General features: G+C 34.4%; 2 protein-coding genes and 1 pseudogene across 3 annotated transcripts in view; 2 read left to right on the top strand and 1 right to left on the bottom strand.

Annotated features, from left to right (window-relative positions):
• Positions 1–22,070: 22,070 nt before the first annotated feature.
• On the top strand, positions 22,071–109,835 carry LOC145268832 (TBC1 domain family member 31-like). Its single transcript, XM_080124491.1, has 22 exons — positions 22,071–22,561; positions 26,362–26,520; positions 27,982–28,097; positions 31,788–31,966; positions 35,587–35,735; positions 40,374–40,533; positions 44,530–44,730; positions 49,453–49,551; positions 54,636–54,721; positions 59,174–59,320; positions 65,564–65,697; positions 66,599–66,732; positions 71,563–71,742; positions 74,810–74,989; positions 79,003–79,055; positions 82,003–82,155; positions 84,741–84,876; positions 86,753–86,845; positions 90,549–90,680; positions 100,576–100,744; positions 107,630–107,692; positions 109,577–109,835. Exons 1-22 carry the CDS (start codon positions 22,485–22,487, stop codon positions 109,690–109,692), a joined length of 2,916 nt encoding a protein of 971 aa, XP_079980617.1. The 5' UTR covers positions 22,071–22,484; the 3' UTR covers positions 109,693–109,835.
• Positions 82,891–83,007, bottom strand: LOC145268881 (5S ribosomal RNA; annotated as a pseudogene).
• Positions 109,836–122,746: 12,911 nt separating the features above from the next.
• Positions 122,747–124,808, top strand: part of LOC145268831 (TBC1 domain family member 13-like) — a 176,242-nt gene continuing 174,180 nt past the window's right edge. The window contains exon 1 of one of the 2 annotated variants that reach the window (XM_080124490.1): positions 122,747–122,819. In XM_080124490.1, the coding sequence (XP_079980616.1) occupies positions 122,800–122,819 (20 nt within the window). In that variant the 5' untranslated portion in view covers positions 122,747–122,799. Of the gene's footprint in view, positions 123,357–124,808 lie in introns of both variants that reach the window. The other variant, XM_080124489.1, reaches the window with a different exon arrangement.

Raw genomic sequence — 124,808 nt, 5'->3', positions numbered from 1 at the left:
ATTGATTTCTCGTTGGCAGCAGCTATTGGTCTTTGCTGGTATTTGAGTGGCAATAAGCCTCCCCAAGGTCCCAGTTCTCTTCGCATTTATCCGGCTGAGGTCTGGTCAATTCATCGGTCTTTCCTTCCACCTTGACTCTACTTGGTTATTTGGTCTCACTCTTTTGGGTGGAGGGGACAGTGATGTGGCAATGGGGGTAGGGTTGGGTTAGAGAACTTATAGATATGCAGTTTCAGTGCTCTTGGTTCCATGTAGTGTTTCATGTTCTGCCTTTGCAGCAGTTTGTCTGGCCCGCACGTGTTGCTCCTGTGTGTTAGTTTCCACATTCAAGGGGTTTTTCTTAATATTTCAGCTGTTTTCATGATTGTTGTTCGTTGTAGTTTTCTAGTCATTCCTTTATTATTATTATTATTATTATTGTTGTTGTTGTAGTAGTAGTAGTAGTAGTAGTAGTAGTAGTAGTAGTAGTAGTAGTAGTAGTCTGGGAAAAGAAGAAAAAGAAAAAAAAAAGGAAGAGAATGCTGTTTTGATGCTAGGAGATTTTGTAGATATTCAAATGCCCAGACATTTTCACTCGAGTGACCCCTTAAACACCCTCCCACACACGCACGTTGACATCATTTCCTTCCCGTAATAATGATATGCACCTCCCCCTCCCATCCCGGACATCTGATGATGAGCGCCATTATCACTATCATTTATCCAAGTCAGTAGCCCCCATTTCCGAAATTAATTTGTAGAATGCTAAAAAAATCAGAAGAAATTACATGGAATACACACACACACACACACACACACACACACACACACACACACACACACACGTGTGTGTACTACTATTATATATATATATATATATATATATATAGTAGTACACACACGTATATATATATATATATATATATATATATATATAATGTTTAAATTCAATGTTATTTCACGCGGTTAATGGTAGCCGCATTGATACGGTCTTCGCTAATCGAGCCAGAGATGTCTCGTGTTGCGAGGTTCGAATCATTCGACTGCTGTTAATCGAGACACCCTGCACTGAAGATTCCTGAAAGGATGATACACTAGTGTCTGTAGGTATTCAATTATTATAGTAAAAAGAAAAATATTATATATAATAATAATAATAATAATAATATAATAATAATAATAATATATATGGAATCAACAAATTATTATATCAACTAAATTCAAAATGGCGTAACGTAAGCAAACTATAAGGTATTTGCTGCTTCTCTTCCAATTTTCGGATTTTTTAATCATGTCCAAACGTATTTTATTTCCTTTTGACAGATTGATTCTTGCTATTTCTCCTGATGGGTTAAAGGCATAATGATTGAGATAACAATTAAGTGATTGATTTTGTGCTACGAAAGAGATACTGCCAAGAATTGTAAATGTCAACTGAATTAAAGGAATAAATTATAAGATGGTCAACGTCATGAATTTTGGAATAATCATTCACTATATTGCTCTGTAATTACATTGAACTTCTTAAATAAGGATTGGTATATATTATAAGGAAATAAAATATATTTCCACAGAAATATATATATATATATATATATATATATATATATATATATATATATATATATATATATATATATATATATATATATATATATATATATATATATATGTCTTATTTGTAGTATTCCGAATTTTACTGGGTTTATATAATTCAGTAATCGTTCATATATCAATAAATTTTAAACAAAAAGAGATGACTTAAACTGTAAGCTACAAACTTATCATATTTCATAATTGAGCATTCATATATTGTTTTAACAAAAACCAAGACTTCAAAGAATGGGTTGATAGCAACAAATAATGTATTTCATTCTAAATTGTTTCAAGACTATTTAGACAAATTCATACAGCCTTTATATATACGTGTTTTTTTATTCAATAAGTCTGAAGAAAGGCTGTTAAAACAGTATATATATATATATATATATATATATATATATATATATATATATATGCATATATATATATATATATATATATATGTATATATATATATGTATATATATATATATATATATATATATATATATATATATATATATATATGCATATATATATATATATGCATATATATAAATTCAATAAAAATTTCAATTCAATAAAAATCCTCCTACATTTGCTGATGAGGAGACCGTGCTTACCAAAAAAACTATATATAATTGTTCTACATAACTTCATGTATACCACAAATAAAAAGCACGGATTTCCGAAACGATCGTACAGATAATTGACTTTGTTGTTGTTCCTTCTTATGAAACTGATTTTTAATTTAATTAAAATTTGATTTTTAAATTAAAAAAAAAATTTTTTAAATTTTTAAATTGAAAATCACTTTACTTAATATATATATATATATATATATATATATATATATATATATATATATATATATATATATATATATATATATACTTTAGAATAATCAAATGAAATATACCTACTGGTATGCAAATCCAAATCCAGTGATTTTCCGTCTTAGAAAATATTATATATATATATATATATATATATATATATATATATATATATAGTAATTTATAAAATATATATGGTGATTAAGCTACACTGAATATTCGGCGTTTCATCCAATCTAGGACTCCTCAGTTTATGCATAAATCTATACTTTCGTATATTAATTTTATGTGAGTAAATGAAGTAGTTATATATATATATATATATATATATATATATATATATACATATATATATATACATATATATATATATATATATATATATATATATATATATATATATATATATACTGTTTTAACAAAAACCAATTCATTTTGATTTAAAAGATTTCAAAGAATGGGTTGATAGCAACAAAAATTGTATTTCATTGTTAGTTACAATTGTTTCAAGACCATTTGGACAAATTCAAACATTATGTCGTTTGAAAATTTTCACAAGAACAGCCTTTCATCAGACTTATTGATTAAAAAACACTTTAACAATAAAACATTATTGAAAACATTTCCCTTATAAGGAAAAGAAAACAAGTGTAACTATTTTACCTCTGTCGCATCCTTGCAAAGTATTTTTTAAAAATATCATAGGATGTTACCACTAATTACCTATAACCATTTAATATTACTACTATTTGTTGATTTCTTAAGTTATATTTCTATATTTCTTTATTTAATTTAACTTATTTTAAAAAATTTTTTATTGTTACGTTTATAATCTGGTCATATTAACTAAGTTAAATCGTTACGATTCTATGTTAGTTTCATATCAGGGAATATGCTTTGTTTATTTACAAAAATATCGCCTACTTTATTCATGTGATTTAAGAAAAGTTTTAGTTTAAAACTTATTTAATAAAGAAATAAAGTTTTACATTACTTTATACTTAGTTCAGTTCCCATTCTTCATTTAAAATTAAGTATCTCAATCTATTTTTTATTTTTATTTCTTTATTTTCTTTTGTTCTCTCCTATTAAGATTAACGATTATCGGATATTTTAGGTGTTGAAGGGAGATAACTCCGTAAGTTCGGAATTTTAAAGATTTAGTTGAAATTATAAGTTACTAAAATCCTAATAAATACTCATAACGGCGAAGGGGAAGTAACCAGGGCAGTTCGATGTTTCTAGTTGGGCTAATTCCTAATATGCATTTATGATTTATTTATTAATTAAACAGATCCAATGAAAACTAGGCTAACCTATTCAAAATATAAGTTTTTAAAACATATCTTAACCTTAATGCTAATTTTATTACCGCAGATTTAACCTACGTTTGCCATCCATCCATAATTTCCTGGGGTTATGCGTGGCTTCAAAACAAAATAACGATTCAGGAAATACGTTCTTAGATACTTAACCAATAATAATATATGTCCCATTAATAAATATTCTAATAATAAAACTAATCTTTAGCTCTATATATATATATATATATATATATATATATATATATTATTCCTTAATTGGAATTCATTTTTTTTTTTTTTTCAGATGAGCATTATATATTAATTTTTATTTTTATTTCGGACTATTAGTCTCATCTTTATTAGTTGTTTTTTTTGGGTTTTTTTTTATTGGTTCACAAACAACAACTAATAAAGATGAGACTAATAGTCCGAAATAAAAATAGAAATTAATATATAATGCTCATCTCAAAAAAAAAAAAAAAAAATGAATTCCAATTAAGGAATAATATATATATATATATATATATATATATATATATATATATATATATATATATATATATATATACCAATCGGTACGGACCCGACTATGGAAGATCAGATAATAAATAAACGTGGATTTATAAGATCAAAGAATCCAACCTTGATCGCCCTTCGGGGCCCGTGGCGCAGTTGATAGAGACGTTGAATCTCTTCGGTTCCAGATGAACATTGTCTGAAGATAGCGGTTTCAATCCCACCCAAAGCGTGCCAGAGGTTAATTGGTCAAAATGTGGTGAGGCGACAACAACTACGGATGGCAGTGATGGCTGAGAATGCAGTTAGGAGATTCGAAGTTCCTATCCGTCGCGGTTACCACCTGACGAAGGCCAGAGGAAGTTGGCCGAAACGTTGTGAACCAATAAAAAAAAAAGATCCAAAAAAAAAACAACAACTAATAAAGATGAGACTAATAGTCCGAAATAAAAATAAAAATTAATCTTTAGCTCCATGTACGTTTTTTTTATTTAATCGTTTAAAACAAGAGGAATATTTAACAAACTAGGATTTTTCATGTTTTACTTGTCTAGAAACAGTATCAATTAATCCTCATTCTTTAATTACTATTTTTTTTTTTTTTATTCCTAGTGCTAATTTTTTGTTAAGCTATTTTATTGATCTGGAAACGGTATCAACTATTTCACCATCAATATGACTAAGAAAGTGTTCCCAGTTTTGAAAAAATATTGCCAAACTTTGTTAATCCTTATTATAAATGTAAATTTCTTACCCAGTAATCCATGGTCTTTATTTCTAAAAATGTGTTTCTGGTGTAGAATATTAGAAACCAGATTTGCTTGCGAGATTTGAATCATCCATCTAATCTACATCATTCTTAGTTATTTAACTCTATATTAAAGTTGGTCTTGCACTTAAATTTTTCCCCAGAATGTTTTTTTTTTTTTTACCTTAGCTACGTTTAAGATGTGATAGCAAAAACCGGTTTCTGTGAAGACATCCTTGTATAGAATCCAGCCTTTTATTTAATATTTCTTCTTTAGAATTCACTATGTAGAAGGCTTCCAATAAACACAGATTGCACCTTTTTTTATTTCCCACGTCTGTACTTACTCCCTCTATTTACTATTGACCATTTCAATTCAAAAGTCTTTTTGTTTCTATGAAGTTCCCTGACCCAATCACCTAATGCAGTTGTGTTCCTCTTTTTATTTCTAATGTTTATTCTTGCACCATCCTCCCTTCTAACATTAACACCTTCTCTATTAGTTTCCGTCTACAGTTCATTGCATCTTCGTCTACTTTTTAATATTTATCTCCTTCATCGATATTTTTAGGTCCAAAGATCGGATAGCATATTGGCTTAAAAGTCTCCCCCGCATAGACTACTGTTCCAAAATGCTTTGGTCGCAACGCAGTTCCTTTTTTCTCTGCTTGTATTTAATTTCTCTACCTCCACTGTGACGTGACCTCGCGCACCGGCTTGCTCATTTGCATGCGTGCTATGACGCTGCTAATATACGTCTCATTGGCTTCATTATACGTTTCCTTCTTACTCATTATTTGTTTTGCTTGGCCACTCACCTCATGCGGATCATCCCCCCCCCATTTCTTTTTCATATATATCATCACAAATGTCATCATGCTTTTTTTGTATCTGATATTGCCTCGTTCTTTAATAAGATGTTTCGTCTTCTGGTTTTCTTCCGTCTGCATATTCATATCAAACTTCATTTTCCTCAACATCTTTATAATCAGTTTTTCATCTATTTCTCAGAATTTTCCTCTTTGTGTTTCTTTATTTCTTTTATTTCCTCATATTTCTAGTCTTCATTTTCTACTTTTCTTCATTTGCTACGTCATATTTTTACACTACCATCCTCTACCTCTTTTTATTTCTAATGTTGATTCTTGCACCATCCTCCCTTCTAACATTAACACCTTCTCTATTAGTTTCCATCTACGGTTCATTTTTGAAGGATACTACATGGTTTCTGTATCTTTCCTTAAAAGCGCAATCTGTGGCCCCAAGGTTAAGCATTTACCACCCAATGGGCAATTGCCAGGTATTCTGCAGTTACATTTTCTCTCTAAAACACGTTCATGCTGACTTTTTAGTATTACTTATTCTGCTTATTTTCCTGTTATCAGAGCTTATTATAGTGTTAGCTCAGTTGGCTGAGGTGGAGAAAGATAGTTTTACCGAGTTTCTAGTAATTATTTTGCTGATCTATTCTCAGGTGGGAAATTTTTATTAATTATTCTGTAAAATTCCCAAGCTATATCGTTTTGGATATGCTTGCTAAGTCCAAACACTATCAATGCTCTAGAGGACAAAATTACAGTAAATAAAAAAATATACAAATATACACATACACGCATGCATATGTACTCACGTATATACACATACACACAGTCAAATACACAGTACAAAAATATGCACACACACACACACACACGCGCACGCGCACACACACACGCGCACACACATACACACACACACATACACACACGTGCACGCACACACACACACACACATATACACACATACACATACACACATACACACACACATACACACACGCGCGCGCACACACACATACACACACATACACACACATACACACACATACACACACGCACACACACGCACACACACACACACACACACACACACACACACACACACACACACCTCATACACATAACACACAGATTTGTACTGAACACATGCAATAAAAACGATTGTGATTCTCATTAGTTCCCGGGCAACACCAGGACGCAAACTAATGATGTTTATAAATATTAAATGCAAACATTAAGGAAGCAGTTTTTACTCGTTGTTTTTGATGAGAAATATACACTAGTTTAAATGTAGATAGTTTGGATATGTTATCGGGTTCTTCGTTAAAAATAAAAAAACACGGTAAGTTTGGGAAAAGGAATAAAAAATAAAAAAAACTATACAAAATACTGTTAAAAACTTGCTCAATATATGTTACTGTGACATAAGCTGACATATATTCGGTGTTTTTTTTAACAGTATTTTGTATAGTTTTTTATTTTTAACTTCGTTTCCCAAACTTACTGTGTTCAACTGTGAAAAGTTTCCCCCACTCTTTATCTGTGCCTAAATCAAAACGTAGATTCCATGAACAAAGCTTCTTTCTTAGAACTGCACGCCTGTGGAACTCTGTTCCATCTGCCTGCTTCACACCTGACTACAACTTGGATGTCTTTAAGTCCAACGTTAACAAATTCCTAATGAACCGCCCTCTTAAGTAAACACTTCATCAAATCTCCACACTAACGTATTGTATTTGCAATAACCCTTATCCCTGAGTGGCTTCTGGGCCTTGATAAGTGGTGACCACCGTGTAAAAAAAACAAAAAAACAGAGAGTCTGGCGCCATTTGTAATTTTCAAATACATCAGTAAACACTGTATGTTTTTCGAGCTGAATAAACATCTTACATTAAATAAAAACACTAACAAAGTATCCAGTTAGGTAGAAAAGTAACTTATCTTGCTTTTGAGAACATTTATTTGCTATATATTTGCTTTTGACAACTTTTTCGAGTCTATGTGTACAGTAATGCAAACCCAAATTAATTATTAAGAAAATATAGTTTTTGAAGAAATTAGCAATGTTAGCTTACATAATAGCTGAAGAGCACACATATTAGCAGGGGAGATAATTCATTTTAGAAAATTGTTAAAAACTTAGGGCAAGTCAAACTATGACTTATTTCCCTTGTGTTTACGTCATACATGAGAAACCAAACATGGCGAAATCATTTTTTCATTGAATCATGGAAATATGTGTTTTATGTAATATTCTAGAAATATCTAATTGTGACATGACAATTAGGTACATAACATTGCTGGTACTTGTACAGTTTAATCAAGACATTAAAAATATGAAAATATCGAAAAAAGTTTAAATTGTACGTATCCGTTATGGAATGAAGTTCTCCAAAAAAAAAATTTCACTTAATTTCATCAAGTAGTTTTTGTTTTACAGCGAAAAAACAATTTGTTATGATACCGAGCAAAATGTTCGATTTTTAGGAAGAAAAGCTAGTAATAAAGATGGGGAGGGAGTGTCGGCGCTTTAACTAGAGCTATCTCCCCATGACGTTTCTAAACACCAAACAAAAATTAAGAAAAATTCCAAGATGTCTGCCTTCAACGCGCTCTCATAAAAACGTGTTTTTCCGCTGTAAAAAAAAAAAAAAACTACTCGATCAAATTAAGTAAAAAATTTTTTCAGAGATCTTCAGTTCAAAACGGATATGTACAATATAACCTTTTTTCGATATTTTAATTTTTAATGTTTTGATTAAACTGTACAATACTGCTTAGAGTTGAAATTGACTAAAACAGTAAGTTATTGTTTTTTTTTTAATGGGTGCTGTTTCTTATTTTATTTTTCTAAGACACACACACACATTAAAATTTATAAATCGATTTGTGCAAGGAATACAGCATTCACCCACACCAAACCTCTTGGGTCAAAAAGCAGGACGCTTGAGAAATGGCCGACGTAGTTGAAAGCATGTTTCTTTTGTCTTTTTTTTGTAAAAAAATATGAATTTTCGACCAATCAGGGCTCGATTTAAAAAACTTATTTTTGCAAAACTCTGGGAGCTGCTAAAGAAATATAAACGGCTCAGAGAACTTCTCTTGTCAAAGAAAGGGATAGCCGATACCAACATCAACGCTCGGGGTGTATTGGGAGTGTAGTTCTTTTTATTTATTTATTTCAGGGGTTTTATGCAAGTCCCCAACAATTGAAGACTCAATTTTTCCGTTGTCTGATTTTGGTATAATAACAAAAAAGAACCTATAATTGTGCAAGGGAGGGGGAGGAGGTAATGCCTTGGAGGATAGAGGGAGTGGCGATATACAGAGTTGAAGCACAACTAAGATTTCTATTTAGAAACTGGGTTTATTTGCAGTTCCTTCGCGTTACATATACAAATGCTATGAGTCAAAGATGTTAGCGGACACCGTGCGGTAATTATTTTGCCGTTGGACATCCGTAGGATCGACAAGAAATTAAGGACAAAGGTCACAGTTGAAAAGAATCATTTAAAAAAAAAGGTTATTCTTTGTATGCTTTGCAGGATGGAATTATATATATATATATATATATATATATATATATATATGTGTGTGTGTGTGTGTGTGTGTGTACATATATATATATATATATATATATATATATATATATATATACTAGCAAAAGTACCCGTCGTTGACTGGGTTCAAAAACAGCCTACAGAAAATAGACCCACATTTATGAAAGTATGATAGGTTATGAAAAGGAAGGGTTGTAAAGAGATAGCTTCGAATTTGGGGGTACCAAAACCAAAGCAAAATATGATGAAAGTAAAACTAAAATAGATAAACACCATAATTTATTATACCATACCTGTTTACACTGAAACACTTATCACAATATTCTGTGGATCTATATTAAAAAACCTTATTAAACTTTGTGACATGTTTCCATTTTATGGAGGTCAGGCGTGAATGAACACCCCATAATTTTATTATACCATATTTCTTCAAACTGAAACATAATTATCAAAGTATACTTATGCAGATAGATATGAAAAGTCTTTATTAAAGTTTGTGCCTATTTCCATTCTATGGAGGCCAGGCGCGAACGCAGACCCCACAATTTTATTATACTACCCCTATTTAAGTTAAAACATACTTCTAGAAGTGTAAGCCATGTTTAGTTTCAGAACAGTTTCCGATGGTTCATTGTTCTAAACAAGTCTTGAGAGGTGACTGGTTTGCAGTAGACAGAACAGTTTCCGATGGTTCGTTGTTCTAAACAAGTCTTGAGACGGAAAAAAACATGCGAAATAGCTACAGAAAAGGTTTAATATTTATGGAGCAATTCTGGTTTCTGATTGGTTGGTAGCAGAACTTGAATTAATTCGATTCGTCAGTTCCTAGCAGCATCGTTTATAAATAGAATCACCCGACTGTGTGGGATCATACCCCATTATACGTCCAAAATATTGCAATATCAAAGTATTCTTATGTACATCTATATCAAAAACAATTGTAAATGTTTTTTTTAATTTTTTAATTTTTTATTTCCATACTTTGTGGAACAGGCGCGAACGCAGACCCCACAATTTTAATGAACCACCGTTCTGCCAGATCAAACATAACTATTCCTGTGTCTCGATGCATCTTCTATCATTATATGTAATCAGTTTTATAAAAATAGTCAACCGTATATGAACCTATTCGTGACCACACACACGCACACACACACACACACACACACACACACACACACACATTCAGCTTTATATTATAGATGTATGTAAGTATATATACTTACACACACGTGTAAGTATATATATATATATATATATATATACACACACACATACGTAAGTATATATATATATGTATATGTAAGTATACATATAGACATTCACACTGAAAATGAGTGGTCTCAGCAAAGACAACAAATGCAGGTTCTGCCACACAGAAGTAGAGAGTGTGAGCCACCTGATTTCTAGCTGTAAGGTTCTGCTAGGGGACGGCTACTATACAATGCGACACAATGAAGTATATGCAAATATCTCCACTGGACGATCTGCAATAAGTTAAATATCGAATGCAGTAAGAAGTCATGGGAACATATACCCGAAAGAACAGTCGGAAACAAGTCATATACCATCCACTATGACTATGCAATCCCTACAGCCACATACCTAGAAAACGGAGCTATAAAACCCGACATTGTAATATGGGACAAGAAGGAGAAGGAAGCAACCTTGGTGGAAGTTAGTGTCCCGAATGATGCTGGGTTAAACAGAGCTGAGAGGGAAAAGATTACTAAATACCAGGGTCTTATGTATGACATGAAAAGAAACTGGAACCTTAAGAAGATCTCTATCATTCCAGTAATTATAGGAGCAACCGGACTTATGAAAAAGAATTTTACAAACTATCTTACAAATATACCAGGTAAACCAAGTGCAAAGGAGATTCAAACAATTGCACTTAAAGGGACGGTTAGAATCTTAAAAAGATCTCTCGGTTGGAGTGTCTAAAATAGCAGGTGTATGTTTGGCATCTGGTAGGATGCCCCATCCCTGGCTTAAACAAAATGATAAGAAAAATGAAAAAATAAAGAAACTCTATGCAGGATCCGAGAAACAATTTGTCTCTCTGATCGACATTGTTAAAAGTTATACAGAGGACATCTGCATGGAGTTTGGATTCAGCAAATGCACTAAGTGCACCATAAGGAAGGGAAGAAAGACAGCATCAGAACATCTTAATCTTGACAATGGCTCTATTGAAGACCTTGAAGAAGATGCTGTCTATAAATACCTGGGAGTAGAGGAGAATGAGACACTTGAACATGGAAAGATGAGAGAAAAAGTGCAGGGAGAATATTTCAAGTGACTTTAAAAAATTCTCATCAGAACTATCACCAAAAAACAAAATTACTGCCATCAATCAATTGGCAATACCCGTTGTCTCTTATGGATTTAGCATAATCAATTGGCCACAAAACTGCATCAATAACCTTGACGTAAAAACTCAGAAAATGCTGGTCCTTCATAAACTCATGTACAAACATCAGTGCACGGACAGGCTGTACTTACCACGGAAAGAAGGTTGTTTAGGCCTCACTGAAATAAACCACGCATACCAAGCTTCAATGGTAAGCATAGGCTAATATATCAAATGTTCTTCTGACCCAAAAATAAAAATGGTGAATATATATATATACTAGCAGAAGTACCTATTATTCACTGGGTTCAAAAAAGACTTCAAAAATGCACTTTGATTTATGAAAGTATGATAGGTTATGAAAAAGAGGTGCATGTGTAAACAGATAGCTTCAAATTTTTGTGGTATCAAAACTAAAGCAAAATATGATGAAAGGAAAAGTAAAATTTCGTGGAAATATATATATGTTTGCCCCAGCAGGCGTCAACTACAAAGCTCGGTGAAAATTTCAGTGGTAACACACTGGACACCACAATAGAAGAATTTGACAACCCAGCAACCCTAATCGGCCGAAAGAAGAGAAAGGAGTATACAAAAAGGGAACTGAAGACAAGACTAGAAGGATGGCAACAACATAAAAGAGCAGGCAGGTTCATGGAAGAACTGAACCAGAGCTACATTGACAAGGAGGCTCCACTGCAATGGCTTAAAAGTGACAAATTTCCATTTGATGAAGAACGATTAATTATAGCTGCACAAGACCAAGGCTTACTCACAAATGGATTTAAGAAAATGGCTGGTCGACAAAAAACAGACCAATGCAGATTCTGCCACTCAGCTGTTGAAAGCCTAATGTCTGGATACAAGATCCTTCTAGCCGATGGTCATTACACTGCCTGCCACAAGAAAGTATGTAGATACTTACATTGGAAGATCTGTGGAGAGATGCAACTAGATAGGTCGTCGAACATCTGGGAACATGAACCACCACCGATAACATCAAATGGAAAAGTGACATTGTTCTACGACAAAGACAAACAGGCAGGCAGATACATAAAAGACAAGGCCATCAAGCCAGATATAGTAATATGGAACAAGCCCGAAAGGACTGCACTCATTATCGACGTCATAGTTCCAAACGACTTTGGCCTTAATAGAGCAGAGCAAGAAAAGATAACAAAATATCAGGACCTAAAAAATGATCTAAAAGCAACATGGTCTCTGAAAGAAATAAACATCATACCAGTTGTGACAGGAGCAACTGGCCTAATAAAAAAGAACCTTCAGAAATACTTAGAAGCAATCCCTGGAAAACCAAGCTGTAAGGAAATACAGATGGTATTTATTTGCTCCCCCACCGAGCAAATTAGGCACAAGGCCGATTTTTAATGTGAGGAGTGAAGGGAGGGGGAAGGGAAAAAGGGGACCAGCTCTCGAGAGGTGGGAAATGGGAGCTGGTTAAAGGTCAGGCATGTGGGGTTGCCCCCACATCTGGTCTTTGCTAGTCATAGCTAGTCATAGCTTGCAGCATCTGCCGGAACAGATGGTATTTATTTGCTCCCCCACCGAGCAAATAAGGCACAAGGCCGATTTTTAATGTGAGGAGTGAAGGGGAAATGGGGACCAACTCCCCGGGGAGTAGGGGAGATGGATAGTGACAATTGGTATGAAGGGTTGCCCCTACATTGACCAAGGTCTTATATGTGGGGTCGCCCCCACATATGGTCTTTGCTTGCAGTATCTGCCGGAACAGATGGTATTTATTTGCTCCCCCACTGAGCAAATTAGGCACAAGGCCGTTTTTAATGTGAGGTAAAAACCAGCTCCCCTAAAAGTAGGCAAAAAGGGGGCACTCTGGTTACCAAAAATAATAATTGTCCCAGTATAGAGGGTTTCCCCTCCATTGACTGGTACAAATTATCTTAAGTGCAGTATCTGCCGGAACAGATGGTATTTATTTGCTCCCCCACCGAGCAAATTAGGCACAAGGCCAATTTTTAATGTGAGGAGTGAAGGGAGGGGGAAGGGAAAAAGGGGACCAGCTCCCGAGAGGTGGGAAATGGGAGCTGGTTAAAGGTCAGGCATGTGGGGTTGCCCCCACATCTGGTCTTTGCTAGTCATAGCTAGTCATAGCTAGTCATAGCTTGCAGTATCTGCCGGAACAGATGGTATTTATTTGCTCCCCCACTGAGCAAATTAGGCACAAGGCCGTTTTTAATGTGAGGTAAAAACCAGCTCCCCTAAAAGTAGGCAAAAAGGGGGCACTCTGGTTGCCAAAAATAATAATTGTCCCAGTATAGAGGGTTCCCCCTCCATTGACTGGTACAAACCATCTTAAGTGCAGCATCTGCCGGAACAGATGGTATTTATTTGCTCCCCCACTGAGCAAATTAGGCACAAGGCCGTTTTTAATGTGAGGTAAAAACCAGCTCCCCTAAAAGGGGTCACTCTGGTTACCAAAAATAATAATTGTCCCAATATAGAGGGTTTCCCCTCCATTGACTGGTACAAATTATCTTAAGTGCAGTATCTGCCGGAACAGATGGTATTTATTTGCTCCCCCACTGAGCAAATTAGGCACAAGGCCGTTTTTAATGTGAGGTAAAAACCAGCTCCCCTAAAAGGGGTCACTCTGGTTACCAAAAATAATAATTGTCCCAGTATAGAGGGTTTTTATTTAAATGCTGCCCACATCAGCATTATGTGGCACAAGGCCGGAAAGTGGGAACCCCGCAGGCTCCCCTAAAGGAGGGGCACTCCTGCAATTTTAAAAATTGCCTGAGTAACCCCGTCGGCATTCCCCGGTCGGGGCGCCTCAGGCAGCAAGCAATAAACTTGCCCCACCGGAAAGCCCGGTGGCAAGGCCTGGGAGGGTGGACCTCCTAGGTATTACCCAGGCGGTTTCCAGTATAGAGGGTTTCCCCTCCATTGACTGGTACAAATTATCTTAAGTGCAGTATCTGCCGGAACAGATGGTGTTTATTTGCTCCCCCACTGAGCAAATTAGGCACAAGGCCGTTTTTAATGTGAGGTAAAACCAGCTCCCCTAAAAGGGGTCACTCTGGTTACCAAAAATAAGAATTGTCCCAGTATAGAGGGTTTCCCCTCCATTGACTGGTACAAATTATCTTAAGTGCAGCATCTGCCGGAACAGATGGTGTTTATTTGCTCCCCCACTGAGCAAATTAGGCACAAGGCCGTTTTTAATGTGAGGTAAAAACCAGCTCCCCTAAAAGGGGTCACTCTGGTTACCAAAAATAATAATTGTCCCAGTATAGAGGGTTTCCCCTCTATTGACTGGTACAAATTATCTTAAGTGTAGTATCTGCCGGAACAGATGGTATTTATTTGCTCCCCCACTGAGCAAATTAGGCACAAGGCCGTTTTTAATGTGAGGTAAAACCCAGCTCCCCTAAAAGGGGTCACTCTGGTTACCAAAAATAATAATTGTCCCAGTATAGAGGGTTTCCCCTCCATTGACTGGTACAAATTATCTTAAGTGCAGTATCTGCCGGAACAGATGGTATTTATTTGCTCCCCCACTGAGCAAATTAGGCACAAGGCCGTTTTTAATGTGAGGTAAAAACCAGCTCCCCTAAAAGGGGTCACTCTGGTTACCAAAAATAATAATTGTCCCAGTATAGAGGGTTTCCCCTCCATTGACTGGTACAAATTATCTTAAGTGCAGCATCTGCCGGAACAGATGGTGTTTATTTGCTCCCCCACTGAGCAAATTAGGCACAAGGCCGTTTTTAATGTGAGGTAAAAACCAGCTCCCCTTAAAGTAGGCAAAAAGGGGGGCACTCTGGTTACCAAAAATAATAATTGTCCCAGTATAGAGGGTTCCCCTCCATTGACTGGTACAAATTATCTTAAGTGCAGTATCTGCCGGAACAGATACTACACTTTGATCCCGGCCCGAAGGCCGAGTATTTTTAACTGTAAGGAAATACAGATAGCAGCCATAAAGGGAACAGTGTCTATTCTTAAAAGAGCCCTCGGATATAAATTTAAACTGTAATAGAATCAAGTGTTAGCCCCAGGAAGGAGCCCCTTGATCTCTTCAAACTAACAAAAGTAAAATAAAAAAAAAAAAAGAAGACTGGAGGATCGGTCGAAAATATGTGCTTGTGAAAGAAACATTTTCGTTTTTTTTTAAAGACATATATATATGTATGTGTCTGTGTGTGATGAGAATAATGGAAATACTATTTCGACGAAATCAAGAAATAAAAAGGAACAAACCGAGTTATGCGTTCATCAACATTTCATCTTTATTTCATCCAGAGGAAGTCTTGAAATAAAGACAAAACATTCATGAACACATAACTCGGTTTGTTCCTTTTTATTTCTCTCTCTCTCTCTCTCTCTCTATATATATATATATATATATATATATATATAGTTTCGTATCAAAAGCTTCGGAAATGTTGGCAATGCTGAGCCGCACGTACTGTAAAACTTTCGTACAGTTCCATGCAATGTAAACAACTTTCCATCGTAATTGCTGAATCCACGGTATTTGAGGTGCGTAAAATTATTAATAAGGCAGTTTGTTTCGTCAATAAAATGGGTCGTAAAAGTGGATTGAGTAGTTCTAAAAAGAGCACTATTACAGAACAGCGAGCAAAAGTTAAAACTACCCTCGAAATATCGAAAATGATAGGAAGGTACCATCAAACTGTGTAGAACTTTGTCAAGGACCTTACAAAGGTACGTAAGAGAGCTGATAAAGGTAAATCTAGAGTTGTTTCATGTCGTTCTCTACTCTAAATTAAACATGAAGTTGTTAAGAAACCTAGGCAGACAAGTCAAGAAGTCTTTGACCAAGCCGGATTAAAGAATGACTCAAAAAGTGCTCAATGTCGCCTTCTGAAATAAGTGGCAAAGTCTGTTAAGCATGTGACAAAGCCTCCATTAAAACAACATCACATACAAAACTGATAGAAATGGGCAGAGGACAACATGAAAACGGATTTTTCCAAAGTTTTGTTTGCGGATGAAGGGTGTGTCACTCTTGATGACTCAGATGGCTGGAGCAAGGGATGCGTCCTAGATGGACGATATCGTCATCAGTGTTTAAGGCGCCAACAAGGTGGTGGTGGGATAATGATTTGGGCTGGGATTATCGGAGGTACTTTAGTTGGTCCAGGAAGGAACTCTTTGAACCATAGCTGAAGAAGCAAAGGTTGACGTTCAGAGAACCATTATTTTTATGCAGGATAATACTCCCTCATATGCAGCAAACAAAAGCAAAGAGTATTTGCAACAACTGGGGTTCTCTGGGCGAAATAAAGGAGTCATGAATAATGTTTTGGACAGATCACAAAGATGCGTAACTGAAAATGGGCAACATTTAAAAGACATTATTTTCCATAATTATTTGAATTTTGCCTTTTCTTTTAAAAAAATATTCCCAATGTCTTAGTCAGATTGTGTTAAAATGACAGGAAGATATCATGAAAAAAAATAAGGAAACTATTTAAGTTCAAAACCCTTCACTGATTTTTTGGACACCCTGCATACATATATTTTTTACATAAGCGTCACCACTTATCAAGACCGATAGGCCACTCAAGGATAAGGGTTAAAGAGTGTACAGTAGTCAAAAGGACAATATAGTAATCGATAGTAATGGAAGTTCGGTAAATTTGTTAACTTAGGTGGAACGGCTCATCAGAAACTTGTTCACGTTGGACTTGAAGACAACCATATTATAGAAAGCTGGAAAGCAGGAAAACGGAAGACAATTCCACAGGCGTGCAGTTCTAAGAAAGAAGCTTTGATTATCGAATCTATGTTTAGGTTTAGGCACAGATAAAGAGTGGGAGGAATTATTGATAGTGTTTTCAGCTAGACGAGTGTTTCTTGTGAAAGTTTGGCGAGGGGGGACCATAGATTGAAGCTCAGTCGAACACTTTCCATGAAAATAACGATAAAGCAGAGACAAACTCGCAACATCTCTTCTGTGAGATAGAGGTTGCAGCGAAGAGAAAATGACATCTCCCACCAGGCCACGAAGTCTATTTTGAACCCTATCAAGGCAGGACAAGTCTTTTCTAGCAGCTCCTGCCCATATGTGGCAACAGTATTCCATCCTTGGACGTATCTGGCTCTTATATAGATAGAGAATTGCATCAGCAGTGAGATATCTACTGGATCGATAGAAGGATCCAACCATTTTTCCAGCTGCCTTGGCAACAGATTTGATGTACGTATTCCATTTAAGCTCAGGAGTAAAGGTCAAGCCCAGAAGCCTGTCAAAACTTGAGGCCTCCCCAAGACGAGAGCCATTCATTTTAATTGATGGCAGATGGGGATCAGAACGTTGATGATGTAAAGAAAGAAGCGTGGTTTTAGATACATTAAAAGTAACCAGCCACTCCTTTCCTCATTGTACAACGTGATCAAGATTAGAGGAGAGAGAATCGGAGAGAACTTGATCATTTACTGTCGTAGATGTGCTGCCATGGATGGTAGTGTCATCAGCAAAAATGTCTACGAATGATGTAAGGATGTGATTTGGAAGATCATTAATGTAGATCAGGAAAAGAGTTGGGCCCAGGATGGACTTTATACTGTGAGCTTCTGATTTTTGCCCATCAACTACTACTCTTATGAACCTATCAGAGAGAAATGATTTAATAATTGAGAAGACATTTCCAGCTATACCATAGCTGGAGATCTTGTGAAGTAAACCTTTATGCCATACCCTATCAAAGGCCTTTTAGGGGAAAATAAAATAATTTAAAACTGTAAATTGAAATTTACAAATAAACCTAGAAGGTGCTGCCCTTTTCTCTTCCCTGCAACTTCTTTCCCACAGAAAAGACATTGGGAGCCTGCCTCTGCCCTATCGTTATTTTCATGGCAAGTGCTCGACTGAACTCCAGTCCATGATTCTCCCTTGCCAAACTTTCACAAAAGACACTTGACTAGCTACAACCACTATAAACGATTTCCCCCACTCTCTATCTGTCTCCATACCCTTGAGCCCCTGGAGGGGCATAGGCCATCTACAACTTTGTAGATGCTTTTGCACGAGGAGTACTTTTTTCAGGGTGAGGGTGCTGGCCCCATGCCCAATCTTCCCAGAAGGTACATACAAGCCTGCCCTTCCCAAATGATCACCCATCTGGTACTGGCCAGGCTCAACATTGCTTAATTGGTGATCTGGCAAGAACTGGTGATTGTGCTGTACATAATCTCTGTCTGTGCCTAAATCTAAACAAATTCCATAAACAAAGCTTCTTTCCCAGAAACACTGTTCTGCTGGCCTGTTTCCCAATTGAATACAACATGGTAGCCTTCAAATCCAATGTAAACAAATTCTTGTTGAGCCGTCCCCATAAATAATCAAATTCTACCCAGTTTACACCATTAACGATTACTACACTAACACCTTACATTCATTAACCCTTATCCTCGAGTGGCCTTCGGGCCTTGATAACTGGTGCCTCCCAAATTAAAAAAAAAACATTAAAATCTAAAACTAATGTTATATTTATTGTTTATATGGATCCTAGAACATGGCATTTAACTCTCTTAACACCCCTTCCCTCCAAAAGTTCTGGTTGTATGACTTGTTGAACAAGACACACCTGAAGAAGGTATGGCCCGGAGGTTTTTTTGGTTAGTTTATAGATGGAGAAGGGGTGAAGGAAATGAGGCCATAGAGGTCACAACAAAGAATACATTTAATTGACAACGTTTGAAGTATGTAGAATCTTACTCCATGCAATTAAGGACAGACGAATATTGAAGGTTGAGAACCGGTTTTATTTATTAATGATAGTTTTAATTAGAAGAGGTAAAGTGTTCGTAGGATGTTTGTAGGTGTTTATGCATTGATAAGGAATGAACTTTTGTAGGCTTGTATAATTTAACAAAGAATGAATGTTCGTAAGCGTACTTTTATTTTCGGATGATGGGGGTGGTAAGTGGGTGGCCGGTCGTGCTACTGTCGGGGATATGTGTCCTGGCTTTTAACTTGGAAGCGGCGACTTCTTTCACCAACAGCTGACAGCACGGCGTCTTCGCCTCCTAAGTTTTTCTCCTTTTCTTTCTTGGGTTTGTGTGAATTAGGCATTGTTTAGAATTGAAGGCGTTTTGGCTCATAACATGAGAGCGTAGTCGGCTTCAGTTCACTGATGCCTTATTTCTTTTTCTTCTTCATCTCTTTAGGTCGGGTGGGAGAATCCGTCCGTGCGTTCACTGATGCAGCAGGGCGAATGTCCCCTCCCTCCTTTTTGGTCCCCTCATTTTATAGTGGCAAACCGGCTCCCAGTGACTGTGATATTTTAGGCCTTTATTTTAGGCGCGGAGCTCTGCCATTGGTTGATAATTCTTTTGTGGTTATCTTATTTTTTTCTTCCCAAGCGGAAGCGATGCATGGAGCCATGTGCAAAAGACGATTTTTCATTTTGTCTCTTATGCTGGAGACGTTAGCATCAGATTGGCTGCCAATTCTCATCATGTTCCCACAAAGGTCAGCGGTCATATTAGCCGAAACATTGTGAGAATAGCACCCAAGATGAGAATAGTTGTCAGAATAATTCAAATGTTTTATTAAAATCTAATATATAAAATATATATGTCTGTTTGTCTGTCTGTTTCCATATTTTCAAACTCTATCTCTGAAACTAAAAGTCGCAGAGCGGCGCGAGGAGCCTAAAATGATTGGGTTTTATAGGCTGTTCTGTTATGGGCCTTTATCTGGTCCAAATAGTTTTAAATGGGCCCAAAATAGGTCAAAATTGAAAAAATAAAAAATCGTTATACATTTTGTACATTAATCTTAGTTTATTTATAATTTTTAATCAGTTCATATGCGTGCCACGTTGACACAGTGGTAACGTCATCAGCTTTGAACGCTACAGTTTTGGTTTCGATTCTGAATGATGGCACCCAAATACTCTTTTTTTTTTGTTTTTTACTTTTGAAATCATGACTCTATAATAATTAGGGCTGTGACAACAGAATATTCTTTTCATTCTTTTGACTCTCTGGTATATACCCGACACAGTTAGACACACTTAATCAACCGAGAACCACATCCGTCGATATAAAAATTTATAAGATATTAATGGATATATATATATGTTAAAACAATGAAAAGAATATGCTGTTGTCACAGCCCTAATTATTATATATATATATATATGAAATCTGGACAAATTAAAATATCATATGTAAGCGTATTTTACATCTGAGCAAAGCCGGACGCCCCCCCCCCCACGCTAGGTTTAAATATTTATTTTTGTTGCTTGTATAGAATAATAACGAAAATCGAAAAATTATGTTATGTACTTGCCATGTCAAAATTAGCAACATATCCAAAAATAACGATTAAAAACTATTAAAACGAATTTCGTTACTATATCCACATTTCGTAATTTTAAATTACCACGTGACGTCATCTTTGGTCAGCCATGTTGGCTAATCAACTTAGGAAAGCCCATATAGCCGGATTTTTTTTTTTAATAATAAAATAATTAAGTGAATTTTTTTTTTGTAAACCTTTTCTTTGCTTTCCACCTTAACAATCAACTTTAAAATGATGACTTTTAAGGTTTTCGGATATGCTGAAAACGAATATCACATTTAATTTTTCCGCAAACAAGTAGTTTTCCGGATATTATGCAATCTAATTCCTTATATTATAAGTAGTGGCCATTGTTGTATGCGCAAGCGTGCACATATTTTTGGCATGTGTGTACGGATAATCTGGTAAATTGGTGTCTAATCGATAATAATCCGCTGAAAAATTAAAAAGAAAAAAGACAAATACATATATATATATATATATATATATATATATATATATATATATATATATATATATATATATATATAGGATGTGTCCACTACTGTTCCATTCAACAGGGATCCACCAAAGTGTGTTTTTCTCAATACAAAAGCAGCAGAAAAACAGTTTGGTATGAGAGCGCGTTGAAATCAGCCATTTTGAATTTGTTGAACCCGCCACGGGGATATAACTCCAATTAAAGCGCCGACACTCCCTCCCCATCTTTATTACTAACTTTTCTTCCTAAAAATCGAACCTTTTGCTCGGTATCATCACAAATTGTTTTTTCACTGTAAAAAAAAACTACTTGATGAAATTAAGTGAAAATATTTTTTCGGAGAACTTCGTTCCATAACGGATACGTACGATTTAAACTTTTTTTTCTATATTTTCATTTTTTTAATGTCTTGATTAAACTGTACAAGTACCAATAATATTAAACAAAAGCAAACAAACGAAAGTTTTATTCTTACGCAGAATTCCCCCCCCCCTCCCTCGGATCAACGGTATTTCTTTTTCTTTCTCTTTCTTTTTTTTTTTGCTAGACAAACTCACCGGAAGTTATTTTACAAGGGATAAGTGTTTCCATTTCACCGGTCAGATACAATTTGAATTTTCAAAGCGCGCTTCGCTTCTGCTTTCTTTTCCCGAATTTAAGTTCAAAATCGATTTAGAAGATTCGAAATAATATTTGTAAATCGATCAAAATGGGTTAAAGCCTGAAATTACCCTTTTTGTGTGTGCGTGGGGGGAAAAAATTCAATTTATAAAGAAAGAAGAAACGTATTTTTCTTTTACAGTCACATCGCAACGACAAAACAAAAACAAGTTGAAACAAGTATTTTCGTTTTTTTTTTTTTATATGATTTAAAGAAAATCTGTCTTTCCCGACGGACAAAAACGAATCAGTTTTTTTTTTTTTTAATGTTAATGAAAAAAAAATTTAAATTAAAAAAAAATTGTTAAATCCCCCCCAAAATGCAATATTTGGACGTTTATCGGAAAAATGAAGGGCGAATTTGGATCAGGAAGCCGACCCCTTCCATCGATGACGGGTAAGAAAAAAAGTAGAAAGATTTTAGGGGTTGTTTTACTATACACATATATTCGAAACAGTTGTTAAAAAACATATATAACAACAAAAAAAATGTTATCAAAGGCAAGATAAGTTACTTTTCTTCCTAACTGTATATATTTTTAAATGTTTTTATTTAATGTAACGCGAAAAACACACAGTGTTTACCGATATATTTGCAAATTAAAAATGGCGCCGGACTCTCTGTTGAACACGGTAAGTTTGGGAAAATGAGTTAAAAATTAAAAAAAAAACCATACAAAATACTGTTAAAAACTCACTCGCTCGCTCAATATATGTTACCGTGACAAGCTGACATATATACGGTGTTTTTTAACAGTATTTTGTATAGCTTTTTTTTTTTAATTTTTAACTCATTTTCCCAAACTTACCGTGTTCAACAGAGAGTCTGGCGCCATTTTTAATTTTCCAATACATCAGTAAACACGGTTTTTCGAGCTGATATATATATTAAAAAAATGTTACCAAAGGCAAGATCATTTACTCTACTACCTACCTGGATAAGTTTTGAATGATTTTACTCTGAAATGTTTATTCGATCCGAAAAACAAGTAGTGTCGAGCGTTACACGAGAAGGTAAAACTATACAAACACCGTGACAGCGAATTAACCCTAACCCTAACCCCTAACCCTAAACCTAACCCTAACCCTAAACCCTAACCCTAACCCTAACCCTAATCCTAACCCTAACCCTAACGCTGTCACGGTGTTTGTATAATAATACCCACGAGAACATATATATAACAAATAAACAAAATATATATAACAAATAAATGTTATTAAAGGCAAGATAAATAACTCTTCTGCCTACCTGGACTTATTTTTAAATGTTTATTAGGCTCGAAAAACAAGCAGTGTCGAGCGAAACACGGGAACAACAAAAATAAATGTTACTAAAGGCAAGATAAGTTACTCTTCTACCTACCTGGATGTTTTTTTGTTTTTACATACTTTAAATGTTTGTTCAGTTCGAAAAACAAGTAGTGTCGAGCTTTACACGAGAACAAAAAAAAAAAAAATCGCCTTGATATCTCCTTACATATTTGAAGTCTCAACAATGACCTAAAAATAAAAATGTATACAAAATATTCTTAGAAACCTACCCAATAAATGTTACCGTGACTGGATATGTTTTTAGTATTTTTATTTAATGTAACCTGTTTATTCAGCTTGAAAAACAGTTTTTACCGATGTATTGGAAAATTAAAAAGGGCGCCCGACTCTCTCTTTGACACGGTAAGTTTGGGAAAAGAAGTTAAAAAAAAAAAACTAGACAAAATACTGTAAATACTGTTAAAACCCACCGAATATATGTCAGCCAATGTCACGGTAACATATGTAAAGCGAGTTTTTAACAGTATTTTGTCTAGTTTTTTATTTTTACTTCTTTTCCCAAACTTACCGTGTCAAAGAGAGAGTCGGGCGCCATTTTTAATTTTCCAATACATCGGTAAACAGTGTATGTTTTTTGAGCGGAATAAACGTTACATTAAATAAGGTGCTAGTGCAATTTGACCTTTTTACACTCTTGCATGGACCATGGTTCCACACAAGAGCATAAAAAGGCCAAATTTGTCCTCAGAAAGGCCAATCTGGCAAGCAAAAATTTCAAAACAAGATGGTGGCCTTGATTGTTCTACATGTAGTCTAATAAAAAATGTTGAAAAAATAATAAAAATTTAAGGGTTTGTATTACTGTACACATAGATTCGAAAAAGTTGTCAAAAAAACAAATATATAACAAATAAATGTTATCAAAGCCAAGATAAGTTACTTTTCTACCAAACTGGATATATTTTTCGTGTTTTTATTCAATGTAACATGTTTATTCAGCTCGAAAAGCATACAGTGTTTACCGATGTATTGGAAAATTCAAAATGGCGCCCGACACTCTCTTTAACACGGTAAGTTCAGGAAAATATGTTATAAATAATAAACTAGACAAAATACTGTTAGAAATTCGCTCATTATATGTTACCGTGACATAAGTTGACATATATTCGGTGTTTTTTAAATAGTAACACCTTTTTCCAAACTTACCGTGTTAAAGAGAGTGTCGGGCGCCATTTTGAATTTTCAAATACATCTGTAAACACTGCATGTTTTTCGAGCTGAATAAACATGTTACATTGAATAAAAACAAAAAAAATTATATCCAGTTTGGTAGAAAAGTAACTTATCTTGCCTTTGATAATATTTATTTCTAATATATTTATTTTTTGACAACTTTTTCGAACCGATGTGTACAGTAATACAAACCCAAATTTAATTTTTTCAGATTTTATTTCAGCCTTGGGGCCTAATAATGTGTTTTATATAAAAAATAAATAATTTTTATAAATTTTTGTCTGTCAAATAATTTACGCCTCTGAAATACACATTTGCCAACTTGAGTCATTCTTAACATGGGGAGGCTGTTTTGTGACTATTCTGTACTTTCACCTAACAATTTAATAAAACAAAGAATGAGTGTCGACAAACCGATTTTTTTAAATATGTCATTTTAAGCAAAAAGAATATTATATCCTTAATTATCATGTCGAAAATAGTAATACATCCAAAAATTACGAAAATTCATTGAGTAGAACTGTAGTGAACTACTACTATGATGCTGCTATGGAACAACTCCTGTTGTGTATTTAGTAAAAAAAAGTCTATCGCTATAGACAACAAATATTGCAGCCATGAACAAGTAAACTAAAATATGCATTCTGAATTTTGTCCCTTGTGTGTGAACTCTTCATCGTCTACTTTATAACATCTAAAAAAAATTCAATTTTACACAATTTTCCAGAAACATTACTAACTAAATACTAACTAAATAAATAACTTTCTATTTGATGATAGTTTTTAAGTGGCATAAGAGATTCAAAGAAGGCAGGAAGTCTGTGAGGGATAATGAGAAGTGTGGGAGTAATAAGAAAGTCAGAACACCAGAGTTGATTGGCCAAATAAAGAATTTCATGGAGAAGGACCGCCGTGTGTCTATGGAGACAATAAGTGCACAGTTTGATGTCAATATGGGAACTGTATACATAATTATTCCCGAGGAACTGAAGTTAGATTAAGTGGCTTCACACCTTGTCTGGGTCGATATCCATAAACAAATACACTGTCATTCCAAATCTTTTTTGGTTTGCTTTTTGCCTCATTTATCATTCTTTAATGAATAAAAATAACCAAAATGATTGTTTTTTTTTAAATTTTACTTGTGCCATTTTTTTTAAATTTTGTTTATGCCATTTCTTTATTTTGTTTGTCTCATTTTTTATTTTATTTTGTTTGTCTCATTTCTTATTTTATTTTGTTTGTCTCATTTTTTATTTTATTTTGTTTGTCTCATTTCTTATTTTATTTTGTTTGTCTCATTTCTTATTTTGTTTGTGCCATTTCTTTATTTTGTTTGTCTCATTTCTTTGTCTCATTTTTTATTTTGTTTGTCTCATTTTTTATTTTATTTTGTTTGTCTCATTTCTTATTTTATTTTGTTTGTCTCATTTCTTATTTTATTTTGTTTGTCTCATTTCTTATTTTGTTTGTCTCATTTCTTATTTTGTTTGTGCCATTTCTTTGTTTGTGCCATTTCTTTATTTTGTTTGTCTCATTTCTTTGTTTGTGCCATTTCTGTATTTTGTTTGTCTCATTTCTGTATTTTGTTTGTCTCATTTCTGTATTTTGTTTGTGCCATTTCTGTATTTTGTTTGTCTCATTTCTGTATTTTGTTTGTGCCATTTCTTTATTTTGTTTGTGCCATTTCAGAATCATCGTTCGAGTGAGTCACAAAGTCTTAGAATCTAGCACATCGTTTCCGTCACGAAACATCCGTTTCCTCCATGCTGCTTTCGATAGAATTGGCGAAAGATTTATTGCCGGCGATCACCAAGGAAATATTTTCACTTTTAACATCAACCGCAATTGGTAAGTGTCTTTTTATTTATTTTATTTGTTTATTTTTTTTACAAAAGAAGTCACACTTATCAAGGCCTGAAGGCCACTCGAGTATAAGGGTTAATAAATGTAAGATGGTAGTGTAGTAATCGTTAATGGTGTCAATTGGGTAGAATTTGGATTATTTAAGGGGATGGTTTGACCAGAACTTGTTTACATTGAACTTGAAGGCTACTATACTGTAATCAGCAGGGAAGCAGGCCAGCGGGACAGTATTCCATAGGTGTGCAGTTCTAGGAGAAAAGCTTTGTTCATGGAATCTGCATTTAGATTTAGGCACAGATAGAGAGTGGAGGAAATTGTTGATAGTGGTTGTAGCTAGTCGACTGTTTTTTTGTGAAAGTTTAGCAAGGGGTAACCATAGATTGGAGCTCTAATTAATATATATCAGGGCTCTACATTGCGAGTGAAACAGTCGCATTTGCGAGGGATTTTTCAAAGTGGCGACTAGAAATAATGAAACGCTTATCTTTTGGCGATTGTATTCCTTTCATCGACAAGCTTCCAAAGTTCACTATTGAGTGAAAAATATCTTTTGAAATTTTTTTTAAATAAAACGAACAAAGTTAAATTATTTAAACAATAAAAGTTTAATAGAACAATATACTATTTTTTTTTTTTTTTATTAATGAAGGCTGTTTAAAAAAAAACATCTGAAGAAATTAAAATGTTTATATCTTCAAGTATCAACATAAAATTTGTTGTATATTTAGAATTACACTTATTAAAAAATACAGAAAAAACTTATGTACATAATTATTACAGAACGAAGATGCCATATTCCAAAAATCACCTGGGTTTGGCTAGTAACTTTCCTATTTGGCTAGTAAACGAAAATATTTAGTTGTCAAAGGTCAACTAACGATAAATGTGTCCATAGAGCCCTGTATATATATATTATCGTTTATTTATTGTGTACTGTATATATTATGTATTTATAATTAATGGTTACCGTATCGTGTTAAATTCTAGGTTTACCCTTATGAAGTAAATTATAAAAACTACACAATACTGTTGTACGGCACAATCACGTTGACACACTGGTTCTCGCTAGATCACCGAAGTTAAGCAACGTTGAGGCTGGCCAGTACCAGATGGCTGACCATTTGGGAAGGCTAGGCGTTGTATGTACCTTCTGAGAAGGTTGAGCGTGGGGCCAGCACCCTCACCCTGTAAAAAAAGAACTCCTCGCTACAAAAACATCTACAAAGTTGTAGATGGCTTATGCCCCCTCCAGGGGCTCAAGGGCTATGGATGGACACAATATTGTCTTATGGTTCAATTCTTTTATTATTTCTATGAAAATACAAACATAAAAAAAACAACTATATAAATCCTTGAAGCAATAAACTCTAAAAATCTCTATAGATAAATATGGAAAGCATTTTAAATGTGTTTTTTTTTTTTTTTTTTTTTTTTTTTTTTCCCCAGGATGACTTTGGTGAAGAAAACCAAAGTTCCACCAACGGCAATTGCGTACACGTTACGAAAGAAAAGTGAATTCCTCGTGGCTTTGGCGGATTATTCGCTTTGTTGTTACGACACAGGTGAGTAGAAATTACCCCCTCCCCCATTCCACCATTCTAATTTTGGTTCATCTTTGTTATAATAACGAAAATTGAAATATTGAATGTGAAATAAGACCAATGCTATCTACTTAATTTTCATGCCACAGTAATGAACACATCCAAAAATTACCTGCCGCTACCAGATTAAGCTGTCTGAAGATATTGGTTTCCTGAGACGAAATGCACCTAACATTGATGCTTTCTGTTTTTCTACTTCCTTTTGCAAAACTTAATTATGTTCTGCAAAAAACAAAAACAAAAACCCATCTTTTCCCTCCTTCTTTTCCTTCTTCCCCTTTCTCTTTCTATCCCCCCCCACACACTTCCTGACTGGTTTCCTAACTTAAAATGTACCAAACATTAATACTGTAACCCTTTTCCCTCTCCCATTGCTAAACTCATTCATGTTCTGCAGGGCAGGGAACAAAAACAATAAAATCCACTATAAAACAACCAAACCAAATACTACAAACTAGCGATTGAAGATACAAAGAGTTTGAAAAATAAAAACCTTCTACAAAATAACTGGATGCAACATGAATACTATTTCCAAAATAACTGGATTCGGCATTAAATAACCCAAAAAGGGTTGATATTCCATAAAACAGAACAACCAAACTGAAAATTATGAAAAGCGATAAGTTAGAAAATTAATTATTAATGAAAACAGTTTTTGAAGACAACTAGTGAAAATGAAGTTTTGCTAGATTGGACAAAGATTTTCAGTTTTCAAAAAATACTTAACTCTCTTTGTAACTAATTTATTTATTGCGGACTATTATTCTCATCTGTTTATAGTTGCTGTTTCACGACGTTTCGGCCAACTATTCCTCTGGCCTTCGTCAGGTGTTAACTGCGACGGGGTAGGAACTCCGAATCTCCTAACTTACCACCCGACGAAGTCCAGAGGAATAGTTGGCCGAAACGTTGTAAAACAACAACTAATAAAGATGAGGATAATAGTCCACAATAAATAAATTAATAAATAATATTCATCTCAATAATGAATTCTTATTAAATAATATCATTCGGTACGGACCTGACCATGGAATATAAGATAATAAAATAAACCTGGATTTATAACACCAAGAAATCCAACCTTGATCACCCTTCGGGGCCCGTGGCGCAGTGGATAGAGACGTTGAATCTCTACGGTTCAGGGTGAGAATTATCTGAAGATAGCGGTTTCAAACCTACCTAAAGCTGGTCAAAGGCTTACTTGGCCAAAAACGTGGTGAGGCAACAACTATAGAATGCTGTAATTGCTAAGGATGCAGTTAAAAGATTCAGTGTTCCTATTCCGTCATCTGACGAAGTCCAGAGGAATAGTTGTCTGAAACGTTGCGAAACAACAACTAATAAAGATGAGAATAATAGTCCACAATAAATAAATTGATATAAATAATACTCATCTCAATAATGAATTCCAATTGAATAAATATATTTGTGATAAATTTCAAACAAGTAAAATATTTATTTCCCTAATTTTACATTGTGATTCGGCTTTCAAGCGCGTTTGATGCGTATTTTATTTTATTCAAATTAAAACAACGTTTCTATATGAACTCTCATCCTTGACGTTATTCTCGCATTGCCTACGCACAGTTCAAACATTTCAAAATACAACCGCTAGATACAACACGCGGCTCTTTACAAACAGACTTCTTTCTCCAACTTTACAACACGGCAAGGAAAAAAAAAGGGTGGGGAAAAAACAAAGAAACAAAACAACACTCTGAAGATGGAGTATACCTCTGAAATATATTTGTGATAAATTTCAAACAAGTAAAATATTTGTTTATTTTCCGAATATTACATTGTGATTCGGCTTTCAAGCGCACTCGATGCATATTTTATTTTATTCAAATTAAATCAACGTTTCTATTGAACGCTCATTCTTGAATATATATCCCTTTGTAATGTTGTCGTTACATCCAAACATGACGAAATAAATAAATAAAACTCTGGGTCGGCATTTTTTTCTTTTTTAACAAATGTTTTTATTACCGTTATTTTTCTATCTCGACACCACTTAAAAGTCTCCTGCCATCGTCCATCTCGTCTGGTGTACACTCACCTTCTTCCTCCGACCACATGCCAGCAACAGCCAGCCCATTCTTGTCTTCAACTTTACACGTCCATTTTCTTCAATGTCGACTTTCTGTAATGTTTTTTTTTTTCTTACTAAGGAGTCACCATTTATCAAGGCCGAGAGGCCACTCGAGGATAACGGTTAATGAGTGTACAGCGGTCAAGGGGAACATGTCAGTCATCGTTAGTAGTGGAAATTTGGTAAATTGGATTACTTAAGGCGATGGCTAATCAAGAACTTGTTCACATTGGACTTGAAGACAACCATATTGTAGTCAGTTGGAAAGCAGAAAAATGGAACAGAGTTCCACAGGCATGCAGTTCTAAGAAAGAAGCTTTGCTCATGGAATCTACATTTAGGTTTAGGCACAGATAAAGAGTGGGGGAAATTATTAATAGTGGTTTCAGCTAGACAAGTGTTTTTCGTGGGGGACCATAGATTGGAGGTCAGACGAGCACTTGCCATGGAAATAACAATAAAGCAGAGACAGGCTCACGGCATCTCTTCTGTGGAAAAGAGGTTCCAGGGAAGAGAAAAGGGCATCCCCCCCTACACACACACACTCACACACGCACTAGGCTCCGAAGTCTAGGCGTTCCCATTTCTTTCTTCCTCTCGACTGTCGACCCCGTCAAAGTGCCAAACAAATAAAAGAAATACTTTGAACTTATATTTTTGTTGAGAGACACTTTTATTTCCTGTCTGTGTTTTCCATTATATACATAACAAGTTTTTGACTGAGTTGTCACCGGCTAGCAGTAAATTAATTGTTGTCTGCTTTCTTCTACCTGCTGCTCCTGCTGTCACATCTCTCCCCCTCCACTCTCTCTGTCTTACTGCTCCTACTGCTGTCTCTGCGTGACATCACCTGTCCTGCTACCTCCTACTGCTCCTCTCTCTATTTCACTGCAGCGACTGCTGTCAACGCAACATCGCGGCAGCACATTATGGTGTATTTTTTTTCAGTTTTTCTTTTTTCTTTTTGCGCATGCTTCCTAATTTGCATATTTTTCAGCTACTTCTGCTGCTAATCTTTTCGCAAGGCAGCTATCCTTTGCTGCTGCTGCTGATATATTCCCACACACTCCTATGTATTATGTTACACCTTTTGTTATGATTCAAGCTCTCAGGTTTATTTTTCTGCAAAATTCAATTTTCAGTAATACATTTAAAGTTTAAATATATAGATTTTAGTTTTACCTGCAGTTTTAAATTAAGAAATTAATTTTATCATTTGATCATTAGTACTAGCAATAGAAAATTCAGTTTTAAAGGTGCTTCTACACAATTCCTGCTGTAGCTGTTCATTTGAATCTGAAATCATAAAAATTGGTCAGTCATCTCATAAGATGTATAGCAATAACATACTGAATTTTCAAGTCTATGACAATTCTAAATGCCGGTACAAAAAAGTCTGAAAACTTATTGAAGGCGCCTCGTACAAATATTTTATTTCTTCCGGCCAGGTGTGTGTCTGTCAAGTACATTTTAATCCTGCCAGCTAACATTTCCATTGCACCGTTACATTAAATTTTTGGGTTGAAGTTTATTTAATTTCTTTCTGTTTCTTTTTCCAGAAACAAAAGATGTTGTTGCAGAAATGAAAGGTCACCAGACAGCCATCAACCGCATCTCAGTCCATACTAGTGGACGATACGGCCTGACATCTTCCATCGATGAGGCCATACTTTGGGACCTTGAAAAATTTGAACGTTTAAAAAAGCTGAACATTAATGAAAATATCGACATAACAGAGGTAGGAGCACACTATTTTATTGTGATAATGTCTTTTTTTTTTTATTACATTTTCACGCCAAAGAAGGCACAGTGCCACTTTGATGTATGGGGCTACTATCAGGGACATAAGTTGCAGGGATACTATGTAGGGAGTTGAGCAGCAAGATGTCTATTCACATTAATTACACTTGAATTTCTGCATGTCAGTACAGTTGGAGAAGCAGGAACCCAGAAGGAAATTCCAAAGTCTAGCAGTTCTGGGGAAGAAACTATTAGAGTCAAAGGCTTTCTTACATCTAGGGATTTCTACTGTGAAGGGGTGGGATTTAGCTGCTTGTCGGGTTTGTAAGGGGTATGTATGTAAGGATTTCTACTGTGTAGGAGTGGGACTTTGCTGCTAGTTGGGTTTGTCGGTAGTATTTATGTTGATGGGGTACAAGGGCTTGTAGTTTGTCGGAGCATCCACCATTAAAATACTTGTAAAATAGGCAGAGGGATGCAGTATTTTGTCAAAGGGACAGAGATTGAAGCTTAGATGACAGGTCACCTGTTGAGTTGAACAGGAAAAACTAAGTTTGCAAAGCACGTTAAATATAAAAAGTAAAGAAAAAAATTAAACAAGGCGCAGATCTTTACTACTGACTTTTCTTTCTCCAACTTTACAGCATGGCAAGAAAGAAGAAGAAAAACAAACAAGATATTGAGGACTAGCGAGGCGTACCCGGCGTTGCCCGGGTGTTTGGAGGTGTGTGTGGTTTTGGGTAAATCAAAACTCCAGGGGGTAGTTAAAATAAGAAAAGTTTTGGTAGGTAAGTATGAGGATCGAACCCGAACCCTTAAATGTAAATTAAAGTGTGAAAAAAAAAGAGTGCGACGGTTTTAACCATTGGACCACTGCAAGATGCTAGCGGAAAGACATTTGAATTTATTTAATTACTTGGATTTGGCAGGTGCACGTTTTAATGACTTAATGAGGTCAACTTTTGACTGCGGGGTGGCATTTCATTTAGTGCGGGAATGCTTCTTTTTTTTTTCCCCCCAAGAGGTTGGGGGGTAGGGGGAAACATTATAGGAAAAGGCCTAATCTACATGCGGCGAGCGAAAACTGTTGCATATTTATCTTCCCGAAGTCGAGCAAATTAAATAGACAGGCGAGCTCCGTTGTTAACTGTGAGATATTACGATTTACATGTGATATAAAAAGTTTTAAAAAGTTGTTAGGCGACCGACCGCTTCTCTGAAAAAAGCCTTTCTTGTCTTGGACACACACAAAAAGCGAACATACATTTTCGCTTTTACATATATAGACTAGCGAGGGGTACCCGGCGTTGCCCGGGTGTTTGGAGGTGTGTGTGGAAACTCCGGGTGGTGGGTGGGGAGGGGGGGGTTAAAAAATGTTTTGGTAGGTAAGTATGAGGATCGAACCTGGAACGTTGAGGCAAAGTTGTAAATTGAAGTTTGAAAAAGAAAAGTGCAACGTTAACCATTGCCCCACCGCGAGATGCTAACGGAAACACGTTTTAATTTATTTAATTACTTGGATTTGGCAGGTGCCCGTTTTAATGAGTTAATGAGGTCAAGCTTGACTGCGGGATAGTATTTCATTTACTGCTGAACACTTATTTTTTCCCCAAGATCTTATAGGAAAAAGACTAACCCACATGCGAGGAGCGACAAATGTTGAATATTTATCTTCCTGAAAAAAAAAGAGTGCGACGGTTTTAACCATTGGGCCACTGCCAGATGCTAACGGAAAGACGTTTGAATTTATTTAATTACTTGGATTTGGCAGGTGCACGTTTTTAAAAAAAAAAAAAAAAGAGACATCTCACACCACGATTCGAACCCAAATTGTTTAGATAATGAACCAACGCGCTAACCAACTGAGCTAACGCGACATACATGAAATTTAGTCAGTTTTTCAAGTATTTAAAGTAAATCAGGTCATGACGTCATCTGACACATGCGTAGAACTGGTCGTCGTCACGAGAGGACTGTTTTTGTTGACGCGATTTCGGAGTGAAAAAAATGAACATTTTTGGCCAATTTTTCGATATTTTTCAAGCAAAGAATGGAGCTACAATATGATACTGAGTTTGTGAATTTTTGTTCTGTCTGTCGAAAGTTTTTAGCAGACACAAACATACACACATTTTCGCTTTTATATATATAGATTATAAATTTCAAATGAGTATAATATTTAATATTCATAATATTGCATTGTAATTTGGCTTTCAAGCGCACTTGATGTATATTTTATTTTATACTATTAAAATATTTTTAGTGTTTTGGTTTATTACATCGTCTATAATATAAATCACACCTGTCTGTTTAAATGTATGTATGTCTGTATGTCTTCCTGCCTAAAACTTTCAACAGAGGCGACTGATTTTCATGAGATCGGTATCGTTTTGAAGCTCGACACTACGGATGACAAATATAAAAAAATTGGCTAAAAATATTACTTCCTTCACCCTCAAGTGGGCACTTTTCTACAGAGAGGGGTTGCTTTTTCAATGATATTTTCGAAAGTCATTCCCTCTTTTCGATTGACTAGCCCTAATTTAAACATTTGCCATTTCCGGTTTGGCAATGGGTGCAACAGCAAGTACGTCATGTTTTTTTTTCATGTTCTTTTCCTCCTTTGCGGTACGGGTTTCAGCCTGCCTACCTACTATTACTTTTTTTTTTTTTGCTCAACATACACCTCCAAACACCCAGGCAATGCCAGGCACACAGGCTAGTTTTATTTATATATTAAATTTTGTTTTTAAACCTTGAATTTTGTCTGAAAAAGGCTTGAAAAGGTCCTTGAAAATGGGCATTGGAAATCTATGAACCCTATTAAATCAGTAGGATTAAAGTTACAACTTTACTTGCTAAGAAAGTCTGACACAAGGCAAATATTTTTACAACATTTAAACATTTCATTCTTGGCATTTAGGCCAGGATCACAATGTAGTACCTGTTCTGATGCTACACTTCATCTTTTCTGTTCTCGGTCAGTGGAGGAGGAATCCTTCATGACTGAGACAATTTTTATTTTTGTTTCTATCCAGATTACCACTTTTTGGGGAGCTGGATTTTCCCCACATTAAAAACCGACCTTGTGTCTAACTCTGCCCTTGCGGGGAGGCAAGTAAATAGAAATATTTAAATTAAAAAATTTTTTTTTCTTTTGGTCTCCCTTCCAGGTTTTCTTCCTTCCGTTAAGTAACTTCGTCTTGACGTGTTTCATTGACTCTTTTTGCGCAACTAGAAAAGTCCCTGCTTCAAGCTCAAATCAAAACTTGGTCGTTATAGCCATAGATGAAAATTTTATTGATACAATATAAGCTAATCTATCTATTGTGGGAATAAATAAACTTACCCAGAGACACATTAAGCAAAGTTATGATAAAGCATTGTGATAGTTATGGTTACAGAATCAGACGTATACTTTCTTGAATTTTGTCCGAAAAAACCTTGAAAAGGTGCATTGAAAAATGTGTATGAACCCTGTCAAATCAAGAGGATCAAAATTCCAACTTTACCTACTAATAAAGTCTGACACAAGGCCAATGTTTTTACAACATTAAAACCCAACGAATCCTTTTGCTTGTTTTTCTTAATTTTTTTTGTTTTTTATCTCTTTCCCAGGTTTTCTTTCTTCCGTTAAGTAACATCATCTTGACGTGTTTCAAGGACGATTCGATCTTTGGTTGGGAACTGGATACACTCAGCTGCAAATTTGAGCTTCCGATACCTACAGGCAAAAAACCGCAATATCGTACGCTCGTCTCAAGCAGGTATACATACTCTGGAGAATTTTCATTTTTAAAAAATGTTGTGGATGAAAAAATATCTGAGAATGATTAGAAAGATAGACTAACTTGGCAGAATGTACAATCTATTACTGATGGAGATTTGGTATTTGTCTGTCTGGCGCTAAAACTATATTATTACTTCTATTACTGATGGAGATTTGGTATCTGTCTGTCTGAAGCTAAAACTATGCAACCTATTATATGTTTAGTAAGTGTCTGTATTTTTGAGATGCAGTGTTTTCATTTATTGAGATTGTCGGACTGACTTCCTCATCTTGGTTGTTATAGTCACAACGTTTCGGCCGTTTTGCCGTCCGGCCTTCATCAGGTGTTTTGTATCGAACTGGGAAACCGTTTGTTAGGAGTCTCAAACCCAACCCTTTATTATTATTATGTTTATAGAATTTTTAATGGTTTCTTGGCCTTTTTATTTTTCATGTCATTTCACTTAGCTCCCACTCCCATTCAGAAACTAACCTGTTTGTTTTTGGTTGACCTGGAGAATTGTGGGTGGTCTGACACTTGTCAAACGTGTTGGGAGGGCCTTACCAACCTGTTCCATTGGTATTTGGTTTGGTTCTTTATTTTTCATTCTTTTTGGATGTTTGTAGATCTCCGCGTCATCACTCCTGCATATTTAATTGTATGACCCTTTCTTATGATATGGTACATCGAATTAAGGTTTATGGCATCCATTTGAAACAATTAGAGATTTTTTTAAGCAGTGTTGGAACGATTAATCGGGAATCGGAAAAATCAGAACTTTTTAGGGTATCGGAATCAGAAAAAAATTGTGCCTATTTTTCTGATGCCAAAAATGATTCCTTTAATTGTCTTTTTTATTTGATTTTGTTTAAAACAAAATCTTTCACTGCTAGTGGTAATGATAAAATAATTAGCGGGACCTATGAAAATTCCACAGCAGACTCTTCCATATGTAATATTTTGATGTTTGGTGCTTATGTTTTTGTAAACTGCTTGTGAAAACTTTGTTTTAGATCAATTAAAAACTATGTAAAAAAAAAAAAAAAAAAATGAACCACATATATTTTTGTTTAAACGTTTCTTATTTCAAATGGTCGGTTAAAGATTCCTGCACAATGTGATAAGTCACTTCACTACACCCATTCGCACGTGAACGCATCATGTAAGAAAAACACTACTGAAGGCGGTGAAATGGTGCAAAATAGTCCAAGGGTCTAGGGGTTAATACCATACAAATGGTACATTTTCGCCGGATTTGATTATCAGATTCGTTGTCAGCGACCTCGAATATGCCTAAAAAAACAAATTAGAGTGGTCGGTGTTCTATTGTAACGTGAGGTAATATTTACCAAACATTTATTTTGAGCCTCCTGTTGATTTTATACACTGAGCCCTCCTGCTTGTGCAGTGATAAAACTTCTCAGTTGCACTTGTGATGTTAGGCTGTGTAAGGATGTTAACTTTTGTCAAAATTGGATTGTCCCTTTTTCAACTGGATTTTTTTCAATTACTGATTTTCAATACTTATCGGAGGTATTCCAATGTAAAACCCATCTAAGAATACTCCCAGATACATAAAGTACATTTTTGTATAATTTCAAAAAAATCGTTCCAGCCATTTCAGAGTCCATAGGTAATAAAATCAACACACACACACACACACAATGTGCCTTTTATATATGCGGTGCCTTTAATAAGTTTCCAGACGTTGTTTGTACAGGCATTTTAAATAGTTGTAGACTCCTGAAAATTCAATGTTATTGCTATACATCTTATGAAATGACTGACCAATTTTTTTGATTTCAGGTTCAGATGAACAGCTACAGCAGGAATTGGAATACACCCTACTGTTATATAGTGGGATGCGTTAGAATCAATATAACCAGATGGGTGACCATTTGTGAATACTAAGCACTGCATGCCATCTTCCTATGTCTAGGATGTACATGTGGCTGAGAATATTCCCCATAAACTTCATCCTTCAGAGGAAGTTGCCATAGCCCACCTAGAATTACCGGTTTGATAAATAAAGAACATGACGAGTGGATTGAAAATGATTGATGGAATATTTCTGACCCACTGGTTCTCATTAGATCACCAAAGTTAAGCCATGTGGAGCCTGGCCAGTACCAGTGTTATATCGTGGGATGCGTTAGGATCAATATAACATAAAATATCTTACCGCATCTTGTCCAGCCTTCATGTGGGTATGTTTGCAGCACATGATGAAAGAATGGAACAATTATGAACAAATAAGAAAATCATTTGTCGTTACATAACGATATACGTTTATTATGGAGACACACACACACACACACACGTAACGACAATTCAAACATAATACATGTAAGGTTAGAAGTCCAAGTGTGATAACTGGAACGAACGGAAATGATGCTCATTTCTCCATTTTGAAAGTCACTCTGATTTCCGTCCACTCTCTACTTCCGGTCGTTGATCTCGCAAGAAGTAGCGAGAATTTAAAGTCTTGTCCAAGGGGAGGCAACTTTACCCAAAGGAGTAAAGAATTACTCCCCTTGTATTGTGCTTTTTTATCGTCCTAACAACCAGATTGGTGACAATTTAGAAAGGCTAAGCCCTGTATGCCATCTCCCCATGACAAGGATATGCCTGTAGCTGGGAAGAGCTTGTGAATTTGATATTCCCTGTAAACTTTCTCCTTTGGAATAGCTCGCATAGGATTAATACCACACTAGGTATTACTGGCTCGTTTGATGAGAAATAAAGAACATAAGAGGATTGAGAATGATGGATGGAATGGAAAAGTTCAGAAGTTGTAATCTACAGAGGGAAGTAGTCCCATGCTAATGTGTTCCACAGACCCTTTTGCAAAAAAACTCTGTTCATGGACATTCCTGTCAGACTCTAGGATCCGAAAAGAAGAAAATAATTTTTCCCCCTTTATTAAGCTATTGTCATAAAACCGTTTTTGCTTCCTGAATAGCTGGAAGATTGCCTCTGCGGTACCAAAATTTTGGTGAAAAGAAGAACCCTCTCAATTGTCGCCCTATCAGTCTCCTCTCCTTCTTTGCATTATACTTTTGTATCATCCTAACATCTACTAAAGCCCGATTGTCACAACAGGAGATTTTCAAAAATGCAATCTGGATGTAAGGACACTTTAAAAGAAGAATATGCAATAAAATTCTGTTTTAAACTTGAAAATAAATTCCTACCATCCTTTTCTTATATAACAATTGAAGCATGTCTTTATTTTTTTTTTGCCAAATAACTTGAATCGAATTTTAGTTGCAAGGTATTTAACTTTCGAATGATTAGTGGAAATATGTACGAGGTTCCTTAAATAAGTATCCAGACATTTTTGTACAGACATTTAAAATTGTTGTAGACTCTTGACAATTCAGTATGTTATTGCTATACATCTTATGAAATGACTGACCAATTTTTATGATTTCAGGTTCAAATAAACAGCTACAGCAGGAATTGGAGGCATACACCCTACTAAAGCCTGATTGTCACAGCTGGTGAATTTCAAAAATGCAATCTGGACATGAGGGCCCTTTAGAAGAACGATATGCAATAAAATTCTACTAAAAAAACTCGGAAAAAATGTCACAGAAACGTATGGAATGCTTCAGACTACTTTTGGACCATCTTACAAGAATCGAGCATCATGAAAGACAGGGAGTCTGTGAGAGATGATGAGAAGTGTGAGAGGAGTAAGGAAGTCAGAACGTCAAATGTGGGGAAAATACAAACGACCTGTGAAGCGCCCACGTGTTTGCCTGTCATGCGCATTGGGCAGGAAAAAGAGAAACCAAGATGGCGTCTGCGATATTTAACAGAAACGGTCTAATTGCTAGGTCATGCAAGATTCACGTAGGTGAATGTAATATAAAAGCAGGTCACTTGGAGGAGTTTCACTGTACAGACTGTAAACAGGTGACGTTACAAGACGGTTACTCAGTGCAGAGGAATGAGTGAGGAAGGTTCCATTTCTACAGTGGGAGGAGAAAAAAAGTCAGAACACCAGAGTTAATTGGTCAAATAAAGAATTTCATTGATAATAACCGTCATGGCATAAGAGATTCAAGGAAGGTAGGGTGTTTGTGAGGGATGATGAGAGGTATAGGAGGTGTAAAGAAGTCAGAACACCAGGGTTGCATGGCCAAATAAAGAATTTCATGGATAATGACCGACGTGTGTCTATAGAGACAATAAGTGCACAGTTTGATGTCAGTGTGGGAACTGTACACACAATTATTTGCGAGAAACTGAAGATGTTGACCAAGTTTGTCACCCTTCCTATAGTCCAGATCTTGCTTCCTGTGTCTTTTGGTTATTCCTTAAGCTCAAGGAAAACCTTAGAGGCTCTCGTTATGAAACAATTGAGGACATGAAAGAGGCTGTAATGTTGGTCATTGACACACTCACACAGGAGGAGTTTCGTAAAGCCTTCAAAAAGTTGTTGGAACAATGACAATAAGTGCATTGCAGCTGAAGGAGATTACTTCGAAGGGGACTAGAGTTTTATGTGTGTACTATCAATAAAAGTGTCCATATAAAAAAAAGTCTGGAAACTTATTGAAGACACTTCGTATAAGTAGAGATAGGGTTTTAAGATATTCATTGTTTTTTTTATTTATTTATTTTCAGTAATGGCCGAACTCTGGCCGCTGCTGGCCGGTCGAGATTCATCAATTTATTTGCTCTGGATACACGAGCACTTTTCCGCATCATTGAGCTGCCGAATAAAGTGACCTTTGTTAAGCAGATTGTTTTCCTCCCAGAAAAATTTGACAATGGATCCAGCCAAGTAAGAATGCCATGTTTCATTTTATGCTTTAAAATTAACACAGCCTTGAAACAACTGTAAACATCTCTAATATTTTTGTGTCTACTTTTGATTTTGAACATTGGACCAATAAGGTTTGAAGCACCTCAGAAATATGGAAATACTAGCAGGCTGCCTGGGATTCCCAGTCATAAAATACGCATAAATATATTCTAATTCATATGCAATCGTGTATTGTTTTTACTAAACAGTTGTTTCCCTTCAATTGGGGCCCTGTCGGTGGGGCATTAGAATACGCCGACTGCCCCCCTGCAGAGGGTAAAAGTCCCTTGATGGGGGTCCTGGATATGACCTTAAACTATATCCGATGGTGAGGCCCCAGCTTGCGGGCTCTGGGGAGTGTGGAGCCACCCTTTAATTGCCATTGCTCCCAGGTCCACTCTGATCCGGAGTGGTAGTACCTGTTAGGGTCCCAACTATGGGTTAAATAGAAACCGACTTGCAAAAGACAAATATATTCTATTAAAAAATTTTCTTCAAAATCACCGGATTCGGCATCAAGTAACCTGAAAAGGGTTGATATGCCGTAAAACAAAAACAACCAACCAACCCTTCAATTGGTTTTCGTATCGTTATGTCTTCCCCAAATCTGACTGGTTCATGTAATGGATTTACTGCTAGTTCAATGATATATGAGATGATGATATGATATGAGATGATTGTAAAATAAATTGGATTTGACGTTCCTGAGTTTTTGAGATGAGGATTGGTTATTCGTATTACTTGGATTCATCTGACTACTGTTCTCATCTTGAGTGTGATTTTCACGACGTTTCGGTCGACGTAACCTCCAACCTTCTTCAAGTGTATCTTGTCGAACTGGGGAATGTTTCTGTCGAACTCGGGAATTTGGACAGAATTTCGAGTGGAACCCTTTATTTACTTCACGGGGGTAGCATACTCTTGTTCCGTCAGCCATGACTGGATAAAGGTCCTAAGTAATTCGCAAATGTATTTTTTGCGGTCGCCCACACTGAGGATTGAACCTTCAACCTTCAGGAGAATATCACTTTTACAATTGATTTTTCCTAGTACTCTTAACCACTGCACCACGGTTTCTTCTAGTACGAATTTTAGGAGCATTAAACCTATTTTTATTTCTGGTTGTAAATATCACTATTTATTACTAATTATTATATATTAACGTATATCCATCTATCTCGATATATATTAATGTTTTTACTTATTACTTGTCTATTGTTAAACCCTAACTCCCCCCCCCCCCCGATGAATAAAAATATGAATAAATTGGATTTATATACTACTAGCCGCGGTTCTAATTCATACAGAAACTGAGACATGTATATGCGAGTCTTATGTTTTTTCTCAACAGTTCACGTCTTGTAAGTAAAAAAAAATATACTAGAACTGAGATTGAAACCAAAATTTAAAGCCAATGAGTCAAGTCACTGTCTTTGGGTTTTGGTTTCAATCTCAGCTTGTCAATACTACTACAAGGCCACAAACTTAAAAGAACTCTCCGAAAAAGAAAAACCCTAAAAACCATTCTAAATTTCTGAAAAAAAGAGCAAGTCTTTACCATAAAATATAAATACCATCAAATAACAAACTATGCTAAAACATTGCCCGAATATATCCAGCGAAAATCGGTTCTAAAAGTATAAAAGTTTTAATCTATATATATAAAAAAAGGCAAAATGTGTGTGACCATTTTGTGTATGTCTCACAAAGGCTTCTTTCGCACATGCTCCCGAGGTCGTTACGATCGCTTACAACTGTTTATATAGGCCCTACATAATAATATCTACGATTTGGGAACGTGGGTTGCCTCTACATTTATTTACGTCGACTTTTATGAGATTCGTGCTATTTCTCTCTGTCGCCTGTTTGTCCTGCTTTTTAGTATAAATAAAGTGAAACTAAATTCAAACCGTTCGTTCTTGGCATTGCGCTGGGAAACATCTAGAAGCAATCAGCTTTGATCAATGTGGGGACAAAGTCCTCTTCTATCAGACAATTGCTAATCAATCTGGACAATGGGGAGCTGGTTTCCCCCTCCCCAACATCTGTTGGGGGAAAAAACCAGTCAAAGTTGGATAAACAAACCCAAGTTAACTGCGTGACTTCTATTTGACCTCAATAATTAGGTCAAATAGAAGTTAACTTTTATTGCTGCCACCTGTCAATAGTTAAATAAATTCATACGTCTTTCCATTGTATGTCTCCGTGGCCCAGTGGTTAATGTCGTACGTCTTTTTTTTTTCACTCTTTAATTTCCAACTTTGCCTCAAGGGTTTGGGTTTGATCCTCATACCCACCTAACAAAACTTTTTTTTTTTAAATTTTAACTCCCCCCCCCTTCCCCCGGAGTTTTCATTTACCCAAAACCACACACACACCTCAAAACACCCGGGCATCGCCAGGTACCCTCCGCTAGTCTTATATACAGCATTAAATGACCCAGAGAAATTTGATATGCTGGTCAAACAAACAAACAAACAAATTGATCTCAGCTTAAATATTTTTTTTTTCCATTTATTTACAAGAAGTGAACTTTATTTTTTTTTTTTTAATTCCATTTTTACCCCAAACAAGGCACAGTTCCACTTTGATGTAGGGGGCTACTATCAGGGACATAAGTTGCATGTATACTATGTAGGGAGATGAATAACAAGATGTGTGTTCACGTTGCACTTGAACTTCTGCATGTCAGTGCAGTTGGGAAAGCAGGAACCTAGAAGAAAATTCCAAAGTCTGGCAGTTCTGGGGAAAAAACTATTAGAGTAAATGGCTTTCTTACATCTAGGATCTCAACTGTGAAGAGGTGGGATTTTGCTGCTTGTCAGGTTTGTCGAGGGTATTTATGTTGAGAGGGTACAAGTGCTTGTAGTTTGTCGGAGCATTCACTGTTAAAATTACTGTAGAACAGGCAGAGGAATGCAACATTTCATCGACGGGAAAGAAGTTGAAGCTTAGATGACAGTTCAAGACATATCAGGTTGGCGACTCTCTTTTGATCCCTGTCCAAAAGTGAGAGACAAGTAGCAGATGCACCAGCCCAAATGTGACAACAGTACTCCATACATGGGCGAATGGTGGCTTTATAGAGGTATAGGATACTTTTGGGCGTAAATAATTTTCTAGCATCCTAGAGAGACAGAGCCCACCTTCATCGCAGCGGCCTTGGCAATGCTCTGCATGTATCTATTTCAATTCATATTCCCTGTGAACATTAAGCCGAGGAGCTTAAAAGAAGTACTTTCAGGTAATGTATCTTTAGCCATTTTGGCGTTTAGAAAAACATAATTTTCACATGCATATGTCCCATTTTCTTTCCATTTTCTTTTACTTCATTTTTTTTTAAAAGGAATTTAACGTTACATTTAATATCAGGCAATGCCGGGTATGTTAAGGAGAGGTTCGGGCGATCACTGTATCCAGGCAAGCAGGAGGAACACAATAGAAGTCCCGGGCAATCAAAGGAACAATGGGTCAATCCCAGGAAAGGTGACCTAGGCTGTATCCAGGCAAGCAGGAAAGAGAAACAATGGGAAATCCCGGGATTTAGAACGACCTATATCCATGACATCAATCGGTCATGGGTCTGACCAAAACCAGGAAAAGTGCAATAAACAAGCTGGCAAGAAAAGGGTTAATAGGTCGAAGTGATACCAATAAAAAGAGGAGAGAGGAAGAAAGCAAGAGACAGACAGACAGAAGCGAGACACAGATTGACACAGAATTCTGCGACCCACCCTCTGCCACTAAACTCCACCGCCGTCATTTGTTGAAGTGTATATCGTAAATAAACAAAGTCTTTATTATAAATAAAAGTGTCTCGTGTTCATTTTAAAATGAAGTGACTGTCCATTTTGTATAGCCTAAATGACCACAAACCAGACATATATGTAGCAGGTCCATCTGCTAGTATGTATGTAACTCAGAACTGGAAGAATTTGGCTTTTGTCTATTTAATCTCCTTTCTTTATTTGATAGATTCTGGGTGCCCTCTGTCAAGATGGAATCGCCCGTTTCATGAATATCACCACCTGTAAACTCCTCTTTGACGTCGGCAGCCTCGGTGCCCGTATCCATCATTTGGCAGTCAGCCCTGGGGGTAAACATATGGTCGGCATGATGGACTCTGGAGAAATGAATATCTACAGCCTGTCGACTCTCACCTCTGAGATGAACAAGGTAAAAAAAATTTTCTTGTTAATTTCGGTTTCGTTACTTCAACAGACATAAGATGGGGGATCAGTTCTTCTAATAAATTTATACTGTATTGATCCCTCACTGCAATAGTCCTAGTTGTAGTGGACAGAATATATCTTTTTATTATCCCCTGTCCCCTTTTTCAGTTTGTTCGGAAAGTTTGTGATGAATTTTTTATTAAATACAAGTTTTTCATTTGGTTATCATTTACATGAATAATAGACCGACCTTTTGTGCTCCACACTCAATGCATACGTTTTCCAAAAATATGCAATGCAAAGAATTTGACGGTAATACGAAAAATAAAACAGATATATAACTAAGTATTAAGAACGGGATTCGGTAATTGTATCGGAATCGGAGAAAAATTGAAATCGCCATATTTCTAGTATAAACTTATGGGTATTATTATTATTTAGAAAGCCATTCTTAACATGAGGACGGAAGGGTGCTGTATACCTATTTTATACGTTCACCTAACAATTTAATAAAAAGTTTTTATTAAAAACAGGGTACTCCTGCAGTATTTTACCCACCGATTTCACGATCTTAGCCGAGCGTTGACGAACGCTTTCGGCGTTAACGCCGACGAAAGCCGAGAATTCGGAGCTACTACGGTGCAAGAACGCTAAAAGTATGTGAATAGCAACAACATTACAAGGAAAAGATATTACACACACACACACAACAAAATGGATAAAATTAATACAAAAAATTTGGATAAAATAAATCACAAACACTTACCGTAAGTTTTTTTAAAGTAAAATAAATTTATTTTGTTGAATATTTTTTTTTTTTTTGGTTCATTTTGTTTTCCGATAGCTTCCGATAGGGGGGGGGGGGTAAGCAACAGTAATAATAAACACTTCAATGTTTTTTTTGTTTGTTTTTAACAAAACGTTATTAAACAGTAACAATGTTGTTTTTTTTTTGTTTGTTTTTTTTTCAGTAATGTTTGTAGGAGGGGGGGGACAACAATTACTGTTTATCTTTAGTTCCGACTGGAAGATCTTCTACTGACTGTAGATATGTGATATTATATAACTTACCTAGAATGCAGGAAACAAACTACAAAAAAATTTCACCAGAATTATTATTTTCTATTTTGGGGCTTATAGTTGTTTCAATCGACAAATCAAATATTTATACTATTCACTATCTATGATGTATTTGCTTTTTCTTTGTACCTTATCGTCTGTATTCGTCTAAATAAATAAAATATTGCACGAGGGTAAAATTTCAAAGAAAATAAAAACTTGTATTTTTTTAATTTTACTAAAAATGCGAATAAAAATTGAGTTATTTTTATCCGTATAATTTTTGTTAATTTTTATTGAATATTTTTCAATAATGTCCTTTTTTCGTATTTTATTTTAAAAAAAATCACTTCACAATAGAAATACTGAAGAACAATAAAAGTGAAGAAACTGATTTGACTTGTCACTGCTTCCGGTAGCAGCAAAACCAGAAATTAGGAAGTATATTAGCTGACTATAATCATAACTTTTTAACTTTTGCCCTGATTTATAAAAAAAATTTAGTGTTTATCCAGAATTTATCCAAAAACAAATTTTTTTAAAAAATCTGTACCGCGTACATATCCGTGACGAAAAGAAAATATTGTACAAGGGTAATATTTCAAATAAAATAAAACTTTTTTAAAAAATTTTATTAAAAGTGAAAATAACAATCATGTTATTTATATTTGCATAATTATTCATTTTTACTGTATATTTTGCAAGACTGCGTTTTTTCTATTTTATTTCAATAAATCGTTTCACAATAGAAATACCGAAGAACAATAAAAATTTTTTTATTTCCATACTTTGTGGACCAGGCGCGAACGCAGACCCCACAATTTTAATGAACCACCATTCTGCCAGATCAAACATACCCATTCCTGTGTCTCGATACATCTTCTATCATTATATGTAATCAGTTTTTTAAAATAGTCAACCATATAGGAGCCTATTTGTGACCACACAAACACACGTACACACAGACATTCAGCTTTATATTATAGATTTCAATAAATCGCTTCACAACAGAAATACTGAAGAACAATAAAAGTGAAGGAATTGATTTGCCTTTTCATCGCTTCTGGTAGCGCTCCGCAGAAAATTAGGGAGTACGTTAACAGACTATAAAAAAAAAAAAAAAAAATTCGTACTTACATCAGCAAACGAAGATTGTGGAGTGTTGTACCTATTTACTATGCCTCCCCACGGGACAGAGTTAGACACCAGGGTCGTTTTTTAACGTGGAGAAAAGGTACAAAAATAAAAATTGTCTCAGTCGTGAAGAATTTCTCCTCCACCGAAAGAGAACAAGAAAATGAAGTGCAGCATCTGAAGAACAGATACTACACTTTGATCTTGACCAAAAGGCCAAAATCACCACTGCTGTCGCTCTCCAATGTTTTTGTGATGCTTTTGTTGTGCTCTTCGGGAGTCAGGATTCGATGAGGTATGTTCATTTTTGCACTCCCCCCCCCCCCCTGAGAGAAAAAAAAACAAAAAAAAACAGGGATAAATAATCATATGAAGGGAAGTTACTTCAACGTTTCTTAATTTTTGAGATGAGGATTCGTTATTTATATTCTTTGGATTCTTTGGACTATTGTTCTCATCTTGAGCGTCATTTTCATGTTTTGGTTTCAATAAAGCGCTTCACAATAGAAATACTGAAGAACAATAAAAGTGAAGGAACTGATTTGCCTTGTCACTGCTTCCGGTAGCGCTCCGCAGAAAATTAGGGAGTACTTCAGCTAACAATACTGCATAAGTCAAATCTTTTAACTATCATATCTTAAATTTTATTTTCATCATGCTAAACAGTGGATTTCTATTCATTTTAATCTTATATTATTTATTATTCATCTCCCATCTACCTATGTTGGAAGTTAGGAAGTACGTTAGCTGATTATAACCATATATTTTTCAGTTTGTGGAGTTTCCATGGGTTTTGTTATTGTAGAATAATCAAAAGAACTGTGTTAGTCAATAACACACAACAACAACAACAATAATAATAATAATAATAATAGCAGCAACACTTACCAAGGATCCAGCTTATGCACAAGACAGACACCAGATTGAGCTGGACTGAGGGCTTGTATTTATGTACAAGCATATCCAATCAGGTGATTCAGCCAATCACAATCCAAGGAATAGACTGGCCCATGTGTGCACAATGGAATCTCCCATTGTGCCATAAATAGTTCTCCTCTTTCATGAGAAGTAACTTTAGTCTTTGTCAAGTTATCCACAACTTGAACGCTGACCGAAAGTCCACTACACAATCCAACAGTTATTTAAATTCAAAACCTATACTTCTCTTGTGACATGAGCACAAAAAAATAAAAAAATAAATACAAAACATGACGGTTAAAAGATTAGACTCATGCAGCATTTTTATTTTTAAATAAATATTTAAAAATTCTAATTTTCAGTTTATATCTAAGCTTTCATCAGGATGGTTTAGACAATACATTTTTTCTTTTTTTTTTCATACTAGCCATGTTGGAAGTTAAGAAGTACGTTTGCTTACTATAACCATATATTTTTCAGTCTGTGGAATTTCCATGGGTCTTACTAGTATAAATAATGTTCTGTGACTAAGTATTTTTAAATGATAAAAGAAAAACATGGGAAAGCGACGATTAAAACAATGGAAGACCAGCAACCGCGCATGTATGTAAAAAAATGTAAAAAAGAGACTTTACTTAATTATTTCAGCTATTTGATCACTCGCTGGCGAGAAATGCACATTTTCCTTACGTGTTTATGTAGATGACGATGTGTAGACTGTTTCGTTTAAAGTTTAAAATGTTGGAGAAGTGGAAAAGAAGATAGGAGAGTTCCGTACTCGTGATTTTGATGGCATCTGTACCAATTTTTTTTTTTTTTGTTTTCTTTAAAAAGAAATTTTTGTAAATTTTCTAATCAACCAATTAAATCGTTGTATCATTTTTGTTTTCTTTAAAAAAATTTTTTTTGTAAATTTTCTAGTCAACTAATTAAATCGTATTATTATTTTTAAAATTTGTTTTGTAAATTTTCTAATCAATCAATTAAATCATTGTATATTTTTTTGTTTTCTTTAAAAAAAAATTTTTTGTAAATTTTCTAATCAACCAATTAAATTGTTGTATTTTTTTTTTTTGTTTTCTTTAAAAAAAATTTTTGGTAAATAGCCTACCTGTATTTTGCTGGGTATTCTCCATGTCCGACCAGAATTCGATATAAACGTTGCCTGTCAATGGTATCCTCATAGTCCTCTGATTCCTGCAAACATAAAAACAGAAATGAATATTCTTAATGAGATGTAGAGGAAGGAAAATTATATATATATATATATATATATATATATATATATATATATATATCACAATTAAATCATTGTATTTTTTTTTTTGTTTTCTTAAAAAAAATTTTTTTTGTAAATTTTCTAATCAACCAATTAAATTGTATTTTTTTTTCTGTTTTCTTTAAAAAAAAAATTTTGGTAAATTTTCTAATCACACAATTAAATCATTGTATATTTTTTTTGTTTGTTTTCTTTAAAAAAAATTTTTTTGTAAATTTTCTAATCAACCAATTAAATCATTGTATTATTTTTTTTTTGTTTTCTTTAAAGAAAATTTTTTGTAAATTTTCTAATCAACCAATTAAATCATTGTATTATTTTGTTCTGTATTTTCAGCCACCTCCACCTGTTGTCAAGGCTGTCAAAGGCTGCTACAGTTTTGATGACACAGAGAAAGGTCAGAGTAAAAGTTCAAAAAAGGCTATTTCTCTTGAGGTTAGTTAATTTGTACTGTGCTCTCTCTCTCTCTCTCTTGCATGCTTCACTTGTTTTTTTCAATTATTAAAGTAATTTAATGTTAGATTTAATACCGGGCAATGTCAGTTACATCTTCTTGTCTATAGATATAAAAGCAAAAATGTATGTATGTATCTATGTGTGTTCGCTTTTTCTGTATGTCTACAAAAGGCTTCTTTCAGAGAAGCGGTCGGTCGGTTCACAACTTTTTAAAACTTTTTATATCACATATAAATCGTAATATCTCACAGTTAACAACGAAGCTCGCCTGTCTATTTAGTTTGCTTGATTTTGGGAAGATAAATATTCAACATTTGTCGCTCGCCGTATGTGGGTTAGTCTTTTTCCTATAAGATCTTGGGAAAATAAAAATAAATAAAAGCGTTCCGCAGTAAATGAATACTATCCCGCAGTCAAACTTGACCTCATTAACTCATTAAAACGTGCACCTGCCAAATCCAAGTAATTAAATAAATTCAAATGTGTTTCCGTTAGCATCTCGCGGTGGGGCAATGGTTAACGTCACACGTTTTTTTTTTTTTTCACACTTTAATTTACAACTTTGCCTCAACGGTTCGGGTCCGATCCTCATACTTACTTTTTTTTTTTAACCCCCCCCACCCCGGAGTTTCCACACACACCTCCAAACACCCGGGCAATGCCGGGTACCCATCGCTAGTATATATATAAAAGTGAAAATGTGTGTATGAGGACAACTCTCAACCTATATACTCAATGAATTTTTGAGCTACAGACTTGAAATTTGGTATATAGGATATTCAGATATGTGAAAAACTCTTTCATTGGTTTTCATCTGAAATAAAAAGGCCTGCTAAGGGGTCAAATTTGAAAAATTGCTACTTGTGAGGGGGCATTGGATTTTTATCTGTCAACTGTTTCACGACTGCGCATGTACGAATCGTTCACATGACAGATTACTTATGTTAATGTTAGGAATAAGTAGGTTTGAAAACACTTTTTAAAGATTGTGTTAAGCTGGCTTAATAATTATGGTGCACTGTCTTTAGGTTTCAATTTTGATCTCAGTTTGAGTTTATTTTACTTTTTTTACAAGAAGTGAACTGTTTAGAAAAAAACATTTGGATGCACATGTCTCAGTTTCTTTCCGTTTTTTTTTTTTACTTCATTTTTTTTAAGGAAATTTAATGTTATCTCTATATAAATAAAATGAACTCATTTTTTCCCGTCTGATTTTGACATTAATAGGATTAAAAATCAAGATATTTCATGCAAATATAATATGCACAAACGGCAGAACAATATCTGAGGTGTGTTATAGGCTTATTATTTCTCAAATTCCTCGATAATCTTAGATTTCTATACTTTTTCTGCTGAGAAGTCACGGCCAAAATCGGTTAAGATCAATGGAAGTGGTAAAATATTTTCTCGCTAATAAATTCCTCCTCCCCCTGCCACCACTTAACACCGTTTGGGGATCGTTCACAAGGAACAGTTGAGAAGAGAACACCGGTTTGGCTTCGTAGTTCTTTCATGTGAAGTTATTTAAAATCACTAAACTAAGCTGTAGTGCTCTGTGGCGTAGTGGTTAGCGTGCTGGACAATTCACATTATATTTTCACGTTCGCGCCGACCTACCGTAGTGGGTTTTTTTTTTTTTTTTTTCCTAAACAACTGGAATGGACTTTTCTTGGTGGCCGAACTGTTAACGTTGCAGATGTTTTTGTTTTTTTTTGTTTTTTTTTTCACACTTTATTTTCCTACTTTTACTCATGACTCCGGGTTTGATCCTTCCTACTTACCTACCATAACATTTTTTAACCCCCCCCCCCCCCGTCCCGGAAACAAACACTCGGGCAACGCCAGGTAGCCCCGCTAGTGTTTAATATTGGGCAACGTCAATTACATCTGCTAGTATATTAATAAAATAGAGATGATTATTCTCCTCTAGAAAATAACATCATAAGATTACAAATACAAACGCCACACATAAATCTGATATGATCACACCACCTGCCTATACCAGTAATTATCATTCAATTTCATTCATTTTGTTAACATCTTAAATCATGATGGACGAAATAACTCTCCCAAAATAGTCATACTTTGAGGAGGTAGGAGTTACGTTCACTCTTCTTACAAGTTCTACTGTTACTCTCCCTGATGAGACCAAGAAGTTTGAAACATTAGACACATTTTCACATACACGCCACCCGGGGGATAATTTCTCAATTCCATACATTTAGCATTGGCTGTTGATTTCCTTTGAATAAATAGTATATACAGTAGCATCCAAAACTAAGGGACAACATTTTAAAACCTAATATTTGTTAGAAATAACAACTGTGAAAACTGAAATTTTGACAACTGGTAGTCGTTATCATCCATAATAACATACTAAAATTTGAATCATTTGCAACGGATAGAAAAAGAGATTTTGGCATTTTGCCATGATGCCGGCTGATGCAACGTTTACAAATGACTAAGTAAGACTTATTCTTTAGCGGAAATCAAAAAGTTTGAATATAGCATACTGTTTACATTGTTTTTCTCAATTTTTCCCCTTACTTTTGGACGTTCTTATTTTGAAAATAAATAATTGTTATGATTCTTTTTTCTATCTTTTGCAAATGATTCAAATTTTAGTATGTTATTATGGATGATGACGACTACCAGTTGTCAAAATTTCAGTTTTTCACAGTTGTTATTTCTAACAAATATTAGGTTTTAAAATTTTGTTCCTTAGTTTTGGACGCTACTGTATATAGAATATCTAATTTCTTAGAACTGCACGCCTGTGGAACTCTGTTCCGTCTGCCTGCTTCCATCCGGACTACAACTTGGATGTCTTCAAGTCTAATATTAACAAATTCCTAATGAACCGCCCCCTTAATTAAACACTTCATCAAATCTCCACACTAATGTAATGTACTTGCAATAACCCTTATCCCTGAGTGGCTTCCGGGCCTTGATAAGTGGTGATCACTGTGTAAAAAAAAAAAAATAAATATTCTGACTTGTTAAAATTTTGGCACTTGTACAGTTTAATCGAGACATTAAAAAATGAAAATATCGAAAAAAGTTTAAATTGTACGTATCCGTTATGGAACGAAGTTCTTTGAAAAAAAATTTCACTTAATTTCATCAAGTAATTGTTTTTTTGTTTTTTTTTACAGCGAAAAAACAATTTGTTATGATACCGAGCAAAAGGTTTGATTTTTAGGAAGAAAACTAGTATTAAAGATGGGGAGGGAGTGTCGGCGCTTTAACTGGAGTTATCTCCCCATGGTGTGTTAAAAATTTCCATAATGGCTGACTTCAATGCATTCTCATGAAAACGTGTTTTTCCGCTGTAAAAAAAAAAAACTACTCGATCAAATTAAGTGAAATTTTATTTTTGAGATCTTCAGTCCAAAACGGATACGTACAATATAACCTTTTTTCGATGTTTTCATTTTTTAATTTCTTGATTAAACTGTACAAGTACCAAAAAGTAGATTGCATGTTTTATTTTTGAAAGCATAAAACATGTCTATCTTCCTCTGTTAAAATCAAACGGGTAATAATTGTCATCACTTAAATGAGAAATAAATTGCCTAGTTTAAATAAATAGACCTTACTTCATGCTGAAACGCAATTGAGGTCAACTAATAATAATTGAAAATAAATAAAGTATAAATCAGATTAAAACTAAATAAAATGGATCAACATATAACAGAACTATTAAAAGCACATTAATATAACAAACCGTAAATAACATAGAGCTAATTATTAAAATAGATCTTTGTAAATGTAATATGCAAATAAGGTCACTTCTGAAATGTACATTTTCTTTGAATAAATAGTATATATAGAAATTATGGTGGAATAAAAATCTGTTTTTAGTATGAAAATCAATTCATGAACCATTGTGCATATTCAATTAATTTGTGAAACTGTATTTTTTATACATATTAACAAAACACTATTTTTTGTACATATTAACAAAACTGTATTTTTTATACATATTAACAAAGCTGTATTTTTTATACATATTAACAAAACTATTTTTCATACATATTAACAAAGCTGTATTTTTTATACATATTAACAAAACTGTATATTTTGTACATATTAACAAAGCTGTATTTTTTATACATATTAACAAAACTGTATTTTTTATACATATTAACAAAACTGTATTTTTTGTACATATTAACAAAGCTGTATGTTTTATACATATTAACAAAACTGTATTTTTTATACATATTAACAAAGCTGTATTTTTTGTACATATTAACAAAGCTGTATTTTTTATACATATTAACAAAACTATTTTTCATACATATTAACAAAGCTGTATTTTTTATACATATTAACAAAGCTGTATTTTTTATACATATTAACAAAACTGTATTTTTTGTACATATTAACAAAACTGTATTTTTTGTACATATTAACAAAGCTGTATTTTTTATACATATTAACAAAACTGTATTTTTTATACATATTAACAAAACTGTATTTTTTGTACATATTAACAAAACTGCATTTTTTGTACATATTAACAAAACTGCATTTTTTATACATATTAACAAAACTGTATTTTTTATACATATTAACAAAACTGCATTTTTTATACATATTAACAAAACTGCATTTTTTGTACATATTAACAAAACTGCATTTTTCATACATATTAACAAAACTGCATTTTTTATACATATTAACAAAACTGTATTTTTTATACATATTAACAAAACTGTATTTTTTGTACATATTAACAAAACTGTATTTTTTGTACATATTAACAAAGCTGTATTTTTTATACATATTAACAAAACTGTATTTTTTATACATATTAACAAAACTGTATTTTTTGTACATATTAACAAAACTGCATTTTTTGTACATATTAACAAAACTGCATTTTTTATACATATTAACAAAACTGTATTTTTTGTACATATTAACAAAACTGCATTTTTTATACATATTAACAAAACTGCATTTTTTGTACATATTAACAAAAAAATATATATATATAATTTTCCTTCCTCTACATCTCATATTAAGAATATTCATTTCTGTTTTTATGTTTGCAGGAATCAGAGGACTATGAGGATACCATTGACAGGCAACGTTTATATCGAATTCTGGTCGGACATGGAGAATACCCAGCAAAATACAGGTAGGCTATTTACGAATGTGCTGTTTATTTCCCTCCCACAGCTGGAAAATGTGACACAAGGTTGAAAAGTGAGGTTTGAAAAGTCAGCGCCCTACACCGAGAGTCTCCAAACTACAGCTCGCTGGCCAGATCTGGCTCACCAAATTCTTTAATCCAGCCTGTAGAACTCTTATGGGTAACCTAAAAATATTCAGGAAAAATTTTAAAAGGTGAAACATGTGAAAATGTAATGTTGGCATTTCATACAAACAAAGGAAAGAAATAAATAAAAATCAGATTTTTTTTTTTTACATGGAGGTCACCACTTATCAAGGTCCGGAAGCCACTCAGGGATAAGGGTTATTGCGTGTACAGTAATCAATCGGATAGTATTGTAGTAATCATTAGTATTGGAGTTTTAATAAAGTGTCTTACTTAAGGGGGTGGTTCATCAGGAATTTGTTTATGTTGGACTTGAAGACATCCAAGTTGTAGTCAGGTGGGAAACAGGCAAACGGAAGAGAGTTTCGCAGGCATGCACTTCTAAGAAAGAAGCTTTGTTCATGGAATCTATGTTTTGATTTAGGCACAGATAAAGAGTGGGAAAAATTATTGACAGTGGCTTCAGCTAGACGGGTGTTTCTCATGAAAGATTGGTGAGGGGGGACCAGAGACTGGAGCTCAGACGAGCACTTGCTATGGAAATAACAATAAACAAAGACAGGCTTGCAACGTCTCTTCTGTTAGAGAGAGGTTGCAGGGAATAGAAAAGGGCATCCCCCACTAAGCCACGAAGTCTATTTTGTACTCTGTCAAGGCAGGATAGGCTATTTTTAGCAGCTCCTGCCCAGATGTGGCAGCAGTACTCCATCCTTAGACGTACTTGGCTTTTATACAAATAGAGAATTGCATCAGTAGTGAGATATCTACTGGAACGGTGTTTTTTATTATAACGTTATAATTGTTTCAACATCACTTAAAAGTCTTTCGACATCGTTCATCTCGCCTGGTGTACACTTTTCTTCTTCCTCCGACTATATGCCGGCCGTAGCCAGTCATTTCTCGCCTTCGCATTTGCACGTCCATTTTCTTTAGCATCGATTTTGCTTCTCTGCTCGAGCATGTGCTATAGTTAACTCTCCTTTGTTTTCCTTTTATTTTTTTATTTTTTTTCTTTTTCTTTCTTTTTTTCCTTTTATTTTTTCCTTTTTTTCTTTTTTCCTTTTTTTCTCTTTTTTCCTTTTTTTCCTTTTTTCCCTTTTCTTTTTTTCCTTTTTTCTTTTTTCCTTTTTTCCTTTTTTCCTTTTTTTTCCTTTTTTCTTTTTTTTTTCCTTTTTTTTTCCTTTTTTCCCTTTTCTTTTTTCCATTTTTTCTTTTTTCCATTTTTTCTTTTTTCCTTTTTTCCTTTTCTTTTTTCCTTTTTTCTCTTTTTTCCTTTTTTCCCTTTTTTTCCTTTTTTCCCTTTTCTTTTTTTCCCTTTTTTCTTTTTTCCTTTTTTCTTTTTTCCTTTTTTCTTTTTTTCTTTTTTCTTTTTTCTTTTTTCCTTTTTTTCCTTTTTTCTTTTTTTCTTGTTTCCTTTTTTCTTTTTTCCTTTTTTCTTTTTTCCTTTTTTCTTTTTCCCTTTTTTCTTTTTCCTTTTTTCTTTTTTTCTTTTTTCCTTTTTTTCCTTTTTTTCCTTTTTTCTTTTTTCCTTTTTTCTTTTTTCCTTTTTTCCTTTTTTCTTTTTCCCTTTTTTCTTTTTTCCCTTTTTTTCTCTTTTTTCCTTTTTTCCCTTTTTTTCCTTTTTTCCCTTTTTTCTTTTTTCCTTTTTTCTTTTTTCCTTTTCTTTTTCCTTTTTTTCCTTTTTTCTTTTTTTCCTTTTTTCCCTTTTCTTTTTTCCCTTTTCTTCTTTCCCTTTTTTCTTTTTTCCTTTTTTCTTTTTCTTTTTTCCTTTTCTTCCTTTTTTCTCTTTTTTTCCTTTTTTTCTCTTTTTTCCTTTTTACCCTGTTTTCCCTTTTCTTTTTTTCCCCTTTTTTCTTTTTTCCTTTTTTCCCTTTTTTCCTTTTTTTCCCTTTTTCTTTTTTTCCCTTTTTCTTTTTTTCTCTTTTTCCCTTTTTTTCCTTTTCCCTTTTTTCTTTTTTTCCCTTTTTTCTCACACACACTTCCTAATTTGCATATGCACATGTCTTTCGGCTACTACTGCTGCTAATCTTCCTGCAGCTGTGAAGAAGGTGGGCTCTCTTTATCGTGCTAGAAAGTTACTTACGCCTGAAAGTATCCTGTATCTCTACAAGGCCACTATTCGCCCATATATGGAGTACTGCTATCACATTTGGGCTGGTGCATCTGCTACTAGTCTCTCGCTCCTGAACAGAGTCCAAAAGAGAGTCGCTCACCTGATAGGTCCTAAACTGTCATCTAAACTTCTACCTCTGTCCCATCAACGAAATGTTGCATCCCTCTGCCTGTTCTACAAGTATTTTAATGGGGGATGTTCCGACGAACTACAAGCACTTGTTCCGACAAACTACAAGCATTTGTACCTCCTCGACGTAAATACCCCCGACAATCCCAACAATCAGCAAAATCCCACCCCTACACAGTAGAGATCTTTAGATGTAAGAAAGCCTTTTCCTCTAATAGTTTCTTCCCCAGAACTGCTAGACTTTGGAACTCCCTTCCGGGTTCCTGTTTTCCCAACTGTACTGACATGCAGAAGCTCAAGTGTAATGTAAACAGAAATCTTGCTGCTGAACTCCCTTCATAATATCCCTACAACTTATGTCCCGATAGTAGCCCCCTACATCAAAGATGTACTGTGCCTTGTTTGGGGTGAAATTGTAATAAATAAAAAAAAAAAAGCTTGTAAACTTTGGAAGACCTCTGCCGAAAAGAAGAGTACTGGCCTGCAAAGAAATAAACTAACATTTTTTTTTTTAATAAAAACAACAAGATTGTTCATATTATTCACATTATTTATTTGAATGCAGCACTGTTCTCATCTTGAGTGTCATTTTCACGTTTCAGTCGATGTAGCCTCCAAAATTCATAGGTCCTGGATATGACCTAAAACTATATCCGATGGTGAGGCCCCACCTTGAGGGCTTTGGGGAGTGTGGAGCCACCCTTTAATTGCTATTGCTCCCAGGTCCACTCTGACCCGGAGTGATAGTACCTGTTAGGGTCCCAACTATGGGTTAAATAGAATCTGACTTAAAAAAATATATATATATACTCCATTAAAAATCGTTCCTCAAAATAACTAGATTCGGCATTAAATTACCTGAAAAAGGTTGATATGCCGTAAAACAAAAACAACCAACCAACCAACCAACCAAAATTCATATTAGAACTGCTCACAAGGACCCGTGGCGCAGTAGTTTTAGAGTACTTGGAAAAATCAATCGTGAAAGTGATATTCTCCTGAAAGTTAAAGGTTCAATTCTCAGTGTGGGTGACCAAAAAATACGATCGCGAATTACTTAGAACCTCTGTCCAGTCATGGCTGACAGAACAAGAGCATGTTACCCCAGTGAAAAAAATAAAGGGTTATATTCGAAATTTCATCAAAATTCCAAAATTCAACACTGTGATTCCTAAGTTTAGGAATATACACCTGAAGAAGGTTGGAGGTTACATTGATTGAAACGTGAAAATGAGACTCACGATGAGAACAGTAGTCCGAAGAATCCAAATAATACAAATAACCTGGCCAGAGATAGGATGGTTCGGACGTTAATATCAAAAACATGTGTCAACATGTAAAACGGATGTTAAACCAAATATGATGAGCTGCTGCTGATGTTGCTTGAATATATACTGAATTATTTCCCTTAGTTTTGCCCAGAAATGAATTGATATTGAAACGAAGACAATGTGTATTTTTATTTTATTTTTTTGTGGTTTTTATAGTTGGGTGCGGGTGGTGATTCTGGATGTTAAACGTAATATGATGATGAGTTGCTGCTGATGCTGCTTGGTCGCTTGAATATGTACTGAATTATCTCCCTTAGTTTTGACCAGAAATGAATTGATATTGAAATGAAGACAGTGTGCATTATTATTATTATTATTATTTTTATTTATTTATTTCTTTTTGTGGTTTTTATAGTTGGGTGTGATTGGTGATTCTGGTCTTATTATATGGTTCTACATGACTCAAATTCATCCAGTCATGGCTGATGGAACAAGAGCATGCTACCCCCATGAAGTAAATAAAGGATTCGGTTTGAAATTCCATCCAAATTCTAATGTTCGACAGAAACATTCCCGTGTTCGATAAGATGCACTTGAAGAAGGATGGAGATTACATCGACCAAAATGTTGTGTAAATGACACAAGATGAGAACAGTAGTCCGATGAATCCAAATAATACGAATCCTCATCTAAAAAATTCAAATGTAATAAGATTATTTATTGTATGTACACAATTTTTCAGCGTATTAAGTTCAGGCCACTAAACTGTGGTTTTACCCCATTTTCTTTTCCTTTTAGGCTTTTCATCTGGCGATCCCTTCTACAGCTGCCAGAAAATCACCTTGCCTATGCCGCGTTAGTTGACAAGGGTATCCACCCAGCCTATGCGCAGTTGCACAAGATCTACCCTGTGAAAAGTCGCAGGTTGCTTAGACTCCTCCAAGGGTAAGTTCATTTATTTTTTTTTTTTCAGATTCTATTGTTGGCAGTCGTTTCCCTGATATCCTTCTGGTTAGAACTCTTCCTAGAAAGATATCAGGATGGACCACGTAAAGTTTGCCAACATCCCTGAGTAAAAATGTTTCTGTGGAATGAACTAGATTCGAACAAGGTTGAAAAGTAAGGTTTGAAAGCAGAGATCTCCAAACTATGGCCCGCCAAATTCTTTAATCTGGCCCACAAAACTCTTATGGAAAATGTAAAAATATTTTTATTTTTTTTTTTTTTTTTACTCAAAGATAAGGTTTGGTTGGTTTGGTTTACAGCATATCAACCCTTTTTGGGTTATTTAATGCAGAATCCAGTTATTTTGGAAATAGTATTCATGTTCATCCAGTTATTTTGTAGAAGGTTTTTATTCTTCAAACTCTTTGTATCTTCAATCGCTGGTTTGTATTGTTTGGTTTGCTTGTTTTATAGTGGATTTTATCGTTTTTGTTCCCTACCCTGCAGAACATGAATGAGTTTCGCAATGGGAGAGGGAAAAGGGTTACAGTATTAATTTTTGGTACATTTTAAGTTAGGAAACCAGTCAGAAGTGGGGGAGATAGAAAGAAAAAGGAGAAATGGGAAGAAGAAAAAGGGGGAAAAGGTGGGTTTTTTTTTTTTTTTTTTTTTGTTTTTTTGGTTTTGCAGAACATAATTAAGTTTTGCAAAAGGAAGTAGAAAAACAAAAAGCATCAATGTTAGGTGCATTTCGTCTCAGGAAGCCAATATCTTCAGACAGCCTGATCTGGTAGCACCAGGCGAAGATAAACGTTAATGAGTGTATAGTAGTCAATGGGACAATATCATAGTAGTGGAAATTTGCTGAATTGGATTACTTAAATGGACAGCTCATTAAGAACTTGTTTACGTTGAACTTGAAGATGACCATATTGTAGTCGGCTGGAAAGCAGGGAGTTCCACAGGCGTGCAGTTCTAAGAAAGAAACCATGTTTAGGTCTAGACACAGATAAAGAGTGGAAGAAATTTTTGATAGTGTTTTCAGCTAGACGAGTGTTTATCGTGAAAGTTTGGCGGCGAGGGGGGGTACTATAGATTGGAGCTCAGACAAGCACTTGCCATGAAAATAATGATAAAGTGGAGATGAGCTCACAATGTCTTTTCTGTTGGAAAGAGGTTCCAGAGAAGAAAAAAGGGCATCCCCTACGAAGCTACGAAGTTTATTTTGAACTCTGTCAAGGTAGGATAAGGTGCTGCGGCAACAGTACTCCATCCTTGGACGTACTTGGCTCTTATACAGGCAGAGAATTGCATCAGCAGTGAGATATCTAATGAAACGGTAGACTTTTCAAGTGACCTTGGCAACGGATTTGATGCATGTGTTTCATTTCAGACCAGGAGCAAGGGTCAGACCCAGAAGCTTGTGAAAACATGGAGCTTCCCCAAAACGAGAGCCATTCATTTCAATTGATGCCAGACGGGGATCAGAACGGTGATGATGTAAAGATTCTCTATCTGTATAAAAGCCAAGTACGTCCAAGGATGGAGTACTGCTGCTACATCTGGGCAGGAGCTGCTAAAAACAGTCTATCCTGCCTCTACAGAGTACAAAATAGACTTTGTGGCTTGATGGGGGATGCCCTTTTCTCTTCCCTGCAACCTCTCTGCCACAGAAGAGACATTGCGAGCCTGTCTCTGTTTTATCGTTATTTCCATGGCAAGAGCTCGTCTGAGCTCCATTCTTTGGTCCCCCCCCCTCGCCAATCTTTCACGAAAAACACCCGACTAGCTGAAACCACTGTCAATAATTTTCCCCACTCTGTGTCCGTGCCTAAATCAAAACGTAGATTCCGTGAACAAAGCTTCTTTCATAGAACTGCACGGCTGTGGAACTCTCTGCCGCTCGCCTGTTTCCCCCCCTCCCCGAAATTCAACTTGGATGTCTTCAAGTCCAACACAAATAAATTCCTAATGAACCGCCCCCTTAAGTAATGACACCTTATCAAATCCCCAATACTATTACTATTACTATGATACTATCCCAGTGATTACTGTACACACAATAACCCTTATCCCCGAGTGGCTCCTGGGCCTTGATAAGTGGTGACCCCCCATGTAAAAAAAAAAAAAAGAAAAAAGATAGAAGCTTGGTTTTAGATGCGTTAAAATTAACCTGCCACCTCATTGTACCAGATGCTCAAGATTAGAAAAAAGAGAATCAGAGAGGACGTGATCGTTTTTGGATGATGTAACTCTTATAAAATAATATTAAATATAAAAAAATGAATCAAATGTTTAATTTCTTTTATTTTCCCTATTTTTCGATTTCTTTAATTATTAAATAAAAAAAAAATTAAATTTTTTTTAAAGGGTTTTGTCAGCACTTGCCCATTTCGCTGTGTTCATAAACAAAGGTGTTATCATTCGACGTATGAGTACAATTTTTGCATATATTGGTACTTCTTAAATAAAATAATAAAAAAATAAAACAGTTAAATAAAATAATAAATAAAACAGTTAAATAAAATAATAAAAAATAAAACAGATCAATAAATAATTAAAAAAATAAAACAGTTAAATAAAATAATAAATAAAACAGTTAAATAAAATAATAAAAAATAAAACAGATCAATAAATAATTAAAAAAATAAAACAGCTAAATAAAATAATAAAATAAAACCGTTAAATAAAATAATAAAAAAAATAAAACAGTTAAATAAAATAATAAAAATAAAACCGTTAAATAAAATAATAAAAAAAATAAAACAGTTAAATAAAATAATAAAAAATAAAACAGTTAAATAAAATAAAAATAAATAAAGCAGTTAAATAAAATAATAAAAAATAAAACAGTTAAATAAAATAATAAAAAATAAAACAGTTAAATAAAATAATAAAAAATAGAACAGTTTAATAAAATAATAAAAAAAACAGTTAAATAAAATAATAAAAAAAAACAGTTACATAAAATAATAAAAAAATAAAACAGTTAAATAAAATAATTAAAAAATAAAACACTTAAATAAAATAATAAAAAATAAGACAGTTCAATAAAAAAATAAAACAGTTACATAAAATAATAAATAAAATAAAACAGTTTAATAAAATAATAAAAAAATAAAATACTTAAATAAAATAATTAAAAAAATAAAACAGTTAAATAAAATAAAAAAATAAAACAGTTTAATAAAATAATTAAAAAAACAGTTAAATGAAATAATAAAAAATAAAACCGTTAAATAAAATAATAAAAAAAAATTACTGTTAAATAAAATAATAAAAAATAACACAGTAAAATAAAATAATAAAACAATAAAACACTTAAAAAATAATAAAACTGTTAAAAAAAATAATAAAACAGTTAAATAAAGTAATAAAAAAAATAAAACAGTTAAATAAAATAATAAAAAATAAAACTGTTAAATAAAATAATAAAAATAAAACAGTTAAATAAAATAATAAAACAATAAAAAAAATAAAACACTTAAATAAAATAATACAAAAATAAAACACTTAAATAAGATAATACAAAATGAAACAGTTAAATAAAATAATACAAAAAATAAAACAGTTAAATAAAATAGTAAAAAATAAAACAGTTAAATAAAATAATAAAAAATAAAACAGTCAAATAAAATAATAAAAAATAAAACAGTTACATAAAATAATAAAAAAATAAAACAGTTAAATAAAATAGTAAAAAATAAAACTGTTAAATAATACAATAAAAAATAAAACAGTTAAATAAAATAATAATAAAATAAAACAGTTACATAAGATAATAAAAAAATAAAACACTTAAATAAAATAATAAAAAATAACAGTTAAATAAAATAATAAAAAAATAAAACAGTTAAATAAAATAATAAAAAATAAAACAGTTAAATAAAATAATAAAAAATAAAACAGTTAAATAAAATAATAAAAAATAGAACAGTTTAATAAAATAATAAAAAAAACAGTTAAATAAAATAATAAAAAAAAACAGTTACATAAAATAATAAAAAAATAAAACAGTTAAATAAAATAATTAAAAAATAAAACACTTAAATAAAATAATAAAAAATAAGACAGTTCAATAAAAAAATAAAACAGTTAAATAAAATAATAAATAAAATAAAACAGTTTAATAAAATAATAAAAAAATAAAATACTTAAATAAAATAATTAAAAAAATAAAACAGTTAAATAAAATAAAAAAATAAAACAGTTTAATAAAATAATTAAAAAAACAGTTAAATGAAATAATAAAAAATAAAACCGTTAAATAAAATAATAAAAAAAAATTACTGTTAAATAAAATAATAAAAAATAACACAGTAAAATAAAATAATAAAACAATAAAACACTTAAAAAATAATAAAACTGTTAAAAAAAATAATAAAACAGTTAAATAAAGTAATAAAAAAAATAAAACAGTTAAATAAAATAATAAAAAATAAAACTGTTAAATAAAATAATAAAAATAAAACAGTTAAATGAAATAATAAAACAATAAAAAAAATAAAACACTTAAATAAAATAATACAAAAATAAAACACTTAAATAAGATAATACAAAATGAAACAGTTAAATAAAATAATACAAAAATAAAACACTTAAATAAGATAATACAAAATGAAACAGTTAAATAAAATAATACAAAAAATAAAACAGTTAAATAAAATAGTAAAAAATAAAACAGTTAAATAAGATAATAAAAAATAAAACAGTCAAATAAAATAATAAAAAATAAAACAGTTACATAAAATAATAAAAAAATAAAACAGTTAAATAAAATAATAAAAAATAAAACAGTTAAATAAAATAGTAAAAAATAAAACTGTTAAATAATACAATAAAAAAATAAAACAGTTAAATAAAATAATAAAAAAATAAAACAGTTACATAAGATAATAAAAAAATAAAACACTTAAATAAAATAATAAAAAATAACAGTTAAATAAAATAATAAAAAAATAAAACAGTTAAATAAAATAATAAAAAATAACACTTAAATAAAATAATAAAAAAATAAAACTGTTAAATAAAATAATTAAAAAAATGAAACTGTTAAATAAAATAATTAAAAAAATAAAACAGTAAAATAAAATAATTAAAAAATAAAACACTTAAATAAAATAATAAAAAATAAAACATTTAAATAAAATAATGAAAGAAATAAAAACCCTTAAATAAAATAATATGAATAACACAGTTAAATAAAATAATAAAAAATAAAACAGTTAAAGAAAATAATAAAAAAATAAAACTGTTAAATAAAATAATTCAAAAAATGAAACTGTTAAATAAAATAATTAAAAAAATAAAACAGTTAAATAAAATAATTAAAAAATAAAACACTTAAATAAAATAATAAAAAATAAAACAGTTTAATAAAATAATGAAAAAAATAAAACACTTAAATAAAATAATAAAAAATAAAACAGTTACATAAGATAATAAAAAAATAAAACAGTTAAATAAAATAATAAAAAATAAAACAGTTAAATAAAATAATAAAAAAATAAAACAGTTAAATAAAATAATAAAAAAATAAAACAGTTAAATAAAATAATAAAAAAATAAAACAGTTAAATAAAATAATAAAAAATAAAACAGTTACATAAAATAATAATAAAAATAAAACAGTTAAAGAAAATAATGAAAAAATAAAACCGTTAAATAAAATAATAAAAAATAAAACAGTTAAATAAAATAATAAAAATAAAACAGTTACATAAAATAATAAAAAATAAAACAGTTAAATAAAATAATAAAAAAATAAAACAGTTAAATAAAATAATAAAAAATAAAACAGTTAAATAAAATAATAAAAAAATAAAACACTTAAATAAAATAGTAAAAAAATGAAACAGTTAAATAAAATAATAAAAAAATAAAACAGTTAAATAAAATAATTAAAAAATAAAACAGTTAAATAAAATAATAAAAAATAAAACAGTTAAATAAAATAATGAAAAAATAAAACCGTTAAATAAAATAATAAAAAATAAAACACTTAAATAAAATAATAAAAAAAATAAAACACTTAAATAAAATAATAAGAAATAAAACAGTTTAAATAAAATAATAAAAAATAAAACAGTTTAAATAAAATAATAAAAAAATAAAACAGTTTAAATAAAATAATAAAAAAAAATAAAACAGTTTAAATAAAATAATAAAATAAGATTTTTTATTTTCATTTTCTTCCTTTTTTTGATTTATTTCATTATTAAAAAAAAAAAAATTTTTTTTAAGGGTTTTGTCAGCACTTGCTCATTGGTCACCAATCATGGCAGAGACAAAATACCTCCCAAATATGGTCTTTCCGTTCCTGAAACTCTTTCATCAGAATCATCTTTGCTGCTTCGAGATGGTTGCCAGCATCATCCGTAAGTTCCTTTTGGTAGATTTTATCTTATATTTTTTTCATGGGAAAACAATAAAATTAAAGCTTCATCCAAGGTGGAATGATCAAGTTGTCGCCCTGAACAGAACAACACTAGATTTATTTTAAAACTTTTAGTGAAAAAAATCAATTAAGGTTATCTTGATTATGTTGTAGAGTTGGCATCTATTCAATGTAGCCGCCTTCAGCCTCAATCACTGCCTCAATACAGGTCCGGAACAAGCGCCTGCTTGAGCTCAGCAAATACTCGGTGGATGGTGGCAATCAGGCTGGCTTTGGTGTTGTGAGAGGTCATGTTGGTGATGTTTTTTCGATATATGACCAAAGAAAGTAGTCCAGCAGTTTCAGGTCAGGGTAGGACAGTGAGAGAAGGGTTAAACGTCATAGCACTCCTTCTGAAGCCAAGCCTGGGTCTCTTTGGACTTGTAGGCCGGCGCCAAGTCTTGCTGCCACCCTAGTGGCCACGATTGCACCAGGAGATCACCATACTCTTCAGCACATCCAGGTACACTTTGGTGTTGACTTTCAAGCCGACTTTGAAGATGCGAGACGGCATGATGTGTCCCTCAGTTAAAACCACACCAAAGACCATAACCGTCGCCGGAAACTTCATTGAGCTGTGCCCTCAAGCGTAGAACCATCCAGTTTGCATTTTGAAGGTGCTGGCAATGGTCCTGCTGTCATAACTTGGATCGATAGAGAGCATGAGTTTTTGGGTTTTTTTATCTTACCGTTTTTCATAATTTTTGGATATGTTACTCTTTACCACATGACATTATATAGCTACCATTTGTTTTACTTGGAATTCAATATTTCGATTCTCGTATTTTGCTCTTACGATGCAAAAGCACCAGTTAATCATTTTTCATTTTGTTCGTTTCCAGTGAATTGGTGCGCTCATTGGTTTGAATATTTCCCGAATCCTCCCATTAATGTTCTTGGGATCGTTGAGAACCTAATTGCCAGACACGACCAACACCTGCTCCGACATTTTGTAAAACATAAAGTCACTTCAACTGTAAGTTGGTTTTCACATCTTTTTTTTTTTTTTTTTTTTTATACATAAAGACATTCTCCTACATATACCGTCTGCTATTTGTAAATGGTCGGCCATCTTGCTTAAATGTGGTCTAATGATGATGAATGACATTTAATGTAAATCTAAAATATTTGAATCTTCTAATCTCTACAAACATCAAACTATGCACTTATTATCTCTATAGACACACAACGGTCCTTATTCATAAAATTCTTTATTTGGCCAATCAACTGTGGTGTTCTGACTTCTTTAATCCTCCCACACCTCATCATCTCTCACAGACTCCCTGCCTTCCTTGAATCTCTTATGCCATTCAAAAACTGATGCTCGATTCATGCAAGATGGTCCAAAAGCAGCGTGAAGCATTCCATACGTTTCTGCTGCATTTTTTTTCCAAGTTTAAAACAGAATTTTATTGCATATTGTTCTTTTAAAGTGTCCCCTTTTTTTTTTTTTTTTTTTTTTTCTTTTTTTTAAACTCATGTTCACCCCTTACAAAGCATATCGCCACTTGGACGCAACGGGCTACTATTTGGGGCCATGTTTAGGAAAGATTAACAAGATATTTGTTTATGTTACATTTTAACTTCTGCATATCAGTACAGCCAGGGAAGCAGGCAGCAGGAAGGGAATTCCAAAGTCTAGCTGTTCGAGAGAAGAAACTATTAGAATAGAAAGCTTTCTGGCATTTAGGGACAACAACAGTGAAGGGGTGGGATCTTATTGATAAACGGGTTTGTCGGGGATATGTACGTCGAGGGGGTACAAGTGAAACAAGTTCATCAGAACACATTCTATTAAAATATTTGTAAAAAAGGCACAGTGTTGTAACATTGCGACGATGAGACAGGGGCTGGAGCTTAGTTGATTAAGTGGGACCGATTGACAACTCTTTTTTTGGACTTTATCTAAGAGGGAGAGACTAGTGGTAGATGCACCAGCCCAGATGTGGCAACAATACTCCATGCATGGGCGAATGATGGCCTTGTAAAGGTATAGGGTACTCTCAGGCGTGAGTAGTCTTCTAGCTCGATAGAGGGAACCCACCTTCTTTGCAGCAGCCTTTGCAATGTCCTCTATGTATTTGTTCCAGTTCATATTACCTGGACCTGGATATGACCTTAAACTATATCCAGTGGTGAGGCCCCAGCTTGCGGGCTTTGGGGAGTGTGGAGCCACCCTTTAATTGCCATTGCTCCCAGGTCCACTCTGACCCGGGGTGGTAGTACCTGTTAGGGTCCCAACTATGGGTTGAATAGAAACTAACTTGAAAAGAACAAATATATTTTATTAAAAAATTTTTCTTCAAAATCTTTGGATTCAGCATTAAATAACCCGAAAAGGGTTGATATGCTGTAAAACAAAAACAACCAACCAACCAACCAATCATATTACCCGCAAATGTTAGGCCGAACAGTTTGAAGGTAGAATTCTCAGGTAGGGTGCTATTTGTCATGGGTATAGGGGGTTGGAGAGGCGTCTTGTAATTATTAACATAGAGCAGCTTAGTTTTACTAGCATTAAATGTTACCATCCATTTGCGGCCTCATTCTACTATAGTCTGGAGGTCATTTTCTAACAATTCTGCCATTGTCTTAGATTTATGTACATCTGTTCTTCCCTCATGTATATTATAGAGCATAGTATCATCAGCAAATATACTCATCTCAGACATAATATTATCAGGGAGGTCATTTATGAATATCAGGAATAATAATGGTCCAAGGATCGACCCCTGAAGCACTCTTGCATTAATGTTATCCTGCTTGGATGTACGTCCGTCAATGACTACCTGTATGCTTCTATTGTCTAAGAAGGATCTAATTATATTTAGTATACGTTCAGTTATACCGTACAATTTAATTTTCATTAGCAACCCTTTATGCCAGACTTTGTCAAAGGCCTTGGATATATCAAGGGCTACAGCCCTGGTTTCACCAGTACATGGTAAATGCATACAGAGATGACTGTTAAAATATCTGTAGTAGACATTGCATACTCTTTGTCAGAAAGAAGATTTTCTTTTGCGAGGTGGTGAACTAGTGATCGATTAATTAAGGTCTCAAAGATTTTAGCGAAGAGTGGGAGGAGAGTAATGGGGCGATAATTGAAAGGGTCTGTTCTTTCATCAGAATTTTTGTACACTGGTACCACAGAGGCCATCTTCCAGTTATTAAGGAAGCGAGATTCAGCAAGCCATTTACAGTCCTTATGTTCAGATTGTGTTTTTGAAATTCACCAGCTGTTACAATCAGGCTTTAGTGGCGTGTATTTCAATTCTTGCTGGAGCTGTTCATTTGAATCTAAAATCATACAAATTGGTCTGTCATTTTATAAGATGTATAGCGATAACATACTGAATTTTCAAGAGTCGATGACAATCTTAAATGCCTATACAAAAAAAGTCTGGAAACTTATTGAAGGTAACTCTGATTTCTGGTTTGTTAGACTCAGTTCTTGTATTAAAAACACATTTCAAATGTATTTTTCTTCCTTTTTATATGCATAATACTAAATAGATTTTAACTAAAAATTGTTCTTCATTTAAAAAAAACAGTTTTATTTCCTATACATTTCAAATGTATTTTTCTTCCTTTTTATATGCATAATACTAAATAGATTTTAACTAAAAATTGTTCTTCATTTAAAAAAAAAACAGTTTTATTTCCTATACATTTCAAATGTATTTTTCTTCCTTTTTATATGCATAATACTAAATAGATTTTAACTAAAAATTGTTCTTCATTTAAAAAAAAAACAGTTTTATTTCCTATTTTTCTTCCTTTTTATATGCATAATACTAAATAGATTTTAACTAAAAATTGTTCTTCATTAATAATATTTAAAAAAAAAAAACAGTTTTATTTCCTATACATTTCAAATGTATTTTTCTTCCTTTTTATATGCATAATACTAAATAGATTTTAACTAGAAATTGTTCTTCATTAATAATATTTAAAAAAAAACAGTTTTATTTCCTATACATTTCAAATGTATTTTTCTTCCTTTTTATATGCATAATACTAAATAGATTTTAACTAAAAATTGTTCTTCATTTAAAAAAAAAACAGTTTTATTTCCTATACATTTCAAATGTATTTTTCTTCCTTTTTATATGCATAATACTAAATAGATTTTAACTAAAAATTGTTCTTCATTAATAATATTTAAAAAAAAAAACAGTTTTATTTCCTATACATTTCAAATGTATTTTTCTTCCTTTTTATATGCATGATACTAAATAGATTTTAACTAAAAATTGTTCTTCATTAATAATATTTAAAAAAAAACAGTTTTATTTCCTATACATTTCAAATGTATTTTTCTTTCTTTTTATATGCATAATACTAAATAGATTTTAACTAAAAATTGTTCTTCATTTAAAAAAAAAACAGTTTTATTTCCTATACATTTCAAATGTATTTTTCTTCCTTTTTATATGCATAATACTAAATAGATTTTAACTAAAAATTGTTCTTCATTAATAATATTTAAAAAAAAAAACAGTTTTATTTCCTATACATTTCAAATGTATTTTTCTTCCTTTTTATATGCATAATACTAAATAGATTTTAACTAAAAATTGTTCTTCATTTAAAAAAAAAACAGTTTTATTTCCTATACATTTCAAATGTATTTTTCTTCCTTTTTATATGCATAATACTAAATAGATTTTAACTAAAAATTGTTCTTCATTAATAATATTTAAAAAAAAAACAGTTTTATTTCCTATACATTTCAAATGTATTTTTCTTCCTTTTTATATGCATAATACTAAATAGATTTTAACTAAAAATTGTTCTTCATTTAAAAAAAAAACAGTTTTATTTCCTATACATTTCAAATGTATTTTTCTTCCTTTTTATATGCATAATACTAAATAGATTTTAACTAAAAATTGTTCTTCATTAATAATATTTAAAAAAAAAACAGTTTTATTTCCTATACATTTCAAATGTATTTTTCTTCCTTTTTATATGCATAATACTAAATAGATTTTAACTAAAAATTGTTCTCCATTTAAAAAAAAACAGTTTTATTTCCTATACATTTCAAATGTATTTTTCTTCCTTTTTATATGCATAATACTAAATAGATTTTAACTAAAAATTGTTCTTCATTTAAAAAAAAACAGTTTTATTTCCTATACATTTCAAATGTATTTTTCTTCCTTTTTATATGCATAATACTAAATAGATTTTAACTAAAAATTGTTCTTCATTTAAAAAAAAAACAGTTTTATTTCCTATTTTTCTTCCTTTTTATATGCATAATACTAAATAGATTTTAACTAAAAATTGTTCTTCATTTAAAAAAAAAACAGTTTTATTTCCTATACATTTCAAATGTATTTTTCTTCTTTTTTATATGCATAATACTAAATAGATTTTAACTAAAAATTGTTCTTCATTTAAAAAAAAAACAGTTTTATTTCCTATACATTTCAAATGTATTTTTCTTCCTTTTTATATGCATAATACTAAATAGATTTTAACTAAAAATTGTTCTTCATTTAAAAAAAACAGTTTTATTTCCTATACATTTCAAATGTATTATTCTTCCTTTTTATATGCATAATACTAAATAGATTTTAACTAAAAATTGTTCTTCATTTAATAATATTTAAAAAAAAAACAGTTTTATTTCCTATACATTTCAAATGTATTTTTCTTCCTTTTTATATGCATAATACTAAATAGATTTTAACTAAAAATTGTTCTTCATTTAATAATAAAACAGTTTTATTTCCTATACATTTTGCTGTTTAATGTCAATTTATAAGATTGCCTATTTATTTTTGTTTTGCAGATTTATGCGTGGCCCCTTCTTGAGAACCTTTTCACCGAAGTGCTTACCAAAACGGAATGGCTATGCATGTGGGATCATGTGCTTAGTAACCACCCCTCGTTTCTCTTGCTGCTTGTGGCCGCTTATATCTTGAACGCCCGTGGACCGTTACTCAAGTGTGTTGAGCTCGACGACTTTAAGGTAACTAAAGTTAATCTTTTTTTTTTTTTAGTTGTTGGTCTTCATTTGAAGACTGGCAGACCGATGCCTGCCCCAGACACTTTTTGATCTCTGATCTGTCATTATACTGATGACTGGCAAGTTGTTGCGTGTCTGGGTCTATATATTTTCTTATATTTTAAACTCCTTGGGATAATGTTCACAGGAAACACGAGTTGGAACAATTACATTGAGAGCATTGCCAGAACTGCTGCGAAGAATGTAGGTTCTCTCTACCATGCTAGAAAGCTACTAACGCCCGAAAGTATCCTATACCTCTATAAGGCGACCATTCGCCGATGTATGGAGTATTGTTGTCATATTTGGGTTGGTGCATCTGCTATTAGCCTCTCGCTCCTAGACAGGGTTCAAAAGAGAGTCACCAACCCTGATATGTCCTGAACTGTCATCTAAACTTCAGCCTCTGTCCCATCAATGAAATGTTGCATCCCTCTGCCTGTTTTACAAGTACTTTAACGATGAATGCTCTGACGAACTGCAAGCACTTGTGCCCCCTCGACGTAAATACCCCCGACAAACCCGACAAGCAGCTAAATCCCACCCCTTCACAGTAGAGATCCCTAGATGTAAGAGAGCCTTCTACTCCAGTAGTTTCTTCCCCAGAACTGCTAGACTTTGGAATTCCCTTCCGGGTCCCTGCTTCCCCAACTGTACTGACATGCAGAAGTTCAAGTGTAACATGAACCGACATCTTGCTGCCCAACTTCCTACACAGTACCCCTGATGCTTATGTCCCTGATAGTAGCCCCCTACAACGAAGTGGCAATGTGCCTTGTTTGGGGTGAAAATGTAATAATAATAAAAAAAAATGTGCATGTATTATGCATTCGTGGGCGTGCATTTGTGTGTAGCATATATGTGTATAATGAAAGTCCTATCTTCTCCTTCGGTTCCCTTTGTCTTCTATTTCATCTTGTTGACCTGAAACCAAAATGCATATTCCAAAAATCACGACGCATTTCTTATTTGTGAAGACACTCTTTATTCGTGGAGTTTTTCATACTCTCTGGAAGGGTTTTCCGCACGCAACCCGTTTCTGGATTCTTTCTTTTTCTTCATATTTCCTTGATGACCCGTCTTCTTCCAATCTGCCTTCTAACTGCTTTGACGAACTGCCCCGACTAAACTCGCCACAGAACCTTCCCAAGCACGTGTGAATTCCTCCCTTTTATATCAGAGATGGGTATTGGGTATGTATGTATGTGTGTGTGTGTGTGTGTGCGCATTTGGAAGACTTAGAGACAATGTGTGGAAGAGGAGAGGCATTACACTTGCAACCAAACTGAAAGTATACCGAGCGGTCGTCCTGACAACCCTACTCTACGCCTGCGAAACTTGGACGCCATATAAAAGACATGAAAAACAGTTGAATGGCTTCCACCTCAGATGCCTCCGTAATCTTCTCAACATCCGCTGGCAAGACAGAATTCCTGACACAGAAGTCTTGAAGCGCGCGGGGCTCCATACCATCACCACCATAATCCGCAAAACCCAGCTCGGGTGGGCAGGCCATGTCTATCGCATGCACGACAGCCGAATCCCCAAACAACTTTTCTATGGGGAACTCAGCCAGGGAAAGCGGAATGCAGGGGGCCAAAAGAAACGATATAAAGACTGTCTGAGAACGTCCCTAAAAGACTTTGACATCAGCCCCCAGTCTTGGGAGAGTCGCGCTGCTAAACGTTCGGCCTGGCGTTGCGTCATCAGCCTAGGAGCCGACAGGGCAGAGAATCAACGCATGACACACGACCAGCAGAAGCGCAAGAGGAGGAAGGAGAGAGCTGCCTGTTCACAGCCTGCCGATACTGCCTTCACGTGTCCAGAGTGTGGAAGAGTCTGCCAAGCACGGATTGGCCTCATCAGCCATCTCAGGACCCACAAACCCCTGACGCCGAATTGATTGATACCTTGGTCATCGTCGATTTCGACGGACGAGCAAGAAGAAGAAGAAGTGTGTGTGTGCGTGATCTCCGACCAAATGCGGTTGCAGGCAACGCATTCACAACATGTCAGAACCTTTTGACCCCCATCGCACTCAAAGACGTCCCGCACTAATCGTGCTATTCATGTCATGGACTACATAACAAAAGGAGAAGGTTATGCCTGGAAGGATGGTTTTATGGCAATAGAACAGATAATACACAAAAATCCCAAAAAGCTATATAACTGAAAATGTTGTGTGCATGAGGACACTTCTCAACCTATATACTCAATGAATTTTTGATCTACAGACTTGAAATTTATTATATAGGATATTCTGACATGTGAAAAACTATTTAATTGGTTTCCATCCAGAAAAAGGGCTGCTAATTTCTTTCTTTTTCTCTCTCTTCTTCATATTTCCTAGATTACCAATTCTTCCCTTTTGGCATAATCACATTGATACACCGGTTCCCTGCCAGATCATCAAAGTTAAGCAACGTTGAGCCTGGTCATTGCTAAAATGGGTGACCAATTTGGCAATTCCAGGCATTTTATGTAGGAGGGCATCGACACCTCCCTGCAAGAGTTGTATAAAACCTAACGTCGTCATCTTCTCTGACAGGGATATATATGCGACTGGAGACCATTTGTGAATTTCATACTCCCATGGAACTTTCTCTTTCAGAGGAAGCCAGTTAAACCCGAATAGGGTTAGTGCTGATGCACACACAGATGACCAGTCTTCTTTGAAGCTCGCTAACTACCCTCTAAGTGCTTTGATGAACTGCCCTGATTAAACTCTCAACCGAACTTTTCTAAGCACGTGTCTGTCCCTCCTTTTAATATTGGGGATGGGGTGTATGTGGGGTGATTTTCGACCGGATGCACCTGCAAGCCAACACATTCACATGTATATCCCTGTCAGGGGATATACAACTTTTTTTTTTCGATATTTTCATTTTTTAATGTCTTGATTAAACTGTACAAATACCCTTCTTTTTTTTTTTACCAAATTAGTTTTCAATATTATTTTGGCCACCATAGATTAGCGTATTTATATACCAATTTTTCATTCTTTTTTTTTTTCCCCCAAATTATTTTTCAGTATTATTTTGGCCACCAAAATGCTATCAATATACAAAAGGTGATAAAAACTGCTTATCATTTGATGGAAACGACAGATAATGAGATTCACCCACAGAAATTGCTGGAAGAGTTTGTACCCCTTACGAAGGGTCAGTACCCGGTGTTCAATAAATATCCAAAATTCATTGTTGATTATCAGGTAAGTTTCTAAAGGGTGTTTTATAATCTATATATATAAAAGCAAAAATGTATGTGTGTATGTATGTTCGCTTTTCCGCGATGTCTGCAAAAGGCTTCTTTCGGAAAAGTGCTCGCTCGCTTCGCAACTTCTTAAAACTGTTTATATCATCCATAAATTGTAATATCTCAGAGTTACCTGCGGACCTCGCCTGTCTATTTAATTTTATTCACTTTCAAACCTTAATTATTCCACATTTCCCGCATCGGCACGCGTTACATTAGCTTTTCAGTATAAACAAAAGCGAAACTCAGAGCCAGTTTGTTCAATGTCGACTTCGTCATATCAGACAGGCGAGCGGGTTTTTCAATTGACCGCATTAAAAACTGTCCCGCACAAAATCGCCGTCACTTCAATCAAAAACGAGCACCTGTTTCTTTGTTTTTTCACACTTTACTGCGCGTCGTCCCGCACAAAATCGCCGTCACGTCAATCAAAAACGAGCACCTGTTTTTTTTTTTACTATTTTCCAACTGCGCGTCGTAAAAGCTTCCTTTTTTTTTTCACACACACCGAAAAACACCCGGGCAACGCCAGGTACCCCTCGCTAATGTTTGTATAAATAAAAAAACTTAAACATCTTTCTCTCTCTCTCTCTCTCTCTCTATATATATATATATATATATATATAGAGAGAGAGAGAGAGAGAGAAAGATATATATATATATATATATATATATATATATAAAATAGAAAAATCAGCGCTTCTACACTATTGGGACAAAATTTCGGAAATCATAATACTGAATTTCACATGAAAACAATGGTATCTTTGTATTTCTTGTATTTTTAAGATGATTATATCCAAAAATTACGAAAATTGATAAGGTAGAAAATTATTTATTAAAGAAAATAAAAAATAGAATTTGATGAAAACGATTGTAAGACACAGAAAAGTTCAAAAGGGAACGTGATTTTCCGTTTTGATTTAAACAAGATGGCAGCAATTTTTCACCTGCTAACACGATTTAAGTGTTTTGCTTAATAATTGATTAATATTCAAGTAATTTTGACTGCATAATTTGTGAGCTACCATTATAACTCATTAGATTTTTAAAAAAAAATAAGTCGAAACCATTTTTTTTTTTGTCTGAAAACTCCATTTATCAACTACAAAATCTCATCACAAATCTGTAGAAGTGCTGAAAAATCTTATTGAAAATAAAATCAAATTTTCAAAAAAAATCTTAGAAACCTGTAAAGAGAGTATACAGAATTTTTAATTATCCGACTAGGAGTACAGATAAACTTGAAAAACCTTATTTCGTGGAGTTTGAAAAATGCAATTCTTCTCATCAGAGGAAAAAGGTTTGCAAAATATACAAAAATTTTTGCAGATTAATGCATTAAAAGAAATTATAAGTATGAATTGAATCATATTTGCATAAAAAAGTTTTTAAACAGTTTTTGAAAAGTTTTTAAAGTTCCATAATGATTATGAAAGCAGGATCAATGAAAAAAGTTTTTAAACAGTTTTTAAAGTTCCATAATGATTATGAAAGCAGGAACAATGAAAAAGGTTTTTAAACAGTTTTTAAAGTTCCATAATGATTATGAAAGCAGGAACAATGAAAAAGGTTTTTAAACAGTTTTTAAAGTTCAATAATGATTATGAAAGCAGGAACAATGAAAAAAGTTTTTAAACAGTTTTTAAAGTTCCATAATGATTATGAAAGCAGGAACAATGAAAAAGGTTTTTAAACAGTTTTTAAAGTTCCATAATGATTATGAAAGCAGGAACAATGAAAAAAGTTTTTAAACAGTTTTTAAAGTTCCATAATGATTATGAAAGCAGGAACAATGAAAAAGGTTTTTAAACAGTTTTTAAAGTTCCATAATGATTATGAAAGCAGGAACAATGAAAAAGGTTTTTAAACAGTTTTTAAAGTTCCATAATGATTATGAAAGCAGGAACAATGAAAAAGGTTTTTAAACAGTTTTTAAAGTTCCATAATGATTATGAAAGCAGGAACAATGAAAAAGGTTTTTAAACAGTTTTTAAAGTTCCATAATGATTATGAAAGCAGGAACAATGAAAAAGGTTTTTAAACAGTTTTTAAAGTTCCATAATGATTATGAAAGCAGGAACAATGAAAAAGGTTTTTAAACAGTTTTTAAAGTTCCATAATGATTATGAAAGCAGAAACAATGAAAAAGGTTTTTAAACAGTTTTTAAAGTTCCATACTGATTATGAAAGCAGGAACAATGAAAAAGGTTTTTAAACAGTTTTTAAAGTTCCATAATGATTATGAAAGCAGGAACAATGAAAAAGGTTTTTAAACAGTTTTTAAAGTTCCATAATGATTATGAAAGCAGGAACAATGAAAAAGGTTTTTAAACAGTTTTTAAAGTTCCATAATGATTATGAAAGCAGGAACAATGAAAAAGGTTTTTAAAGTTCCATAATGATTATGAAAGCAGGAACAATAAAAAAGGTTTTTAAACAGTTTTTAAAGTTCCATAATGATTATGAAAGCAGGAACAATGAAAAAAGTTTAAGTTTAAGACGATATGGTAAATGAAGAATGACAATTATATATAACTTTTTCGTACTTGCACAGTTTAATCAAAACATTAAAAAATGAAAATATTGAAAAAGAGGTTATATTGTACATATCCATAATGGAATGAAGTTCTCCATAAAAAAAAAAAAAAAAATTTCACTTAATTTCATCAAGTAGTTTTTTTTACAGCGAAAAAACAATTTGCGATGATACCAAGCAAAAGGTCTGATCTTTAGGAAGAAAAGCTAGTATTAAAGATGGGGAGGGAGTGTCAGCGCCTTACATGGAGTTATCTCCCCGTGGCATGTTGTTTAGCTTCAGCAAACTTCACAATGGCTGACTTCAACGCGCTCTCATAAGAACATGTTTTTCCGCTGTAAAAAAAAAAACTACTACAAATCAGATGAAATTTTTTTTTTTTTTTTTTTTTGATCTTCAGTTCAAAACGGATATGTACAATATAACCTTTTTTCGATATTTTAATTTTTGTATGACTACATTAAACTGTACAAGTACCGCTTTTTTAAGGTAAAGTTAAGGAGAAATTTATGAAAAAAAAAAAAACTATTTAGGCCATGGCATTTTGAAGCTAAATGCTTCTCATCAGAAGAGAAGGGCCAGAATTATAGAAGATGCAAATATAGAAAAAAATTGGCTTGATGACATTTGGAAATGAAATGAGAATGAAAGAATAGGATATGGTAAATCTAATATATAAAAGGCAAAATATGCGTGTGTTTGTATGTCTGCCAAAAACTTTCAACAGACGTGTTGAACTGTGACAAAATTGGTATCGTTTTAAAGCTCGATGTCTCAGACGACAAATATCGAAAAATTGGCCCAAAACATTCATTCTTTCACCGTCAACTGGGCCGTTTTTAACAAGGAGGGGGTCACATTTTTCGTCGACATTTTTGCAAGTCATTCAAACCTCGCGTCAACAATGTCGTATAAAAGATGTTATTTCGACCGCCCGTGACGTCGCAATCACAGTAGCCGCATCGAAAAGACCGTTTTTTTTTTGTTTTTTTTTTTCATCTCCTTTTCCTCTTTTTACAACTTTAAAACTTTTTTTTTTTTTTTTGTGCTTGCATGGGTACTTGCTGTTTTTTTTTTTTTTTCTCAACCAATACCTTTACACACACCTCTACACACTCGGGAATAGCCAGGCATCCAGTAATTAAAAGTAGGTACGACATACAAGTGTAGATGCATATGTAGGTAATATTAAAAAATAAAATATGCCATTATGAAATAATTTGGGTCATTAAAGAAGAGCCAATAATAACAGAAAGGAAAAATGTGGAGGATAGAAGAGAAAGTAGAGAAAGAAGGGAAAGAAGGAAAGGAGGTAGAAACAGTAAATAGAAGATACGGAAATAAATAGATTGTGACCTGACGGATGACGTGTAGGTCTACTTTCCTTTTATTCCTGAGCAATTTACGCTTTCTTTTTTTTTATTTTTCAGAAACAAGAGCGAGAACGCATACAACAGGAAGAGCTTGAATACTTACGCCAGAGGTGATTTTTTTTTTTTTTTTGTTTTATTAATTGATAAAAATGCCAGAGGTGATTCTATTCATTTTTTTGCTTTTTTTTTTTTTTTTTTTTTTTAATTCATTACTAAAAATGCGAGAGGTGATTCAGTTTTTTATTTCTTTTTTTGTTTTTAATTAATTAGTAAAAATGCCAGAGGAGATTTTTTTTTTTTTTTACTTTTATTTTTAATTAATTAGTAAAAATGCCAGAGGTGATTCCATTTTTTTTTGTTTTTTTTTAATCTATTCTATCTGGTCGGGGTCCTTGCCCAGACCAATGTGACTCTCTCTCTCCAGCTTTCCCTGCCTTCCATCAGTCCCCTTAGATCTTCAGGATCACAGTTGACGCCATGTGCAATTTGCTGGATGTACATAGATCTAGGTCGTCCTAGATCTATTTATGTGCATTTACTGCAGATTATTTGGTAACCATTAATTTCTGGAGATTTTCACTAGCATATTCTGATTCCTTGCACAAAAATACACTTATACGCCAAATTTCATTGCTTAATCTTGTGTTTTAACAAAGATATAACATTTTTACTGAAAAAGTAATGTAAAAAATGTGGCAAAACGCATATGGTCTTAAAGAAGTAAAAATGTCCAAACGTGCAAGGCACAGAAATAATCATCTATAGATATAAAAGCGAAAATGCATGTTTGTATGTGCGTTGGCTTTTTCTCTATGTCTACAAAAGGCTTTTTTCAGAGAAGTGGTCGGTCGCCTAACAATTTTTTAAAACTTTTTATATCACATATAAATCGTAATATCTCACAGTTAACAACGAAGCTTGCCTGTCTATTTAATTTGCTCGATTTCGGGAAGGTAAATATTCAACATTTGTCGCTCGCTGCATGTGGGTTAGTCTTTTTCCTATAACATCTTAGGGGAAAAAAAAAAAGCGTTCAGCAGTAAATGAATACTATCCCGCTGTCAAACTTGACCTCATTAAGTCATATAAACGGGCACCTGCCAAATCCAAGTAATTAAATAAATTCAAACGTGTTTCCGTTAGAATCTTGCGGTGGGACAATGGTTAACGTCGCACGTTTTTTTTTTCACACTTTAATTTACAACTTTGCCTCAACGGTTCGGGTTCGATTTCCATACTTACCTACCAAAATATTTTTTTTAACCCACCCCCACCCCACCCCCAGAGTTTCCACACACACCTCCAAACACCCGAGCAACGCCGGGTACCCCTTGCTAGTGTACTATAAAAGAGTTTTGTAACGGCAGCAAATGGGGATGTTGTATTCCCGTGTGGTTGTGTATATATTCTGTACATATATACACGTGTATGTAATGAGTGTCTTATTGAATGTACATCTGTTTATCATCCATGTATTTACATGCGATCGTCTTGTTTTCAAAATGTCAAAAAACAACTTATCTGGTATATGTTTACATATAACGACAAATAACCTATTCTAATAGTTTCTTCCCTCGAAGAGCTAGACTTTGGAATTCCCTTCCTGCTGCCTGTTTCCCTGGCTGTACTGATATGCAGAAGTTTAAATGTAACATAAACAAATACCTTGTTAATCTTTCCTAGATGTGGCCTCAAATAGTAGCCCCTTACATCCAAGAGGCAATATGCTTTGTGAGGGGTGAGTAAAAAAATAAATAATAAATAAGGAACAGAATAGACATCTTTGTCTCTTGCTAGGTAAAGGAAGACATGCTATGGGGTTACAACATTTGGCCAATTAGGGAACACACTTGACCCATTTTTGATCTTGTTAGACGGAAAGCTGCAACAAAAATTCTACCGCGAACAACAGACCTCGAGTTTCTTTTCGACAACCTTTATTTCAGAATGTTATTCCCATCTTGGAATGGTTAAATGATGATACAGTCCTGTCTACACCTTAATTATCGATCTTGTCACCCCGTTTGTTGACCGTCTCTCTCGGCCACCAGTTACAGACTCTACTAACTAACTTTCTAAGGTGTCTCTAAACTCATTATATCATGTATCTACGTAACCAAAAATCCTTGCCTGGTCTTTTGTCACGTATCTTTGTTTATTAAAACCAAACATTCCAATCCTATATTATTAAACATCGTTCTAAACATTTTATTGTTTTACATATTTCTGGCTTGATTATTTCTATATTAAATTCAAGTCCTATTTCAAAACTTACGCCTGCCAGTATCCTATACCTCTATAAGGCAACCATTCGCCCATGTATGGAGTACTGTTGTCACATCTGGGCTGGTGCATCTGCTGCTTGTCTCTCGCTCCTGGACAGGGTTCAAAAAAGAGTCGCCAACCTGATAGGTCCTGAACTGTCATCTAGGCTTCAACCTCTGTCCCATCGACGAGATGTTGCATCCCTCTGCCTGTTCTACAAATACTTTAATGGTGAATGCTCTGACGAACTGCAAACACTTGTACCTCCCCGACGTAACTACCCCCGACAAACCCGACAAGCTACTAAGTCTCATCCCTTTACAGTAGAGATCCCTAGGTGCAAGAAAGCCTTTTACTCCAATAGTTTCTTCCCCAGAACTGCGGGTCTTTGGAACTCCCTTCCGGGATTCTGCTTTCCCAACTGCAATGATATGCAGAAGTTCAAGTGTAATGTTAACAAACATCTTTCTACTCTTCTCCCCTCATAATGACCCCGCTAATTAATTCCCTAATAGTAGCCCCCTGCTTCAAAGTGGCACTGTGCCTTGTTTGGGGTGAAAATTGAAAAAAAAAAAAAAAAAAAAAAAAAAAAAACGTTCTTCCATTATCAAAACACTTTTTATTCCCATAACATTGTCACCAGTTCAAATATCAGTCATCATCTCTCTATCCAGGCCATAATATAATAATAACTCCAAACTGTATTCGGTGGTGAGCTACCCAATGTAGGTTAAACTGACGATGATAAAGATTGACCTGTTGTCCTATAATGATGTTTGATTCTAATTCTAGACAATTATCTTTGGAAATCCACAAGGCCACCTTGCATCGACAACAAGAAGAGGAGGCTTGGTACCGACAACAGCAGCTGCTGCTAGATGCCGAGGAAAAACGACGCAAGTTAATCAAGGAAGAGGAAGGGAAGCTTTCAACGCAGCGAAGGAGGTGAGTTGGCCCCGGGGGGGGGGCGTCATTGTGAGAAGGGGAGGGAGGGGACAATAATTTCAGCATTCGATATAATCACCTGGGAAATCGTCGAGTACAATCATTTGTATGCTTAAAATTAAATGAAACTTCCATGGACAAAGTTTCTTTCCAACAACTACCAGAATTTGAAACACAATACCATGGGGCTGCTTCCCAGCTGACCACAACATGACCATTTTAAAGTCTAATGTTAATTAGTACTTCTCCATTTACCGACCCGTGATTTCCATGAAGTTACTCGAGTGTGCCCGGCATATGAAGAGAATAACCGGAAACGGTTGGCCACAATGTGATGCGAGGAACGCTTAGGTCGATCTCAATGGTAGAAATGATTAACCAATGAGAAAGTGATATCAAATGCGTTTTCTAGTTTTAACCAATAAGAATGTTTTAACAAGCTTCTGGGTTTGACCTTTACTCCTGATCTGAAATGGAACACGTACATCAAGTCTGTTGCCAAGGTCGCTGGAAAGATGGTGGGATCCTTCTATCGCTCTAGAAGATATCTCACTACTGATGCAATTCTCTATCTATATAAAAGCCAAGTACGTCCAAGGATGTAATACTGCTGCCATATCTGGGCAGGAGCTGCTAAAAACAGCCTATCCTGCCTAGTCAACATTGTTAAATACCAGTAGCAAGTGAAGTGTATGTACAGGACGACTGGAAACAAATGCCGAGATAAGCGGAGAGCACATACGGCGCCTAGAATTCTCAAATGGTCACCCATCTGGTACTAACCCGGCTCAATGTTGCTTAACTTCGGTGATCTGACGAGAACTGGTGTGTCAACGCGATTATGCCGTATTATATATATATATATATATATAATAGAAAGAAAATTAAAGCTGTAAGTTGAACTTTACAATCAAAATTTAATGTTCGACTGAATACTCCAAAAAACAATTTAAAAAGTCCTTATTCCGCGGAGTTTCAAAGAATGCTATTCTTATTATTCTTCTCATCAGAAATCAGTAAATTATATTTGTAGCAATGCTAGAATTTGCTAGTTAAGGCATTAAGTGAAACCAGGCTCAACGTTGCTTAACTTTGGTGATTTGACAAAAACTGGTGTGTCAACATGATTATACCATATATATATATATATATATAAGGACAACAAGAGTATGAAATGAAGTCACAAAACTATATGCGACGTCTAGCGTAGAGTTCATTAGGGGAGAAAAAGATTAAGAGGAATTATAGAATGTTGGGGGAAGCTTTATTGAATTCTAAATAAATAAAGGAGAAGCTTGTTATATATAGTGTGATATATAAGATTGTATATGGTCTTTAACATAGTGTTGAGTTTAAGGGGTATATGTTTTAGGATTATATTGGGGGTATAATTTAACCCTAAAACATTTCCTCCATGCTACCTAGCACCTTCTCTACTCTTCTAATGAGAAGCATTAGGCTTCGAAATGCCCTGGCACAAAGAGTCCCTTCTATCCCCCAAATTTTGCTTGTATTCCACTATTCAGTAAATGATCCATTCTATATCTACCAATATATAGTTTTGTGACTTCATTTCATACTCTTGTTGTCCTATTGTATAAGCTTCAATAATAATTGTTGAGCTTGGTATTATCCAGATAAGTCTCCTCTTGTGGAATTGAACTCTCTCTTTTCCTCTTACGCATTAAGCTATATATATAGAGAGAGAGAAATTGGAAGAAAATTAAAAACTAAAGTAAATTACTCAGAATAAAAGGCAAAATGTGTGTGATCATTTCGTGTATGTCTCGCAAAGACTTCTTCGCACATGCTCCGGGGGGGGGGGGGGTTACGATCGCTTATAACTGTTTATATAGCCTCTAGATAATAATAGCTACGATTTGGGAACACGGAGCGCCTCTACATTTATTTATGTCGACTTTTATGAGATTCGCGCTATATCGCTCTGTCGACTGTTTGTCCTATAAATATGTACACACATATATGCACATACATTTGTATGTATATATATATATATTGTATTGGTAGTAATTATTAAGTGTGTCTACCAAAAGAGTGCTCAATGTTTAGACAGAGCCAAAATAAGTTAATTTAGTATACAAACAAATGGCTAAACATAGGCATACATGTTTCAGCCATTTGTTTGTATACTAAATTAACTTATGTATATATGTATGTACACACATATATATATATATATTTATATATAAACTAACAATATAAAAAAAAAAACACTAACCTAGTTTTAAAACAGATCCTTTGTCCGATAAAATGCATGCTCATTGGCTGATAGGAAGGGCGCGGTGGATACTAGAAAGCTGATTGGCTAACTAAAATCTCAATAGAAGAGGAGCATATAAAAACGATAAACAACCACAGAATTCGCGCATAAGCCTGAAGAGTCCTAGAGTGGATGAAACGCAGAATATTCAGTGTAGCTTAATCGCCATATTTATTTTATAAATTACTACATATATATATATATATATATATATACACTGATTTGTCTATTTATCAATAGTATTACAATCCATTAGTCTATTCTTGCAACACATGATTCGACATAATTAATTCTTCAATTCCAGATTACAATCCATGAACAGAGAATCCAAAATTCAACAGCTGAATCTTCTCGATGACGTACGGCGGAAATTCCTCCATCTTTTGCGGCAGCAACAGGAGATGGAACTGCGCAGATTAAATGACAAAGTAACCAATCAGGTTTGTCAGATTTTTTTTTTCATTTTTCATCTTAAAAAAAATTATTGTCATTTTATTTGAAATTTTCCCCATTCTTTATCTATGCCTAAATCAAAACGTAGATTCAATGAACAAAGCTTCTTTCTTAGAACTGCACGCCTGTGGAACCCTGTTCCGTCTGCCTGCTTCCCTCCTGACTACAACTTGGATGTCTTCAAGTCCAGCGTAAACAAATTCCTGATGAACCGCCCCCTTAAGTAGACACTCTAAAATATCCACACTAACGTACTGTACTTACAATAACCCTTATCCCTGAGTGGCTTCCGGGCCTTGATAAGAAAAAAAAAAAGATATCATCATCAGCAGCAATAGCAAAAGCAACATCACTTAATGTTGGCAAGCTTCACGTGGTCCCTTCTATGTAAACAAATTTATTTTTTATTATTGGTCCTATGACAAAGGAGGCATTGGACCTAGTAATTTGTACCTGTTCGTCCGTTCATCTGGAATGATTCTGGTTGCCCCTCTAGGGGGGCATTATACGGGTAAAATTGCTCCAAAATCATTCATCCGTTCATTTGTTCGGACTTTTCTCTATAACCACATCTTGGATTTCCTTTTTAAATTTTGCGCAAACATTAGTCATGGTGAAAGTAAATTTTTTCACTCGTGGATGGGGGATCTTGCATTCTCAGCTTGTTTTTAAAACACTTTATCAAATCTCCAATACTAACGATTACTACGATACTATCCCATTGATTACTGTACACGCAATAACCCTTATCCCCGAGTGGCTTCCGGGCCTTGATAAGTGGTGACCACCATGTAAAAAAAAAAACCCCAAAAAACACTATTTTTCATTTGGCTGGATTTTATTTCGCTCTTAATTTATCTTTTTCTTTTTTCTCTTCATTTTGTTTTGCCTTCCTTTTTCCCGGGTATGTGCATCATTATGTGAATTTTGGAATATGATGTTACGTTTCTAATTTTCTGAGATGAGGATTGTTTATTCGTAATGTTATGGATTCATCGGACTACTGTTCTCATCTTGAGTGTCATTTTTCAGTAGCAACAACTTAAGAACGTTGGCAACCTTCATGTGGTCCCGCCCATTAGTACCCATTATCCTTCTAGAAAGAATTCCTAATAGAATGATATTCGGGGAACAGATGCCACCAAAAATCATCATCATCATCATCATCAAATAAAGCAGCAGCATGAAAGGTGACAGTTTATTTTACTTATCAGCTTTTTAAAGCTGGGGACGGAGCATCCTACTGAATGCTAAACAAATCACCTGCTAACTCAGATATTCCAACTAAGAGATCTTAAGATTCTGACCGTCTCTTTGAGGACCTGTGGCGCAGTGGTTAGAGTACTTGGAAAAATCAATTGTAAAATATGACCTTCTCCTGAAGGTTGTAGGTTCAATCCTCAGTATGGGCGACTGAAAAATAAAATTGCAAATTACTTAGGACCTCTATCCAGTCATGGCTGACGAAACAAGAGCATGCTACCCCCGTGAAGTAAATAAAGGATTCCATTCGAAATTCTGTCCAAATTCCAGAGTTTGACAGAAACATTCCTGAGTTCGACAAGATATACCTGAAGAAGGTCGGAGGTTACATCGACTGAAATATTGTGAAAATCACACTCAAGATGAGAACAGTAGTCGGAAGAATCCAAATAATATGAATAATGTATACTATTGTTTTTTTTTCCCTTTCCTTTTCCAAAACTAAATCATGTTCTGCATGATAAAAAGCAAAAAAAATAATATGATGATATAATAATAATTTCGATTCGTAACAGGTACATACATCATGAAGATTTTTCTGGATTTTTGTCTTTTAATTCCAAACTTTATATATTTCTCTTCTTTTTTTTCTCAACGCAGGAGAAAGAAAAACTCCGAGATGTAGATGCTGCGCTGAATGAAGGCGAATTAAAAAACTTTGAACTTGAATTACAGAGACGTCTCTATGAACAGGTGAGTTTTGGAGCCGACCTATTTTTAATGGAAAGGTGAAGATTCCTTTTATGTTGGAATGTGAGTTTATCTCTTCCATTTCCGTAAACAATGTTTGTACTTTGGGGACGGGGGTATGTCATTATTATTCAAATCATTTGGATTCTTCGGACTACTGTTCTCATCTTGAGTGTCATTTTCATGTTTTGGTCGATGTAACCTCGGACCTTCTTAAGGTGTATCTTGTCGAACTCTGGAATCTGCATTGAACCTTGAACCTCCAGAAGAGTGTAACTTTTACAATTGAGTTTCACCATAATTTTACCAAACATAAATATAAAGCGTTGGAGTCCAGTGATTTATTTTAATTTTATGTGCATTCCCATCCATGAAAAAGATGACGCCGACACAGTCAGAACTAGAACGATGAAAAATAAGGAACAAAATGTGTGTGTGTATATATATATATATATATATATATATATATTACACAAAAAAATAAATATATATATATATATATATATAAAGAACAAGTAGTTAATAAAACATGTTAAAAAACACTATGAAAAAGAGTTAAAAACATTTAATTTGAAAAGGAAACACTAAATAAGTGGATTTGCCTTAATCCGCAAAATACTTTCCTTCTCATCAGAGGGTAGGATTTAGCAAAATGCGGGATCGGATTTTGCTTGTAAAAGTATTTGATGAATATATATATATATATATATATATATATATATATATATATATATATATATATATAATAGCATGGGTGCCCGGCGTTGCCCGGGTGTTTGGAGGTGTATGCTGAGCAAAAAAAACAAAAAAAACGATCAATTTTTTTTAACTTTGACCCCTATTATGACCCCTTAAATTTTATTGTTTGGGCTCAAATTAAGTTATTAAGTTAGATCCATGTCCAAGGAACCTATATCTAAAATTTCAAGTGTTTAGACTCAAAATTGTTGGAGGAGTTTGGTAGAGTTCTCAAAGGTCAAATCGTTGAACTTTGACCCCTTAACAGCCAAATTTCTGGCCGAAAACGATTTTTCCCTAATCTCAGTACCCTGTATATCAAATTTCGAGTCTGTAGACTGAAAATTGACAGAGTTATTGTGAAGGAAAATGTACACAGACAGACACGTTCACTTTTATATATACATATATATATATATATATATATATATATCGTTTGTCTTCCATTTTTCTCTAGCACTTTTGATTATTGATCGTTGTCAGGAGCAATTTTGTTGTTAACCTAATACACAACTTCCCAACTGAAACGAGAAAAAATGCTTGGCAGATTGAGAAAATCAACAGAAAAATAAAGAAGAAAGAAAACTGTGTCGTATTTAATCAAACGTGCCTTGATAACGACTTGCTGCCAAAATATATATATATATATATATATATATATAAAGCTGAACATCTGTGTGTGTGTGTCTGGTCACGAATAGGCTTCTATATGGTTGACTATTATAGAAAACTGATCACATATAATGATAGAAGATGTATCGAGACACAGGAATGGGTATGTTTGATCTGGCAGAACGGTGGTTCATTAAAATTGTAGGATCTGCGTTTGCGCCTGGTCCACAAAGTATGGAAATAAAAAATTTAAAAATGAAAAAAAAAACGTTTACAAGGGTTTTTGATATAGATGTACATAATAATACTTTTGATAAGTATATTTTAACTTAAATAGGGATGGTATAATAAAATTGTGGGGTCTGCGTTCACGCCTGACCTCTATAGAATGGAAATATGTCACAAAGTTTAACAAGGTTTTTTAATATAGATCCACAGAATATTGTGATAAGTGTTTCAGTGTGAACAGGTATGGTATAATAAATAATGGGGTTTATCTATTTTATTTTTACTTTCATCATATTTTGCTTTGGTTTTGATACCCCCAAATTCGAAGCTATCTCTTTACAACCCTTCCTTTTCATAACCTATCATACTTTCATAAATCAGAGTCCATTTTCTGTAGGCTGTTTTTGAACCCAGTCAATGACGGGTACTTTTGCTAGTATATATATAAAAGGTATTTTGTCTGTGTGTGATTTCATTTCCTACAAAATGACTGACCCAATTTTTGTGAAATTTCACACAAATGTACTTTATGCATCTGCAAGTTTTCTGAGATTTCTGGGAATACCTCTGATAAGTATTGAAAATAACAGGTTTTTAAAAAGGTACAGTATTAGTTGAAAAGAACAGTACACAAAGTAGATATTAGGGTGCAAAATTTAGAAGAAAGGAGTTATAAAATCCAAGTGAAACCCTTTTTTATGAATTCAAGGAAAAAGTCGTTTAATGTAAAAATGTAGAAAAACTCAAGATATGAGCTAATAAGATAGAGTTAAAAATAAATAAGATCTGATGTGGGCCATAAAAAAAATGAATGAATGTCAGGCTGTCTCAAACTATAATCCAAGCCTTGTTTTCTGTGACTTTTGGTTATTCCCTAAGCTCAAGGAAAACCTTAGAAGCTGTCATTATGAGACAATTGAATTGGCCAAATACACAAATTCTCAAGAATTGGCCAAATATAGAAATTCTAAAGAATTGGCCAAATATAGAAATTCTAAAGAATTGGCCAAATATAGAAATTCTGAAGAATTGGCCAAATACAGAAATTCTGAAGAATTGGCCAAATACAGAAATTCTGAAGAATTTGCCAAATACAGAAATTCTCAAGAATTGGCCAAATACAGAAATTCTCAAGAATTGGCCAAATTCAGAAATTCTCAAGAATTGGCCAAATTCAGAAATTCTCAAGAATTGGCCAAATATAGAAATTCTCAAGAATTGGCCAAATGCAGAAATTCTCAAGAATTGGCCAAATACAGAAATTCTCAAGAATTGGCCAAATACAGAAATTCTCCAGAATTAGCCAAATGCAGAATTTCATGGATAAGAACCGTTTTACATCTATAGAGAAAATAAGTGCACAGTTTTATGTTAGTGTGAAAATTGTACACACAATTATTCGTGAGGAACTGGAGATTGGTGCAAAGTTTGTTCCAACGGTGCTTCATCCTTGTGACCGACTATTTGACCAAGATGAGCATCAACACAGTTCCTCAGCCTCTCTATAGTCCAGACCTTGCTTCCTGTGACTTTTGGTTATTCCCTAAGCTCAAGGAAAACCTTAGAAGCTGTCATTATGAGACAATTGAGGAGATGAAAGAGGCTGTGACGAGGGTCATTGACATGCTCTCACAAGAGGACTTCCATGTCGCCTTCCAGAAGTTCAAGCATAACTACCCTTACAGGGGGTATCCATTGTCTCTGATGACTGAACAGAGTCCATGAATTCATATTGATTTTCAAAATTAAAATATTAGCGGATTTCGATTATTTTCTTCAATGTTTATATGAATCAATACGGTTGGAATATTTTGACCAGCTTGATTGTGTCTTGGACTTTTCCTGGTCATTGGAATCAGGCAGTATCGACCCAGGAAACGTGTGGTTGGAGATTATGCAATTCTTGCTTCACAATTACACATGTAGCTTATCTTACAGGGGTATTTATTACCTCTCAATACTAAACAGAGGCTAAGAAATTATTAATTTGACAAAATTATTATAAAAATAAAATTAATGTTAAGGTAATTTTGTTTCAGTGTCAGCCATCTTAAAGCTGAAAAGTCCAAGATAAACATCTTTTTTGTGTAGAATTTGTTCACATCTTTGGATTTTGTGAATATTTCAGGAAATGCTACGGCAATACATTCAATCGTCGAACACGCTGAAGATGGACGAAGAAGTGCGCGAGAAACATGAAGAACTGGAAAACAAGATCATTGATTGCATGACGGATCTTTTAGGTGATAAAAAATGCCAGGTAAAGTTTTGATTTCATCCGTGTTTCTAGATTTAGAAACTCCAAACAGGCAGCCTTCAAAGGGGAGATAATTCGATTAACAACTATTAACTGCCATAGCCATCTAGCGTTAAAAATTCCAAACAGCGAATCTGTAAGGGGAGATAATTTAATTCCAATTATGGACTGAAAAACCTATCTCTAGCTTTAGAAATTCCAAACAGGCTATAAGTGCAAAAGGGAGTTAATTCAACTACGATTGAAGACTGCAAGAGACCTTTAGCTTAATCTGCAAAGGGGAGATGATTCAATTAACACCTATTGACTGTCAGAACCATCTAGCTTTAGAAATTCTAAAATCCTATAGGCAAAGGGGAGTTCATACAACTATAATTATACACTTAAAAAAAAAACAATTTTCAAAAGGGGAAATAATTCAATTAATAACAATAGCTTGCAAGGGACATCTAATTTCAAAAACATAAAACTGTTAATCTGCCAAGGGGAGATAATTCAAGTAACAACTATTGACTGCCAGAACCATCTAGCTTCAGAAATTCCAAACAGCCTCTAAACAAAGGGGAGTAAATTCAATTACAATTATAGACTGCAAGAGCCAACTCCAAAAATCCAATTTTCAAAAGGGGAGATAATTCAATTAATAACTAACGTCTGCAAGGGACATCTAACTTCAGAAACTTAAAACAGTTAATTTGCAAAGGGGAGATAATTCAATTAACAACTCAACCTTTTTCAGGTTATTTAATGCTGAATCTAGTTATTTTGAGGAACGATTTTTCATGGAGTATATTTGTTTTTTAAGTCGGATTCTATTTAACCCATAGTTGGGACTCTAACAGGTACTACTACTCCGAGTCAGAGTGGACCTGGGAGCAATGGCAATTAAAGGGTGGCTCCACACTCCCCAAGGTCCGCAAGGTGGGGGCCTCACCATCGGATATAGTTTTAGGTCATATCCAGGACCTAGGGGAGTAAATTCAACTACAGTTATAGACTGCAAGAACCAACTCCAAAAATCCAATTTTCAAAAGGGGAGATAATTCAATTAATAACTAACGCCTGCAAGAGACATTTAACTTCAGAAACTTAAAAAACAGGTAATCTGCAAAGGGGAGATAATCCAATTAACAACTATTGACTAGCTTCAGAAATTCCAAATGTGCTCTCTCCTTTTTATAGTCTTCTTTTTTTGCTCACGGCACGATATTTACATATAACCGTCATATGCTGAAAATAATTATTTGGTAAGAATTTAGAACTTGCAAAATAAAAAAACATGAACAAATAAAATGTCGCCTTCATTTCCATCTATATATATAAAAGGCAAAATGTGTGTGACCATTTCGTGTATGTCTTCAAAAGGCTTTTCTCGCACACGGTTCCGATGTCGTTACGATCGCTTACAACTGTTTATATGGGTCCTAAATAATAATATGTACGATTTGGGAAAGTGCGTCGCATCTAGATTTATTTACGTCGACTTTTACAAAATTATTGCTATTTTGGCTTCTCGCATGTTGATGAGGCTTTTTCGTATAAAAAGCGAAACTAATTCAAAGTTAACAAATCCTTGGCATTGCGCCGGAAAATGTCCAGAAGCAATCAGCTTTGATCAATGTTGCACATCAGACAATTGTTATTCAATCTGGACAATTGGGAGCTGGTTCCCCTCCCCCCAACATCTGTTGGGGGGAAAAAACAAAAACAGTCAAACTTGGGTAAACAACTGCGTGACTTCTATTTGACCTTCTTAATTAGGTCAAATCGAAGCAGCAGAGTTAACTTTTATTGCGCACGCCTGTTTTTATAGTTTAATAAATAAATTCAAACCTGAGTATGTTGTATGTATATTGCGGTGGCCTAATGAGTAACGTCTCCCGTTTTTTTTTTTTTTCACATATTAATTTCCAACTCAAGGATACGGGTTCGATTTTCATACTTATCTACCAAAACATTTTTTTTATTTACCCCCCCCCCCCCCCCGGAGTTTTGATTTACCTCAAGACACCCGGGCATCGCCGGGTACCCCCCGCTAGTTTAAAATAAAAGAAAATTAATGTGTCTTTACATTATCAATGCTCTCATTCCCATCTGGCATCAAGTGAAATGAATGGCTCTCGTCTTGGGGAGGTCTCATGTTTTGACAAGCTTCTGGGCTTGACCTTTACTCCTGATCTTAAATGGAACACATACATTAAATCCATTGCCAAGATCACTGGAAAAATGGTGGGATCCTTCTATCGATCCAGTATCTCACCGTTGATGCAATTCTCTATCCATATAAGAGCCAGGTACGTCATAGGATGGAATACTGTTGCCACATTTTGGCAGGAGCTGCTAGAAAGGACTTGTCCTGCCTTGATAGAGTTCAAAATAGACTTCGTAGCCTTGTAGGGAATTCCCTTTTCTCTTCCCTGCAACCTCTTTCTCACAGAAGAGATGTTGCGAGTTTGTCTGTTTTATCATTATTTTCATGGCAAGTGCTCGACTGAGCTCCAATCTATGGCCCTCCCTCGACGAACTTTCACAAAAAACACCCGTCTAGCAGAAAACACTATCACTAATTTCCCCCACTCTTTATCTGTGCCTAAACCTAAACGTAGATTCCATGAGCAAAGCTTCTTTCTTAGAACTGCACGCCTATGGAATTGTCTTCCGTTTTCCTGCTTTCCAGCTGACTACAAGATGGTTGTCTTCAAGTCTAACATAAACAAGTTTTTGATGAGCCGTTCCATATAAGTTAACAAATTTCCATTACTAACGATTACTCTATTGTCCAGTTGACTACTCTACACTCTGTAACCCTATCCTCGAGTGGCCTCTTGGCCTTGATAAGTGGTGATGCCTATGTAAAAAAGAAAAGGAATTTCAACATATTTCTCTTAATATTTAAAATGTTTTAATAGGGTGAAAGGGGGTGGGGGGGCTCAACCGTTTCAATAGCGGAAATGCAAAAATGCAGTGTTTTATTTTCAGACATTTCACTGAATAAGTGCCGAAATGCTTCAGCTTCGTAGTCCAAAATTAAATTTACGAAGCCAGGCAATTGTTCCCTACCGGTGACAACATCACATCTGCACTATGTCTTGAGGAATCTTCGGTACTTGTTCAGTTTAATCAAGACATAAAAAAATGAAAATATCGAGAAAAAAAAAAGGTTATATTGTACGTATCCGTTTTGAACTGAAGATCTCCGTAAAAAAATATCACTTAATTTGATCGAGTATTATTTTTTTTTACAGCGGAAAAACACGTTTTTATGAGAGCACGTTGAAGGCAGACATCTTGGATTTTAAAAAAATTTTTGTTTTAATTTTAAAAACGCCACGGTAGATAACTCCAGTTATATCGACCTCCCCATCTTTAATACTAGCTTTTTTTCATAAAAATCGAACCTCTTGCTCGGTATCATAACAAATTGTTTTTTCGCTGTAAAACAAAAACTACTTGATGAAATTAAGTGACATTTTTTTCCCAGAACTTCATTCCATAACGGATACATACAATTTAAACTTTTTTCGATAATTTCATTTTTTAATGTCTTGATTAAACTGTACAAGTGCCGAATCTTCTATATATACACTAGCGGGAGTACCTGGCATTGCCCGGGTGTTTGGAGGCATGTGTGGTGTTAAATAAAAAAGAAACCAGAGGGGGGGGGGGTAGGATCGAACCCGAAGCCCTGAGGCGAAGTTTGAAAATAAAATCGGCCAGCCAGAATGAGTTACTGAAAGATGTTTGAATTTGTTTAAGTAAGAACCAAATTGACAGGTGCGCGCATGGAAGTCGTAGAGCAATAGCTATTCAGCAAATGAGGTCAACGACCAGGTTTGTTTGTTATAAGCAAAGTAAAAAAAGAAAACGTTAAAACTTAAGCGGGGGGGGGGGTAATCAAAACATCGAAAAAAAAACACAAAAAAAACTGACTGTCGAAAGTTTTTAGCGAACACACACACACACACACATATATACACACACATTTTCGCTTTTATGTATATAGATGGTGTCCCAAAAAAAGCTGACGGATTTGAAATTTAAATTCAACTGAAAGTACCTCTCTACGATAAATATCGACTCATGATGACTTTAGTAGAGTTAGGGGTAGGCTATAGAAACAAAATTTTTCAAATAAATGCCAAAAGTGGCTTATTACCTTCATTTATATGTAAATAGATGGGAACAAGTGATTTTTTTCAAAACGGGTCAAAATTGGAGGGTCGCTGACACCAAACGTGATTTGACCGCGTCGACGCGTGAAAATGGCCCAAATTTCGCCCCCGAACACACTTAATCACTTATTGAAAGCCACAGGGTGCATTTTTTTACTATAAATGCATTTGTATCATTAAATCTAACATTCCCATTGGCTATCCCACAAGTATAGGGCTTTTTAGGGTATCTCAGAGTCCAAAATGGGTCAAAATTACCCCAAAATTAGCCAAAAATGGTCGGAAATCACGGATTTTCCAAAATGCACCTCCCAAGCCACACAGGGTGCAATTTTTGACCATAAATGGCTCTATATCATTAAATCTAACATTCTCACTGGCTATCCCACCTATATAGGGCTTTTCAAGGTATCTTAAGGGTCCAAAATGGGTCAAATTGACCCAAAAATTAGCCAAAAATGAATGAAAATCACGGATAATCCCCAAAATGCAGGTATTATATCTCATCGGGCTCCTATAAACACTCCTGTATGGCTTTTTACAGTTGGAAGACTGAAATAACCACCCTGTTATCTTATCCATTTGTATTTAGGGTATTTAGAGATTTTTGGGGGATGTAAAAAGGGTCAAAACAATCCAAAAATGACAAAATTACGCTTTACGGTACATAACATATGAATCATTAGTTCATTCATCAATGATACTTTTTAGAAACATCGTAACTTTACTACATCAACTTCTCAGAAAGTAATTAATTGTAAATTGAACATTGAATGTCAATAAAATGCTGTCCAAGAAGAGTCTGAATTCATATTGTTATCATAGTTACCCCAAAATTGATGAAAATGGCCCTCGATTCGCTATTTCTCGATTTGTAACCAATATATTGAATAACTTGATAAAAGGTATGAGTAATTAGCAAAGGAATTATTTTGTTATTTCAAGACACAGCTTCACTTCACATTACTTTAAAATCATTCAACAGTAAAATATCAATATAATGCATTAAAGAGCTCGTCAATCAGATCATTATTCTCTAGCACAAATACTGGTTTTCGTCTTGTCAAGTTCCATGCACCAATGACATTGCACGACAAAAATTGAATTTTCAATGTCTTCTGCTCTTCAGTTCTTCATTAAGACTCTTTCAGAGGGAAGAACATCCTGGTACTCAATGTACTCTTCCTTTGATCATACCCATTTGATTGGTGGTTCATCTTCATCTCTGCGCTCACCATCATTGTCCTCCTGTGAGTTAGGTGGAGATAGAAGATAACATGCCCCAAAGAATTGCTCACTTGTAACCTGAAAAGCAATTCTGGCTTGGTGAGGCGAAATGTTGGCTGCAGCACAGGAATTTGCTAGAGCTATTTTGATTGACTCCTGGAAATTCCATGCACCAGTTCGCAGATTGTAAGTGACATGTGTTTGGGTGGCGATCTCGGTACATGGGACAGTGCTACGGATTGTACCCGATCTGTTTAATGAGTAGTTCAAATTGTTTGAGGTATCATGCTCTGGCAATTGGTCACTTATATCCTCCACTTCAAATTGATCATCGTCCAAATCCAAACGATTGTGCAGTTCTTGCTCTGCCAGAAACCGTTCATGTTCCATATCGACGTGGAAAGTGTCAATGAGCCATTTGCGAGAGAGAGACTTTTGATCGACAAAGAATCTTCGTTCATGTACATCAAATTCATCAGGATTCACATCTTTTGAAAGTATATTGAGAAGGACATGGTGCTCTCGTTTCCATTTAATCATATTCACACGTCTGGAACCCTTTGCTTTGTAGACATCTTTGTCGTAAATTTTTAGCGATCGATCAAGTTTGTTTTATCCCAGGTATTGTAACATAACGAACATCACCACCAAAGGTTTTCTGCCACAATTGTAGTAATCGCAAGGAGAAATGGTGAATATGATTTTTCTGTGTCGTGGTACCATATTTGGCAGCATGATGTTGCACAGCTTGAACACATTCAGCCTCAGTTGGAAGAGAATCAAGCAGAAGATAAGTCCAATCGTCGTAATTATAATCTTCGTCAATCTGCCCTGCTATACCAGTCATGTTCATTGCATTTTACTAACTGAAAAAGAAAGCAAAGTTCAATCAAATTCACAATTAATGCAATGCAATGTTATCGTGTCTATTTAAAGATGCCATTGCATTGTTACAGAAAGAAAACATTTCCTTATTTGGTAATTTTCCATCTATAACTCAAATTAAGCCCCTTTTTGACAACCTATGTTGATTCTTAGGGACTTTTTGACTCTCTTTGGCTAAATCGGCCATATTTAGCCCCTTTTAAAGGTCCTTATACCCCTCATTAACAGTGCAAAAGTTAGGAGAGTGCCTGCTTCAAGCATTTCCCAACAGTTTTTGCCATGTAGAGGTGTCTTTGGGCCCATGGGAGGTGCATTTTGGAAAATCCGTGATTTCCGACCATTTTTGGCTAATTTTGGGGTAATTTTGACCCATTTTGGACTCTGAAATATCCTAAAAAACCCTATACTTGTGGGATAGCCAATGGGAATGTTAGATTTAATGATACAAATGCATTTATAGTAAAAAAATGCACCCTGTGGCTTTCAATAAGTGATTAAGTGTGTTCGAGGGGCGAAATTTGGGCCATTTTCACGCGTCGACGCGGTCAAATCACGTTTGGGGCCAGCGACCCTCCAATTTTGACCCGTTTTGAACAAAATCACTTGTTCCCATCTATTTACATATAAATGAAGGTAATAAGCCACTTTTGGCATTTATTTGAAAAATTTTGTTTCTATAGCCTACCCCTAGTAGAGTTAATCTAGATGTTCCGAAATCTTTTTTTTGCTAGGTTGATGCTTCTATTGTTCTATCTTATGTTTGTTTGGAGTTTAGAAAGGCCCATAGATAACTCCAGTTAAAGCACCGACACTCCCTCCCCATCTTTAATGCTAGCTTTTCCTAAAAATAGAACGTTTTGCTCGGTAGCATAAATTGTTTTTTTGCTGTAAAAAAATTTAAAAAAAACTACGTGATGAAATTAAGTGAAATTTTTTTTTCGGAGAACTTCATTCCATAACGAATACGTGCAATTTAAACTTTTTTCGATATTTTCATTTTTTAATGTCTTGATTAAAATGTACAAGTGCCGAATCTTCTTTATATACATGGTGTCCCAAAAGAAGCTGACGGATTTGAAATTTAAATTCAACCGAAAGTACCACTCTACGATAAATATCGACTCCTTGATGGTGTAACGACTCATGATGACTTTAGTAGAGTTAATCTAGATACTCTGAAATCTTTTTTTGCTAGTTTGATGCTTCTATTGTTCAATCTTATATTTGATCAATTCAGCTTCTTTTGGGACACCCTATACAAAGGGTGTAATGTGTGTGTGTTTGTATATCTCGCAAAAACTTCCAACAGATGCGTCAGAACCTGACCAAACTGGTACCATTTTAAAGCTCGACCCTTCAGACGACAAATATCGAAAAATTGGCCAAAACATTGATTCCTTCACCCTCAACTGGGCAGTTTTTTACAAGGAGGAGTCGGTTTTTGCGTTTTGCAAAGTCATCGTCTTGGTTGGGCTGACTATGTTTAATTTCAACGCTCTGGTATTCTGGTCGTGTTTTTTTAAACCTCTTTTTTCTCCTTCGTGTTACGGCTTCGAGCCTGCCTGCCTGCCTATTACCACTTTTTTTTTTTTTAAACCTCTCTACTCGGGCTGCCTACTGTTGTTTTTTCTCCCCCACTTGCTACTACTATTCCCCCCTCCCCCCGGGTTTCCTTACTACACCACCTCTTCATGCCTGGGCAATGCCGGGCACCTCCTTCGCGTTACAGGTTCGAGCCTGTCTGCCTACTTCCACTTCTACTTCTACTACAACCATTTTTTTTTACCGGTTCCTTAGTACACCACCTACACACACCTGGGCAACACCGGGCACCCCTGCTAATCTATTATATCAATATCAAACGTCTGTTTATGTGTATGTGTGTATGTATGTCTGCCATGTATTATGTGTATGTGTGTATGTATGTTTGTATGTGTCAGGTCGTCATATGCTACTGGTACCATATAACCCAGTACTACCTTCCTCATGGTCAGGTCACCGGCGACTAAACTGGTTCCCCCACCAGACTTGTTTGATGAGGAGGGCCCTGAAGGATTAAAAACAAGACCTTCCAAAGGTCGAATGAACCCTTTTTTGGGGTCAACAGCCAACTAGCACCATGTGTGTTTGTGTGTATGTATGTGTGTGTTGGGGTGGAGAGGGCTCCTGTAAGCTGTGGTGAAGGAAACCTTTCTAGGAGAAGCAAATCTCTGATTTAAAAAACCATAAAGCCGCATGAAGCTGGTCTGCAGTTTAACTTGTTGCTGGCTATCTTGCTCTTGGATGTTGCTGGATCTCAGGATTTTGAACCGAGAGAGAGAGACTTAGCTGTCGTACAAAGCTAAGACTCTGTAATATCATCTGTGTATAGATACTCCCTGAGGCATTTGTCTATAAAAATGGTCCTGTGGCGATGGAAAAGTTGTGACGCATGGAGGCTTGAAATGCTGGAAGCATGTAATAATTGATCTCAATGACCGTCTTCAGTGTCATGCCTGCTTGAGCGTGTGAATTCACCGGTAGGACTAAAAAATAAAAAAATGTCATTTTCGGGCTCATGGACTTTAAGTGTCTGAGGGAGTGGCACTCGTCTGACAAGACGTTGGAATCATCAATCATCATATATGTGTGTGGGTGGGTGTGTGTTGTGTTCATTTATCATCATGTCTGCCAAAATCTTTTCTCAGCGGCATCGAACTGGGTCGGAACTAGTACCATCTGAAAGAGCGATGTCTCGGTTGAATAATATGTGAAAATTAGAAAAAAACAGTAAATTATTTCGTATAGATACACCGATCGTTTAAAACAAGGGAGAGTCACAAAAAAATCGTTCCTCTTTAACCGACTTTGGCAACCACTGATGTGCATCTAGTGTTCTTTCTTGAATCGGTTTAAATAGAAAAAAAACACAATGTTTTTTTATGATGTTGTCATGGAGCAATGGATATCGGGGCCGCGTTGTAAGCTTAGGGTTTCATGTTCATGCCCATATAACAAAAAAAAAAAAAAAAAGAAGAAAAATAAGAAAAGAAAAAGAAAAAAAAAGAATATTTTCCAATAACCCTGCGTTATTCACCTGACTGTTCAAAACATAACGGATTGTTTTTATTTGTTTTTTTTTGTTGTTGAAAGTTTTAACATTTAAACACGGTTATTTATGTGATTTTTTTCGTTCACTTCTTCTTTATTCTCCTGTTTTTATCGCTTATTTTGTTTTTCCATGCTTTTTTTTTACGCCTTGCCCTTGCTCAATATCCTTATTACATCACCTCTACACACCTGAGCAACGCCGGGTACACCGCTAGTCTGTCATAAAAAATAAGAGTTGTGTGTGTGTGTGTGTGTGTGTGTGTTTGTCCAGAGATGAATACGCTTGGCAAAGGAGAAAGGGAGGGAAAATGGGAACTAGGGGTGGGGAGAAAAATAGAAAAAAGTTTTAATAGAAATAGATTACATTTTTGCTCTGGGCAACGCCGGATAGTTATGCTAGTAAATGAGAAATGAGAAAAAGTCAACTTTTAAATTATTATTAAAAAAAAAAAAAAAATGAACCAAAATATTTGACGTGCAGAATCCTGGCATCTTACCGATTCCATTTTGTTTTATATTTTCAGGAAGCTGTTTCTCGGAAAGTCCAAGCCGATCTCCAGAAAAATCCTGGATTAGCGTCAACCATGCCTGGGCCAGAAAAAGAACACGGTTTGGCAGCTGGAACCGATGCCAATAATCCAGACTCTTCAGTTCTCACAGACAAAATGAACAATGGCGCTTCGTCTGACACAGGTTGGTAATAATTCAGTTTTCATTATAATATCGGATGTCTCAAAATGATCGGATATATTTGTTGGTAAAAAAATAATTTAATAGCAATTGAATAAAGAAAATATTTTTTTTATTTTTTAAGTCTGCATTAGTCACCTGGATGTTCCAAACATGGGTCGTCTCTTGAGTATGTTTATACGCCCCAACACAAAAATGTTTATAGTGTTACCATTTCGTAAAATATAGTTATCCTGCTGATTCAGCATATTTCTACATTTTCTGTTGAACAGTTTGAATCACTTGTATCTTGTTCGCATAAAAACTTGTCAATTACTTTTAGTTTTGTTGCTATTCTTGTTTTTATTCGATGAGTGTTGGAACCTTATATTGTTTGCAACAGAAAGAAAAACAAAACGGATGTTTTCTAATAGAAATGCTTATATCTTGTCTATAAGATATAATATAAAAGATAGGCTCCCTCTACCGTGCTAGAAAATTACTCCCACCATGGAGCATCATATATTTTTACAAAGGCACAATTCGCCCATGTATGGAGTATTGTTTCCAAATCTGGGCTGGTACCTCTACTCACTAGTCCTCCACTCTTATGCAGGGTCTAGCAAAAAATAAAATAAAATAAAATAAAAAATAAGAAAGAAAAATAAAAAGAAGAAAAAGACGAATATTTTCCAATAACCCTGCGTTATTCACCTGGCTGTTCAAAACATTGTTAGTCCCATAAGGTGTTTCTACACCCCAATACAAAAATGTTTAAAATTGTTTATAGTGTTATTATTTCGTAAAATATGGTTATCCTGCTGGTTCAGCATATATCTACATTCCCTGTTGAACAGTTTGAATCACTTGTATCTTGTTTATATTAATATAAAATAATCCAATAAAATCTATATATATATATATATATATATATATTAAGTGAAAGTGCCTGTGTGTGTGTATCTGTGTACATTTCCCTATGCAATAACTCTGTCAATTTTAAGCCTACAGATTCGAAATTTGACATACAGGGTACTGAGATTTGGGAAAATCGATGTGATTGGTTTTCGGACAGAAATTTGGTGATTAAGGGGTCAAAGTTCAAGGATTTGACCTTTGAGAACTCTACCAAACTCCTCCTACAATTTTGGGTCTAAACACGTGAAATTTTAGATATAGATTCCTTGGACATGGATCTAACTTAATACTTTTATTTGAGCCCTAAACAATAAATTTTAAGGGGTCATGATAGGGATCAAAGTTAAAAAAAAATTGGCCTGTTTTTTTTTTTTTTTTTTTTTTTTTTGTTTTTTTTTTTGCTCAGCATACACCTCAAAACACCCGGGCAACGGCAGGCACCCATGCTAGTAAATTATAAAACTAAGTAAAAATTAAGATATTACGTTAGCTAAGTTCATAGTTACAAAACTGAAAGAGTACTAAATTGTAAATAAAATAATAATCCCATCAAAACTTATGATAAAGAAAACACCAAAACATATCGATTCCATATTAAATATTACAGAGTAGCCTAATGATACATAATATGCGTTTATATCTACAAATTTTCATTGCCACAGGAAAAATACAAAAATATATAAATCATAAAATCATACCTAGGTTAGTCAGCTTGGGTGACTAAACTCCCTAGAAGGACAAAGTGACATCTACCTCCAAAGAAAACGTAGATACAACTGCGCAATACTGCGTGAGCTATACCCTAACTGAGCCAGGAGAGTACTGGGAGAGAGGAAAAGAAATAAGTTACCAATTAGGAATTATGAGAACTTAGGCAAAGTTGAGGTGACAAAACATCTCATAGGACTACCACAGGGTTAAATGTACACAGAATGCCATTTTCTTTCACACCATCTTAAATATTAAATCGGACAAATGTCTCCCATCATTGCTAACACACGATTGTAGATAGTAATTGTCTGTATTTTTGAGATGAGGTGTTTTCATTGATTGAGATTGTCGGACTGACTTCCTCATCTTGGTTGTTATCGTCACAACGTTTCGGCCGTTTTGCCCTCCAGCCTTCATCAGGTGTTTTGTACACCTGATGAAGGCCGGAGGGCAAAATGGCCGAAACGTTGTGACGATAACACCTGATGAAGGCCGGAGGGCAAACAGCCGAAACGTTGTGAGGATAACAACCAAGACCTGATGAAGGCCGGAGGGCAAAACAGCCGAAACGTTGTGACGATAACAACCAAGATGAGGAAGTCAGTCTGACAATCTCAATCAATGATTGTAGATGTTCACAAAAGTTTTCAATGAACTCAACGGATCATTTCAGTTGGAATAGCAGAATTTCAGAATGAATATTTTGTTTCAATTCAAGAGATCGAGGGAGGATGGTGGCTGAATACTTTTGACTTCAAATATCCCCACAAAAAAAAAAATCGTAAGGGATTAGATCAGGCAATCTTGCGAGCCAACCAATATCAAATGATTCGGAAGCATTTCCTTAAAAAAAAATGCATAAATACAGATATAAATGAATTTTGACCTAATTAAAATAAAATGGCATTCTAACTATATTTAAAAAATATTTTTTTTATTTAATTGTTATTTAATTTTTTGGGGAGCGGGGAGGGGGCTACAAATGTGTCCGAGCATTTTAGGACTGCCTGAACTATCAACATCCCCCACCACAAAAGTAATAGTATTTCGTTAGGAGAAAAAACTTTTAATTTTATGACTGAGCAACGTCGGGGGGCATGCTAGTATATAATAAATATCAGTTTTTCATCAGCCTAGGACAGTCACTACTATATATTGGGTACAATACAGGGTGACCCAAAAAAAAAACAAAAGCTAAATGGAGGCCATTTAGAACATATGCTGTAGAACGGAGAAAAAAAGGCCAAAGACCCTAGTGTTTTGATGTGATGTTTTGAATATAATAAACTAGTTATGACCAAAGTTTCATTTCATTCAGACAAAACACTAAGTAACAGGGACTAATTAGAGTTGGGGGCCCGTTTTTTTTAGGTCACCCTGTATAATAATAGAGAATTGGCTCTATAATAATAAATACGAAATCTGCATGTATTTAAAATATCATATTTAAGCGTATTTTACAACCAGGCAATATCAGATGGCCCGCTAGCATATGATAAATATTATTTTTTGATCTATGCAGCCTGGGAAGGGCATGACTATATATTGGGTACAATATAATAATCAATATCATTTTTTGATGCATACAAAAGATTTTTTTGTTTTTTTATTCAATGCATTACTTTTATTCATCTTTTACAATTCCGAAATCCAAACGCAAAGAATCACATCAATTCCAGAAAACCCCACTGCTAATGTAATTCCTGCCCTTTTGATCAAGTTTTAGTGAGTAAAAAATGTACTGAATGTTTTTATCATCGTACAGGGCGCATCTAAAAAAAAGCCCTCCTAGTCAGCAACCAAGACACTAAATTAAGTTTGTTAGATTAGAACTTAAGATTCGTTTTCTGACATGCAACTCGAGAATCTGTAGAATTTCAAACTGAACCGTTTATTTAATCCATTTAACAGTCAACGTTATTAATGATTGTTTTTTTTTTCTTTGCTTGTGAAGCTATAATAAATAATATTTATTTTAATTTATTCTTTATATTAATCATTTCACTTTATAAACTTAAAAAAATTTTATCATCATACAGGGCGCATCTAAAAAAAAAAAAGCCCTCCTAGTCAGCAACCAAGACACACTAAATTAATATTGTTAGATTAGAACTTAAGATTCGTTTTCTGACATTTGAAGAGAACAAAAAATATCTGCACAGGAGCTGCTAAAAACAGCCTATCCTGCCTTGACAGAGTACAAAATAGACTTTGTAGCCAAGTGGGGGATGCTCTTTTCTCTTCCCTGCAACCTCTCTCCCACAGAAGGGACGTTGCTAGCCTGTCATTGTTTTATCGTTATTTCCATGGCAAGTGCTTGTCTGAGCGCCAATCTCTGGCCCCCCCCCCTCGCCAATCTTTCACGAAAAACACCCCTCTAGCTGAAACCACTGTCAATAATTTTCCCCACTCTTTGTCTGTGCCTAAATCAAAATGTAAATTCCATGAGCAAAGCTTCTTTCTTAGAAGTGCACACCTGTGGAACTCTCTTCCGTTTGCCTGTTTCCCACCTGACTACAACTTGGATGTCTTCAAGTCTAACATAAACAAATTCCTGAGGAACCGCTTCCTTAAGTAAGATACTTTATCAGATCTCCAATACTAACGATTATTACGTTATTATAACACGCAATAACCGTTATCCCCGAGTGGCTTCCGAGCCTTGATAAGTGGTGACCACCATGTACAAAAAAAAAGAAAAAAAAAAATCTGTCATGTGAATGATTCACGCACACGCATTTGTGAAACAGTTGACAAACAGATAAAAATCCGATGAGATGACCCCCCCCCCAACCACGTACCAATTTTTCAAGTTTGACTCCTTAGCAGCCCCTTTTTTTTTTTTTTTAGATGAAAACTGATTTAAAAGTTTTCCACATGTCTGAATACCTTTATACGAAATTTCAAGTCTATAGATCAAAAATTCATTGAGCATATAGGTTGAGAAGTGTCCTCGCATACACTTTTGTAGACATACTAGAAGATGTACCCAGTGTTGCCCTGTAATAAACATAACACATAACATTAAATTTCTTTAAGCAAAATGAAGTCAAAAAAAAATATGGAAAGAAACTGAAATATGTGCATGCTGATATGAAATGCAACACGTACATCAAATCTGTTGCCAATGTCGCTGGAAAGATGGTGGGATCCTTCTACCGCTCCAGAAGATATCTCATTACTGATGCAATTCTCTATCTATATAAAAGCCAAGTACGTCCAAGGATGGAATACTACTGCCACATCTGGGCAGGAGCTGCTAAAAACAGCCTATCCTGCCTTGACAGAGTACAAAATAGACTTCGTGGCTTGGTGGGGGATGCCCTTTTCTCTACCCTGCAACCTCTCTCCCACAGAAGAGACGTTGCGAGCCTATCCTTGTTTTATCGTTATTTCCATGGCAGGTGCTCGTCCGAACTCCAATCTCTGGTCCCCCCCTCGCCAATCTTTCACGAAAAACACCCGTCTAGCCGAATCCACCGTGAAAAATTTCCCCCACTCTTTATCTGTGCCTAAATCAAAACGTGGATTCCATGAACAAGCTTCTGGGTTTGACCTTTACTCCTGATCTGAAATGGAACACTTACATCAAGTCTGTTGCCAAGGTCGCTGGAAAGATGGTAGGATCCTTCTACTGCTCCAGAAGATATCTCACTACTGATGCAATTCTCTATCTATATAAAAGCCAAGTACGTCCAAGGATGGAATACTGCTGCCACATCTGGGCAGGAGCTGCTAAAAACAGCCTATCCTGCCTTGACAGAGTACAAAATAGACTTAGTGGCTTAGTGAGGGATGCCCTTTTCTCTTCCCTGCAACCTCTTTCTCACAGAAGAGATGTTGCGAGTTTGTCTCTGTTTTATCATTATTTTCATGGCAAGTGCTCGTCTGAGCTCCAATCTCTGGTCCCCGGCTCGCCAATCTTTCACGATAAACACCCATCTAGCTGAAACTACTGTCATTAATTTTCCCCTCTTTATCTGTGCCTAAATCAAAGCGTAGATTCCATGAACAAAGTTATTTCTTAGAAGTGCACGACTTCGGTTTGCCTGTTTCCCACCTGACTACAACTTGGATGTCTTCAAGTCCAACATAAGCAAATTCCTCATGAACAGCCCCTAAAGTAAAACACTTTATCAAATCTCCAATACTAGCGATTACTTATCCCCGAGTGGCTTCCGGGCCTTGATAAGTGGTGACCTCCATGTAAAGAAAAAAAAAGGTGCAAGTATTATGTTTTTTTCCATAAACAGTTCACTTCTTGTACGTAATAAAAAAAAAAAAAATACTCAAGCTGAGATCGAAACCAAAACCTAAAGACAGTGAGTCAAGTACGATAACAATTAGGCCAGCTTGACACAATCTTTAAAAAGTGTTTTCAAACCTACTTATTCTTAACATAAGTAATCTGTCATGTGAACGATTCATTCGTGAAACAATTGACAAACAGATAAAAATCTGATGACCACCGACGTACCAATTTTTAAGTTTTGACCCCTTAGCAGTCCTTTTTTTTTTTTCCAGATGAAAACCAATTTAAAAAGTTTTCCACGTGTCTGAATACCCTATATACCAAATTTAAAGTCTGTAGATGTAAACTTCGTTGAGTATATAGGTTAAGAAGAGTCCTCTCACTTTTCTAGATATATAGATAGATAAGGAAGCTGTCATATTTTTGGCAGACATATACATATGCACACACACGCACACACACACACACACACACACACACACACACACACACACACACAGACTTTTATATTTATAGACTAGAAGATGTACCTGGCATTGCCCGGTATTAAACGTTACGTTGAAAAAAAAAGAAGGAAACTATAACATGCAAGAACTGTTTTTTCTAAACAGTTCACTTCTTGTAAGTAAAAAAAATTACTCGAGCTGAGATCGAAACCAAAACCTAAAGGCAGTGAGTCAAGTACGATAACCATTAGACTAGCTTGACATGACCTTTTAAAGGACTTCCAAACCTTGTGAAGCAGTTGAAAAACAGATACAAATTTGACAACCACCATGTACCAATTTTTCACTTTTGACCCATTACCAGGCATATTTTCCGGATTAAAACTGATTAAAAAGTTTTTCACGTGTCTGAATACCTTATATACCAAATTTCAAGTCTGTAGATCAAAAATTCGTTGAGTGTATAGGTGGAGTCCTCATACACACACACACATTCTCATTTTTATATATAGATTGTTTTTATCAAACATTGGGGATGGTAAGATAAGTCAAATTCTAATTTCTGTATTTTTTTCGTTTCAGGAAAAAGCTTTGATTTTGATGAAAATGATAATTTCTCGGATGTTAACGAGGCTATCTCGACATGTAAGTATCGGTGTGTATGAAGCAAAGTTCTCACGGCATCATAGTTAAACAATTGATCTCAGAGCAAAACGAACCGTAGATTCAAAATCAACACCTTCAATTTGATGTCTTTTTTTTTTTAAACACATTATTCGAAATTGAAAATGCATTAAAATGATAGAAATAAATAGCTGAATATATATATATATATATATATATATATATATGTATGTATATACACACACACACACACGCACACACTTCCTCTCTCTCTCTCCCTCTCTTTCTCTCACACAGACACACACACACGCACACACTCCCGCTCTCTCTCCCTCTTTCTCTCTCACATACACACACACACTCCCTCTCTCTTTCTCACACACACACACACATATATACACACACGCACACACTCCCTCTCTCTCTCTCTCTCTCTCTCTCTCTCTCTCTCTCTCTCTCTCACACACACACATATATATACACACACACACGCACACACTCCTTGTCTTTCTCTCTCACACACACACACACATATATATACACACGCACACACTTCCTCTCTCTCTCTCTTTCTCACACACACACACACATACATATACTTACACATGCACACGCACTTTCTTCCTTCCATAATCATAATCTATTGCCGTCGATTATTATGTTATGTTTTTAAAATTTAAAACTCTGAGTCTTAAACGCTCGTTTAACGTTTTTTTTCTGTTTGTTCACTTTGCATTGGTTCAGTTTTTCAATGTCGCTGATGAATTTACGCTGACTCTTTTCAACCTCTTATGGTCGTTTCGGCGTAATGAAACCAATGGTATGACCTTGAAATATGTATATATAGTGTCGTAATAAATATTGTATCTTAAGCTCTCACATCCACAATCGAGCACTTTATTGGATTTTTTTCATCAGCTCCTGACACGCTATATATGTATTTATCTATATATATATATATATATATATATATATATATATATATATATATATATATATATATATATATATATTAAATAGGTGATTAAATTAGTTAATTAAAGATTAAATATGTTTTTAACTCTTTTTCAAAGTGTTTTTTAACATGTTTTATTAACTATTTTCTCTTCTCGAGGTGTTACACAGAGCAGACTCCAAAAACCATTTAAAGATTTTGGAGTCTGTCTCTATTGCGGTTCGAAAACCTTCTTTATGCGAACAAAGGGAGACAACAAAAACATTATTTCTCTTTGGGGAACTTTGACCCATTTCTCCCTTATATTTCTCCCCCCCCCCTTGTTGTGCCAAGTTTTAGTTGCTTTTAAATGTCGTATTTTCAGATTAAATCTTTCTTTTAAGAATATATGTCAACTTATGTCACGGTAACATATATTGGGCGAATTTCTAACAGTATTTTGTCTAGTTTATTATTTATAACACCTTTTCCTGAACTTACCGTGTTAAAGAGAGAGTCGGGCGCCATTTTGAATTTTCCATTACATCAGTAAACACTGTATGCTTTTTGAGCTGAATAAACATGTTACATTGAATAAAAACACGAAAAATATATCCAGTTTGGTAGAAAAGTAACTTATCTTGCCTTTAATAACATTTATTTGTTATATATTTGTTTTTTTGACAACGTTTTCGAATCTATGTGTACAGTAATACAAACCCAAAAAAATAATATCCTAGGGCCACCGTATCCTGGAGTTTTACTGTAAACTAAAAAACTAACACATTAAAATTAAGCTTTTCTACTACAATACATAAAAAAATTGCTTTTTTTTTTTTACGTTTGTTCATGTGAAAATATTTTCAAGAATGCATGTCAATGTAACAGTCATTAATAATACATGTGTTGTTAATGATGTGTTCTATACATTATGAACTTGTTTAGTTTATTTTTTCTTTTCAATTTTACAGTTTCATTCCGGCCAAACCAGCGGCGGGTGCAGACAGAGACCAAATTTATGAACGAAGTCCGTCTTTTGCGACAACGGTTAGCCAGAGAAAGTCGTACGAAGAAACCTCCACCATGAGACGTGATATAATTCGCGGTTACAGTGCTGGCAATTCATCTTTGTTTGCTGGTCGTTATTAGCTCATTTGGAAGTTATTAGGTTGGGGAAAAAATAATGTTGTTTTTTGACGTTAAGTTGGGCACCAGAAGACAGTATTTTTTTAAAAATATTTTTGCACCAATCTAATATTTAATATTTACTATTTAATATTTAAGGCGCGAACAAGTCAAAGTTTCATTATATCTGAATTCATCTTTTTTACGTTTTTGTTTCTATCTCTGTTTTTTTTTTCTATTTCTTGATTTTACCCCTTCCCTCTTGTCCGCTTTTCCTCCTCCTCCTCCCCTTTCCCTATTATTTCACCCCTTCCTCTTCTTCCTTTTTTTCTCTCTCTCTTTATCTAATTTTTTTGTTTCTTTTTCTGCCTTCTCCGTTTTTTCCTCTTTCTCTATATATGTATCTCTCGCTCTCCCTCTTTTTGTACCTCCTTCTATCTCTTTTTCTCTCCCTCTCCCAAGTTATGTTATATATATATCTTCTCTTTTTTTATTGTTTTCTTTTCCCCCTCCCCCTCCCTTACTCTTCCCTTCTCTTTTCCTCCCTTTCTCTTCTCTCCCCGTTCCTTTCTCTTCTCTTCTCTCCCCGTTCCTTTCTCTTCTCTTCTCTCCCCGTTCCTTTCTCTTCTCTTCTCTCCCCGTTCCTTTCTCTTCTCTTCTCTCCCCCTTTCTTTCTCTTCTCCTCCCTCCCCTCCCTCTCTCTTCTCTCCCTCTCTCTTTTCTCCCACTCCCTCTTATCTTCTCTTCCCTTCCATTACTCTTCTCTCCCCCTCCCTTTCTCTTATCTTCTCTCCCCTTCCATTACTCTTCTCTTCTCTCCTCTCCCCCTTCATCGTTTCCTTCTTCTTCACCCTCTTTTCTCCCTTCACTCTGTCTTCTTCGAATAACTCTCCTTTCCTCTCTACTCTCTCCTTTCTCCCTCCCTTTTCCCTCCTCACTCTTTTTTTTCTCTTCCACTTTCTCTTAATTCTACTATAATACATAAAAACGTGTTTTTCTTTTTTTTTAGCAGCCATCTTAGATTCTCAGCAAGTTAGTGCCTTACTGCAATAATTATCTCATTTTGTTGAGAATTCCTTTTCAAGGGAGATAATCAAGCCCACCCTTTTGGAATCATTTTATGAACCGAAAATATTTTTGGATATTTAAATAAATAATATATACGCATAATCTCAATAAACTTAAGTGCGTTTGTTGTTTCATTTCACAGTTGTCATTGCTATTCCATGTTCGGCCAGAGTCCAGTGCTTTCCAATAGTCCATGGTCTCCAGCTACTGAACTCACTAATACAGGTTGGAACAATAAAATTGTCATTCTAGAAAAGACAACATGATTCCATTTCTGTTTGATGTTTAAAAAAAAAAAAGACACAGTTTTCACTTTCTCATAAAAATTGATTTTCTTAGGTTTTTTTTTTTTTTTTTACACAGTGATCACCACTTATCAAGGCCCGGAAGCCACTCATGGATAAGGGTTATTGCAAGTACATTACGTTAGTGTGGAGATTTGATGAAGTGTTTACTTAAGGGGGTGGTTCATTAGGAATTTGTTAACATTGGACTTGAAGACATCCAAGTTGTAGTCCGGAGGGAAGCAGGCAGACGGAACAGAGTTCCACAGGCGTGCAGTTCTAAGAAAGAAGCTTTGTTCATGAAATTCGCGTTTTGATTTAGGCACAGATATAGAGTGGGGGAAATTTTTCACAGTGAATTCAGCTAGACGGGTGTTTTTCATGAAAGATTGGCGAGGGGGGACCAGAGATTGGAGCTCAGACGAGCACTTGCCATGAAAATAATGATAAAACAAGGATAGGCTCGCAACGTCTCTTCTGTGGGAGAGAGGTTGCAGGGTAGAGAAAAGGGCATCCCCCACTAAGCCACGAAGTCTATTTTGTACTCTGTCAAGGCAGGATAGGCTGTTTTTGGCAGCACCTGCCCAGATATGGCAACAGTATTCCATTCTTGGATGTACTTGGCTTTTATATAGATAGAGAATTGCATCAGTAGTGAGATATCTTCTGGAGCGGTAGAAGGATCCCACCATCTTTCCAGCGACCTTCGCAACAGACTTTATGTACGTGTTCCATTTCAGATCAGGAGTAAAGGTCAAACCCAGAAGCTTGTCAAAACACGGGGCCTCACCCAGACAAAATGGAAATCTTGTGAAGTAGACCCTTATGCCATACCTTGTCGAAGGCCTTTGATATGTAAAGAGCAATTGCCCTAGAAAGGAAGCCTTTTTCAAGAGATTCACTAATCCTGTGGGATATAACCGTCAGCACATCTGCGGTAGATCTTGCAGAGCAGAAACCATATTGTGTGTCACTAAGAAGGTTATTCCTGCTGAGGTGGTTGACTATTTCTCTATTTAATATGGATTCCAGCAACTTACTCATAACACACAGGAGACTTATTGGTCTGTACTGAGAGGGAGAGGACTTATCACCTGAATTCTTAAATACAGGGCAAACTGATGAGGTCTTCCAGGGGGTCGGAAAGCACTTCTCCTTAAGGCAGCGCTTAAATAGTTTCGTAAGTATGGGAGCAAGTTCTGGTTGAAGCTTTTTTAACACTATAATTGGGATGCCATCAGGGCCAGTTGCTTTACTGGAATCTAGGTTTTTTATTAGCTTGGCGACCTCATGCACAGATATTTGTATGTTACCTAGCTTGTTTTGTGTTATAGGAGGAAATATGGGGAGTTGATGGTCTTCGTCGCATAGGGTAGAATTAGCTGCAAAGTTCTTTGCAAATAGTTTGGCCTTGTCTGACGCTGACGAGATGACCTCTGGTCCATTGATAATGGTTGGGATAGAACGCACACTTCTGTTCAGGATCCTATTTGTTATTTGCCAAAACTGGTGGGATCCAAGCCGCTGATCAGCTACTTTGGATTTAACAAACTGGGCATATAGCTCTCTTGCATTTTTTATTACTCTTTTACAGTGGTTGCTGGCAGACCTGAAAGCAGCTTTAGTCTCAGTGCATCTATTACGTTGGTAGCTATGGAAAAATGATTTCTGTGCGCGATAGCAGCAGCACATTCTGGGGAGAACCATGGCTGGCTGTTAGGTTTTTGTTGGAATTTTTTAGATGGTATGAATTTGTCTATGCCTACAATTAACCATTCGGTCAGATCTGATACTATGGAGGGCACTTCCTTTTTAAACATGGAGTGCAGAGGTAAATCAGATATGAATGTACGGAAGCTATCCCAGTCAGCCATAGAGTATCGGTATACAGTACGGTGGAGGGGTACGTCTGGGGGCTTCTTACATTTCGTTTTTATCTTAACTGATACGACGGAGTGGTCGGTGGATCCTAGAGGATCTAAGTGAGGTCATAAGCAATGGCAAAATCATGACAAAACCTCCCCTCATCATCTGTTTTATTTGAATGGGTCAGCCATTCCACGTTATGGACGTTGAAGTCACCACAGATGTGGATGTTAGCCGAGGGATGTGAAGACAGTATGTGGTCTATTTTCTCAGATATGCTCTTAAAAAAACAAAACAAAAAATAACCTACCAGCTCAATTTACGCGATTTTTGGAATATGATAATTTCTTTCCGTGATGAGTGTGTACATCATAAAAAGTTTTTTCTGTATATTGTCAGAAACTTATCTGTTTTCAGATGAATTCGACGGGAAACAAGAGCCCACAAAAAATAAAGAGGGGGGGGAAGCAAAAGCATTAAGTTGAAAGGAAGAAAATATTTTATTTACGAATAAATTATTCCCTTTGCGGGCACTCAGTAACAAAAAAAAGCACACAAAAAAAAAATGGTTCATAAGTTGTAAAAGTCGCTACAATGAACGATTACCATTAATATGAAAATTAAATAATCCAGTTTATCTACTACTTTCTACTACTAGTGGTTACTAAAAAATTATCCCATTGACTACTGTACACTCAATAACCCTTATCCTCGAGTGGCCTCCGAGCTTTGATAAGTGGTGACCTCTTTGTAAAAAAAAAAAAAAAAATTAAGAACGAGTACTTCCAAAACCTGTTATAAGAAAAGGCTGTCCCTTTCTCCTGTTAATAAGAAAAACTTGAGATAAGTGGAAAATGAGATTAGGATAAGCCGAGACTCGAACCTTGTAAGCAAGGTTCAGAGATAGATTCAGAAATTGGAACGTTAGAATTTAGCTATTGTTTTTGAAATAGTTAGATTTTGTTTGTATTGTAAAAAGAATTTAATTGTTCGTACTTTTATGAAAACGGAATAAAAAAAAATTTTAAAATAGGTTAGTTGAGAATTCTTTGTTTGCAGAAGTGTGTTTTGGACAAACATATGCTTAGCCATGTGAGTTGGCCACGTTTTAGAACCACACATCTGACATCATAGCAAAAAGGGAATTCTCAATTATAGGAGCTAGGATTAGCAGATTAGAGGGTCGACAGTCGAGCAGAGGAAGTAGAACAGTGGAGTCTGCTAGTCAGAGAGAGAGTTGGAGTCGCGGTCCTTTGGAAGCGAAGGGAAGAACATTAACTATGTAGATCCCGAATTTGAATTCCTGATGTTATCATCATTTCGACCGTCCAAATGAACCGGTCATCATTTTGACTGGTCAAATGAAATAAAAAAAAATCATTGATATTTGTAACTGTTTGTCTTCGTGTCGTCATTCAACAATTGAAAGTAATGTGTTAATCATCTTAATATTAACTTCTCTTCCAAGTAATGTGTCCCCCTCCGCCATCATAAGTAATGATTATCCCCTCCTGGGTTAAAAGAACTGATCACCCTCTCTCAGTCACTAATATATGTTATAAGAATCCACAGAACTGTAATACGTATATATGTCTTCTCTTCTCTTCCTCATCACCGTCGTTAGTCCCGTTATATATGAACACCAATATGGGCCACTTTACAATAAAACATTCACACAATAAATTCCATAAATTGTATTGGACGTACCCACAAGCTTGAAGATTTGCTTTTTTTTAACTGTCAGTTTAAAGGCTTTGAAATCATTCCAAATTTCTTTCCCTCTAAATATGCACGTATCATCGCCACATATATAAAAATTGTAAGGAAGTGTTTGCCTCGTCGCGACCAGTGTTTTCTTCTTGCCGGGTTGATCTCCAGAAGGAAAGGCTCAGGAATCCTTGTCCACAGAAGGCAATGAAGCACGTCCACTCTCCTTGGCAGCGGAATTCAAAAAGAAAGATTTTCTTGTGTGGAATTCAGTGACGTCATTCCAAAGGAGCTAGCTTTATTTCAAATTAATGATAGTTTCGTATGAATATCCAAATGTATGAAACCAAGTTCAATAAAGGCACAAAGTACAGCAAATATAACTCATGAACTTGAATAAAAATATAATAAATATTTACATACGGACATGCAATTGTTAACATAAAAAAGTCCAACAATAAACCCGTATATTTCGGCACATAAGATGGTTGTTAACAGGTTAAAGACGTAATATAGAAATGAACGATGTAAAACGAAAAGCAGAAAGTATTAACAATTGTTTATTTGGATAATTTAAATGCGAAAAAAAACAAGAAAAAAAACAATTGGAACGCTGAAAACATACACAGTAAAACAATACGTTTTATTGTCGCGTTGGTTATTTATTTATGTACGCATGTGAAACCGGAAGTTGTAAACCGGGTGTTGGGTTACAACACCTGTTACAAGGTCATTTGTGTTTTATAATTATATATATATAGTCATCCACATACAGTACTGTTTCGCTGTTTCACAGATCATCAGTGCGGCTAGACAGGCAACTACCTCAAGCCAGGATTGAAACCCGACCATCTGTACGGCAGTCAGGGCTCCTAACCATTACGCTATTGGCGGCTGCTGAACGAGTAGTGAGTTTAGCGATGTTTTGACATTGTCCGAAATACTTCCGCTCGATTTGCTTACACAAAGAGCGTCGCTTATATGCTAATGGTAATTCGTGTATCACTTCTCAATATGCTCAACTCAAGATGAGGAGCATTATAGTCATCCACATACAGTACTGTTTCGCTGTTTCACAGCTCATTATATATATATATAATGTTTTATTTTTTTTACTACCGTTTTATTTGCTTAGTTACACATGTTTCAGTTACCAAATCATATTAACAATCCAGTAACTTCATCAGACATTACAGAAAACCTGATGAATTTACTAGATCTTTTAATACGATTCAGTAACCAAAACATGTGTAACTAAGCAGATAAAACGGTAATAAAAAAATGGAACATATATTTGTTCTGTAATAGTATTGAGCACTTTCTTCAGGTTTTTACTAATTATCATTTTTGCTATAATATATATATATATATATATATATATATATATATATATATATATATATATATATATAAAAGTGAACGTGTCTGTGTATCTGTCTGTCTGTGTGTCTGTGTGTGTACATTTCCCTATGCAATAACTCTGTCAATTTTAAGTCTACAGACTCGAAATTTGATATACAGGGTACTGAGATTTGGGAAAATCGATGTGATCAGTTTTCGGCCGGAAATTTGGCGATTAAGGGGTCAAAGTTCAACGATTTGACCTTTAAGAACTCTACCAAACTCCTCCGACAGTTTTGGGTCTAAACACTTGAAATTTTAGATATAGGTTCCTTGGACATGGATCTAAGTTAATAACTTCATTTGAGCCCAAAACAATAAATGTTAAGGGGTCAAAGTTAAAAAAAATTGACCGTTTTTTTTTTGTTTTTTTTTGCTCAACATACACCTCCAAATACCCGGGCAACGCCGGGCACTCATGCTAGTATATATATATATTTAGCAATGTGATTGATAATTTAAAAATCAAATTATAATTAGATTAAAAATCCGTTTCATAAGCAGGAACAACAACAAAATCAATTATTTGTAAGATCGTTTCGGAAAACAGTGTTTTTATTGTGGTAGACATCAAGTTACGGACAATAATTATTACATATAGTTTTTTAATAAACAGGGTTTCCCCGTCAGCAAATATTGTGAAGGGTTTTTAAATGTGAAAGACACCATAAATAAACCTAGCATTAAAAGTAAGGCAGATGTATCGTATTATGTGTCCATCAACGTTTCGTCTTTATTTCGAGACTTCGTCTGGATGAATGAGGTTAAGAAAGAAATTTTATATATATATATATATATATATATATATATATAAAATTTCTTTCTTAACCTCATGATAACGTCTCTCTCTCTCTCTCTCTCATATATATATATATATATATATATATATATATATATATATATATGAGAGAGAGAGAGAGAGAGAGAGAGAGAGAGAGAGACGTTATTTACTGTACATTTCGGCATATAAGACGACCCTTAAGATAACCAAGATGGCTCAATTACTTCAATGTTTCATGATTGATAAATACTATACAGAGTAAAGGTTCTTTTTATTTTTTATCCTATATTTCTTGTAGCGAAAGTGACGATTGGTCAATATCTAGATCACTCTTAATGATTAGAGCAAAGGTCTGAGGTGTAGGATTTCTGAGTTTAAACAAGATTTTCTGATGCATCACATACATCGGTAAATAACAATAAATAATATTTGTTGTCTTCAAGTCTAACGTAAATAAGTTCTTGATGAACCGTTCCATATAAGTTATCAAATTTAACAAATTTTCATTACTAATGATTATTATATTGTCCAATTTCTACTGTACACTCTTTAACCCTTATCCTTGAGTGGCCTCTTGGCCTTGATAATGTGTTGATACCTATGAAAAAAAAAAAAAAGAAAAAGTCCAATGTGAACAAGTTCTAATTGAATCGTCCCCCTAAGTAATCCAAGTTACAAAATTCCCACTGTTTACTATGCTAAAATCACAATGACTAATGTATACCTATTAACCCTTATCCTTGAGTGGCCTCTGGGCCTTGGTAAGTGGTGACATCCATGTAAAAAAAAAATAAAAAAATAAAAATAACAACAATTCGGGAACAAATTCTAAAACTTAGAATAATAAATTTTGCGCTTCAACACTATTGGGACGAAATTTCGGAAATCGTAAAACTGAATTTCATGAAAATAATGGTATATTCCTTGCATTTTTAAGATGATTGTGCCCCAAAAATTACGAAAATCGATAAGGTAGAAAATTATTTATCAAGGAAAATAAAAAAATAGAATTTGATGAAAACGATTGTAAGACACAGGAGAGTTCAAAAAGGGGAAGTAATTTTCCGTTTCAGTTTAAACAAGATGGCGGCAATTTTTCACCTGCTAACGCAATTAAAGTTGCCTTTTTTCATAATTCAGTAATATTCAGGTAATTCGACTGCATGATTTGGATCTTACCATTGTAATTTATTAGAATTGACCAAAAAAAAAAATCAGTAGAAACCATAGTTTTTTTTTGTTTTTATCTACAAAATTTCGTCCCAATAGTGTAGAAGCGGCATAAATTTTATTTAACTAGAAATAGTTTTCTTTTTGTACATGGGAGATGTACAAATTGTATTCATTCCTGAATGTTCGAGAACTCCTCATGAGCACAAAGTTAAAAAGACTAAAGCCCATTAATAAAGCGGAGAAATGTGCATTTTTCTAAGACGAAAGTCAGAATTATTATCCAAGCGAAAAAAATATATTTGCATAATTGTAAGGCTATGGCTGGAAATCTTTTGTGACTGAGGAAATCCTTCTCGACTGAGGAAATTGTTATAGTCAAAATATTTTATGAAGAAACACCCACAAATTAAGTATACCAGGAGGGTGAAAGTCTTGGGAGCAAAGGATATTTATTCTTGGTTGTTTGTGTTAACTTCATGTAAACGATTCCATAGTTTATCCGTTGCAGTTTTGACGTTTTTTGGACAAAGTCAGACGTGAGTGATAGTTACCGGCAGTGACAAAACAACTTACAAAAACGTCTGGACTGATTTGTTTTTGGCGCGCCAGGCTTTTTATATGGATTTTCTAGAATGTTCCGGCTTGTTTACTGTCTACATGTGCAAATAGACAAAAATATAATCTCATGGATTTGTGTGTAAAAAGGCTGTGCCACAGCCACGAGTACATGCACTGATAGAATTGCGTGGGCGAACGGTGACAAAACCAAATTGTTCCTGAAATTAATAAATTCCAGATTAATAGGTTTCTTTTATTACGTTATGAGCGATTTGAATTAGCTGGTTACTACACACTCACTCACACACACCCACACACACACACACAAGCATTGCTCATTGACTTATTATCGTCTGCAAATTTGTATAAACTTTATTCATTTAAATATTTCCAATCTTTGCACTATGTTTTGTTTTATTTCCCATTGAACTTCTTCATGTCAGTTCAGTTGGGGAAGGAACTCGGCAGGGAATTCCAAAGTCTAGCAGTTCTGGGGAAGAAACTATTAGAGTCAAAGGCTTTCTTAAATCTAGGGATCTGTGCAAGTATTTTCTAGTCGCACACAAACGCATGCGTTCACATTTCAAGCCACTTTTCTTGTCATACACATACGCGCACACAAACATACACACACACACATACACACACGTACATATATTCACGTTCATGTACATACACTAACATTCATGTGCATACACACATGCTAACGTACACACATGTATGCACACATGTACACACATGTTGCAATATTTTGGAGTAGTAATGGGGTATGATCCCACACAGTCGGACGATTCTATTTATAAACGATGCTGCTAAGAACTCACGAATCAAATAAATTCACGTTCTGCTACCAGCCAATCAGAAACCAGAATTGCTTCATAAATATTAAACCTTTTCTGGAGCAATTTCACATGTTCTTTCCCGGGTTTCGACACGGTAAGAATATTTTGTTCTGTGGAACTGTCTACTACAAACAAGTCACCTCCCAGGACTTGTGTGTAACAGCGAACCATCTGAAACTGTTCTGAAAGTCAAAATGGCTTACACTTCTACAACACACATGGACAACGTCACTTCGCTTTAAAGGAAATCCACACATGCGTGAAAGACACCGGAAACAACTACAAAAGCAAGAGACCTGAGCTGTTTCCTTCTTTTCGATTCGGCTCCTGACCTGAGCGGTCGACGGACCTACCGTTCCCTTCGGGGCGCACTTCACGACCCCTGCTACTATGTGTGGGGCAAGAGCCAACAGACAGTACGTTTACACCTTACACGCTTTCTCTCTCCATGGCCTGGATTGACTTTCTCACTCTCTCTCTCTACAACAATAGACTTTCCTTCTCACCAGTTAACAGCGAGAGACGCACGCCAAACTAAACACGTGCTGTACCCTTTCTTTTATTTGTTTCTTCACGAAATAAATTCTAGTTTGTTTATTTCAATTTAACGCGTTGTTCGTTTCTTATTCAATTCAATTCAATTTTCCTATTTTGTATGACTGGGTGATAGATATAATATACCACCAGTCCGCCACAAACCTCTACTGTGCAGAGCTGGAACTTTGTTGCTTGTCGGGTTTGATAGGGGTATTTATGTCGAGGAGGTACAAGGGCTTGTAGTTCATCAGAGCATATACCATTAAAGTACTGTGTAGGGATTTGGGCAGCAAGATGTCGGTTCACGTTACACTTGAACTTCTGCATGTCAGTACAATTGGGGAAGCAGGGACCCGGAAGGGAATTCCAAAGTCTAGCAGTTCTGGGGAAGAAACTACTGGAGTAGAAGGCTCTCTTACATCTAGGGATCTCTACTGTGAAGGGGTGGGATTTAGCTGCTTGTCGGGTTTGTCGGGGGTATTTACGTCGAGGGGGCACAAGTGTCTGCAGTTCGTCAGAGCATTCATCATTAAAGTACTTGTAAAACAGGCAGAGGGATGCAACATTTCATCGATGGGACAGAGGTTGAAGCTTTGATGACAGTTTAAGACCTATCAGGTTGGTGACTCTCTTTTGAATCCTGTCCAGGAATGAGAGACTAGTAGCAGATACACCAGCCCAAATGTGTCAACAATATTCCATACATGGGCGAATGGTAGCCTTATAGAGGTACAGGATACTTTTAGACACAAGTAATTTTCTAGCATAGTAGAGAGAGTCTACCTTCTTCGCCTTGGCAATGCTCTCGATGTATATTAACAAATAAGCGTAGCCTATGTAAATAGAAGGACAGTCCACTAAAAACCACGTTACCTGCTGACATCACAGAATAAAGTACAGTGGCCTATAGGCAAGTATTACAAAGATAGTTATTTTCAGCTTCAATTTTCAAAGAAATTGCTGTGGGATTTTTAAAACTGGCCCAAAAGTAATTGTATTTGGAAAAAAAAAGTGCTTGTTAAGATAGAGTCGACGGATCGATTTTTTTTTAAAATATACTATTTTAAGCAAAAACAATATTACATACTTAATTGTCATGTCGAAAATAGTGATATATCCAAAAATTACGAAAATTCATAAAGTAGAAAGTTATTTATAGTTAAAAATAATTTTCGAGGAAAATTGGGTAAAATTGTATTTTTTAAATGCTCTAAAACTCAGAACATAAATTTTAAATTACACTGTAATGGCTTCCGACATTTGTAGCCTATAGTCATAGACTTTTTTTTTTTTTTTTTACTAAAAACACAATAGCAGGTGTTCTACTCAATGAATTTTCATAATTTTTGGATATATTACTATTTTCGACATGACAATAAGGTAATATTGTTTTTGCTTAAAATAACATACTTAAAAAAAAAAATCCATCCGTCCACTCTATCGTTACAAGCATCGAAATATTTTAAAACAAGTGGGTTTTTTTTATATATAAAATTTCAATACAGTATTTTACCGGCAAAAAAAAAAGAAGAAATACCCTGTCCAAATCTATATATCTATAAAAGTGAACGTGCCTCTGTGTGTGTGTGTCTGTGTGTCTGTGTACATTTCCCTACGCAATAACTCTGTCAATTTTAAGTCTACAGACTCGAAATTTGATATACAGGGTACTGAGATTTGGGAAAATCTTTGTAATCCGTTTTCGGCCAGAAATTTGGCTATTAAGGAGTCAAAGTTCAACGATTGACCTTTGAGAACTCTACCAAACTCCTCCGCCAATTTTGGGTCTAAACCCTTGAAATTTTAGATATAGGTTCCTTGGACATGGATCTAACTTAATAACTTGATTTGAGTCCAAAACAATACATGTTAAGGGGTCATAATAGGGGTCAAAATTAAAAAAATTGATCGCTTTTTTTTTTTTTTTTGCTCAATATACACCTCCAAACACCCGGGCAACGCCGGGCTGAAATGCTAGTATAAAAAGAATTCTTTATCTTTCTGAAAATAAAATAGTTACATTTGGACTAATTTTATAAATCCTTCAACAATTTCTTTGAGAATTGAAACAGAAAATTAGGTGCTTCTATATTATAATAACGAAACAATTTGGAATTTCTAGCAAAACAAAGGCTACCTACGTAATTCCCATGTCGCAAATAGTAACACATCCTAAAATTATGGAAAACGATAAGGTAGAAAATGACTTATTAATGAAAAACAGTTTTCAATAAAGTTTAGATTAGGAATAAAATTTGACCGACATTTTGAATTACGTTCGTCACGTGACGTAAGCAACAGAACTTAATTATCTCCCTTGTCAACTTATCTCTTTTTTTTTTTTTTTAGTAAGCGTAAACGTCGTGATTTCGCTTAATTTTACAAATTTCTTTTTTTCATTAATAATTATTTTTCTACCTCATCGTTTTTCATAATTTTTGGATATGTTACTATTTGCCACCTGACAATTACGCAGGTACCATTTGTTTCCCTTGAAACCCAATATTTCTTCGTTATTATAATATAGAAGCGCTGAAAATTACTGCCCTTCGTGACAGTCGTCTGCTTACCGTGGCGATAGTGTACCTTTTTTCTATGACGTCAGCAGGTAACGTGACTTTAGTGGAACGGCCTTCTATTTATGTAGGCCTCGTTCGAGAAGGTTAATGTTCGTGATCGCCAGATAGATTACATTTCAACATTAACTCGTAAACATGAATAATTTGTTTATTTATAAATATATAAATAAACAAACATTTTAAATATAAAAAAAAAAAAATCTGGGGGGGGGAGTACGAATCTGCGGCTAGATATACTTCGACGTCTCTGGCGTGGTTTAGTAAATAGCCAAAATGGCTGCCTACAGGACTAGGTACGCATTTTTCATACCTAAAAACACCAGGAAATGTTTGTTATTCCCCTTAATGCGAATTCGTCCCCGCTTTTAAGGACCTCCAGAAGCGTGATCCAGTTTCTTGGAGTCGCTGTCGACAGGTTTGCCCCCCGTAAAAGCACTGAAAATTGCATGTTATATCCTGTTTCTTTGACCATATGACACGCCTCCTCACTTTTTGTTACATATATTTTGTTTTGCTGCAAAAAAACAAAAAACAAAAAACAAACAACCCCAAAACATTTATGACTTTATATATATATATTTATATATACACGTTTGCTTGTGGGTGTCTTATTTTAATGGTGTTTGATCTATAGAACTTTATTGTTTTATTTGTGTTTGGCTTCGTCTTGTGTCCATTGACGCTATTGCACTTTTCTTTTTATTTGTCACTTTTTTTTTTTTTTTTGCCAACGAAAACAAAACAAAAAAAAAAAAGATGTCACAACAAAACAACCAAGCACGTTTTAATTCTAAAAGCCAGAACAACAGAAACAGCTACATTCTATTTAAGTATGTTTCTTTATTTTATTTATATAAAAAAAAAAAAATAAATAAATTCGGTGCTTATGTAGACTAACCATGTTTTAAACAAACGCATTTCAGGTGAAACATTATTAGTGTTTGTATTACTGTACACATAGATTCGAAAAAGTTGTCAAAACAAATATATAACAAATAAATGTTATCAAAAGCAAGATAAGTTACTTTTCTACCAAACTGGATATATTTTTGTGTTTTTATTCAATGTAACATGTTTATTCAGCTCGAAAAACATAGTGTTTACCGATGTATTGGAAAATTCAAAATGGCGCCCGACTGACTCTTTAACACGGTAAGTTTGGGAAAAGATGTTATAAATAATTAACTAGACAAAATACTATTAAAAAACAACCGAATATATGTCAACTTATGTCACGGTAACATATATTGAGCGAATTTCTAACAGTATTTTGTCTAGTTTATTATTTATAATACCTTTTCCCAAACTTACCCTCTCCGAGAGAGAGTCGGCCGCCATTTTGAATTTTCCAATACATACATCGGTAAACACTGTCAGCTTTTCGAGCTGAATAAACATGTTATATTAAATAAAAACACGAAAAATATATCCACTTTGGTAGAAAAATAACTTATCTTGCCTTTGATAACATTTATTTGTTATATATTTGTTTTTTGACAACTTTTCGAATCTGTGTGTACAGTTATACAAACCCCATTATTACGTACTGGCATGCCATATCGGAATTAGCATAAAATTCCAAAACAAATTGTGAAAAATCGTCTAATAGAATATGTGATATAATATATCACTGATATATATATATATATATATATATATATATATATATATATATATATATATAACAAGAAACTCCTCCGCAGTTAAGTTCTGACACTTTGTGTTTAACAATGGCGGACTGTATTTGGAATCAAGGGAGATAATTCGGTTTTTCATACAAAATTGGTCGCACAACTCTTCCACACCAACTCGAAGTACTTGTACAGTTTAATCAAGACATTAAAAAAAAAAAAAATGAAAACATCGAAAAGATTATATTGTACGTATCCATTTTGGACTGAAGATCTCCGAAAAAAAAAATGTCACTTAATTTGATCGAGTAGTTTTTTTTTTATAGCGGAAAAAAACATTTTTATGACAGCGCGTTGAAAGCAGCCATCTTTGAATTTTTTGAACACGCCACGAGGAGATAACTCAGTTTAAAGCGCCGACACTCCCTCCCCATCTTTAATACTAGCTTTTCTCCCTAAAAATAGAACCTTTTGCTCGGTATCATAAATTGTATTTTCGCTATATATACAAAAAACAAAAAAAAAAAACAACAAAAAAACTACCTTATGAAATTAAGTGAATTTTTTTTTTTTCGAACTTCATTCCATAACGGATACGTACAATATAAACTTTTTATTTTTTTATTTATTTATTTTATTTTATTTTATTTT

Source organism: Euprymna scolopes, chromosome 44 (genome assembly GCF_053919585.1).
Source record: "Euprymna scolopes isolate OS-2025 chromosome 44, ASM5391958v1, whole genome shotgun sequence".
Lineage (NCBI taxonomy): Eukaryota > Metazoa > Mollusca > Cephalopoda > Sepiida > Sepiolidae > Euprymna > Euprymna scolopes.
Note: the sequence above shows the minus strand (reverse complement) of the source record. Positions and strands in the feature narration are given on the sequence as shown.

Coding starts and splice junctions, on each gene's coding strand:
- LOC145268832 (XM_080124491.1), top strand. CDS start 22,485: ATGCAATATTTGGACGTTTATCGGAAAAATGAAGGGCGAATTTGGATC. Junction 35,736..40,373: donor CGTACGCTCGTCTCAAGCAG/GTATACATACTC, acceptor ATTTATTTTCAG/TAATGGCCGAACTCTGGCCG. Junction 86,846..90,548: donor AGAGACGTCTCTATGAACAG/GTGAGTTTTGGA, acceptor TGAATATTTCAG/GAAATGCTACGGCAATACAT.